Source organism: Perognathus longimembris, chromosome 23 (genome assembly GCF_023159225.1).
Source record: "Perognathus longimembris pacificus isolate PPM17 chromosome 23, ASM2315922v1, whole genome shotgun sequence".
Taxonomy (NCBI): Eukaryota; Metazoa; Chordata; class Mammalia; order Rodentia; family Heteromyidae; genus Perognathus; species Perognathus longimembris.
In genome coordinates, this window is record NC_063183.1 from 23,656,369 (window position 1) to 23,778,264 (window position 121,896).

Below are 121,896 nucleotides of genomic sequence, written 5' to 3' on the forward strand. Positions count from 1 at the left end.
AGACTGGAAGCAAGACTCTATCTCAAAAAAAAAAAAAAACAACAAGGCTGGAGTTATGGCTCAACAGCAAGAGCACCTGCCTAGCAAGCACAAGGTCCTGAGTTCAAACCACAGTACTTCCAACAAAATGAAAAATGAATATATTGAATTTACAAAGGTCATATTTCAAGAAAGACTAATGTATAGTGCTTTGTGAACATGAAACTTTTTAACACATTTTTTCAAAAATTTGCATTATTATGAAAGTGATGTACAGAGGGTTAACATTACATGAGTGAAAAAGAAATGACAGTGTCACCCCTTCCCTCACTCTCCCAGTTTTTCCCACCTGTCCCCATCCATAAGTTGTACAGTGTCTAGTGAGCACCACTGATGCATTTGTTCACCCTTTGTCCTTCCAATGCTGTGATAATATTGTTTAAATTTATTTACTGTCAAAGTGATGTATAGAGGGGTTACGGTGTCATATGTAAGGCAGTGAATACATTTCTTATCAAACTTGTTACCTCCTCCCCCATTTTTCTCCTCTTTCCACCCTTCCCACTTCCCTCCCTCACCCCATGCGTTATACAGTTGGTTTACAGCATATAGTTCTGTAAGTATTGCTGTCGCATTGGTTTGTCTTTTATCCTTTGTCTCTTTATTTTGATGTACCCCTTCCCTTTCCTAGTTCCAATAAACATATACACAATACCCAAGATCAGTAACAGTGACATCAGTGGTAAAACCTTGGGGAAGAAAGACAAAAGAAAATGGCATAATTTCACATGGTAGGTTGAAAATAACGACAATGATAAACCACTTATTTCTATAACTTGGAGTTCATTTCACTTAACATCATCTTATGTGTTCATATGTACTAGCTATTGAGCTATTGTGATCTGCTAGGATTATCCTAGGTGTGTACTGATTATTACCAATGTGGGAAACCATGGAGTCTGTGTTTCTTTGGGTCTGGCTCACTTCACTTAGTATGATTTTTTTTCCCAAGTCCTTCCAGTTCCTTATGAATGGGACAATGCAATTCTTTCTGATAGAGGCATAGAATTCCATTGTGTATATGTACCACATTTTCTTGATCCATTCATCTACTGAGGGGCATCTGGGTTGGTTCCATATTTTAGCAATGGCAAATTGTGCTGCGATGAGCATAGTTGTGCTGGTGGCTTTAGTGTGTGATCTTGCTTATAATCCTTTGGGTAGATGCCCAAAAGTAGGGCTACTGGATAAATAGGGGAGCTCTATGTTTAGCCTTCTGAGGAACCTCTATACTGCTTTCCAGAGTGGTTGAACAACTTTACATTCCCACCAACAGCACATCCCCTCCAGCATTTGTTATTATTAGTTTTCCTGATAATGGCCATTCTTACTGGGGTGAGGTGGAATCTCAATGTTGTTTTGATTTGCACTTCTATTATGGCCAGTGATGTTGAGCACTTCTTCATGTGTCTCTTGGCCATCCTCATTTCCTCTTCAGAGAAGTCTCTTTTTAGATCTTTAGCCCACTTATTAAGGAGGCAGTTGGTTCTTTGAGGATTTGTTTTGGGAGGATTTAATTTTTTGAGTTCTATGTATATTTTAGATATGAGGCCTTTGTCTGTTGTATGGCCAGTAAAGATCTTCTCCCAAGCTGTGGGCTTTCTGTTTATCTTGCTAGCTATGTCCTTTGCTGTGCAGAAGCTCTGCAGTTTGATGCAATCCTATTTTCCCAAACTTCTTTGATTTGCTGTGTTTCTGGGCCTTTATTAAGAAAGTTTCAACCTGTGCCAAGGGCCCCAAGGGTTTCTCCTATTCCTTCCTGCAGTATTCTCAGGGTATCTACTTTTACCCTGAGGTCTTTGATCCATTTGGAATTGATTCTGGTGCAGGGTGATATATAAGGATCTAGCTTTAGTTTGTTACAGGTGTTTAACCAATTTTGCCAGCACTATTTGTTGAAGAGGCTGTCTTTCTTCCACCCTATTTTTTTTAGCTCCTTTATTAAAGATTAAGTAGCCATAGATCTGCAGGTTCATTTCTGGGTCTTCAGTTCTATTCCATTGGTCCTCAGGCCTGTTCTTGTGTTCAATCTGTTTTTATTACTATAGCTTTGTAATAGAGTTTGAAGTTTGGTATTGATATTCCTCCAGCACTTCTAACACTTTTTTTTTTTAGCCACTTGTGTCAGATTAGAAAAAGGACGAGCAAGGACAGCCTTTCTGATACTAAATTGCTTTGCACATTTTTATGATTCTGCTTGATCCTAGGTAATTCAAGTTGGTGATCCCTGATCCATCAGCTAAAGCACCAATATTTGGCCTAGGATTTCAAGCCCTGCACAACATCTATGAAGCTATGGGCATCTTTCAGGTTTACTCTCCACTACACATCCTCCATAGTCAGCAATTCCCAATGACTTTTGGTAACACAGATCCATCTCTTTTTATTTTTCATTGATATCTTGTAAATAGAACATATTGCTATGAAATGAATATTTTCATGCCATGCTGAATCCTAGTTTCTAGGGTTAATCGATATTGTAGTTACTTAAATACCAAATTACAAAATAAAAAAAAGAAGATAACACTTGGCTCAATCATGTAATCAGAGTAATCTTGATGGCCTAGCTTTCATTTATCACCAAGCCCCTCTCCCAAATGTTGTCAAATCAAACATAATTCATCCGTCTCCAATCCTGTAAAAGACATGGCTGAGAAGTACAAATAGAATCCCACATGCTACACAGCAATTCCATAAGCTGACACATGCGATTACGAATTGGAAAATGTATGTGACATTATACATTGTGAGGAGGATTAGTAACATACTGGCGTCTCTTCCTGGAGGTTCAGACTGTGTATATATTACCAGAATCATCTAAGCCCAAACAAAATTGATCCTGGGTTCAGAAAGGTCTGTCCTCGGTTGAGAGTTCAGAGGAAGTGGAGAGGGTGCTGAAAACAATTTTTTTGTTTAATGGATATCTGTGGGAAAGAGATGATTACTAACAGTGTAATGTGCATGCTGAATCCTTTACACTATGGAAGACCCCTGCAGGGGAGGAAAGGAGAGGGAAGAGAAGGGAAAGGAGGGGAGAGAAAGGAAGAGGAAAGAGCAGGTCTTGTCTGGGCCACTACCACTTAGTAAAATAATAAAAACTAAAAGGAAAAAGCTTTAATATGCCCCCTGAAAGATTCCTCGACCTAAACTTGAAACTGTAGCGCTGCTAGGAGCTGGTAGGCCATGCCTGCAATGCTAGCTGCTCAGGAGACGGAGATCTGAGGATCACACTTCAAAGCCAACCCAAGCAGGAAAGTCCATGAGACTCTTAGCTCCAATTAATCACCAACATGCTGGAAGTGGAGCTGTGGCTCAAGTGGCAGAGCACTAGCCTTGGGACAATGCCCAAGTCATACATTCAAGCCCCAGGATCAGTACCAACAAACGAACAAAAAGTAGTGTTGTGCATATGTCATTTTAAGTTGTCTTTTTTTTTTCAGATGGAGAAACGAAGTCCCCAAGTTTGACAAGAATCACACTGGTTCACGGGGCCATAACCCGCTCAGACTAGAAAGAATCGAATCACATCTGACTTTCTTCCTGACACCATGTCGTTCACATAACAACCTTTGGGTCTTTTTCAAAAAGAAATCTCTCTAAGAAATAGGCTGTGTGCAGTCCTGATCCAGAGAAGCAGGAGGGGAGGAGGAGGAGGCAGTCTCCCTGTGGGCTGTCTCAGCCCCTGTAGAGATGTTTGAATGCAATATCTAGCATCATGAGCTGACTCAGCCTTTTCTCTGCTCATGGCATGGATGTGTCCTGGCCTCAAGCCAGTGAGTAGCTGCCAGCAAGCTGGTCAGTCTCCAACGCCAGTGAGGATCTCCAATCGATCCCCTTTCTGCTGCTTCAGACAAGTTTTATTCTTTTAAAAAAATATTCTGGTTTTGCTTAATTTTAATGTTGGAAATGGAGAAATGTACTCCCACCCCCCCCCCCACACACACACCCCTTTTCTTCTGGTTTCTGACTAAAAAGGCTGTAGTAGTTTTAAGTTGCCTGAAAGCTGCGAGGTACCTAGCATTTCCTTCGGTGGGTAATCTGAACCTGCCTGCTGCCCCGGTTCATGAACGGAGCACCACAGACTCCAACGCCCCTGACAGGGCCCTGGGACTCCAACTCCCCTGACAGGGCCCTGGGACGTCTACCTGCTCAGGACTGCTAGAGCTCTAGCTTCACTCCTAGGAAGCCCCCTTCCTTCTGATGGCAGTGGAGGGAGACAGCACTGCCTATCTGTGACCCCCAAGGGTCCTCTAAGAAACTCAAGGGGCCTCATTCTGGCTTCAAGGCCCCTGGAGATACAACGTTTCCAGGGATAAACAGGCCCCCTCCCCAGGGGCCAATAGAAGATAAGAAGCACAAAAATGTTTTTCTTTTAAAAATACCCCAGTAATGAAGATATACGTGATTTAAATGTAACAATTTTAAAAAATCAATAGTAATATGCAAAAAGCTATGACGAACCAAAGAGTAAACTTCAAGGACTGGATTCATATTACCAGCGTTCCTTTGTTAGCTGCAGCTACCAGCATGACTCTGGGTAGCATAATTACTGATTTTACCTTGCTTTAAAAGTTTAACCATGGGCCCAGTGTACACTTCTTTGCTCTGAATTTTTTTTTTAATTTTTGGAAAGATGGTGTTTTGGAAAGATGGTCTTTTCAAAGCCAGGCACCAGCTGCTCATGCCTATAATCCTAGCTACTCGGGAGGCTGAAATCTGAGGATCAAGGTGTGAAGTCAGCCTGAGCAGAAGAATCTTACCTCCAATAACTATTAAAAAGTCTGGGCTGCAGCTTAGGTGGTAGACTGCTAACTAAGCTTAAGCAAAAGAGACTTACAGTGCCCAGGCATTGAGTTCAAGCCCCAGGACCAGCGTGTGCACACGTGCACACACACGTCTTTTAATACAGATCACAGAGGTTTCTCCCCCCGCGCCGCCCCCCTCCCACCTTAGGTGTAGTAAGATAAAGCAAGTGCTGCACTTGTCTCACTGTGGTCCCATGTATAACCAAGAGCGTGGCTGGACGCAATGTGACATCCCTGGTGAGCTCTCGGACAGTTACAGAAAATGTCCAATTCCACCTGTTCCAACGGCTCACTCAGCACAGAGACCCATCCCAGAAGAACATCCTGCCCTCAGTCCTTGGACCTCAAGCTCAATTGGTCTTCATCTTGGCAGTACCTTAGATGCACTCAGGATATTTTTAAATAATTCCAAAGCTCACTTAAACTAGTCTGTGAGAGGAACTGAATATCGTGAAGTGGTGAAAGTATCGTGCTTGGCTCTCAGCAAAACAGTTCTTCCAAGACATAGGATTGAGTTTTTTTTTTATTTTAACCACTGTAACTGAGACAGCCCTAGGCCACTACCTGGAATTGCTGGTTACTCTCATCTTTGCTTCCCCGTGTACACTCTTGGCTGAAAACAACCGACAAATACTTCTAATCACATGGCTACTTGCTACTCAAAGAGGCCAGCTATACATCTCCGCCCCCACCCCGCCCCAGGCACTATTTCTTTCCTATATAAACCTAGGCCAACTCAGTATTGACAGGAAGTTGTCAGCTTCAGTAGTAAGCTGAGAGAAAGGAAGCAAGGCAAATAGAAACCCCAACAACTAACCTGTTTTGGAGTAGAGTACTGCAGAAAATAAAGTGTATGTGTGTGTGTCTGATTTATATATTTACATATAAATGTATATATGTGTATATAATTTACATTTTGTTCATAATATAGTGGCCAAAAGTAAGTAAACAGATATCCCTACTCTTAGCAGAACTGCCCTCGCTCACATGACGCTTGGAATAGACAGATAAGAATGGAATGAAGTGTGGGAAGGAGAGTTGATTGAGATAACAAATGCCCTGAACAAAGCCCTTGTTTGATGCCCATGTAACAATATTGCTGTGCCACAGGCTTGAATCATCCCATTGAGTTCCAGAGGGGTGGGGGGGGGGGGGGAAGGGTGGTACTGGAGCTTGAACTCAGGGCCTGGACACTGTCCCTTAGCTTTTTCCCTCAAGACTGGTGCTCTACCACTTGACCCACAGCTCCATTTTTTACTTTTTTCGCTGGCTAGTTGTAGATAAAAAGTCTCAAGGACTTTGCTGCCTGGCTGGCTTCCAATGGTGATTCTCAGATCTCAGCCTCCTGAGTAGCTAGGATTCTAGGAGTGAGCCACCTGTGCCTGGCTTCATCATCCTCACTTTTATTCTAACAAGAAAACTCTGTTGGGGCTGGGAATATGGCCTAGTGGCAAGAGTGCTTGCCTCCTATACATGAAGCCCTGGATTCGATTCCCCAGCACCACATATATAGAATAGGTCAGAAGTGACACTCTGGTTTGGGTGGCAGAGTGCTAGCCTTGAGCAAAAAGAAGCCAAGGACAGTGTTCAGGACCTGAGTCTAAGCCCCAGGACTGGGAAAAAAAAAAAAAAAAAGCAAGAAAACTATGTTGTATTTGACCTCACTGAAGTTGTCTGTGGCCGCAATCAGAGGGTTAAACTGAACAGGATTAAAGATATATTTGAGGAGACAGGAGTAAATTAAATTGGAAGGAAACATTCCCACGGTTTTGATTTACTTTATGGGGTGTGGGGGGGAGCAAAAATATTGGACATCTATTATTTCACTCTTGCCTGGAGGGTAAATAAGAGATAAATTTGCAGAAATTTCTTTTTTTTTTTTAAAAAAAAAAAAAAAGCTGCTTTAATTCCTAACTTCTGAAGAGATGATTTTTTTCATTACGGGGAATAAAAGGTTGTCTGTAAATGCAACCCATTCTTAGTAATCCTCTGAAACAATTTACAGCTAGTTTGAGGCCAATAGTTGTCACCTTTTTTATTCTGGGACTTAGAAGAGAATTGCAAAGGGAAGAATTGATTTTTGTTGTTGCTGTTTCTAATTGGAAAAGTTTGTTTCCAAGCCAGCCTTATACCACACTGGACACAAAGATGTTTGCTGTACTGCTGACACCTACTGAGCAGCTGTGATATAGCATTTCTGGGAATAAAGAAGCCTGGAACACCTGCCTGGGCAGCCCGCAGAAAGAGGAGAACCAAAGGCCAGGGGCTCCCATCTGTCATCCTGATACTCAGGTGGCTGAGATCTGAAGATCCCAGTTCAAAGCCAGTCTTGGCAAAAAAGTCTGTAAGAGTCTTATCTTCAATTAACCAGCAAAATAATAATAATTTTAAAAAACGGAAGTGAAGGTGTAGCTCAGGTAAGAGAGTGCCAACCTTCAGTGGAAAAAGCTAAGGGACAGTGCCCAGGCCTTGAGTTGAAGCCCCAGTACTGGCACTGTCTCCCCTTCCCCAGATGAAGGGGGTTCAGGGCCAGGACTGTCTAACCACAGACCTCTCTGTTCTCTGTGCTGACGATAGTCCATTTTCATATTTGATGCTCACAGTAGCCCTTCCAACGCAGTGTTAGCAACCCCATTTTACAGATGAGAAAACTGAAACTCAAAAGCCAACAAGGGGTAGAACAAGAAAAGGATGCTGAGCCTCCTGGTTCTGTGCCCATGTCCCTGTCTGTAGTTATTGTCTCCAAGAGAGCCATGTGGTAGACGTATACCAGACCCCACTACCCCCAACAGGAACACTAAGGAAATACATTGATTCTGCTTCACTCTCAGGAGATACCCATGGGTCTGTGGAAGAAAATGAGATCGTCACTGAGGAATTTAAAGTCTGAGGTGAAATCATTTCCTCCAAATTAGTATGCATTTAGTGACAAAACAAGGACACACACACACACACACACACACACACACACACACACACACACGCCTCTGCCCTGTTACCTTTGAGAAGACCTGAGTCAGATGACAGTTACACTTGGGATATGAAGAGATTACAGAGGCCAGTTACTCTCCACCCTTGTTTCCTTCTCCCCCATGACATTTTTGGAAAATCATGATCATTTATTTTATCATTAGCTACATGCATTAATCCTGGTCTTCAATGCAGACTGCCTGTAGGTTAAAATCATCTGCCAGTGAGCTTGTCCCAAGCAGAGGAACCCCCCCCCCCAAAATGGAGCAAATCTCCTGTTCAAACTTGCAGACACCTGTTTGTAAATATTATAAACTCAGCTTAAAATACTAAACATCTGTTTTTGAAAGCTATCATTCCGTGGGCTGTTTCTTTTCTTTCTTTTTTCATCTTTTTAAAATTTGGTGTCACAATTGCTAAAATAAAAGAGGGGTTAGGATAGAGGAGTTGTGAAAGATTTTTACTTCTGGAACCGGGGTTTGAACTCAAGGCCTTGTGATTGCTGGGCTTAGTTGTTTACCACAGGAGCCACACTTCCAGCCCAGTTTCTTGCTGATTATTTTAGAGATGACATCTCCAGGACTTTTTTGCCCTAGCTAGTTTCAAACCATGGTCTTCTAATCATAGTCTCCCGTGTTGCTAGGATTACAGGCATGAGCTGCCAGTAACCACCTGATTTTACCCCTTTATTTGAAAAACATCATGGTCGTAGACACAGGCACACTGGCTCACACCTCCAATCGTATCTACTCAAGAGGCTGATGTTGGGAAGATGACTGTGGCTCAAATTCTAGAATGCCTGCCTACCAAAACAAAATCATGGCATTGAAAGATTTTGATGGCTGGTTAGCCAGTGGCATAGAAAGAAGTCGGTGGTTAAACATACTTATTTCTCTATATTGGTTTGGTACATTTTGTTTTCTTTGAAATAGATGGTTTCTAAAAGACTACACTGAATAGAGTGCCAACAGTTACTTTTTCAGCTACCCATTTTCACGAAAAATTTGAAGTGATAGTACATGCATATGGTATGCATTTCAGACGATAGTCAAAATTTTGCAATAAATAAAAAAACAAAAAACACCATATCCTTCTCCTAACTCCAGACCTTGGACAGTTAGCTCATCTTCCCTAGTGTAGTGTCTTCGTTTCAGATTTATTCTGTACATACTGCCGGCTATTCTTTTTTAATTTTAAACACACAACAGCACAATCTACAACCTGTCTGTCCTTACAACTTGTTCATCTATCATTATGAGGTATGTTGGAAATCCTTCTGTCTGTGTAAGGAGAATCTAAAGAAATCAGACAAGCCCCCGCAGCTCCCAGAGCACCCTGTAACCTTATAAGCCTTAGAAGTAGTTGCCAAAATGAATGTTCATTCCAAGGATTAAAAGATCTTTTCTCTTTTGAGGGCCATGTCTGGGAATTCTGTGGGATGCCTCTCATCCAGTTTCTAATTCTACCCTCACTTATTAGATTGGATAACCAATTTCTCTCGCATTGTATGGATCTCAATTGAATTTTCTTCTCCAGTGAACTTAAGAAGAAAGAGAAAGCACCTTGGTCTGAGAATTCAGTAGTCAGGGTTAGTTCCAAGCAGAATCTTGTAGGTGAATGCAAATGCCTATGGAGTACATCTTTCTTAGGGGTAGAGCAGGTGCTATAAAACGATTGAGGCAAAGCCAGGTGCTGGTGGCTCACACCTGTAATCCTAGCTACTCAGGAGGCTAAGAACTGAGGATTGATGTTCGAAGCCAGCTTGGGTTGGCAGGTCCGTGAGACTCTTTATCTCCATTTAACCACCAGAAAACCAGAAGTGTCACTGTGGCTCAAAGTGGTAGAACACTAGCCTTGAACAAAAGAGCTCAGGGACAGTGCCCAGGCCTTGAGTTCAAGCCCCACAACCAACAAAGATTGAGCTGAGGACCACTTTGGTATCCCACATTGCATGTGTCAATATATGACTAGATTTCATAGGTTCTTAGTGCCTGTCTAACAGTCCAGGGAATCTGTAAAGTTCTATTGATATTGTAGGGGCTGGGAATATGGCCTAGTAGTAGAGTGCTTGCCTCGTATTGATATTGTATTCATTTGTCTGAAAAGAGAAAAAAATGTGTGAAGTATGTACAAGTGCAACATTTCTCATGAGGAAAATGGAGTCTGTTCCATCCTGAGTTGACGTGTGACTGGAGACATCGACTTTGGATCCTTGATTTCATAATGTTAACTTGTGCTGTGGCCTTAGGCAAATCTCAGATTTTCCAGATCTGGAGTGCTGAACTCTCCTTCCCTCAACTTTGCCACAGTTTCTTATTCTAAATTCTCTATGATGACGCCAACCCATGTGGCATTAGGCCTGACCTGGTTTGTGGGTGGAATAGCTTTGTCTGTTAAGATCTTCCTGGGCTATCCTGTTAGAGAATGGGTGTTTTAGGAAAACAGGGGTGGGGTGGGGGAATACTAGTGATTTCCATTTGGGCTTTATTTAGTTTTGGGGAGAGGACCTGGGCATTGCCCTTGAACTTTTGCTCAAAAACAAGTGCTCTACCATTTGAACCACATCTCCACTTGCATCTTTTTTAAGTAGTTTATTGGAGATAAGAATCTCATGGACTTAATTGCCCACACTGGCTTTGAACTGTGGTCCTCAGATCTTAGCCTTGTGAGTACCTAGGATTCTAGGCATGAGCCAGGAACAGAAGAAGGGCCTTGGAAATGTAATTCAGCCTTCTAGTCACAAAGCCATTTGATTCCTTGGGGTTGGGGAGCACTGAGTAGAAGTCTGGATATCTCTCCTGCCAGTGCTCCAGATAGAGCAGCAGTAGGTACACTAGTTAGGAGAAAGCTGGAATGAGCAGCAGGCCTACCTGGTGGTCCCCTGGATTCAATGTAAATGGTATATTCACACACACACACACACACACACACACACACACACATCACGTCACTGCAAGGATATCAAAATACACTATTTGATCCCCCAAATACTCTCTCAACAATGCTCTCAAGAATAGTTTCCGACCGCCCTTGTGTTCCATGAAGACAGGGTCAGCTCAGATTAATATCAACATTTCATAGAGTCTAATAACAAAATGTTACACACACACACACACACACACAAATGTCTATCAAAAGTACATGTAACAAAGCCTTTGCAATATTAAGACCAGATGTCAAAAATACTGGAAAAGGATTTCTTTCGGCATACCCACTAAGATACAGGGGAATGGATAAAATATCAAATGAGTATGGCTTTCGCTGGATGGTTATTTTTGTTGTTCTTCTTCTTCTTTCCCCACTAGTATTGACCAGCAACAAAAGCAATTTGTGCTTAAAGATATAACCCTCCCCCACCCTCAAAAAAATGGAGGTTTCTTGCAGTTCTTGGCAGGAACCTCTTTTAGCACGAAGCCATAATAGCTCAATAAATAAAGTCACCTTTCATTGTCTTCAAGTGCTAGGGGAGGGCAAAAAGTTCACCTTCTCTCAAGTACCCATCGATTTAAATTATAATGACTCCCCTGTGGACAGTTGAGGAGTTGTGGAGTCTGACAGGCAAGGACAGTCCCCAGACAAACGTTCCTCTCTCCCTGAGGGGAGCATTCTGTGAAGAGAGGGTGACCCACAGCCAGTGGCTGAGATTCTGGGGAGTGGGTGACTTTCCCACTCACCTTCAGGAGGCAAAGGGGAGACCAGGGCCTCAAGCAGGATCATCACAAATACTAAATCAGTCCTGGGTGATAGAGACTAGCCCACAGCCAAGGATAGAACTTTCCAGACTTCCCCAACCACACCCTGAAGCCAGACTCTCCTTCTTCATCACTCATCAGATGTACTCACACAAGCCCCAGGTTACGCATTTTCTGGCTATTGTCAATGTGTCTAGCAAACCCCATATTATTGGCACTTAGGAGACGTTTAATTTCCTTTCTTAATAACAAAAATCTGTCCGAGGTAGTTATAAAATGTATAGTGATAGACCTCTGGGATTAAGGCTGAGGGGCAGCAGCAATGGGCTGTGGAGTGAGGAGGAAACCAGGGATGAGGAGAACTTTCTGGTTTTCTTTTTGTTTCAATGTCTACCATCTCTGAGGTCCTATCCTGTGCTCTGGCTGATCTCAGAAACAATGCTGTCAGTCCCTGGCTTGGCCCTCACCTGAGGACCCCCCTAGGCCATTAAAACAATGGTTGATGGCCACCAAAGCCTTTTGATCTAGGAGGAAAATCTGGGAAGGCTTGCTGGGCTGTGTGGGGTTTGTCCAGGATATCGGTCTATCTCAGATCCGCCTTTGGTGAATCTGGCCAGCCAAGTGTTCTTGCGATGGAAACTTCTGGAAAGTAGTCACATATTGGTGGTGGCTGCTTCTGCACCTAAGGGCAGAGCTGAGAAGGACAAGGTTACATCCAATAAGCCAGATAGGACCAGGGGACAGGCACAGTAATCTAGCCATGGGGACAGCAAGCTGAACCAAGATGGTGGCAATGCGATCAAGAAGGAAAAACAGGGGCTGGGGATATAGCCTAGTGGCAAGAGTGCCTGCCTCGGATACACGAGGCTCTAGGTTCGATTCCCCAGCACCACATATACAGAAAACGGCCAGAAGCGGCGCTGTGGCTCAAGTGGCAGAGTGCTAGCCTTGAGCGGGAAGAAGCCAGGGACAGTGCTCAGGCCCTGAGTCCAAGGCCCAGGACTGGCCAAAAAAAGAAGGAAAAACAACCCCACCAAAGATGGAGATGGTGCCAAAAAGCACCACCATGTACAGCACTCAGTCCACCCCTTCTCCTCACACTTGCCTTGAACTGTTGCTGTATCTCCTCCCCCCTTCCCTTTTTTAACATGAATATCTTAAAGTTTGGGGGCCACTTCACTCAGCTCTGTACCCTGAACTCAAGCTTTCTGGCCAACATGAAGCAGGTGACCCCCCCAAAGATCTCGTTGAGAAATCTGGAAAGCCTGGGCACGAGCTGACGTTTGTAACCGACACAGGAGAAGGCAGCCATCTTGGAGGGAGTCAATGGTGGAAGCGTGCTGAGTGGAAGCCTGCTGAGTGGAAGCCTGAGGGGCCTGCAGGATGTGAGAGTAGAGATGTCCTGTCAGCAGGGAGAAGTGCAGTCTGGGGCAAGGGACTAGGTCATGGCTGCAAAGGTCAGGTGCAAAGAGGTGCTAATGAAACCATGAGAATAGATGAGTTTCTTCCAGAGAGGGGAATGTCAGGAGACTGGGCTGGAGTTGAAAGAAGCCCATTGTTGGAGAGGGAGAAGAAGGAGAGGGGAGGCTGGGTGCGGCAGCTCAAGAGGTAAGGGGAGAAGAGCAAGGGCTGCCCGGCTATGGGCGACCCCATCTTTGGTGGCTGACAGACACATTTATCAGCTGGTGCAGGAATTCTGCCAGACAGGGACCCAGGAAAACCTGATCTCATCTGGAGATCTTTCTACAGAAAATCATCTCTTAGGGAATGAGAGACTATGAACATGAGGGGTGAATGTGGGTCCCCTCGTGCTATTTCGAGGGACTAAGCAAAATAAGTATGCCTCAGTCCCTCCATGGAAACTTTTTGGATTTGGTTCCAGTTAGAACAAGATGAGGACTGTCAATTGGCTATATCTGAGGGTGAATGAAAGTCTTGAAAGATGGGGGACAGGTCACTGGGATCACAAAGGCACAATAAAAAGAGTTAAGATGGCCAGGCACCTATGACTCACACCTGTAATTCTAGCTGCTCAGGAGGTTCAGATTTGAGGATCGTGGTTCAAAGCCAGCCTGGACAGGGTGAGACTCATCTCCAATGAACCACCAGAAAACTGGAAGTAGTGCTGTGGCTCACAGTGGTGGAACACTAACTAGTCTTGAGTAAAAAGCTCAGGGGCGGCACCCAGGCCTTTAGTTCAATTGACAAAATTGACAAAAATGGACAAAAAAAATGACAAAAATAAAGAATAGAAAAGAGGTAATGCAATCAACACATCGTGTACTTTTATGTAATTTGTCAAAGATGTCATCATGCCATCATGCTATTTCATTTCCTGGTTGGTCAGTGTGTGAATCACACTCAAGCAAGCAATTAGTAACTCAGCCAGATGGATAACTTACACATGGTGACGCTTTTCGACCCTGCCCCCCAAATTGGGTGGGAATCCTGGCATGGGCCCAATGCCTCCGTGCCTTGTTCAGTGCTAAAAGTCACCAGGACAGGACAGGTGCTTAGCCATCTGAACGTTTGGGTGGAAGGGGACACCCTCATGGGTCAGTCTGAGTGTGGCATGGTATGAGGGGTCCTGGAGTGTTGGGCTCTGGCTATACCTTTAAGGGGCAGTCCCGAGAGGCCTGCCTCTTCTCCAGCCCTGGGGCTGCTTGGCTGTTATCCACTCCTACCCCCTTCCGGGTCCAGAACTGGAAGAGGTAGCAAACCAGCCCTGCCTTCCGCCTCGGCCACGTGTGTGTAAAAATGGCACCGGGCCAGGCCCAAGGGGTGGTCCTAAGGGATGTGATGATCGCCCATAGAGGAAGTTCTGTGACATCACTATGATGGGCAGCTTATCATCCTATCGCTAGTATGCCCCTTCCTGCCGCCATTAATGTTATATAAACCCTTCCCCTGAGTAAAACCGGTGGGAATTCCATAAGCTCACCCCGAAATGCCCACTTGACTCCCATGTTGTTCTTTTTTTTTTTTTTGCCAGTCCTGGGCCTTGGACTCAGGGCCTGAGCACTGTCCCTGGCTTCTTCCCGCTCAAGGCTAGCACTCTGCCACTTGAGCCACAGCGCCGCTTCTGGCCGTTTTCTGTATATGTGGTGCTGGGGAATCGAACCTAGGGCCTCGTGTATCCGAGGCAGGCACTCTTGCCACTAGGCTATATCCCCAGCCCCTCCCATGTTGTTCTTTAAGTGTGCGAGGTGAGGCATCTCGCGACTATGCACCGCTAAGGTTTGCACATTGGGCCGCATTGCGCGAGGGTGAAAGGGGTCCCGACACTGGAGAGCCTGGTGGAGTTTTTTCATCTACTCTTTGGGGATCCAGAAGCCTTGGGTACAGGTGGGATCTGAGCCTCCAGCCAGACACAGGGAGCCGGTGGGAGGACAGGCTGGGATGACTGAGGGGAAGTGGGCGGGAAATGGAAGGCTGTAAGGGGCTGGGCTGGTCTCTGGCTGAGGAAAGCCTTGAATACCAGACAAAGAACAAGGGCTTGGGAGAAGCTAGACGATGAACAAGGAGAAAAGTCTCACTTCAAACCAGGAAAAGAAGAAGTACTTTTCATCTTCATAGAAGCCGGGTGGAGCAGGCGAGAGACCATGAATCAGAGTTCAGACCCTAGCTCCGCTACTGGTAGACAGCTTAGTAAATCTCAGTTTCCTCATCTATAAAATCGGGGTATCTGTAAGTGCAGATTTTGAAGGTCAACTGCGAGGACTAAGGGAGTCAGTGTCTGTCTAGTTTGTTAGCAGAGAAACTTGTGCTGGTAATTCAATCAGCGTCATCTAAATTTACAGAAACTATTATGAATCCGTAGGAACATCCAGAGACTGGGTGTCCCCACTGGGCCCTAATCATAAGAGACGAGGATATCCAGATTGAGACATCTCATTAAGAGTCTGCTAGACCAAACATGTTCTCTCTGCTCTTTGGACACCCAGTGGCTGTGCTGATCCAGCTAGCTGCCAGAACGAGGCTTAGTCAGGTAGGTCTATGAGTTCAAGGTTATACCCAAAGAGTAGGGGCCTATGAGAGAGAGGGGTTGGGGTCTATGAGTTCAAGGTCATAGCCAAAGAGTAGGGATCTATGAGAGAGAGAGGAATCAGGAGGCAGCCAGGACAAATGGTCCAGAATTCAGGCCAAGGTTAGGCTGGGTGGAACAACTTCCTGTAGCTAGCGAATCAGAGAAACCCCAAAACATCTCTGTGGGGTACTAGCAGGGCAGCTGTGTGCATTCCAGGCTCTCCCGTGGCACTCTGTGGCTGGAGTGGGTTCTGTGTTGGGCCTCTATAGGCCCAGGCTCTGCACCCAGAACAGGCCCAGGAACCTGCCTGAGACTTTGTTCTTTGGTAGATTTCACTGCCATCTTGTGGCCTTTCAAGCTGTAGCGGTCAAATATGTCCAAGGTCACCTTCACTCTCACCATGTAACCTCAGGCCTTCCACCCTGGATTTAAGGTGGAAATCAAGGTACCCAAGGTGGAAATGGGAAGGAAATTGTCAAGGCATTATTACACTGGCTCACTTTCTCCAATGCCTGCTCAAAATGAACTCTGCTGAACCAGGCCTGGTGGCTCAAGCCTATACTGTGAAGTACTTGGGAGGCAGGTAAAGATTGAGCGATTGCATTTAGAGGCCAGCCCAGGCATAGAAGTCCATGAATCTCCACCTCACTCAATGGCAGTGATGCACACCTGTCATTCCATCTTCTGGAGAAGCATCATGGCGGGGTACTATGGTGAACAGATATCATTTCCAGGCCGCACAGGGAAGCGCAAAGAGGAAGATCTAAGTACAAGTAGCTGGGTGAAAGCCCAAGTGGATTGGATATCCAATCAGACACTACTGAACGTAATCAGTGCAACAAGGGATTCTCCCTGTATCAGCGGCTTCCTTATCGTTTTGGGGTTAGCCTTGCTTTGGCAACTGGGCTGGCTATGCCAGGGTACAGGTGGCAGGGAGGGACACACAAGTCAAACGGGGGACCCCTGCAGGCCTTCCTGTTCCCACAACAGTTTTTTGTTTTCCTTCAGTATTGGATGTACACAGAGCTACTATTTAAAGTGATACATGTTCAAGGGCATTTGGCATAGTTTAAAAGCTATTTTGAACCCTCTGCTGGCTGAGTTTTCAAGACGAGACTTAAAAGGCACTCTGTCCACAGAGGAAATGGAAACACCAAGGCCAGAGATGGCAAAAAATCAATCATTTGCAAAACCCCATTTCTTTATTATTCTGTTCCACGTTTCTCTTTCTTTTCCCTTCATCTGTCACAAAGAGAACTTATGGGAAAGACCAAGAAGGGAACAAAAGATTCTGGGGGTTTTGTTGTTGCTGTTAGCAGTGGTGGAAATTTTTCATTTTGCTTTTATTTATTTGTCCATATGGGGGCTTGAACTCCAGACTTTACACTCTTGCTTGGCTGGCTTGCACCACGATGAGTGCTCTGACATTTGAGTTATGCCTCCTATCCTACATTTTACTAGTTAATTGGAGAGAAGAGGAATACAGATGTGAGACTCTTTGCTACAAGAACAGGCTGGTTCCTACTCACAACAGCAATTCTTGGAGAATTGTTTTCCTTCCCATGAGACTTCAGGGCAAAATAAAAACAGGATCCAAAAGAGTGAAAATGTTCTCAGTTGACACTTGCTTCCTTCAAAGATGGTCATAGAGAGAGACTCTGTGTGTGTTTGTGGTTGCGTTTATGCTCAAATGTTTGCGTGCCACTACTGGTGCTAAAACTCAGAACCTCATACTCTTGCTTATTAGCTTTTCTTGCTCAAGGTTGGAGCTCTACCACATCAGCCTCACTGCCAGTGCCCAATTTTTGCTGGTTAATCTGAGATAAAAATCTCTTGGATTTGTCTACCTGGCTGGCTTTGAACCTGGAACCTCAGATCTCAGTTTCCTGAGTGGCTACTAACGGGTATAGGATGGTACACATAAACCATCAACACTTGACTCTTTTATAGTTTGACTATTTCAAAAGGCTTTAAAAAAAACTGCATGTAAATTTATTTCATTTAGGCCAGAATGATATCAAGCCTGCGTTGATGAAGTTTGTCTCTGAAGACAATCTTGTAAATGATGGAATCTGTGAGGGGGAAAATGAATAACCGAAAGAAGGAAACTGGGTGGGCAGCACTTCAAGCAGGGCAAATAGGGATTTTTTTCCCACCTCCTCCAGAATAATTTCTCTTTTAATGACATCTCAAGTATATTTTACATTCCTTAATTCTTCTCTCAGATTGTGTATAATATAGCTTGTTGTTTTGCCTCTAGAATGCTGGAGAGAGCCAGAGAAGTAAGATTTGGAAGTAAAAGATATTTAATTGAATTGGCTTTTGTTTGGACAGATGTTTTATACAGTACTTTGTCTGTTAAGAACAAGATGTTCCAATAAATATTGGGTAAGTGGGAGAGAAAATTTACTACCAGGCCATAAATCAATTGGCAAGAGGTCGTAAACTGCGAGGTTGGTGCCCAAAGCATTTATTAGATTATCAGAATCTAAGATTGATCTGTAGCTTTATCTAGCTTCCCTTATCCATCATTTTTATGGGACATAAAAAAGAGTTATAAAGGATAAATTACATTTAAAAATTTTTTTAAATATGAGTTTTAGACAAAGCAGTGTGGTAAGACAGAGAACTATGAAAATAAGTGATTAACCAAGAAAGGTATCCAAAATGGAAATCATTTTGTCAATTCATAGGACAGAACATCCAGCTTAGGAAGAAATTAAATACTCGGAGAAATTTATTATTTTTTTTTGTCAGTCCTGGGCCTTGGACTTAGGGCCTGAGCACTGTACCTGGCTTCTTTTTGCTCAAGGCTAACACTCTACCACTTGAGCCACAGTGCCACTTCTGGCCATTTTCTATATATGTGGTGCTGGAGAATCGAACCCAGGGCTTCATGTATACTAGGCAAGTACTCTTGCCACTAGGCCATACTCCCAGCCCCTACTCGGAGAAATTTTTAAGTCTTACAATAGAGGGGTCTTGGAGTTGGTTTTCATTGGATCCCTGTCATCTTACAAAGAAGGCCCTCTATGACAACCTGGCCAGTCAAATAGCATCCACAACCCTCCTCTCACCAAAGATCACACACAAGGAACTTGATTTTTTGAGGAAATATTTTTATTAATACCTGCTCATCATGTATTGGTATGTATTGGGGTCCTCTAGACCCAGGATCCAGGCTTCTTTGTCCACAAGCCATGGATGAACAAAATGACCAAAGCAAGCACTCAAGGCTTGTTAGATGCTCCAATGCCTGAGCCAGTGCTGACTCTTGAAGCATCAGAGATAGGTTAGGATAAGGCAAACCAGACCCCAGTGTGTACAATCTAAGAAGGCACTTGCTTCAGGGCTACCATACTTACTAAAAGAGGAGATTTGCCAAAACATAGGGTGACAGGAAGCCTAAGAGAAGGATCTGTTCCTAAGCACCTTTGTGCAAAACCAGCAGGAGCCTGAGGAGCTGGAAGGACTAAAGCTAGGCTGCTTTCCAGATATACACATCCGCTAGCCCTGTGGCTATAACTGCGGCTCTGAATAAAGTGTGTAGATAAAACAAGGGATGCTGGGTTTCAATTGAATTTCAAAGAATCGGGAGATGAATTTTAAATAGAAGTATGTCACAAATATGTTAAAATACCGATTTGTTATTTAGCTGAAGTTCTCATTTAAATGGGTGGTGTGCGTGTGTGTGTGTGTGTGTGTGTGTGTGTGTGTGTGTGTTTTGTTGATGGTGTCATTGGGACTTGAATTCAGGGTCTCCCACTTACTAAGTAAGTTTTCTACCCTTGAGTCATGCCCCCAGCCTTTTTGCTTTAGTTTGTTTTTTGTTTTTTGTTTTTTTGAGTTGGGTCTTATAGTTCTTTTCCAGGCCAGCCTGAGACTGAAATCCTCCTTTCTATGCCTCCTATGTAGCTAGCATCACAAATGTAAACACCACTTCCAATTTGTCTGTTGAAATAGGGGATCTTAGTAATTTTCCCTCTGGGCTGGCTTGACAAAAGTGGATCTCAATTTCCTGAGTAGATAGGTTTCCAGATGTGAGCCACTAGAGCCCTGACGATGTGACCTGTATTTTTATTTGTTAATTCTGGCAACTACATTTGAACAGAACTGGGTTTTGTGTGTGTGTGTGTGTGTATGTGTGTGTGTGTTTATAGTTTGTTTGTTTTTAAAAAGAAGGATAGAAAGCTACAGAGAAACAGGCCTAAGATGATTCACAAAGAGATTCAGACTGTCTAAAAGAAAAATGATAGAATCCTGGATTCCCGGAAGAATTCAGGGCAGGGGTTCTTATTCCCCTGTGCACATTAAACCCTCCCAAGGCAGGGAGGGGTGAACTGTTAACATTTAGCTGAGTATGGAGGCCTACATTGCAGACTCTGATTGAATTGGTTACTTTGTGGCCTAAGAATTATCATTTTAAAAGCTCCCTGGGTGATTTTAATATCAGACTCAGTGAAGAACCAGTTTGGGTGACCCCCAAAGTCTGAGGCAGAGGACAAGACAGAGCTGGGTTTAAGATCTGACACTCCCAAGTTCAGTGCCCAAGTTGAGTGCCTTTCACCATCTGAGAAGCTAGAGGTACCAGCTACTCCTGCAGTACACGGGGGCTGTGCTGCTTAAGACTTGCAGGCAAACACTGCAGATTAAATATGTGTGTGTGTGAGCCAGGCAACAGTGGCTCACGCCTGTATTCCTAGCTACTCAGGAGGCTGAGGTCCGAAGATCCAGGTTCAAAGCCAGCCCAGACAGGCAAGTCCATGAGACTGATATGTCCAATTAACTATCAAAAAGTGCCAGAAGTAGAGCTGTCTCTCATATGGTAGGATAGCTACCCTTGAACACAAAAGCTCAGGGACAGTGCCCAGGCCCTGAGTTCAAGCCCCAGGACTGGCACACACACACACACACACACACACACACACACGTGTTTGTATATGTGTGTAAAAATCCATTCTTTCCTGAAACCCTCTGCTGAAATGATGGAAAGGTAAAACATATACTTGTACTCACTCATGCACCCAACAGACAAAGCTGAAGATATAAATACCCATAATAGGGGTCCAAACAAGCCAGCTGATTTACACCACTGAAACACAATGAGGTTCAGAAGTATAGACAGTGGGATTGTCTGAAGGTATCAGAAAACAACAACAGAAATTTAATCTCCTATGCTTTCTGGAGGCTGCCTCTATATTTGATCCAAGATGCATTCCACCAACACTTGAGAGAGAAAACCAAGATGCAGAAGTCAGTTCTGATGCGGGACTGAAGTGGAGATAATTCCCAGCCCGAGAGGGAAGAGGTAACTCAGAGCCATGGCAGTGTGACAGCGAAGACTCTATCACCATGTGTCCAAGAAGAGGAGGCAGAAGGTCAGTTTGCTTGACTTAGATGGAGAGGGGTTTTATGCTTCTGTGAAGAAGCCTGACATTGCATCTTCTGGGCACATTGGGAGATGAAGCAAATAAATGAAGTGACTACGGATTCCAGAACAAAGCAGAGCCACATAAAGAAGGGAATGTCGGGTGTGATATTTTGAAAATACCGTCAATAGAAAAATAGTAATACTGAATCAAAATCTAGAAAGCTAAGGGAAGAGAAATGGAAGGGGATGGGGAATGACGGGTCATGGGGACAAAACCACAGCCTACTGACAGTAGGTGATGTCTATTTTAAAATGAAGCAATGACATTATAAGTATATTATTTAGAAATCTGGAGACTAATTAACCAAGAAACACGTAGCTACTTAAGAGATGAGGTGGAGCTGGGGAAACTATTAAGGGCTTTCATTATAGTAACATTCTATTTACCTTTTAAAATATGATTTTATTGTTATTGTTCAAGTGTTGTACTGAGGAGTTATCATTTCATAAGTCAGCTAATGAGTACATGTCTCTTTTGGACAAAGTCATTCCTTCTTTCCCTTTCTTTCCCCCAGTCTCCCCCTCCCATCTTTGCCTACCAGTTGCAGCCTTCGTTTTCCACATAGTGTCTACTGAATGCCATGATTGCATTTGTGCCCCCTCCCTCTTTCCCTCTATTTAACTTTTTACATTACAGCTTTTAAGTTACGCATGTATTTCTTTCACATAGGCCCTGATACAATGCATTGTATTTAATGAGAGCTCAGTAAGTGCTGGCTGCTAATGCAGGTTGAGTAATCCCTCAAACGAAGTGCTTGAGATCAGGAGGGTTTAAAGTTTTTAGATTTAGAGGTGGGAGGTATATTTACATTTACATAATGTGACGTCTTGGGGGATGAGCCCAAGCCTATTTGTTTCATATACATTTCTACTGAGAGTGTTTTACATAATATTTTAAATAATTTCTACTTGTAATGGCACATGCGTGCTTTTGATATGGAGTACTGTAGAGTTTGGATATTCCGATTCATGATACTCAAATACCTCTAATCACATCCTACATTTAAAATTAGACCAACTTTAAATTAAAAAAAAAAAGCTTTGTCCTCCCAAATTGATAAAATAGAACAAGGTCTTTGCTATTTAAAGCTCTGTGAGTGTGAGTGTGTGTGTGTGTGTGTGTGTGTTCTGGGGCTTGAACTCTGGGTCTGGGCACTGTCTGTGAGCTTCTTTTGCTCAAAGCTAGCACTCTACCACTTGAGCCACAGCCCCACTTCCAGCTTTATATGGGTAGTTTATTGAAGATAAGAGTCCCATGGACTTTCCTGTCCGAGCTTATTTTGAACTGCAATCCTCAGACCTCAGCCTCCTGAGTAGCTAGGATTACAGGCGTGAGCTACCAGTGCCTGGCTTTGTATTCTAACAGCACTCAACAGGATCATCCAAAGGCTATGGCCACTACTGCATATGGATTTTTACTTCATCAAGTTTTACATGAAGCCTGGCTCACTTGAAGTGCCACCCATGGCCTGCCAATCTTGGGCCAAACTAAACTATCAGAACTTGATATTAAAAAAAGAAAAAGAGATAGGAAATATGTTCTTCCCCTTTTATTTCTACTGAGGTCTTAAGTTTGGGCTACACAAGATTGCAGTTCTGAGTGTTGTAAAAGAGTCTTTCCTGAAAATAATAATAGTAAAAAAAAAATTCAGCTCAGCTGGATTCTGATTTAATAGTATCTGGCAAGCTAACTATATTATTTTTGAATACAGAGACATAAATTTGATATGAATAATAAAACTGAAGCATAACATGGACAAAGGAAATATAAAATTCACCTAATCTTCAAAAAAAGAAATTCTATACTTGAATAATTAACTATGCTCTATTTATAAAACCGGAATAATTGAAAACAGGATTTTCAGTTGATTCATATAGCCCCTGAAATATTTATTATTGCAAGTCGAAAAGATCTGTCTGGGGTTTGTCACTGAAAATGTCTAAACTCAAGTGTCCAGATGTTTATTTAAGTTGCTCCCACAGAGTTCTAATGTCAATACGAGAGGTTATCAGGAAGCATCGCTGTGTATCTTCCCTGACTAATATTCTCATTTCTTCTACATCTTTGATGTTTGCTTTCATTAAAATTCCTGGCCCCTAGCCACAGAAATCTGCTGGGCTGGCACAAAATTGTAATCTGCATATTTGACATACAATGATGTCCTCCATCTCCACAAAGATAATATGTATCAGCACCTATCACTTAGCATGGCATCCCTAGCATAAGGTCAGCTTAAGAGAATAAAAGGAATCCAGAATCTTGATTGTAGAATGCCTAACTTGTAGATTCTAACTGCCTACCTATTCTTTTTCCTTTTTACTGACCACCACCCCCCCCCCAACCTCCACAAACTGTAGCTAAGTAAAGTTGGAGAAATGATGGGATTTTTCTCACTATAAACCCAGGTGCAACTCTTTTCCTCCCTCCCTCCACCCCACCCCCCCAACACACACACACACACACACACACACATACACACATACACACTCACACACACCCTGTCTTCTTTTGAAAACTTGAAGTAAAATGACATTAAAATAAAGAAAACCAGGCTCCCTGCAAAAAAAAAAAAATCACTTTCTATATTTTCTGTAGAATAAGTCACCCTGGAGAATATTTTAATGGTGTATTATATGACATCCCTTCCTTTTGTGTGAAAATAGCAAAAGACAGACTGAGTCCTTATTATTGACTGGACCAGATGGGGAAATTCTGTAATCAGCTGCACAAAAGAAATGTATACCCAAAATTCCTCCTTCTCAACACGAACTGAAATTTATCCACATTGTTATAAAGTACCTAGAACAAAAAGAAAGTTCCTACGTGAATGAATATTCATGGATATTAAAAAAAAAAAACAGCCTAATGCCTGTAAAAACAAAACAAAAAGGTGGTGACATCTTCAAAGCTACAAGCAGAGTGGGGGAGGAGAGCGCCAAGCACCACTGGAGATAAATACTATTTATTCTTGGCTGTTCACCAGGTTCATTAAAAAGAATTAAATCGGACTTGAATTCCAGTACGAAGTGAAGAAAAACTTTGGCACTGAAGCGAAAGACCAGTCATGATAGTAAACAGTGCACTCTTAAAGGAAGGAAGTTAGTTCTGGAAACTATGGACAGATTAATCAGAATGTGTAACCTCCAGAAAAACTTCCAGCCCTACTGTTGATTTGATTAAATCATAAGATTCATAAACTCGTGTAACACAGCCCAAGAGATAACTTCCTCACACAAAGTAGTCACTCAATATATGTTTATTGGCTTTGCAGGGAACATATAGTCCAACATTTCTATCTTAATAGCTATTACATAAAATTGGATTTTCGGGCAAACACATTTGGGAGATGCCTGGTTAAATCAATTAAGTGGACTTCAGGACCTTTCAAAACTTCTAACACACTCAAGCATTTTGAATTTCCATAGGAGAAAGAAAAAAGGGACAAGAGATTATGCTATATTTTCTGAAGTCCTGTTGCCACCACATTTGGCTTTTTTTTCCCCTCAGGATGTTTTGTTTTAACACACATATTTTGGGTTGTGTGAACCAGTTCCAACACCTCTGCTTTAAGCAATGGACAATTTGAATCCCCAGAAATTAAATGACCTGCCTTGGGCTAATCATTTAGTTTGTTAATAGCAGAGCAAGAATTCTGCCACCCGCCACCCTCACCCCCACCCATCTCCATCTCCATCACCCAATTTATCTTGATTCCTGTCTCCAACATCCCAAAACTCAGCCTCTGAGCACTTCTGTTGTTTTATTGCTAACAGGCTTATTTTTACTTGAAGTTGAACACAAAGAGGAGACTCTTCAACCCCCAACTTGAGGTCATGCAGGATTCTCAGGTGGTTTTAACACTAAAATGGTGTTTGGAAGAAAGTGAAGATCAGTTAACTTTTTTCTGGAGTAGGGTGAGTAGCTTTCATTATGCATCCATATTTGTAGTTATTAGTGTTAGAATGCTAATGTAAGGGGCCAAGGAATTATTAAAGATACTAAAGGTAAAGGCTATCATATGGTCTGTAGTAAGTGTATGAACAGGGTCAGGAATGATTGAAGGAGCAGCCAATCAAACCAAACCAATTGAGTCTTGCTTTAGACAACTCCTCTGCTCTATGAGGAAGAGAATGGATAAGTATTCTTCTGTGCATCAGCTCAAGAAGACACAAAGAAACTTTTTTTTTTGTCAGTTGCGTGACTTGAACTTGGAGTCTGGACACTGTCCCTGAGCTTTTCTGCTCAAGGCCAGTGCTCTCTCACTTTGAGCCACAGCTCTACTTCTGGTTTTCTGGTGTTTCATTGGACATAAGAGTTTCATGGACTTTCCTGCCTGGCCTACCTTTGAACCACAGTCTTCCTACCTCAGTTTCCTGAATAGCTAGGATTGTAGGTGTGAGATACCAGCACCCAGCTTGTTTGTTTGTTGAGACGAGCCTTGCTATCTAGTCCAAGCTATTCTCAAACTCAAGATCCTCCTGAATCAGCCTCTGGGGTTCAGGAATTACAAGTGCGAACCACCACATGTGGCTGAAAAGAGAACATTTCTGTTTCCAGTGGAGACCTTGCCTGAGATACAAAGGCTGAGGTGAAGTTACTGGGCAGACTGCTGGCCAAGCAGCTTCATAGAATGACATTCATTGGCCTTGATGGTTCCACAGAATATAGAGACCATGTGTTCAGTAACCAATTATGTAAAAGGTTTGCAAACTGGTTTATGTTGTTGTTGTTGTCCATACTTTTCATTTATTTATTTATTTATTTATTTTAATTGTAAAAGTGATGTACAGAGGGGTTATAATTACATGGGCAAGGTAATGAGTACATTTCTTTCTTTTTGAATGGTGTTATCTCCAGTCCATACTTTTTAATATAGAATATGGTTGACAGTAGGAGTATACAACAAGGACATGGATCTGATGTCAACCATGGTTAAGTTTCTTTGTTGGAAAGCTAATTTATTCTGAATACCTGGAAATAGTTAACAACTGTGGATGGAAGGAACTTTGAATACAACTCTGAGTTAGCCCTCTAGTGGTGAAAGCCCACAGTGTGGCTGTTAAAGTATCCTCTGGAGGGAAAGGGTCCCCTATGGAAATTTCTAGGTGGTCACTGCCTCTTCCAATTCCCAGATTGCATCGATGTGAATTCAATGTGAATGTTGTTCAGAGTTTTGACTGGGGGAGAAAAAAATTCCTCTGAACATGAGTCACTTACAGAATGCTTCTGTATGCAGATTCTTCTGGAAAGAAATACTCAAGGCCAATCTGCAAAGTTCTGTTTGGACTCTGCATGTGCCAAACCAAAAAATGCACGGAAGCATTTAAGAGCGTTTCAGCAGACTGCGGATCACCAGTGCTGTTCTCAACAAAGCGAGCACTTTCTTTTGCAAGAATCCATGGAAGGCCACGTAAGTAGTAACACACAGACACCCACGCCCACCCGTGAACTCAACCCAGGTGTGTGTCCTGGGCTCTGAGGGGAGTGGGGGGGAGGAAGGGGACAGGTCCAGGAGGAAGGAATGTGGCAGGCCCTCCTGATGAGAAAATCCATCTGGGACTTGAGAAATCTGGATTCAATTCTTGGCTCCATCTCCAGCTCACCACATAATTAAGAGGGCAAATCAGCTAATCTCTCTGTCCTTCACTTTGTCCTCTTTAAAATGATAGTATCTGGCCTCTCCCCACTTCTCAGGAATGCCATGTCAGCAGATGCTGAGCCGTGGGGCCTCAGAGGCCAATTAGCTGTAGACAGCAGGGGACTTTGCCCAGCCTCCGCTGCCCTCCTACCCAGCCTGTCTCACAAATTAATGTCTCTGGTCACACACGGGCTGCCTGAGAGAGTGTGAATGAATCTCAGACAACTCAAAGCTCTTTGCTTTCGATGATGAGGCAAAAGTAACATAAGCATAAGTGTTTGATTCATTGCTCCAAATTCTTATCAGTGTCATCAAAAGGCAAGGCATTCTTAGGCCCAGGCAGGGATGAAGTCACCCGAAAGTGGGGAAATCTGAATGCTATCCTGACTCCGGCAGCCGAGTAATTTGGACTCCTCAAAGATCTATGAGTGTTTAGCGGGGGGCCCAAAATATGCTGGGTAATAGGTGATTTGAATAAACTTTTCCAAACAGGCATGCATGGCATATAGCCAGTAAGTGCTCAGTAAATAGGAGTCACCATAGACTTTAATATCCAAATAACCATGTAGGCTAGGTCTTATTTCCATTGTGTACATGGGAAATTTGAGGGATAAAAATGGCTGGTCTGCTACACTGCACAAACCTTTTCTTTTTTGTCTTTTGCCAGTCCTGAGGCTTGAACTCAGGGCCTAAGCACTGGTCCTGGCTTCTTTTTGCTTAAAGCTAGCACTCTGCCATTTGAGCCACCACTTTCAGCGTTGTCTATTTATGTGCTACTGAGGAATCGAACCCAGTTTCATGCATGCTAAGGCAAACACTTTACCACTAAGCCACCTTCCCAGCCTGCACAGATTTTTTTTTTTGTCAGTCCTGGGCCTTGAACTCAGGGCCTGAGCACTATCCCTGGCTTCTTTTTGCTCAAGGCTAGCACTCTGCCACTTGAGCCACAGCGCCACTTCTGGGTGTTTTCTATATATGTGGTGCTGGGGAATCGAACCTAGGGCTTCATGTATACAAGGCAAGTACTCTTGCCACTAGGCCATATGCCCAGCCACACTGCCACAGATCTTTTGAGAGCCAAGATTATCTCCCCCCTGCTCCCCAAGTGGAAGGGGTACCAATCAGCTGTCACTTGTCTGGAACTTCCTGAACTGGCCTCCCCAAAGCCATGCTTCTTTCCATGAGTGGTTCACAGGAAGTACTTGGTCAGACATGGGGTGGCAATAAGAATTCATGGCTCAAGTGAAAAACGTGTTTATCTATAACAATATAATGTTCTTCCTCTCCCCCGCCCCTTCCACATATCATTGCATGAGACTCTTGTGTGGGCAAGGGCAGTCAAGAGAGAACTGGCTCAAAAGCCCTGCCACAAGCTAGGCAACAAAGAATAATTTCACCACCAAATTCCACTTTTCTGAGGATTTCTGTTTAAGTCATATATTTTTTTTTTTTTCTTGGCCAGTCCTGGGGCTTGGACTCAGGGCCTGAGCACTGTCCCTGGCTTCTTTTTGCTCAAGGCTAGCACTCTGCCACTTGAGCCACAGCGCCACTTCTGGCCATTTTCTGTATATGTGGTGCTGGGGAATTGAACCCAGGGCCTCATGTATACGAGGCAAGCACTTTAGCCACTAGGCCATATCCCCAGCCCTTAAGTCATATATTTTGAGAGAGATTGACTAGGTCTGATTGCTCATTTAAAAAAAATGATACATTCAAATTCCAAGTTATATATCACTAGTCTGAAAATGCTCATGTCCTAAGAGGGAAGGGAGAACTCAGTCACTATCACTACCTCCACAAAACATCCTCATCTCAACTCTCCTCAGAGCACTTTGGTTGCGTTGAATTCAGAAGATGCAAGCTGGAGACCCAAGTTTGGGTGGGAGTTTGGTGGGGGGGTTGGGGGGATCCTCAGGAGAGTGACAGAGATGGAGAAGAGAGAGAACCCTGGGATCTCAGTGCTTAGGGAAGATGAAAACAGCCTGCAAGGGAGCCTTAGAAGAACCAGCCATGAGTACTGCTGAGATGTTGTGAGTGCTCACTGGGATGGCTGGGAGATTGATTGTTGAATTTAGCAGCCTGATTATTGATGATCTGGATAAAGGCTTTTTAAAAAGTGTTGGGATCAATTTCACTTGAAATTCAAGATGATGAGGAAAGGAATGGAAGGCAGTGGAAACAGACAACCCTTCTAAGTTATGCCTCCTCGCGACCTCTTGGCTATTCAGACTTGCCTGCGGTTCCCACACCATTCTTGCCTCTTGGCTATTCAGGGTCAGTCTAGGTCTGTTTCCTATCCTTAGCTTTCTCTTCCATCTTGCGTCTCCTATTTCCTCATTCTCTTCTACCATCCTCTAACTCCCATAAACATACTGCTCCACCTCTCATTATGTCCTGCTTTCCTTTAGGAAAAGTCTTCCAATAAGCTGATGTGCACCGAGAAATTAATAAGATCTGATTGATGCTAATTAGCTAGCAATAATGTTTAGACTCTTGTTACCTCTAAAGTATGGTGTAAGACTGAGATGTCACAGGAGGGGGAAGAAATTTTGGTAGGCTGATGGAAGGCAAATTGCTGAAGGTTAAAAGGAGGAGGAAAGTAGGCATATTCAAATCAGACCAAGGCAGGGAGTGAAAAGGAGGAGTGAGGTCATACTTGTAAATATCAGGTAGTGTGTTTTCCATAGACTTTTTAGGAACTAGACCAAGTTGCAATAGTGAAGATGATCCAAAGAAATCAAACACTGATGTAGTTTTAGAGTTCAAACTAAGATTTCTGGCACTGTGCCTTTTCTATAATTGTGCAAAGTGTGGTAAGGAATTATAAGACAACTCCACAAATGGCATTGGGCTAGGGCAAAAAAAAAATTGGCTATATCAGAACCAGTTGTGCAATCACAGGCAAATCTCCATTCTTCTTCATGCCTCAGTTTCCCCACTTATACATCACAGAACAAATGTTGTCTTCTCCCTTTCCTAAGAATTGAAGGTTAAGATTTGCCTTCTATTCCTACTGACATTTTTCAAAATGGTGCTTCATTTTGACCTTTCCAAAAATAGCTAAAGAAGGGAAATCTTTTTAATTGAAATGTAAAAAAGGGAAGTGGAACTGTGGCTCAAGTAATTGAGTGCTAGACTTCAAAACAAAAGCTAAGGAAAAGCATCCAGGCCCTGAGTTCAAGACCCAGTGCTAGCACACCGAAAAAAAGTGATATAAATGACAACAAAAAGAACCCTTTCATGTGGGGCTGGGAATGTGGCTTAGCAGTAGAGTGCTTGCCTAGCATGCATAAAGCCCTGGGTTCGATTCTTCAGTACCACGTAAACAACAAAAGCTGAAGAGATAGAGTGCTATCCTTGAGCAAAAAGAAGCCAGGGACATTGCTCAGGCCCTGAGTCCAAGCCCCAAAACAAACAAAAACTTTCATATATATGTGTGCATACACACACACACACACACACACGAAGTATATATATACTTTCATAGGTATACATACAAAAAGTAATATAAATAACAAAAAATACTTTCATGCACACACAAACATACATGCCTCCTAAACTACTCCAGTCCCAAATGAAACCACTGTCACAAAAAGATTTTCATACAAAGACTTTTAGCCTCCCATGTGCTAAAGACCATGCACTGAAATCTCATTCTCCCAAAGCATGTTCCTTAGATAGGGCTTGTTGACTTTATCCTACAGACTTAATAGTAAAGGGAGTATATAACTTTGCCTGTACTCAAAGGAAATAGTGGCATTTAAATCCTAAACCTAATAATCTAATGCTATTCCAGTGGCTTGCCCTCTTTTTCGCCCTTTATGTATTTCAAGTTTTCTAAAATCATTTGGGAAGTAATAGATCATATTTAATTGTTCAGGATTTTATGCTGTGCTTTCAGAATCGTGCCTGATTTGTGGCCTGGCTGTAGTTCAGTATTATCCAACACTAGGTTTATTTCATCGGCTGAGTATCAAAGCTCCCTCACTTTAGCCAGAAATTAAAATAATAGCTCTCAGTTTTCCCCTGCTGTCAAACAGCTAGTCAATGAGACTTGCCACATTTTAAAATAACTCTGTATGTTCTCCATTAAAGCAGGATATATATATATATATTTTTTTAATTTAGCACAGGCATTCAGCTTCTACTGAAGCCAAGCCTTTCTTTCCTAACTTTATTGTAGTGTTAAAAACCATGGCACTAGATCTATGGAGGATACTCAGATTCAGCTGGTGGGGAGTATGGCCTGTGGTACCCACACATGTCATCTCTCTTCTGAACAGTGTATGCAGTCACTACTGACAAAGAGGAGGGACAAAAGAACATTATGGTATGTATCTGTGTCTGTGTGTGTGATCTGTTAGTCCACTTCACCTCTAAGAATCCTTTTTCCCTTCTCCCTGCTTCCATTGGTCCTCTCCGACAGTCCCCCTTTTAGATATCCTGTTACTACCACCACCGTGACTGAAAACAAGCACTAAGTTTTCTGAGTTTGTCTCTCGTACTCAGTCATCTCCAATTCTATCCACTTTCCTGAATGACGTTTCATCTTTCTTTATGGCTGAGTAGTACTCTGTTGTATGGAGATATGTACGTGTCTGTCACACACACATATATATGTGCATATATATATGCACACACATATACACGTTTATATATACACACATATACATGTATGTATGTAAGTGTATGTGTGTATTTTCTTTTCCAATCACTGACTGTCAAGACATCTTAGCTGACTCCAGTTTGGCTATTGTGAACAGAGCTCAGGTATCTTTATTGTAGTTATATATGAGTTTATTCTCCTTTGGACATATGCCCAAGAATGGTATGACATGGTCATAAAGTATGTCTATGTTTAGTTTTTTTGAGGAGCCTCCATACTTATTTCTACATTTACACTCCCACCAACAGTGGGAGTGTAAGGGGTACCCAAGAAGACACAAACACACACACACCCTTGCCATCATTTGTTTTCTAGATAATAGTCGACCAGGAAAGATGATGGAATGGAATCTACATTGTCACAGCTAAGGATGCTGAACATCCCTTCATGTGTTTATTAGCCATTTGTCCCTGGTCTCAAGGCCTGCTGGGGAAGTGCTCACTAGTCATTCTAAGGAACTAGAATAGAAGGTATTTTGTTGATCAAAAATAAAGACTTTTTAAGCTGGGCACTTGTGGCTCATGTCTGTAATCCTAGCTACTCAAGAGGCTGAGATGTGAGGATGCCAATCCCAGTAGGACGCTAAGAAGCGTTCTGATTTTCCATTTAACTCACTGAAGTTAAATAGTCATCCTCACAGAAATTTACAGTAAGCATGCTTTAGTAAATGGCAAGGTTTCAAACCCCCTAAGTTTCAAAATACAGATTAAGAGTAAGTAGTTGATTAATAACAGAATGTCCAACATTCTTTTGAAGGAATTTTTGTGGAACATGACAAGCTGATTTCTGAAATGATGCATTTATATGAAAATGCCAAGGGCCCAAATTGTGCAAGCCACTTTGAAGATTGTAATCTTGGCTCCATCCTTACTACCAAGCTGTCATAAATAAATAAGGCAGTATAATATTAGAAAAAAAATAGGCTAATAGAACTGGAAAGAGAACCCCAAATGCAATAAAAACCTGTACACACACTTGAAAGGTAGCAGAAAGGCAGAGGGAACACTGAGGACTGGCTTTCCATTGCCTGGTGCCACAATAAGGGGTACCCGAGAAGACCCCTCCCTCATAGTGATGAATGTGTGCAAGATGGAGCCAAAGGCCTTCGGGTACCTACCCTAAATATGTTTGGGTTTCATGTATGCACAGTCCTTTTAAAGAAGTTAAATTGAACTGAATACCAGGAAAGTATCACCATTAGCATCTGAAGTTGCTCTAATTACTATTTTATTTTCCTTTTCAATACTTTTAAAGATTCCACATAATAGACAACGAATTTTCTGATAATGTGTTAATTTCTCTGGAGACAACCATATATAATCATTTAAAACGACATGTACATATATGAGATAGAAGTTTCTGCAGCCTATAAAAGCCTCTTTGGGGGAATACAAGTGATGTGCTGACAATTAACTTTAAAATAAATGCTTTCCTTACCAAACACGAAACTCTATGCATGGAACTATCATCTGTGTAGGCAAAGAAATTGGGTCAGGTGAACCCTAGACACTCCCAATGCAGCCCCTTCAGTTACTGCAGGCAAATCTAGTCCTCTAGAAAGACTCTCCACCCTCCTCCAGAATCTCTTCAAATCGCTTCTTATTCATAAGCAAGAGAAAGAACAGTCTTCCTAAGATGACAGGAGGAGACAAACATTTGTGGAGTGTTTTCTATGAGTACTTTCTGGGGCATTTCACACCCACATCTCACTAATTCCAAGAAAACATGCCTACAATTCCCTCCACTGCTCTTTTCATTACAAAAAAGGAAGGAACCACTTCTTCCTAACTCATTTTTGGTGCCTGGAACAACCAAACATTACACTGAAAGACATGTAATAATGCCAATGAATAGAGGTAAGAATAAGGAAAAAGCAAAACAATCTGCTTTCATTTGACTTAAAGGAAACAAAACCACCAATGTGCTTTACTACATACTAAAGTATCAGACAAGTGCACAACATACTGCAAAACTTTAATACAATGTGGTTAAACACAATACTCAGATATTAAACTTTTCAAACACGTAAAAATCAGCTTCTGAAAGATCAATGGGCTTTCTATTGTAGCTACCTTTGTGTAACTTTATGAGATTTTCCCCTCAATGTCTGACACTGATCTTGATACTTGTTGGGAAGTTTGATGTAAGATAAATAGCATCTCGACAGTTGGAGGTTTAGATTATTCCAGTGCCCATCTTCAGAATCCATCATCAGAGGACTGCTCAGCATCTTCATCCTTTACTTCTCGGTATTTCCCCAAAGACTCTCCTTCTGGATTATAGTTCTGCATTTTAATATTCAGTCTTTCAGCTAATTTTTGTGCTGCGAGCTTCGCTTGCATCTCCTAAAAAGAAAAAAAGCAAAGCCCAAAGTTAAACACTCAAATCCTTTTCCTTTCAGTGGGAAAAAATGTGAGGTAAATGAGCATAACCCCCACCTGCAATTCAACAAAGCTGACAGCTATGGCCTACCAGAGACACAGGGCAATGTCTGCCTATCCTGCAATAACTTACCTCTCTGTACAAGAAAGGGAGCCATAAGCTTAGCATGATGACAACACAGATATATTAAGTATGTATGTGATGCATGGGTATATATGTATATGTAGCATTATGCACATACAAGACAACCTGATCTATGCAGAAAATCACTAGTGCTATGATGATTTCTCCAAATGACAGAACCTTCCTCCTGAGCTAAGTCATGGCCTCTAGGCTTCCGTTAGACATTAATACTAACATGCCAAGTTCCCATCTTCAAATGAAAGTCCTACAGAAATTAATAGACAACAAAAACTCCAAAGTAAATTTCACAATGTCAAGCGTGCTTATTCACACCCTGTCCCCCCATGTGCCTGGACTGCCATTATGCCTCACCCTTCAAGCCACAGATACTAACGGCAGGTCTAAGTGGGGCTCCTGTTACTACTGTGCCAAGGAAGCCAATGCCAGGCTGAAGAGTTAACTAAATCGAAACACGTCTTAGGCAGGCATTTCAGATCTCAGAGACAACTTAAAAAGCACTTTTGGTACCACAGTGAAAATTAGCAGTAATTTTAACATGCTAAAAAGAAACTGGCTGGTGGGATGGAGGAGAGACTACCTTAAAAAAATGCCAATTGAGCTTTTACAAAAAGCCATGTCAGGCTGACAAGTTAGCTGGTGCATGGTACCTGCCTATAATCTAGCTGAGCAATGTGGATGGAGGAGGCCAGCATGCTGTCTTCCTGGAGACTCAACACTGTTACTAAGTATGTCTAATCTCTGCTCCCCCTAGGGTTCTCACACTTTTTGTTCTCTCCTGCTAATCTGCACATGGGCTTTATCAACAAACATATTTAAAATTCTATTCAGGGCACACAGAGCTTTGGAGAGGCTACTGTATAAATGTGACTAACATCCCTAAGGCAGTAGGAGTTGCTCTCTCCCCATAGCTCACAAGTTATGCTCTTAGACAGAGCCCCCGGTCTGCAGCAACACAACACCATCCTCCCACCCTCCTGTGCTGCCCCTTTTGGAACTACACTCTCGATTCTCTTGGCAGAGCTCTGAATTAAGATTGCACCTCTGAGAAGCTGATACATGGATTTCACAGGGTACAAGAAAGAACAACTGTTGCTCCTACTATCTCAACAAGAGCAGGCAGATAATGTGCAAGTAAGCAATCAGTTCCCACATTTCCTGGTAAATTGTTACACCAATGTTACAGATAGCTGTAATCATCTCCATGGCTGCCTGTTGTTCTAACTTTGATACTCAAAAATCAGTGGTGCATTCATTGTCTCAGGGCCTAAATTTAGCAAACCATTTCACTAGCACCAATTCCCTTTAATTAAGTCCTTTCCTCCTTGAGCTACTGGGAGTATCAGTTCATGAAGCAGCATGCAACAAAGCCAAGAAAAAATGGAATAAATACCTCATAACTCTGTTTCTGCTGTTTCTGAAGAGCCAAAGACTCCTCTATAGGCAGCAGCTGTGTAGGCAAATGGTGAAGTGGTAGGAGTCTCGCTGCAGTGATGTCATCAAGATGCTGCTTATCCCTGCGCCGCCGCTCCTCTGAGGAAATGGGGGGTTCTCCCCTCTGACAATGACCAATTGGGTCATTCTTCTGTGATGGCAACCTAGAGGAAAACTGAGACTATCAGAATATTTTCCTTCTACACACAAACCAAAACCTGGTCATTTTCTTCTTATAGATGTAATCAGTCCAGGCACACAAAAATGGCCTTTAATCCTAACATGTAATTCTCCTACAAAGGTTGTAATAAATAGTAAGCAGTTTACTCCTATTCATATGGTAACAGGGGTGATGTGTGGTTATACAAACTTCTTCGCCTTTTCCTATAAGGTGCGAAGTCACAGATCATCTGTAAAGGAGCTGACTGTTCAGGGGAGGGAAGTAAACATGTCAACAGTTTCAGTGTAACCTATCACAGGTACTACAGGTAGGGAGTTAAACTTTAAAGACACTTGTAACCATTATTATATAATTAAATATTTTGCCCCCAAGGTGTAAACTCTGGGTCCTCATCTCTGTAAGGAGCGAAATTTTCACTTCGCTTGCTGCATCCCCACAGCTCTGCCCCTTACATGTAGTAAGTTTGCAGACACTTTATGCTGAAAGAGTTTACCAACTTCTGCAATGCTTTCTCTGAGCTTAATCAAAGGGGAAGCTGTATACTAGCAAACGGTGCTGAAAAAAAAATCCCATTAACACATTCTCCCTCCAACACTGTTTATTAGGAAATGTTGGCTGACCATCCTGAGTTTATCACTCCCCACCTGCTATTTAAAACCTCTTTCAGTTTAGTTTCAAAACTAATGTTATTTTTCAAAAGGAATCCTCCATCCCACCCAGTTTAGTCTTAAGTATTCCCAAAAATGCTTTCTACCTACAAACAATGCTTATACAGGTTCCCTCAACTTAAAAAGCATTCTTCCAACTTTTTGAGTTTCACATATTCCTATATTAGGCCAGTTTTAAATGACACTTACATGTTGGTTTTAAATTTATGTGGCAGGGGCACTGGGTTTTGGGCTCGCATTTCTAGCACTTCCATGTAATGAGGCTTCTTAGGAGTCCCACTGCAAAGGTCTGTTGAGTTCTCAGCACTCAGGTTTTCTTCCGAATGGAGTTCACCTTGCTCTGCAAGTGTAATTCTTTGTAAACTGTCAATAAGCAGGTTGTCGAGGCTGAAGGAAATGTCGCGATCTGCAGCAGAGTGCTGGGGGAGATGCTCGATAGACCCAGATGAGGAAGGTCCCTTGGCTCTGCCACTGGGAACAGGGCCCTTGCTCACTGTGTGCTCAGCCTCCGGAGTGTCTTCACTACCTTTGTGAGCAGGATGCACAAGCCCCTGCTTTTCTGAGCTTGTTTCAGATGACCTGATGCTATCCACGGGGGAACAGCCAGGAACTGGTGATGAAGTATCAAGTATTTGGTCAGAATTCTGGGGCTTATCTACATCCACATCAACTCCTGCAATCGCTTTTTGCCTTAGCTTATAGTCTAAACTAATAGGATGAAACAGTTCACTTTTCCCTCTAACCTCTTCACGTTCCGCAATGGCAGCTTTCAGTTTGGCAACAGTGCCAAGGACCTTTTTACCTTTGTCGGGCAATCTGCAAATGAATTTTCTGTCAAATAGAAAAAGATATATGTACACACATTAGAACCATTTTATTTATGAAACTTCAGACACAATATTTAAAAGGCACAATATTTTCCTTTGAGTGATGGCCCGAAAAATACAATGCTTTTTGAGGTGTGATCTCCAAGACCTAGGAGGCTGAAGCATCGATGGGTGTGTAAGGCCAAATTTCATAATTTAAAGAAAAGTACTGCTATTTGCCCCTTATGTTCAAATGGGTACAGTGGAATTTTCCAGAGCTTTCATAATATGACATTATTGTTCTGAAATAGAACATATACTTGTATATTCTTGTGCTTTAAAGACTTCTTAGTTGTTCCTGGTTAGTCACTAAGTTTTCCTAGATAAAAGAGGAAAAAAGTTAATTCACTGCTACCTATTAAAAACATAGTCATAAATGGAAAATACCAGTCTCTACTTAGGAACCCTTCCACGAAGTGATTGTTCTTTTGCTGAGTGACAGAAATTCCTTTTCTCTCTCTTTCTTTAGTTACATAAGTGGACATCGAAGTTTGCATTTTAGGCTTTGTATTCTTTTTCTGACATTTAGTCCAAAAATTTCAACATATTAACACCTCTCTGTCACTGAGATTCCTTTATTTTCCCAGCCTTTTTCTCCTGAGTCTTAGGTCCATGTCTCCAGCTTTTACTGACCAAATGTCTAGCTTTCTCTCCCTTCAACATAAGCATACACTATTTAAAACCAACCTTGAATAAATTCCTCTCCTCCAACTTTCCTATTTTTGTTAGTGCTTCTCCATACCAATCAGAAATCTTCAGTCATGTCTGTTAATTATAGATTCAAACACTTCCACCCTTTACATGTCCCCAATTCTACCAGTCCAGTTCACCTCCTCACCAGTCTTTGTTGGAAACTGCTCTGAAAATATTCTCAGGTCTTCTGCTTCTTACTCCTTTAAAGCATCCTGCATGAAGCCATTATATCAAGATGCTTATGGGAAAAGCATCCTCTATAGCTCTCCTGCTTAAAATCCAGTCTACCTGCTGAATGAAGATGCAACTTTGTGTGGCCTAATAAACCACTTGTTATATTCCGTGCCTCCATTAAGAACAGACCTAGAAATCTAGGTCCATTAAGAGCACATCTAGGCTGGCACTGTGGCTTAGTGGTAGAATGTTTGCCCAGCATGTATGAGGCCCTGGGTTCAATTCCTTGGTAACATAAAAGTCATTAAATACATCATAAGGTACATAGGCCAGGCGCTGGTATCTCACACCTGTAACCCTAGCTATTCAGGAGGCTGAGGTATGAGGATCGAGGTTCCAAAGCCAGCCTACGACTCTTAATCTCCCATTAACCACCAAAAAGCCAGGAGTGGAGGTGTGACTCAAATGATTAGCGTGCTAGCCTTGAGCAAAAGCTCAGGAACAGCGTCCAGGTGGGGTTCATGCCACTCTCTCCACCAGAGATCCGCACACTGTACACACACAAAAAGACTAGATCTAGATCCACTATGGGCAGATCTATGGACCTGGGCCCATTAAAGGTAGACGGGAAAATCGTCAACACGTTTTGGTTTAGGGGAAGAGGCGTGCAAAGGGGTTGAGGACACAGACGCCTCCTCCGGGGAGCCCAACTCGGCGGCTCGGGGGAGTAAACCCCCGGCGGCGGCGCCCGCTCGCCCGCCCGCTCGCCCGCCGGGCGCCGTCCCCACGCCGTCGGCGCGGGCCCCGGGGGAGGCCCGGCTGGGCCGCTGCAGGCCGCGCCGCGGCCCGCGGGCCGGCCGGGGATCTACCGGGGCCAAGGTGACCTTCCCGGGCAGAGGGAAGGGAGGGAGGGAAGGAAGGCAGTGCGCCCGGGAAGCCCAGTGCTGACTTGGGGAGGTGGGGGGGGGGGGCGGCTTCTTACTCGTTGCGCAAAAGTCTCTCCTGGCGCCTCAACATCTCCCGCAGCTCCGTCAAACTCCGCGGCCCCAAGTCCTCGGGAGCTGGGGGCTCGAAGCCGCGGGGCAGCGAGGACATTCTGCGGGACCTGAGGCTGGCGAGGCGGCGCCGGGCAGTCGGCTTCCTCCGCAGGCCCCACGGCGGGTGCCGGATCCGCAGCCGGAGGCGACTCCGGGGCACGGGCGGGAGTCGCCATTTTCCCGGAAGAACGGCTCTTCTTCGAGTCGAATCGAGCTTTATTGAGACGCCGGAAGTAGACACCGAGTGGGAGAAGGGGGCGCCCGGAGGCGCGCCCAGGGGCGGAAGTGGCGTCAGATGACGCAAGCGTCGCGACTTGGCGCGCTTTCCACCCCCACCCCTCCCTCCCCGGGCGGCCGTCAGCTGTTGGCTCTCTCCGTAGAGTGTCGAAGCTGGGTTTTGTGTGTGGTGGCGCTGGGCCACAGCACCGGCACGTGGACGGCCGGGGTGAGAGGAGAACAAGTTCGAGGCCAACCTGGGCCACCAAGACCATGCATGGCTCAGAATACCGAGTTGCCTCCGTGACCTAGCCTAGCCCTCTATGTAAGTGAACTGGGAATAGGGGCCCCGTTACGATCTTTACAAGAGTGGTGGAAGGAGACAGTCCTCGAGTAATAAAACAATAAAAAGAGTTAAGATTGGACCAGCTCCCCGAGGAGTGAAACCAGAGTTAAAGATCTAAATGAATGAGAGCCCTGTGCCAGTGGGCTCACACCCAGCATCCTAGCTGCTCTGAAGTCTGATGTCTGAGGATGGCAGTTCGAAGCCAGCCATGGCAGGAAAGTCTGTGAGAGTCTCCAGTTCACCAGCGAAAGCAGTCACAAGTGGTGCTGTGGCTCAAGTAGTTGAGTGGTAGTCTCGAGGAGAAAAAAATTAATTAAGAAGCTCAGTGACAATGCCCACGTCCGGAGTCCAAGCTCCAGTTCTGGCAGTCCTTAGGGCCCATCAGTGTGTTTCATAACAGAGGGTCAGTGTAGCAGGGCTTGACAGGACATGATATGTCTGGCTTTTGCCCTTACTAGTTGCATAATAGCCCCTCTTCTCCATTTCCGAAGTCTCATAGGAGATATGTTAGTGGGGTGGGTGTTCAACACGCACTCTTAAATAATTTCCTGTTTCATCTGTAAACAGAGACACTAAAACTAAACTTAATGTGGGGTAGTAAGGGAAGGTAGCACATTTCTAAGCCTAATGTCCAGTGGCTCTTTCTGCCCCATCAATTTGAAAATACCCTTCGCTTTAAGCTTATTTCCAAATGTATAAACTTGTTGAAAAGGCTTATTTCTGATTAAGAAGAGAAAGACAAGCCGGATGGCAGTGATACGTGCTACTGGCATCTAGCTACTCACGGGCCTGAGATCTGAGGTTTACAGTTCAAAGCTACCTTAGGCAGAAAAGTCCCCTATAAGACACTTACCTCCAGTTAACCAGTGAAAAGTTGGAACTGGAGGGATGGCTCAAGTGATAGAGCACCAGCTTTGAGCAAACAGCTCAAGAGTTCAAGACCCAGTGCTATCACAAAAAGAAAAAAGAACAAAACAAAAAAGAGGAAGATAGAGTAATAAGTACCAGGCTCATCTTTTACGCTGTTTTTATTGTTCAGCCAAGAAAGCTGTCCCAAAGAAGGGAATAGGAAGCATGACTCTCAATCACCTAGGAAAGTTACAACAGCTTTTATCCCGTAACCACTTCCAATTCTTTGATACAGAAAATTGAATTTTTCTCAAGATGCTATATAAACACAGTCTGATCCCTTCCACAGATACAGACGCTTCAAATAAAATCCATAATTACTCCTGAGAGCCGAACTATAACCATAGCCATTTCTCTTGGTCAATATTGATAAGGTTCATATATCAAAATACATTTTCCTAAAATAATATTCCATAGATTTTTATAATTTGTTTCAGCCTTAGCTAAGAAATAAGGCTCCTCAGTCAGGTGAGGGGTTTTTGTTGTTGTTTTGGTTTTTTTTGTTGATTGTGGGACTTGAAGTTGGGGCCTGGGCATTGTCCCTGAGCTCTTTTTGCTCAAGGCTACTACTTCTACCACTCTACCACTTTGAACCACAGAGTCACTTCCAGTTTTCTGAGGGTTAATTGGAGATAAGAGTCTCACAGTTTTTCCTGCCAGGGATGGCTTTGAACCCAGATCCTCAGATCTCAGCCTCCTGAGTAGCTAGGATTATAGGTATGAGCCACCTCCACCCAGCAAGTCAGGTGGTTTATCTTGGCAAACTCTAACCCACTTACTGCCACAAGATACCCTGGTTTTGTTTTTGGGTTTCCCCACTAGTGAATTCCCATTTTCTGCTCATGGGCTCTACTGTCATTCATGAAAGCACATCATTCTTTGAAGCCTCAAGATTCTGCTCCCTCTGTGTTCCTTTCCTTCTTCCTTTGCCATTCATAAATTTTGGTGCATCTTACCTCCTTTCTGAGCTTTCCTTGATGATTGAAAGCCAAATTGCTCTTCATTTCTTCTTTTTTAACCACAGCTACAATGCTTAGAGTTGGAACCTCACTTCATGAAGCATATTATATATTTCTAATTATATCCTACGTGGGAATTTTTTTTTCCTGGTCCTGGGCTTGAACTCAGGGCCTGGATGTTGTCACTAAGCTTCTTTTGTTCAAGGCTAGCACTGTACCACTTGAACCACATCTCCATTGTGGCTTTTTTTCCCCCTTTCTTTCTTTTTAGTAGTTTATTGGAGATAAGAGTCTCACAGACTTTTCTGCCCAGATTGGCTTCAAACTCTAATCTTCAGATCTCAGCCTCCTGAGTAGCTTGGATCACAGGTGTGAGCCCCTGGCACCCCTCTTTTTAATTTTTTTTTCCTTTCTGATGAAATTGTAACCTCTTATGCATCAGGGAGCAATGCTTGTGTTTTGGGGTTTCTCCTGGCATATGTAGTAGATACTAATTCATAGAACCTACTCTCAGATTTTTTCTTTGTACTCCTCTGTAATCTTTTTGTAAGTGAAACATCTCTTGTATATACAAAGCATTAAGCTTTTAATACAAATATTAACCATAATTACTGTCTGAGGATATTTCTATTGGTATGAAATAGAATCTTCTATACAACATGGCATAAGGCCTCAACATATAAAAAGTGTGCCAAGTGAAGAAACTTACCCCTACAACAAAATTGCACTTTAGAATAAAAATAGGCAAAAGATCCTTTCATAATTCATCAAACATCACAAGATAGGTATCTAAGGCATGAACTTTCATTGCAGTGTCAGTGGAAAAAGATACAAAATGAGATTTTTTTTAATGCCAAAAATGAATGTCAGAGGTTTTACCTGTTGGCAGCTAACCCAATGGAACCCATACCCAGTAGCTCCTGATCTTTCCTGAAGGATGCCAGTTGCATAGCAAAGAGCCCATTCGCTGTTAAAGAATAAATGAATCAAAACAAGTGTGGCTAGGGTTTTTTGTTTTGTTTCTGTTCCTTTAAAAAAAATAGTACTGGAATTTTAACTCAAGACCTCAACTAAGGGGCTGGTGCTCCATCATTGTGCCATGCCTCCAGCTCTGCTTTTTGCTGCTTATCTTTTGGAAATGGAGTCTTTTCCACCCAGGCTGAATATTGGTCCTTCAGCCCATTGAGTAGCTACGATAACAGTCAATGAGCCACTAGTCCCCAGCTCCTTTGCTAAAAATACTACTACTACTACTAATAATAATAGTACTTGGATAATCTCCTGAATGTTGCCCTCAGAGTAAATGAATGAATTTGACTGTGTTTTAAAAGGAAGAAAAATACAGACACAAAGAAATTCCATCAATCATATGAAACACTGTGAAGATGACTTATAGCCATCCCATTGCCACGAAAATGTACAAAGACATTTCCTAAACATTATTAAAAACAGAAACTCCTAGATTTCAGAGGCATGAGTTTGCTAAAGAATTTACCAAGACAAGTAGCCCCCTCTCCCCCCGAAAAAAGTAAGACATTTATTAAGATGCCTTTAAGAGAAACTGTGGGCAGACAAGCATAGCACAAGGGGATTACTTTGGATTTTGCTGATTAGCTGACTTCTTTTTTATGGACTTAAATTGGTTCTTTGTTCTTTGGATCATGGTTTGAATTTGTGAACATTTGTGCACTCGGCCCTTGTTTTCTCATTTCAGCATCTACCACGGTCAGTCCTTGTTTCTTCATCTCACTGGGCTACTAGTCCCACCATGCCTCAGTATGGGGAGACTTACCTCCCTGTCAATCAAACCGGGGAATGATTTCCATTTGTTGAGTACAGAGTTCACAATCATTGCTGAAATCAGTAAATGCTAATCTTTGGAATTCCCAGGCTGTCCACTTCTGTTTTCTCACATTGGTAGTTAGTTGAGGGTGGTTTGCATGTGTTTCTTAATGGCTCAGTATTTGTAAGCTTCCTATCTAGTGGGGTGGCTTTGGGAAGTACTATGGAACTTTAAGAGGTAGGTAGGGCCCAGGAGAAGTCAGAGCGGGCCTGACCCCTGAAGGCAATCTCTGGCTTCCTATCTCACTATATGACCACTCTTTCTGGTTTGCACTTAGACCACAAAGGCACCATATCACCACCTCCAGAGCCCATCTACTGCCAATGACATGTTCTTGAACTTTCATAACTATGAGGTAAATAAGCATCTTTCCTTTCACAGATGCTTTGTTATAGTAATAGAAATATACCATCCAGCAAGTACTTTTTACTTTGTTGTTGTTGGTGGTGGTGATAGTGATGGTTATGGGCTTCATTTCATGGCCTGGACACTGTCTCTGAGTTCTTTTGCTCAAGGCTAGCACTCTACCACTTTGAGCCACAGCTATACTTTCAGTTATCTGATGGTTAATTATTGATAAAAAGCCTCGTGGTCTTTCCTGCCTAGGCTGGCTTTGAACAGTGATCCTCAGATCTCAGCCACCTGAGTAGCTAGGATTATAGTTTGAACCACCAGTGCCCAGCTTTGCTTTTTATTTTCTAACACTGCTTTCAAAAAATAGAGTATTGGGCTGGACGTGGTGGCACATGTCTGTAATACAACTATATTAGGGAGACTGACTGAAAATGATCATGTTTGAGGCCATCTTTGGGAAAATCAGAACCCATCTAAAAATTAAATATATAAAGGGCTGAGGTTGTAGTTTAGTGCTTGCCTAGCATGCACAGAAATTGGAATCATACAGCTTTCACAAATCCTTAGGAATTCACAGACAGATTCTTCATTTCCCTTCCAGCTTTAAAATCCTAAACCTCTATGAAATGTCACATTCCCTCTTTCTATTTTATGTCGATCCCACAACAGCAAAGGTTTTCCTTAGTTACCCAAGGGTTTAGGTTGTAAAGTGTGTGCACTCCACACTAAAAGTAAATTCTTGCCTTGGTTATCCAAATTGTTTGAAATGTGGGACCAAGTTTTCAGCTCCTATCTCTCCTTTTATCAGCAAATAGTAATTTAAAGCCATTTACCAAGGCTATGGTTCCCGGGTGGCAGACTGTGGCCTATTAAAATTAATCCCGACAGAAGATCCTTATGGCTTTCTCCAAGTCCATTCAGTTCTGTGGTTTATGAACAAGATGAACAGACTGCTCTTCCCAGAGGGTTGGAGGGAGGAAGTACATTAAAATGGCCACTGCATCTCTGTTTGCTCAGCTGCGGGGGCGGTGTGGGTGGTGGTGGGGTGGGGGGACAACATTTGAACCCAGGGAAATGGGATTAATCAAAGGGGCAGTTGCCCATGGGGGGAAAAATACAAAGTCTCTGGTGAGCAAACCTCAGCCCAAAAAGGTTTTAGTTGGAGAACTGGAACTCTTTCTCTTCAGACTTTCACATGGTTGAGCTTTGTTTTGTGACAGGTCTCCCATTTCAGACCACCACTGTGTTTTATGACCATGATCATGTGGGAGGAGAGAATGGGGGGTGGGGGCATCATCAAATGTGTGCTTCTCTGAAAAATTGTGTCACTTTTCAGTTAGCACACTTCCTCGAGATTCTTGATTAAATATGTGACCAGTGGTGATTGAGTAATAAACTGTGATAAGGTATTTTTAATAGGAATAAACTCAATAGCCAGTGATAAAAATGCCCTTGGAAGAAAATTACTTAGAATACTAGTCTTTAGATTAGAGTAGTATTATTCTTCAGACTGTATAGATGTAGGAGCTAACCTCCTGCCCCCCCCCCTTTTGGGATATAAAGTCTAAAACAAAAATTAAAATACTATCTCCTCCTCTTGATTTATTGTATTTTCCTTTGACACGCTGGCTGAAATTTCACCATTGAAAAGATTATTTGGTTAATTCACAGAGATTTGGGGGTGGGGGGTGCATTACCATAAATCCTTCTGTAAAGGCTGTGCTCTGTCAGTCATTTACATGTGAAGGTGAATTAGTTCCAAATGTTTTTCTCATAAAAGCTCAGCTGAAGTAATGACCTACATTCAAAGACTCAAATCTTAGACTAGGGAATGGTAGAATATGAACAGCATTTTGAACAATTTCAGGATAAGCCAGTGAAAATACTATAGCAGTGGGATCAGAGTAGTAGAAAGACTTGAGAAGATCTTATATCCAGGAGTCAGAGAACAGGGTAGAAAGAAAGAAAAGAGGGAGATATCAAAACCAAACTTGGTTTAGAATTAGTTCAAAGTGTTTTCTGGAGGACATCCTGTTCTTAAAGGGCCCCATCAAATCTTTTTCTATAAAGCATCTAGTATATTGTATAACATATGTCTGGTTATAAAAAATTATTAATACAACGTGATCGTATATACTTCTTTTGTGCCCGAGAAAGGATCATTTAAATCTACATTGATATTTTTAAAAAAGGAACAAATGAAATTTTCAAAGCCTGTATAGAATAAGGTTTCAAAATTCACTTTCTTGCAAATTTCACTAGGAAGGGAGCTGTCCATGTGCCACAAGTTGAAGCAGGTCTGCATCACAGCATCAGAGGCACAGACTAGAAAACTGATGATTTGCTACAAGCTAGAGTAAGAGAAAACTAGCCCTGTCCTCTCACTTTACCTGGCCAGAGTTAGGTCTGGTCACTTTAATTTATGTCTTTAAGATGATAAAGGCAACCCATATGAGAGAATGAAGGCGGTGGTGGTAAAAATCAGTCAATGCCAAATTATGTTTTTAAGGGAGAGGGTTCATGGGCCACTAACTTTGTAGCAAGTCAATTAATTGTGGGCCTCAGTTTCCTCTAGCTTAAAATGAGGGTGTTGAAGGAGACAAGCTCCAAGAGGCCTTTCAACACTTAAATTATACGATCATAAGATGATTAATGTTATAATACATTCTTTGGCAACATCTGCATCTATTTAAGCTCATAAACGTTGAGAAGAAATATTTGGTATGCAGTAAAACCAGAAAGCAGGTAGCTCTCTTTAAGTAAATGCTCACCCAACACTGGCAAGGTTTCAGATTTATCAACTGTAGGGCTACTCCCTGAGCTGCCCCTATCTTACAGGACTGGACAATGTTTTCCATCACCTAGAATTCTTGGGCTTAATTTAATTTTTATATCTAAAGGATGACAGGTCTGAGCACTTTCAGATTGTTTATATGGTTTTAAAAAAATACCGAGGTTGTCAAAATAGCAGAAGACAAGCAAACTGTAGTAGATGATGTGGAAGGCATACCATTCCAAGCATACTGAAGAAAAAGGTAGTTTGAATGAGTATTTTCTTGATAACACACAGAAAAACATTAGATAATGTCAGCCAAAGGATGTAAGTTACGAATCTTTGGCCATAGCCAGTCTGCAAATGGATTGGTTTGGCAGCCTAGCACTTTTCAAGTTTATGAATCTGGGTGACTTAGAATGGACATGTACTTAGAGTACATGGTGGCGCCCCACCACTACTATCTACCACCCACTCCCATTGTCCCATCCTTTCCACCTGAATGCAGGGCTCCTAGCTTCTACAACAGTTGAGTTTGGGCATGCTGGGCAAGTGCAAAAGAGTACAGACTCTTTTTTGTGAGCTTTTGCAGTACCATGGAATCTTCTAGATTACCAGTAGAAGATTTACACTCATTATAGGAAAGTGATCTCCATTTCAAAGTCTCCATGTGTTATAAGGTTTTATGTTTTAATAATCTTTACAAATGGTACTTAAGTAATTCATTAAATCAGTGTTCTTTCAGATTACAAGCTGATAGATCAAATGCAAAAATGGAGTTTGAGGGGCTGGGGATATGGCCTAGTGGCAAGAGTGCTTGTCTCATATACATGAGGCCCTGGGTTCAATTCCCCAGCACCACATATGCAGAAAATGGCCAGAAGTGGTGCTGTGGCTCAAGTGGCAGAGTGCTAGCCTTGAGCAAAAAGAAGCCAGGGACAGTGCTCAGGCCCTGAGTCCAAGCCCCAGGACTGGCCAAAAAAAAAAAAAAAAAAAAAAATGGAGTTTGAATTCCTTTTTTTTTTTTTTTTTCCAACCTTACCAGGCCCCTCCGTAAGTAGAGACTCAACCCTTTCACGGGTTAAACCAGTTCCCTTGTTTTCTAAGGCAGACTGAAAAGAACTCTGGTCCACTTTTTAGAATTCTGCCGGGGTTTTTTTTGTTTTGTTTTTTTGACCAGTCCTGGGGCTTGGACTCGGGGTCTGAGCACTGTCCCTGGCTTCTTTTTGCTCAAGGCTAGCACTCTGCCACTTGAGTCACAGCGCCACTTCTGGCCATTTTCTATATATGTGGTGCTGGGGAATTGAACCCAGGGCCTCATGTATACGGAGCAAGCACTCTTGCCACTAGGCCATATCCCCAGCCAGAATTCTGCCGTTTTGAACAAGTTCTGAAGAAACATTTGCAACTACCTCTCTCAGCAAGTATGTACTGTCTACAGAGTTTGCCTAAGCACTCTTATCTATGACAAAAGCCACTTTAAGAGGTCAAAGTATATTATGAATCTTTATGATCACCGTGGAAATATTAACATCTTTATTTCAAATTTCATTCTGGGGACTTTGTAACCAAAGAGGTCCACTTGAAACAGACGTCATTTCCTTTCCCCCAGGCGCCCCAAAATTTAAATAAAGATATTTTATTTTAGGTTTGGGCTACAAAGGGACCAGTGAAGTTGTTTTCCGTTTGAGTGTGTTTTGTTTAGGAGGTGGCAAGTTAAGAGGAAAGAGGAGAATTAAAATATTTTCAAGATGTCATTAATCTCCAGCAAGAGCCTCAGTTGTTTCCCCGCCCCACCCCCCCCTTTCATTTCAGAACTAATCCAGCTTTCTGTTATTTGGCTCAGAAAAGTCTTAAATCTGTAACAAGAGAGTAACTTCCTGTTCTCAAGAGTATGGCTGCCAAAGAAAACATTTACAAGAAAAGTCCCAGGGCCAAAAAATTGCCTACTAATTATTTCTCAACCTCCCTCCCACCCCTAATTCAGGAAGGTGAACGCTGTAAACGCTCTATGTTAAAATCCTAAAGTATGTGTTGAAAAATTAAGAGAAAACCCTCAAGAACTGTTTGCCATTTGTTTATATTTTGTTGCATTTAAATTACATCAGTTTTATGGCCCTTGGGCACGTATGAATGTTTCTTATAATATTTTCTTCAGAATTCCACAAAGATTATACTATACCATTATCAAAATACATTATGGGGTTTTTTTTTTAGTCCAGTGTCGTTCAAACTGAAGAAGAGAAGAGAGGCCCTGACACCCAGGAACTGACCTCGCGCTCTCAGCTAGACCACAGTGTGGCCTGGCTCTCACAGAGAGGAGAGCTCAGGGTGCTGTCCTTAGTAATGTCTCTTCAGTGTGATCCCAATCCAGATCTCAGTTGTCCTCTTGCAGAAATCAGCAGGCTATATAATCCGCATGGAAAAGCAGAGGGCCTACGATAGGCAAAACGATTTCCACTGGAAACCAAAGTGACTTCAAGACCTGTGATAAAGCTGCTGCCATTGAGATGGTGTGGCATCCGGCAACTAGATCAGTATCAGAGTGGAGAGTATAGAACTAGATGTGTCTCTAGTCAATTGATTTTTAATAATAGTGCAAGGGCAATCTAGCAGGAAATGGATACTCTTTTCAACAACCAGTGGTTAAATCATTGGATATCCACAATCAGAAGAAAAAAAAAAGGAAAAAGAAGGAGTGAAAGGAAGGAGTGGTGCTTTAACGTATATTTTGTATATGTTTATGGATTAGTTATCAAATCCTGCTTAACGAATCACACCAGACTCTAGTAGTGTCTCCCTTCGGTGTCTTTGCTCTGGTTTTTCTAGAAACCTATCTTTAGTCTTCCTTTGGGCCCTGCCTTCCATGATAAAGCCCAATGGATTATTCTTACATTTGTATATGAGGAAAAGGAGATACACTTTAGTCCTCTGTTCATCCAACCACAGTTCTCTTCTGCTAGGGCTTACACACAGTTTGTCCCCCCAAAATCTCATGGGCTGGTAATGTTGAGAAGTGATGTAATCTTTAAGTAAAAAGTAGTTAGGTGATTGAGGGTACTGTCACTAAAAGAGATATGTAACTCTTGGGGACTAGTTAGCTCCTGGAAGATCAGATAGTTATAAATGAGTCTATCTGGCTCCTGAATTTCTATGGCTTCTGGTCACATTGTAGTATGGTCAGGACAGCCCCCACCATAGGCCAAACAAATATGGCTTCCTGATTTTCAGCCTGAATAAACCTTATACAAGAAAGTACCCAGCATCTGGTATTGTGTTACAAGCACCACACAATGGACAAGCATCCTCCCTGTTTTCCTTCTGCTTCATCTCACTCACTAGTATTTATTGTCTCTAATATATGTCCAATAAGAGGAAGTTCTTGGGCTTGCAAATATTTTTGAATAAAAATTCCCAGTAATTGCTATTAATACTAGCAAGTGTCAATTATTGGCATGTCTCATGCAGCTCTAGGAAATTTATCTAGGCAATCACGTGATCTGTACAGTAAGCAGATAGAGGAATGCAGGTTCATTCATTTAAGAAACAAAGCTCCATACTAGGGTGCAGAGTCTCATAAGCTATATGAACTGACTGAAGGAGCATTGAGGTTTGATGGTAGACTTAAGACAACCCCTGGGGCTCCTTACTGGGTTCTCAAATCAGATAAGCTTGCCTGGGTGATTTGGGGCTCTCTTCACATCTCTTGGGTTTTAGCTTCTTCATCTCCAAAATTTTAGAGATCACATCTTCCAAACATGATTGTAAAGATTCTGTGTCTGTGTCTATACTATGTCCTGCTGGCCAGCTTTACTTCCCTCAGCCAGGGCTCTTCCTAGAATACTTTTCCTTTGTAGCTTTCCCTATGTTTATCAGGGTTTGGAATTTATTTCCCCTAAATAACTAGTGGGCCATTTGTGGGAAATTGCCCCCTCAAACTGATTACAATCACAGGAGAAACAGGATGTGAACATAGTGAGCCATTATTCAATATAAGGATAAATGGGGGCGGGGTTATGTGAATATAAGTACCACTGAGACTCAGAGACAGGAGAGCCTAGGACTCTTTGGAAAACATTTGAAAAATATTTTGGAGCAGACTAGGATTTTGAGGCACATGAATTTTTCTTTTCCCAGCACAGGCATTTTACTCAGAGTTGAACTGAGATTCAGGTGTAAGTGTAAGATGAGGATTATGGACTACCGTGGCCTGAGCTAGGACAGAAAGGAGCCTTTGCCCATCTTGTCACCCCCTACTCCTCCTTGCCCTGGTAGAATGCCTAGAGCAGAACACATGGTATTCAGTAGAGAGAAGGTGGACAGAGTAGCCCCTGGATCAGCTGAGACATCATCTCTGGTTGGTGCTCCCTCCAGTGGGTGGGCCCTGTTATATTACCTGACTCCAAACACTTCCCATACATTGATCCTCTCTCCCAGGCTATACCAGAAATTTGCCCTTTGAGACATGGCCTGAGTCTTTTCTGTCTCCCCAACTGGCTCTAATTGTGGCTCACTATGCAACAGGCTCTCTTTAGTTCCTGGGTCCTGGGAGGCTCCAACTGCTTCTATTCTATTTCCTGTCAGTTGCCTAGGCATTCTCCCGGCCCTGGAGACAACTCTAGGCATACGGCTCACACCTGCATGTTCTTGAGCTCAGGTATCCAAAGCAGATATCCCAAAGGAACATATTTCACTGCTTGTTAGGGGAACAGATATCCCTAGTTTTGGCAAAAGAGTCAGGAAATCACATTCTCATCTTGTTGGAAAGTTTCAGTGGACACAAATTTCTAGGGTATAGATTGGAGCAAATGCACCTCAGCTTTGCATCACATTTGGCCTGACAGTTCCTCTTCTAGGATGTGTCTTGAGAAATGGTTAAGAAGATGTGCAAAGACATGAGCACAAGATGGCTCACCAGAAGATTGTTTTAAATAAAAGAGTAAAAATAACTTCCAAAATACCATTAGGGGATTTCATTAGTGGATAGGACTGTTTAGATCATGATACATCAGTGAAGTGGAATCCAATTAACTATAAAATACAATGGATAGGGGCTGGAAATATGGCCTAGTGGCAAGAATGCTCGCCTGTATACATGAAGCCCTGGGTTCGATTCCCCAGCACCACATATATAGAAAAGGCTAGAAGTAGTGCTGTGGCTCAAGTGGCAGAGTGCTAGCCTTGAGCAAAAAGAAGCCAGGACAGTGTTCAGGCCCTGAGTCCAAGCCCCAGGACTGGCAAAAAAAAGATATAATGGATAGATTATCTGTGTGTACAGGAGTATAAAAATGATTATAATTCAGGTGCAGTGGTTCACACCTGTCATCCTAACTACTTAGAGACTGAGACTAGGAGCATCTCAGTTCAAGGCCAGCCCAAGCAAAAAGCTGGGTGTGGTGGTGTGCACCTGCTATTTCAGTTTTGTGAGAGGCAGAAAATTGGATCGGATTGGATTCCAGGCTGGCCCAGGCAAAAGGCAAGACCTTCTTTGAAAAATAACAAAAGCAAAAAGGACTAGTGGTGTGGCTCAAGTGAAAGAGTACCTGCTTAACAAGTGTGAGGCAGTCCAAGATAATTTATGAGCAAAGTATGGTTGTGAAAGTGCATCCCGGTGACAGGCCACATTTACTAAGTGTTCACTGTGTCACAAGCAGTGTTCTTACCTGAATGGTTTAACTCGTTCATTTTCATATCAGTCCCACCAGGAAGAAACTGTCCTGCTCCCATGGTCCAGGGTCACAGGCTGATTCAGTGACTTCCACATGCACACACTTTTGACTGAGCTTGGGCGGCTGGACATCAGAGCCCTATTCTAAAATCCCACATGATTCTGCCTCGCCATAGAGGATCGTGTTTATTTTTAAAATGAAACAAATGGCATTTTGTGTGTATGAATATTTTTAAGAAAGCCAGGAAAGGCTGGAATGAAAAATTTTAATCTGAAGCCTTAAATTTTAAAAAAATTCCCTTATGTATGCTACCATCCTTTATTTCAGTGAGACAAATTTGTTATACAGTATTAGAGTTCATCCAGTTCTGTGTAATACTCGTGCTTATGAACAGGTACCTGGATGGCACTCTTTCAGATGGAGTGTTGGGTTACTAGAGGTAATTTTGACAGTGTATCTAGAAGAATTCCCTGTGCTTTTCTTTCAGTCTGTACTAAGTGGGAACTCTCTTTAATGGTCTTCTGGATTGTTAAGTGACATAAGGAATTCTCCTTTTATTAAAGATGTACTTTAAAACGCAAAAGCCCCAGTAGTAGAATGATCTCTGATAGTCTTTAATTTTAAAATCTCTAAATTTTCCTTTTTCTAGCTTGTTTTACAAGAGAGAGAGAGAGAGAAAGAAGAGAATATAGAAATGGTTGTGGAATTGGTTTTTACTTCTCAGTCTCATTAAAACTGACATTAAGTTACTACTTCCAGACCAGCTTTTCTAGAGATCTCAGGCTCCCAGCACCTTCTATCCCTCGGTGGGTCTAGCTTCCCCACCCTGTGATTCTGAAGACAGCCTTTTCCTGAGATGCTTCTCCTTGACGATTTCCACATCACACAGTTTCTTGTTGTTAGAGCGTCTATACTAGGGCTGGGAATATGGCCTAGTGGCAAGAGTGCTTGCTTCCTACACATGAAACTCTCGGTTTGATTCCCCAGCACCACATATACAGAAAACGGCCAGAAGTGGCGCTGTGGCTCAGGTGGCAGAGTGCTGGCCTTCAGCGGGAAGAAGCCAGGGACAGTGCTCAGGCCCTGAGTCCAAGGTCCAGGACTGGCAAAAAAAAAAAAAAAAGGAACGTCTATACTACCGAGTGCTACCCAGGAGCTAAGAGTGCTTTTAAACAGACCTCCAGGAGGATATCAGTTGCTGCCCAGGGGAACAGCCCATTCCCATCCCTATGTCAACTCTCTGTTAAACTGGCTTAGCCTATCAAGTACATGTGGTTAGTCCAGGTTGTTAGAAGATGAAACTATATTCATAAAGCTTTGGTGACTCATACAAAATGATATAGCCAGAGTTGAAATACATATTTGGTTCTAAAACTTGGCTTTCTCTAGATTATCCCAACTCATAGTATCTTATTCAACTACATTACTTTGCTTGCCTTAAAATTTTTTTTCTAAAATAAGGAAAGTAAGAAAGGGTAGGAAAATAGGGTGGGAGATTTTTAAGAACTATTTTGTATTTTGTGGTCATGAATATATGTTACTCTTTTCAGAAGGTGCATCAAGTAAATACAGTTCAGGAATGAAAGACACACACACACACACACACACACACACACACAGGGCTATTCTTCTGTGGATCACAGTACTGTAGACCACTATAATCTGACCCTGGTACTTATTCTACAGGCTAGCAATCTGTGCTCTTCTCCTTTTACATGGCATTCTACACAGAGACAACATTAGTAGAACAAAATATATGGTATTTATTAAACAGGTTGTAATAATAAAGGAGATACGGGTTATAATAACAAAGTAGAGCATGCATGAATAGATTACTCACTCATTTAACAAAAACATCAGTTGATACAAAACATTAAATGATTAAATTTCCACAACATACAAAATTCTCTTTAAGGTAAAGTGTGAACGAAAACAAAAATCACAAGTTGAATAAATATAGTGATTTCAGGTCCAATAAAAGCATAAGGCACAAATTAAATCAAAGGATTCAGATATCAGGATGAAGCTTGTCTGGCCCACACAGTCATTATAATTGTGGCTTTTACAGCCTTGCACAAATTCTCATGACCAAAGAGAGCAGTGCATGCTGGGAATTCTCCCCTCTGGGTTCAAGTTTTTCCAGGTACCCACACTTCTCATTGACAGCCTTGCTCTGCCAGAGAAACACTGTTTCTAATACTTTTATGGGTAAACAAACCTTCATGCTCTAACAAATCATGCTGCCGTGAATAATATGAAATTTCAAATTAATGCCCTATCCACTCCCAACCAAAGTAGCAACACAGAAAAAAAAAAAGTGAAATTCTGTAAGGATTTCAGTGTCTACATGAAAAACGATAATGCAGCACATAACAGGGTATGGTAGTTGGATGACTGAAATGTGACCTTTATACCTGTTCTTGCCTGTCCCCTCCTCCATCTTCACTCTCCTTCCTATCTTAGAAGCAGAGCAGAGCTGTAGCAGTTTCCATTCTGGCTTCTTGCTCATGGGGAAGTAACAGTTACCCTTTCTTGACTCCAGGCTCAAGATTTCCTGGCCCCTTTTGCCTCTGAAGTACATGGATTCAAGTGCCTAAGTGAGAGTTTTCTTCATGGTTAATTCCAGGACTCTCGTGTATGGTGTGTAGTTTCTAGAAGGCATCACGATTTCACGGGTCCTACCTGTTGGGCTGAGAAATGAGAAAAGATAGAAGAGGAAGATTATTGCATTCTTTATATGCTAAAACAACTCTAGGAACTGGCTCTTCAGCAGTGAAGGATACGAAGGTGGCAGTTTAATATTTCATGTAAACTTTAGAAAAGGGAACTGCAGTAGACAGGCTCCTCCCCAAATTAAAGTGCTGAAAGCTTAGCCTCTGAGGTGGTACCAGTAGGAGGTGGAACCTCTGCAGGTGATGAGGTCATAAGGGTTCTACCCTCATGTGTGGCATCCCATCTTCCACATGAGGAAACAAGGAGAAGGAGAAGGAACCAGCAGAGAGCAAATCTGCTAGAACCTTGGTCTTGGACTTCCTGGCCTCCAGAATAGCAAGAAATAGTTTTCTCTTGTTGATATGTTTCCAAGTCTATAACAGCCCAAATAGACCATGACAGGATCATAGTTTTAAGCAACTTTTAAAGGTTATGCTAGCTATCAGTGACTCAGAAGGATATAAAATGTGCATCCAAGGGACTTGTTATTTGGCAGGAAAAATATGTATATAAATAATTTTAATTATGTGTTAGGTGCTATATTAAAGAAATAAACAGCTCTGCTGAATAGTCCCCGTTTGCCCATTCAGATCTACTTTCTCCCCCTTCCCACTTGATCTGTCCTTAACTGAAGGTCAGAATTGATGGGTTCTTTGCTCTCTAGTTTTCAGTTCATTTTGACCAATTGGGAGATGGGAGTAGGTGATCAGAGAACGAGGGATAAAGAGGTCAGGGCTTCTGTTCCCTCCCAGCCAGGCTGCAGCTGGGTAGCTGACTCTGTCTCTCTCCCAGAGGTCACAGCTACAGCTCTGCCCTCGCTCTTTTGCTAGCCTTCTTCTCCTGCTTCTTCAAGCCAATGCTGGTGCCGTGATTTGAGTGCAACCCCCAAAGGTTCGTGTGCTGGAAGTCTAGTCCTCAGCATGGTGACATGGACATGCTGAGTGGAGCCTAAGGAAGGTAGCAGATGAGGGGGTCCCCACCTCCATGAATGGATTAATGCTATTTACCAGGATGGCATCAAGTCTGGTAGGATGAATTAGTTCCTGAGTGCAGGAATGAGCTTTTCTCCTCCTCAGTCTCTTGCTTGTTGTCTCACTATGGGACCTCTTAACCACACTTACTCACCATTGTGATACCACCCGTCCTAGGCTCAATCAGAGCAATGTAAAATGGGCAAAGGTGGTGACAGCTCCCATTGCTGTGAGCTCCCTTCTTTCCCTTCCAGCTGCCCAAACATTTGTAAACAGCCTATTCCTTACACTCTCTTCAGTCTCTCCTTCCTGCCAGCTCAATGAGCAATACAAGGATAAATAAATACATGATGGCTTATCTGAGGGCCGAACAATTTAACAAGCCAAGGCATGCACATTTGGGTATCTGCCCAGGGATGATAAATCCCAAGAGATGCCGAGTATTCATTCAGGGAGATAAGAACTCAAGGCAGGAGGGATAAGGTGTGTAAGGCCCAAGTAGGGTGAGCCCACAGTTTGTAGATGTGGAATGGACCTTTAGTACCAGCCAAGCAAGGAGTTTACAATAGAAAGTGGTGGAAGATAAGGCCAGGTCTCCTATCACAAGTGTGATACAAGAAGCCAGATCCAAGGGGTTAAGAAGGAGCTAGGGAACCACTATGGATTTTTAAGGAAGACCATGATGTGTCATGTTTACATTCTAGCAATAGTACTGTTGATAGTTTGGAAAGGTTAGTCCGGAAGCAGAAGGTGAGGAAATTCTTGCTAGTTTGAAAGAGAAAGAGAGATGATGAGAATTCTAACAGGAGTCTGGAGGTAAAGTCATAGGGAAAGATTTGGAACATAGAATTGGAAGGATTTGGTGACAAAGATGGAGATAGATCCCATCCATGTCTTTCCTCCTGAATCCAAAACTCAACTACATTTCCCAGCCTCCCTTGCAGTTAGGTGGTGGGTCATGTGACTAAACAGGCCAAAAAAAGAAAAATTCACATTACTTCAGGTTTAACCTATATAACTTTCTACATAGTCCTCCATGCTCATTCTCTGTCTTTTTTTTGTTTGTTTGTTTGTGTGTTGTTTTGCACTGCAAGACCCACAAGGACTCCAACGTCCAGAGGTCATCAGATGGAAGAGTCCCCTCCGGAGTCCTGAATGAAGGTATGGAGTGAAAACCCTACTAACCTACTTAGAACAGTGATATGAAGAACAGTATGGTGCTGAGCCACTGAGATTTGTGGATACTGCAGCTACATTCCTTATCCTAACCATGTGAAATTTGAGAATCAACTCCCTTTTCCTCTCATTTCCCACGTTCGGTCATTCACAAAGTGGTACAGGGTGTTGTATGAGAAGGAAGAGAATCGTAAGACACCATAAATATCACGTTTTCCCCCAAGAGATCCAGTATGCTTCTGCTTTCTGTCCCCCAAACACCCTGAACATGACTATTAAACTATTAAAGTTCTGACACACCACTGAAAGCATCTCCTAGGGCACCCACTGTATGCATTTATCTCCATTATTACCTAAATTCTGTGAGGATGACAACCACATCTCACTCATCTTTATACTCCAGAAGCTCCCACAGGCTAGACACAGAGCTATCAGTCCACATATAGATGGCATGGAAACTAAAGGAACGGGGAGTTTGAGGAGGAGTCCCATCGTCACCTGCTACACAAGGGAATCTGTGGGATCTGGCCCTTCAGGAATCCCTGGTGACCTGGCCAGGCGCACTAGAAGAATGTCAGGGGTAGAAACCATATGGCAATGTGTGCCAACTCCTATGAAAATTCCACATAACACAAATGGTCTCTGGTGACAATATCTTAAAAAGCCCATAAAATGCAGAAATATTTATAAAGGTGACCCTTCTAGGTCTCAAAAACAGGCACTCATATCCCAACCTTTCTAAAAAAGAAGTGGAATATTTTGTTAAGCTGATCACTGGGAAACAATCGGATTTCAAGAGCACAAACATGTTAACCACAGAACCACAGCTCACACATTTGCTTTACCACATTCAGTGAGCCTTTTAGTAATCCAGAGAAGGGCAGCTCCCCTCAGGGAGGGACAATAACACAGTCTAAAAATAAACTTGGACAGAAAGCTATTCTGTGTTCTGATTGATAACAGAAATAAGAGGGAAAATACAAGCATTGTTAAAGCGCTTACTATGTGCCTGGCCCTTATGACTATGGGAATATTTTTCTTTGAATTGTGCCTATTAAGATACAATTCATGTAGCTGGGTGCCAGTGGCTCACACCCAGGACCTGCCTCTTGCCTTTCACATAGTAGGCACTTAATAAATAGCTGAGAGGAAGTGAATGAAATATTATTCTGCCCTCTCGGAAATGTGGATCTGTAGGCTATGTAGTTTTCATTTCCTTTGCTGACTGACCTAGGTAGTTAAAGTGCTAAGATAGATCCTGGGGGAAAGCAAATGTTACATTTATGGAAAAGCTGCTTTTAGACACTGAAGTGGCTTCCAAGTTCACCGTAGCCATAAGTTAAGGGTCTGTCAGCACTTCCATTATGAAAACCGCTCTGTGGTTTCATAACTTAGCCATAAAAGTTTGCCTTAGGCTATACTTGGACATACAAATTGAAAAGCTTGTTTCAAGCCAAAATGTGGGAATTAGAAAACAAACAGTTTATTGGTTTCAGGCATAGTTTTGTACCCGTCTTAGCCAAACAAGATTTATTATGTGGGCAATTAGATTGGACTAAGCTGCTTGATTCTTGAAAAATAGAAAAAGGGGAGAAATGGCCAAATTATTTCTATTTCAAAAGGAGTCCCCAAGCATAATCAATCATTCTTTTTGGTTATATTTTCATCAAATGCATTTCACCACACCTCATGAGACCCAGAGTCTATTTGCGTATTTTTTTTCTTTTTAAGAACATTTTCTGTTAATTATATTATTTGTGTATTCTCTTTTAAAGAACACATTCTGTTAATTATATCTGGATATTTTTACCAGAAGACAAGAAATATAAATGAGAACATTGTTATTAAAAAAAAAAAAGGTTTTCACTGATGTTCTTTTGTGTGGAGAATGGCAAATGGCTCATTTTAATGAACTGTCACTAAAACAAAAGAACAAAACCCATCCAAAATAGATTTTAAAAGTAAAGTAACCAAATGAGGTTGCCTTATTCAACATGAGAGAAGTCACCCAATGAAGCTGTTGACTTGACACGTTAAAGAAACCATAACTGTGTGGGAAAAAAGGACTTCAGAAAGACATCCTACTGGTAGTTAGTAGAACTAGAATCAGGAATTCGGCCTCCCTGGCTTGGGAATAAGCCAGATTCTTTCCCACCATGGAACTATTTGGGGTTCCGGGCTCTGACATGTTCTGGATTACTAATACTCAGCACAGATGTCTCTGCTTACACAAGAGCCTCTCCTGCACACAGGACACCAGAAACTTTACGAGTCTGATAGACTAAATCCCATCCAGGTGTAATTTTTTTTGTCTTTTACCATCCAGTGTGTTTACTTGTAGATTTGTAGACACTTTCTAGTTACCACAAATGAGGGAAACCATGCAACCTATGCTTCTTTGAGTCTGGCATACTTAATATAATTTTTTCCCAAGTCTTTCTATTTCCTTACAAACGGTACAATATTATTCTTTCTGATGGAAGCATAGAATTCCATTGTGGATAAATTACACAGGGCTGTAGACACCCACACAGTGAGACCAAAGGAGGATATTCTTAAAAGAGGATCACAAAGGTTCAATAGCTATGTGCATATGATCATATAAAATGATGATCCTGGAAATGAACTCCAAGAAATGGAAATGAGGTTTTATGTTATTTTGCTTGGGTTTTTTTCTCCTTTGTCTTTTTTTTAAAAAAATTTCTGTACCTTTTGTCTTATATTTAAGCTTATCAGTTTGGGGGAGGGTAAGAGGGAGCACAGAAATGGTAGGACAAAGGGTGAACAAATGTAGCAGTGATACTCGCTAGACACTGTTGAAAATGAGCTGTGTACAACTTGTGGGGGAGGGGATCAGGAGGGGAAAAACAGAGAAAACAAGGAAAGAGGTGACACTGTTCAAAAAGAAATGCACTCATTGCTTGATCTATGTAACTGTAATCCCTCTATATATCACCTCCACCATAACAATAAAATTAAATTAAAAAAAAAACTAAATCCCAAACCACTTGCCAGTCACATCCTGTTTTACACATGTTGTGTCCTGTAGGCTAAGTACAGTTGTGAGCACCTAGAGATGGCGAGTTAGTTACCAGAGGCAGGTTCTTGCGTCATGAGCTCAGCTCTCACTAGGAGGGACTCAGGCCCAGGTGTGGGGAACAGCTGGACAGCGGACAGGCCAATTCTCTATCCCAGAAATGTAACTACACACACACAAAATAAGTTGTAGTAATCCTCTAAGTGCCGATGACAGCCGCAGATCATTACGCAGGAGGCAGATCCAGTGCTTGGCAATACTTTGCTACAATGCTTGGGAACAGATGAGTTTTGTTCAAGATTTACCCCCTCCCTCTCCCACATCGCTACAGTACCTACGTGGCCCTCACATACTTATCTATGCCTGCCCACCCATTTGTCTCTCCTGCAGACTCTACTCTGGACAGGGACCAAATGTCATTCCTTCCTGTGTCATAGCTGCCTGGCACAGGGAAAGTAATAACAGTAGCTTGCCAAGTGGATGAAGAAACAAAGGCATGCACTCTGGGAGAGACCAGTCCCTCTCCGCAATGGCTTCTGGGTCTCTCCCTCACTCTCTCCTCCTCCACACAGAATGCCTCTGCTCCCACAGAAACAGTGGTATCTGAGGCCTTGGCAGATACCACTTAGCTTTGCAGAAATTATTTTGCTTGAAAGAATGCAATTTGGCTAGTAAATTATTTTCTTAAGTCAGAGAAGAATTTTAATCAGGAAAACAGGAAATTCTTAAATACCTGGGTAGAAGATCACAGCCCACTCCAATCTCTCTGGTTTCCACTTCAGTCTTGGGCTGAGTTTCTGTTAAATAGTCCAATCTGCTTTGCAGTTCATTATTCTAAAAATGTGGGGCAGGGAGGGGAGAGAAAGTCATTTTAGAAAAACATATATTCCCCCACAATTATGCATGATATCATTTACATATGATCTGATGTCTATCTGAGACATGAGTATCACAATGCATTTACTGAGCATCTTTTACAGAATAAGTGTTGATGAAATACATTGATTCACTTGTTATACACAGCTCCCTATGTGTGTATGTACATGTGCATGCAGTTTTCCATAAATGAAAACAACATATCTCAGTCTCTACTGTTGTCAGCCTTTTTGTCCAACAGTTTATTGTCGATGCCATTCTGTGGTTGCTACTTTACTTTTCATGTCAACTCCTTATTTTACTTGGCTTGCAGTATTCCATTCTGTAGGTGTACAGTATTTCTTTAACTAGTCTCTTATTGATGGGCATTTAGATATTTATCACTTTCTGCCATTATAAATAAGGTGCGGCTCAACTTTTAACACTCCCTCACTAAGCTATAAAATGAGTAAGTCTATTAATTTAATTTAGTGAGAAATACCTCTATAACTTAATAATTAGTATTTCATAGGTGTGGAAAATTCAGAATCTCAAACATATAAAATAGAACAAGCTCCTTGGGATTAAAAGTAGCATTCTAAATAGTTTTCCTTTTTTTTTTTAAGACCAGAGCCAAACATTACATAGGTTGATGACTAGATGCTCAGGAATTAGAAATTTTCCCCATGGGGGAAATGAAGGACAAAGGAATAAGAAAAGTTAAGGGTATTGAAATGAAAACAGCTGAAGTGATGGTATCTAAAATTTATTGAGAACAAATACACAAAATTTTTAAAAAGAGGGCAACAGTGGTTATTGCTGTGTATAGAGATTTGGGGTACTTTTTTTTTTAAAGATAGAAGACAGACAGACAGACAGACAGACAGACAGACAGATAGATAGATAGATAGATAGATAGATAGATAGATAGATAGATAGATATGACAGGCTATTTTTTCAAGCTAGAATGACTATATCTCTTCCTATATTTAGAAGAAATCAAGAGAGGGAGCCCAGGCTTCCAAGAATAAGGAGCCAGCCCAAAGAGAAGAGTTAGAGTCAGGAGGAAACCCAAATTCTGTGTCTAGAATCAGCTTAAGTAGTAGACCCTTGAACCATGTATATGTAGGACAAACTAAAAGAAATTTGTAATCCAGGTATTGGTGGCTCACGCCTTTAATTCTAGCTACTCAGGAGGCTGAGATCAGAGAGCATCACTGTTCAAATCAGCCTGAGCAGGAAAGTGTGTGAGACTCTTATCTTCAATCAACCACCAGCACATTGGAAGTGGCTCAAAGTGGTAAAGTGCTAGCCTTCAGTGAAGAAGCTCAGGAGCAGCGCACAGGCCCTGAGTTCAGTCCCCATAACAGACAAAAAAACCCAAAACACTGTGTGGCAGAGTCTTCAAGAAATACAAAACTGAGCCACCAGCTATCACAGACATGGCAGGAGGTATTGGGCCTAACCAAATTCATTTCCTTATAAAGGCCAAAGCTGCAGTGCCCTTCAAAACAATGAAGTAGAATCTAAAGTCTCCACAGGAAAGGATTCGCAATGTCCAGTTTATAGCTCAGCATTACCTGACGTAAGAAGTGTCAAGAAATTAGGACCCATTCTCAGAGGAAAAGGAATCAGCAGACACCAATCCTGATATGACTCAGATGCTGGACTTTTCAGATAAGGATTGTAATGCTGTCATCATAACTATGATCAATGAAGTAATAGAAAATATGCTCACAAGTAATGAAGTAAGAAGACAAGGAAGTATATGAAAGAACCAGATAGGAATTTTAAAACTTAGAAGTAAAGATCTGGAGTTTAAAAAGAACTTTTTTGTTTAGATGAACCCCAAGAAAAGGAGTTGATAAAGGAAGTAGGCAATAAAAATAAATAATAATAAAATTATCTTAAAAGAAGATAAGGAAAAGACTGGAAATAGTTAATAGAGTGTCATGGAACTATATGAGAATTTTTTAAGTCCTAACATAACAATTTGGGGATCCCAAAAAGAGAAGAGAGGAACACTAAAGCAGAAAACAATTTCTAAGGTATAATGGCTGAAAACTTCCCAAATTTGGTGAAAGACAAATTTACAAATTAAATTTCAGCAAACATAAAAAGGATAAACTCAAAGAGGAATAAGTTATAGTGAAATGGCTGAAACCCACAGGTAAGGAAAAACATTAAAAGTAACCTTTCGAATGGGAATGTGACTTAGAGGTAAACACAGAAAAGAAAAAGCCACAAGTGGCACTGTGGCTCAAGTAGTAGAGTGCTAGCCTTGAGCAAAAGAAGCCCAGGGACAGTGCCCAGGCCCTGAGTTTAAGCCCCTACGACGGGCAAAAAAATAATAATAATAACCTTTCATATACAGGGAATTTTCACATGAATTGCTACAGATTTGCCATCAGAAATAATGGAAACCAGTAACAGTGAATAATAAGAAAAACTGTCAGCCTACAGCTTTCGATCTTTCAATAATAAAGGTGAAATCAAGTCTTTTAGATAAGGAGAATAGAAAAATATTTTACCCTCTGGCCTGAACTACACAAAATGCTAAATCAAAGTTCTCCTAGTCAAAAAGAGATGATATCAAAGAGAAATTCAGTACTTTAGGAAGTGAAGAAAAAGTATAGAAATAGAAAACATATGAGTAAATATGAGAAGACTCCATTTCCTCTTACTTCCTTTAAAATACATAAGATTTTTAAAGCAAAATAATAATATACTGTGGTTTTCTTACACACAAAGATAAAACACACGTAATAGTTCTGACAGTGGAGCAGCAGTAAATGAGCCTATATCATTGCAGTGTTTCTGCATTCTACATGAAATGGTAGAAGATTATCTCTAAGCCAACTGAACAGTTAATGTATATTGTAGTTTCTAGAGTACTGACTAAAGTATTAAGTGAAAAAGATATAGCCCAAATGCCAATTGATAAAATAATACTCTAAATGTTATTAGAATATTCCAGAAGAAAAGCTAGGTGCCAGTGGCTTACACCTGTAATCCTAGCTACTTAGGAGTCTGAGATCTGAGGATTGCAGTTCAAAGCCAGCCCAGGCAGGAAAGTCAGAGAGATTCTTTTCTCTAATAAAGTATTCAGAAAAAGCCTGAAGTGGCACTATGGCTCAATTGGTAGAGCACTCGCCTTGAGCAAAAGAAGCTCAGGGACAGCACCCAAGCCCTGAGTTCAATCCCCAGGATCAGGGGGGAAAAAAAACCAAGAAGAAAAGAAAGAGATAATAAATCAAGCATGAAAAACCAAACATAAACAGGAACAAATAGGAAAATGAATAATGAAAATCCAATCCTAACAGTAAAACTATTAAATTATTGGTTATAATCGAGTTGTTTATAGTTAAATGCTAATGGATAATATGCCCATTAAAAGGCAGAGACTATCTATCAAAAATGCATAAGAAGATAACTACTACCTGAAAGAAATACACTTTAAGTACAGAGATAGGGACTATTTGACAATGAGTAAATGGAAGAAGACATACTGTATAAAGTATAAATAAAGAAGAGAGGAATGACAACATTAATATTAAATAAAACAAGAGTTCAAGATGAGTATTAACTACAGTGCTGACCAGAATTTCATATAGGAAAGGTTTATTCATCATTAAGATATGAAAGTTAAAAATTAGTATTTATCTAATGGCATTCAAAATAAATATAAACACTGACAGTGTTTAAAAATAAAAAATAGTTAAAACTATAATAATAGGTTTTAGTGCCCATTTCCCAAAGACTGATAATTATACAAAACATAGGAAAAAAAATAAAGATTATCTAAACAATATTAGCAATCACCTAAACTTAATTGGTTTTAATAGAACATACACAACAGTGACAGAGTATACTTTTTTTTTTTTTTTTTTTTTTGCCAGTCCTGGGGCTTGGACTCAGGGCCTGAGCACTGTCCCTGGCTTCTTTTTGCTCAAGGCTAGCACTCTGCCAACTTGAGCCACAGCGCCACTTCTGGCCTTTTCTATATATGTGGTGCTGAGGGATCGAACCTAGGGCTTCATGTATACGAGGCAAGGACTCTTGCCACTAGGCCATATTCCCAGCCCCTACATTTTTTTAAAACAACATTTAATCAAGAGAAACCATTGCTGGGTTACAAAACAAACCTCAATAAATTTAAAAGACTAGAAAATGGGCTGGGGATATGGCCTAGTGGCAAGAGTGCCTGCCTCGGATACACGAGGCCCTAGGTTCGATTCCCCAGCACCACATATACAGAAAACGGCCAGAAGCGGCGCTGTGGCTCAAGTGGCAGAGTGCTAGCCTTGAGCAAAAGGAAGCCATGGACAGTGCTCAGGCCCTGAGTCCAAGGCCCAGGACTGGCAAAAAAAAAAAAAAAAGACTAGAAAATCATACCAAATAGATTCTTTGACTATAAAAATATTAAAATAGACAAACAAGTACCTAGGAACACTCACATATTTGAAAGTTAAAGAACATACAATAAAATCAAAGAAAAATCTTGAAGGAACTTAGAAATATTTTGAGCTATATGACTGAAAATACAACATATCAAACTTGTACAATGCAGCTGAAGCAAAGATTATTAGAACACTTTGGCTGTAAAAGCTTACATTAAAAAAGAAGAGATTAAAAAAAAATTCAGTGACCAAAGGTTCTACCCCAAGAAGATAGAAAGTGAAGAGCCAAGTAATCCTAAACCAATTAGAAAAAAGAACAAAATGCAATGGAATAAAAGACAGGTAAAAGGAAAAGTCAGATGCTGTATTTAGCTGGGCATAGTTGCACATATCTGTAATCCTAGCTATTGGGGATAGGGAAGCAGGAGGATCTAGAATTTGAGGCCAGCCCGAGCAAAATTATTCAGACCCTATCTCAAAAACAAAATGTAACACAAAGGGCTGAGGGTGTCAGCCTGAACAAGGTAGCTGAGGAAAGTTGGAGAGGTAGAAATAGAATTAAGTCGTTTTAAGATAAAATTTGAAGAAACTAGAAATGAGCTTAATAGGAGTTGACACCATAGAGCTAAGCCTATCTGCTCCGTAAGTCTTGCTGAATCTGAAGGGGAGTGACCAGGGCCTTGCCCTGCCGCCTGGATTGTGTTCCATGAAAGACGGCTTCTGGGACTGAGAATCAAATTTCAATGTTTCCTGCTTTCAAATACCACCACCTTGTGTTTGTGCGTGTAATGAATCCCACCCACTGACTTGGGAGCTTTCAGAGCCTCGTCCAGGAAGGAAGAAACTCGCATGGCACTTTGGGGCATTTGAGGGGAATTATGTCATGGCAGTCAACTTCCCCCATCTCCCCTCATTCACAGGAAGCCAAGAGCTGTAGCACAGGCCCCCAGAATAAGACTATGTCACATAAAATGTGTAAAAGGAAAAGTTACTGAGCACCAAGCCGCACACCACAGATAGGCTGAGAGGTTCATGTGCCACGCGCCCACACGTCAAGTGCAGCCTGGACTGAACCACAGCTCATCACTCTTCTTCTCTGGCTTTTGAATGTCACTGGAAGTTCAAGGTTGTCAGCAGAACAACAACAACAAAACCCAATGGGATAAGTTTCAGAAATCAGATCAACTTTATGAAAGTGAATGTTTGCCATTGTATTTGAGGAACATTGTTTCATATCAGAAATGGGAATTGAAATGTTTCTTCTCTACAAGTTTGGTTTTTTTTTTCCCCACACACTTCTTGGAGAGGTCGTTTGGGGAAAAAAGGAAAAAGTGGGTATAATTTTGTTTATGGGAAGGTTTCCAATTCCTTGATGAAAATGGGAAGTCTGACAGCCGGGCAAGAGGAAGGGCTTTTAGAAATTGTGTATGTGATCCTTTGTGATCCTCTCCTAAGAATATTGTCCTTTGGTCTCACTGAAAGATTCAATAGCTATGGGCATATGATCATATAAAATGATGTTTATCAAAATGAACTCCAATACATGGAAACAAGAGGTTTTATGTTATTTTGCTTCTTGTTTTTTTTTCCTCCTTTGTCATTGTTTTTTATTTCTGTGCTTTTTGTCTGGTCTGTAAGTTTATCTGTTTTGCAGAGAGTAAGGGGGAGCACAGAAATGGTAGGACAAAGGGTGAACAAATGCAGCAGACTTGGGGGGCGGTTGGGAGGGGAAAACAGGGAGAAAATGAGGGAAGAGGTGAGTGACACAGTTCAATAAGAAAGTACTCATTACCTGACCTATGTAACTGTAACCCCTTGGTACATTGCCTTTACAATAAAAAAAAATTTTAAAATTGGGTGTGTTTTCTAGGGGTGTGTTATGCAAATTCTAATGACTTTAAATATAGGAAAAGGGCAAATGATGACACCAAGGAACACAATAATCCACATTCTCTAAAAAAAAAGAAAAGAAGAAGAAGCCTCTCGATTGTCATCCATAACCTAGACCCAGCCTTTCCTTCTTATTTCTTTATTGGTGGTAATGGCGATTGAACTCAGGACCTTGCACACTTATTAAGCAGGTACTCTTACTGCCGAGCCATACCTCCAGTCTTGATTTTTGCTCATTATTTTTAAGATATGATCTCACTCCCTACCCAGGTGTCCTGGGCACAATGCCCCTCCTCCAGGTATCTAGGATTACAGGTGTGAACCACCATGTCCAGCTGAGGACTTGTGTACCTTCCTTTCCAGACTGGCCGTGAGCCACTATCTAAACGTTCTAGGATTACAGCTGTCAGCCACTGAGGCCCAGGGCAGGACCAGGTATAATGTTCTCTTGTGCTACTTGTCCAATGTCCTGATGTGATTTTTTTTTAAGGTACTGAGGATTGAATTTGCCAGACAGATGTTCCACCATGTGGGACCTGATACATATTTTTAAAAGCCAACGAAGTTTTCAAACATTGAAAATAAAAGCAGTCTCAGAGATTTATCTCAGCCTTCTCCTATGACTCCTCTCTGCTGTTTGAAGGTGAAATAACAGAGCCCAGGTTGAAGGTTAAACTCCCTGCAAGGTCATCCACAGATAATGGCAGAATGAGGATGACTGCCTAAGTCTCCAGTATGGGGACTGATGAAGAATTAACATTTGTTCATGTTTGATAGTGTGTGAGGCACATACATTGTTCATTTAATCTTTCCAAGATCGTACCAGGTGGTATGATCACCCCCATTCTACAAACACTAAAACTGAGGCCCAGAGATGTAAAAGTCACATGACCAGAGCAGCTCAGTTTGTAATTAGAATTGTCAGGATCTAAACCCAGAACCCTTAGATAAAACTCTGGAGTGATATTTATAATATGCATGTGCATGTTTAATGCCAGATCACTGAAGAAAAAAAGCCATGGATATAATTTCTGTGGTATAAAAATTCCCTGCACATCTGACTTCAAACCATCAATGTGGTATCACTGAACACAGAGTGGAGAAAAGATGTAGGTCTGGCATGCTCCTGGAAAGTCGGTGAGGCCTGAGATCCACAGCCTCTGTAGGATGAGAGCGAAGCTGTCCCTGAGAAACAGGTAGGACTGGACTAAACGAGGGCATTGTAAGAGCTGAGGCTCTTCCGTTTCATGATGATATATAATGGTGACTTCTTTGAAATCATTAGCATTGTTACTAAGAAGACCAAATATGACTTGATGTGAAGCCAGAAGAATAAGAGACACAGTATCATATCAAATGAGCTTCTATATCCATTCAAATTATAGTATGTGATATGGATCCCAAATGCCTGGGACCAAGTGGGAAAAATAAATCTTAGACCAGCCTTTGCGATTCATATCCAGTGAGCTGGACATGATGGTGCCCATGTACATGGGAGGAAAAAAATCATGAAGCCTTATCTGGAAAATAACTAAAAGAAAAAGAATTAGAGGTGTAGTTCAAATGGTAGACTATCTGCTGAGCAACTGCAGGCCCTCAGTTAACGACATCAGGACCGCCAAAATGAAGAAAATCAGAGATTCATATCCAGCCTCACCCTCCCAAAATGGAACCCCTTCCCCCAGGTAGCTGCAGGTAAAGGACTTTGGGTCCGATGGCTTGCTCATAACACTGTCATAACCTTGTGTTCACCCACGTGTGAAGCTGTCTTCACTAAATGCTCACACGGTTCAGTTGGATGATGGTCTCCCACGTTGAATAGGAACAAAAAGTGAAAGAATAGTTCATGATAGGACATGGCTATAAATCTGAAATATACATTGATGACAACAAAGAGATTCCCCAAGGCCCAGGCAATGGAAGAAACAGTTATTGCATATGGCCCTTAATGTGGGCCACATACTATATATGACTTCAGGTGCCTCTCAGCTACTGTATGGAGACAGTACCATTTTACAGAGGCCCATTCCATAGGCCAGCCAAGGCACCAGACAGTGAAGTAAATGGCCAGGATCACATCATTAGTTATGTATAGAACTGAGTTCTGCAATCAGGAAGACTAGAGCTTGTCTGCAATTAGCTTCTTAAGAAATGATAGTTGGTTTATCAGATGGGAGATGGGTGGTTACCAGAAAGACAACTGAAACACCATCACTGGCATCATTGTGGCTTATAGCAGGAAAGCAAAGTCATGGCATTAAAAGAGTATGAGTAGTAGGTGGGGCCTGGTGGCTCACACTTGTCACCTTAGCTACTTGGGAGGCTGAGGATATGAGGATTTCAGTTCCAGGCCGGCCCAGGCAGGAAAGCCCATGAGACTCAAGGGAGCCTAAAATACTACAGTAGGCAGATTGATGAGGTCCAGGCCTAGGCCCAGCAGGAAATGAAACCCTCTCTTCCAGAAAGAACCTCAAGCAGAAGGGGATGGAAGCATGCCTCCAGCTCGCCTAGGAAGTGTGAGGCCTTGTGTTCAAACCCCAGTCCTGCCTCCCTCCCCCCCCAAATAACTGTACTTCCTGCAAAGTGTTAAGGTGATATTAGCCATAACAGAATCTTAAAGTAAGTGAAACAATAGCCTTAGGAAAGTATAAAATAAACGTTAACCCAATGAAGAAATGAATTAAGCTCATGACAGTGTGTTAGAATAGGCTTTAACCTAAGTGTTTATGACTAAGCTTGTCATTATGCAACTTCATTTTATATGGTGTGTTTTCTTTCCTGCTGTTAGAAATGGATGTGTGAAAGTGAATGGAAACAATAAGCCCATACTAAACGTATTTGGGGTTGAAATAGTTCAAGGGAAGTGAATTGATTAGTTGTGCAATCCATGTTTCAATGCTCCAGGAAAGCTGGAGTCACCGTCTCACTTATTCCATGAGAGAACCTATCACAGCCAACCTTGCCATTGTCTCTGGGCATTCTCCATTCCTGGAGAGTCCTCTGCTCCCTGGAGTCTGCCTCTACCCAGGCAATTCAAGCCACCCAGTTCCCCTGTCTTTAAAATAGGGGAAACATAATCACATCTAATAATATAACCTAATTCAGAGGGCATCGTTTGTAATAAAGAACCACACTAGCATATGAAAACGAGGGTACTCAGTAAGAGCCAGCATTGCCATCCCCCTGTCACCCACTTGCATGTCCATGCAGTGTGACCCCGACTGTGTCCCACTGAGAACATAGCAGATCCAGCACCCACCCTTGGGTAAGTCTGACTCCACTCCTCAGGTTTATACAGAGCATATGCAAAGTCACTAGCAATGTCCTTCACACAGTCGGTACTTAAGAAATGTCACTACCTTTCCTTCTGGCTTTATCATGGTCTCCCAGGCTGTCACCCTGGGGAGGGATTGATTATGACAAGCACTGACAAGGACAGCTATTGGCAAACCAGCTTTTCATAGAATCTGCAGAGGAAGGGGCTCCCTGCCAAGTTCTTAATAAAGAGCCTTGGGAGCAAATAGATTTTGGCTTCTGCTTTTAATAACATCTGACCTCCTAAGATTCTTCCAGTGCCATCATTTCCTTCTCTGGAACGGACACAAAATCTCCAGTGACTTTCAATAAGCCAGTGGCAGGAATACTAAGCACCCTAAAAACTTTCAGTGAAATTAAGTCACCTCTAAAACTTGTTTATGTGATATAACAGAAGAAGAGCACTGGATTAGGAATCCCATTTGGGGGGGGCCTGGCCCAGGCATTTGTTAATGTGGGTGAGCCTGAACAAGAATACCTACTTTTTCTACTCAGGGGCTCACACTTAGATGCCTTACTTGCTCACAGTGCTTTGCCACTTGAGCCCTGATTCAAGTCTGGCATTTTACAGGTTAATTGGAGATGGGGGTCCCACGGCCTTTTCTGCCTGGACTGGCTTTAAAACTTTGGTCCTCACTTCTCAGCTTCCTGAATAGCTAGGATGACAGGCAGGAGCCACGACACCCAGCTTGTGTCTTGATTTTCTCTAAGTTACTGAGAACAGTGTGGAAAGTGCCCCATGAATCAGAAAGTCCGGCACAAATGTGGGAATTGTCAATATTAATAAGCAGTGTGTTAGACTTGCTGAGCAATTCTTGATGCAGACAAATAAGAGCCAAAAAAAAAAAAAAAAAAAAACAGAGGAGAAGCAAGGCAGAGTGTGGAGAGTGAGATGGGAAAGGAAAGGGAATATCAGCATTTCATTTGCAGAGCTAGCACTTAACCTTCAATCAATTTTATAAGGCCAGGAAATAACCATATTTTTAATTAAGTATGGGCAGCAGGATCAGCAATATAAAATTTAACGGTAGGGAAGACATCAACTTCTTACCTCTCCTTCTAAGAAAGATATCTTCTCCAAGAGCTGCAATATTAAGAGCTGCTTCTGTTGTACCTTTTTCTTTAATGATTCAATCTAAGAAACAAATAGAAAATCGTTAGAAGTGTGGAACTGTACGAGTGTAAGTCAATCAACTGGGAGAGAGCCATTTGGACAGAAGGTATACAAAGGGTGTATTTCCTGGAACATGGCAGACCTGAAATACTCTAAGCAAGACAATCTATGGCCAGGGAGCCATAGCATCTCAGACAGGGACTTCAGAGTTGTGTCCATTGGGTGTGTCTAGCCCAACATCTCTCCATTGGCTGTATGTGCTGCGCCACCCTTAAAAATGTCCCATTGAGGGGCTGGGGATATGGCCTAGTGGCAAGAGGGCTTGCCTCCTATACATGAAGCCCTGGGTTCAATTCCCCAGCACCACATATACAGAAAACGGCCAGAAGTGGCGCTGTGGCTCAAGTAGCAGAGTGCTAGCCTTGAGCAAAAAGAAGCCAGGGACAGTGCTTAGGCCCTGAGTTCAAGGCCCAGGACTGGCAAAAAAAGAAAAAAAAAAAAAGTCCCATTGACAACATAGGGAACTTGCTGTAAGGAATGTAGATACAAGCTGGACACCAGTGGCTCATGCTTGTAATCCCAAGATACTCAGGAGGCTGAGACCTTCGGACAACAGAAATGTACATGAGACTATTGCTAATGAACCAGCAAAAAGCAGGGCTGGATGCATGGCTCAAGTGGTAGTGCCAGCCAGGAGCAAGCAACTCAATACCACACATACACACACATACACACACACACACACACACACACACTGAAAGCTGATTGAATCTAACTTCTGCAGCTAATAAGGAAACAGAATGTCAAGTCTAGATTGTCAGAACTTTTACAAGATGTTGATTCTGACCTACAATAAGCCACTGGGTTGGGGAGAAAATGGGAGCTTGTGTAGGGTGGGGGAAAATAGAGGCTCATATTTCCTTGGCTTGTTTGAGCCACACCTAAATTGGGGATGGATTCTCTATCTCTACTGGCCTTGAACTGTGATCCTCTGGATCTCAGCCTCCCGAGTAACTATAATCACTGGTGTGAGCCACCAATTAGAAATTAGGGACAATGGCAGCGAAACTCTCTTGCCTATAAGCTGTTCCCTCCATATTCTTAAACCACACTTCTTGCTCCCCTTGATTCTAAAATCCAGGCTGAATCCTTCAGAAGTAGAGGGCACTATGTGACATGTAATGTGATTAAATATCACCTCACATCCTTGGAAGCTCTTAGTGATTTTCAGTGCCCATCATTCAAATAACTTTTCACTTAAATTTTTTTAAATGCAAGTTTAAGACGATATTATTATTGTAGGAAGGTATAAAAACAGAGCATGATGAAGATAATTTTTGAAAACTATTCCTATAAAAACCAAAGGAAATTCACACACATTGTTTTGCTCCATAATCTTACCTCAACCCCACAACTATTTCATTTTATCCAACTTCTCTTCCATCTTTTACCTTCACCATGGCAAATTTTGGTGTTTCTGTCCCTTGAGGTTTTATTGTAAACACTTTTCCATGGCGTAATGTATTTGTGTGTGTGTGTTTTTTTTAACATTCATGTAATATACTCCATCAAATTGATATTCCATAATTTATTGCCTGTTCCTTTAGTGCTAGGCATTAAGGTTAGTTCCATTTTCTCTCTATTATAAATAATGGGAGCAAGAACATCTTTATATATATGGCTTTTTTTCTGAAGTTTGAGTTATATCCTTAGGATAAATTCCCAGGAGTGGGATTAGTGGGTCAAAGGGTCTGAACAGCTTTATGGCTCTTAATATTTATTGCTAGAGTGCCTAGAGGGTCATTCTAATTCACAGTACCACCTGCAACACAGCCTGTGTCTGCCCTTCTACCCCCGCTGCACCGCCTCCTCTAGCCGCTAGTTTGGGGCAAACTTAATAGGTACGAAAGGGTCACACTACTGGTTTTAATTAATTAGCAATTTCTTTAATTATTATCAACATTTGACACCTAAGTGTGTTTCTTATATTCTTCTGTGTTCTTTTTTATATGATTTGATTTTCTTGACGCTGCAAAGAACTCAAAATACTTTATAAAGAAAATGCCAAGTGCATGCAGACCAGAAACTAAGCAAAGTCTACCAAACTTGTTCCCTGGGCTCCACAGATAGCCAGATGTGCTCTACCCTGTTTCTTCTTTTCTTTCCTTTGTGCAGCTTTTTAAAGCAAACCTAGACAATCTGCACATATCTCCTATATACTTCACTGTGCATCTCTACTCATGAATTCTTCCTTCCTTCCTTTCTTTTTTTTCTTTTTCTTCTTTATCTTTTAAGTCATTGTACAAAGGAGTTGCCACTCAACAAAGCAGTTTATGAATACAGTGCACCTTGATCAGTGTCACTTCTTTCCTCATTCTCCCTCATCCCTCCCTCTCACCCCTTAATTTCCTTAATTTTGTAGGATATGCTTTGAAGTGTGTGACTGCATTCTCCCCCTTCTTCTCTTCGTCTACCCCTCCTTCCCTTTCCTCCTTTCTTCCCCCTTCTCTTTTCCCTCCCTCCTTCTCTCCTCCTCCATCCTTCCTCCATCTTTTCCCTCCCTCCCTCCCTCCCTCCTTCTTTCCCTTCCTATCCCTATAAGTTTCAGTACTGGGTCTTAAACTCAGAGCCTGGGCACTGTCCTTCAGCTTTTCCTGCTCAAGGCTGGTACTCTGCCACACCTCCATTTCTGGCTGGTTAAATGGAGATACAAATCTCATGGACTTTTCTGCCCAGACTGGATTCAAACCATGATCTTCATGCAGTCCACATTGTGCATGATTTTTATACTAAGCTTCCTTAGTAGCTAGGATTACTTGTGTGGTTTACAGCTTTCCTTTACACAAGCTCTCTTACATACATGTTTAGGGTACCAATTATCTTATGTAACTGATAATTGATTTCCTCTCTGAGGAGGAGAGATCATCTTATCAACCAGCACATTTCTATGAGCTGCTTGTGGAGCTCCTGTTAACCTGACCAAAATGATACTGCGCAAAAACTTAGTTCTGTTGGTAGGGTTCCAGAACAACCCTGAAAGTTATGAGATTTCTCTGCTTCTGGGATCCCCACATGAGTAATACATAGGACTCAGGCCATTTCAAGTCAGATGTCAGAAAATGACAGCTATAGAATTGGGACCATGTGACCAGTACCCAATTGTGCAATATTCAGGAAACATAACTCAGTACTGAACTCAGGGACTATGAAGGGAAATGTAATGAAAAAATACAATAGCAAATAAGCATTAAATACAAGACAGCAATTGTCACAGGTTGTTGAGAAAATGTATTTGGGGTTTTCTTTCACCAGCTGGGAAATGAAAACAGAAATGGAAAATGTCATAAAAAATAAGAAACCCACTGAACCAGAGGTGTGCAAGGGCATATCAGCTTCATTACACACTTGGAGAGGCACTTGGGCTGGCTAAAAAAAACAACAACTCTAAAACTATAAAATCTAGGTGCTGATGGTTCATGCCAATGATCCTCCCTACTTGGGAAGATCAGAGTTTAATGATAGCCAGGGCAGAAAAGGGATCTTGTGATCCCTTCTCAGTGGGATGCTTGAAAGAATGGTACATGCCTTACATGCTATCTACAATGGGAACCCTAACAGAGGCAGATTGTACCTACACATATACCCTGAAAAGTAATGAAACCCCACCTCAAAAACTAGCCAGCAAAATTAGGGGAACAGTGGTCAGAGCACCTGTTCTAGTAAATGCAAAGACCTAAGTTCAAACCCTATTCACACACACACACACACACACACACACACACACACACACACACCAAAAAAGGAAAGAAAAATAAAAACAATTTTAAAAAATTTAAACAAAGATTAGAAAACCCCAAAACAGGGCTTAAATATGGCCTAGTGGTAAAGTGCTCGCCTTGTATGTAGGAAGCCCTGGGTTTGATTCCTCAGCACCACATAAATAGAAAAGGCCAGAGGTGGCGCTGTGTCTCAAGTGGTAGAGTGCTAGCCTTGAGCAAAAAAGAAGCCAGGGACAGTGCTCAGTCCCTGAGTTCAAGCCCCAGGATTGGCAAAAATAAATAAATAATTAAAACCCCCCAAAACAAAACTGATATTTAATCAAGGTGTTTAAAACCTTGGAATGGAAAGAAAGTTAATTTTTTTAAGCCAAGGTAAGCTTATGGCATCATGGTGGCTTTTCTTTGCAATTGGTCTTTAACTTTAAGAATAGCCTGTTAAGGTCAACAGGAACATGTATATATATATATATTCCAGATCAGTTGTGCAGGACGTGTTGTGTATGTGTGCCTATGTGTCACAAAATGTGCTCATACATTAATGAGGAAATCAAAGCTCCCCAATGTGGCCACTAAAACCTTTCCCATCATTCCTTCCTTCTGGTGGACCTTCATTTACCAAGACTTTCTACTTTAAGCTGAATTTATGAAGAAACAATTCACTTTCCCACTGAAGCATTTCTCAAAGGTGAATAACTATCTTCTGTGTTCTTAAACAATATGAGATTATCCGGGTTATGAATTCCAGGTCAAAATTAAGTAACATGATATTTTATTATGAGCTCTTACAGCCTTCTCAGGGGAAATTTATGTTGTTATATATTTGAAAGTTTGAGAAATTCACAAGGAAATAGCTTGAAGATTCTGTATTATTGTTTTCAGCGACTCAAAAAACAATGACCAGGGCAGGGATGGAACAAGACAGGCAAGAGCTTTCTAGAACTCTCAGATCCTAACCTCTATCCTAACCCTCATCCTTCTACCTTTGCTTCCTTTTGTTCTGACGGGGCCTAGTTTCCCACCTAGCTCCATTTCCCTCAATGAAACAGGAAGCAAGTGTGAGTCTATAAACCCATCATAGCATGAAAGGGGGAGAACAATAATTTTGCACCCCTCTTCTGATGGGTACTACAACTTCTCTTGATTCCATGTTGGAAGTCCCATAACACTATAAATTCATAGTTACTTTATTTTTAAAGGGTCTTCTTCCTGAATAAAGCTACCATAAAAAATGTAAGGTTTTCAATAATAAACCCTAGCTGCTTTCTTTAAAAAGAAAAAAAGAATGCATCAAGAAATATGACAAGATCCGACTGGAGCCTGCACTAATGTAGCATGGAAGGACAGCTTCATAAGGACGAGGGAGAAGGTGCATTATCTCATTGGTGGGGGTGGGCATGAAGGAAATGAAAAACGAAACTGAAAAATTGCTAAATGAAGCCCTGAGTGGGGAAAATGAAAAATCAATGAAGGAAACGGGGGCGTGGGGGGAGAAGAGGTACATTTTTCATCTTCATGATCCTTGATTGGGTTTGTGAAATTCATTTTCAATTAATGTATCTTGTGGCATTCAGCCAGGCTAGATATGAGCGGGCCTCATATTTTAATCAATTTTTCCTATTAAGTTTGAAGTAATATATAATAATAGAACTACACTATTCAAAAGGATCCGTTAAAACTGCCTTGTGAGGTAAAATAATTTAATTTGGTTTGATTTCTGTCTTTATATGAACGACAACCTAACTTCTCAGAAAGAAACTGCACTCATTCTCTGGGGTGCCCGTGACTTGGCTATAAAAACGTCAGGGAAGGATGAATACCAGCTTGCAGGTCTGAGGAGAGCCACTGGGAGGGAAGGAAGGAGGAGGGCATGCTGGGTACCAGGCTGCAGTTGCAGTACCTCACAACCACCCTAAGTGGTTATTGCCCCCTGCTGAGGAACCTACAAGGTTCCAAGATGTTCATCCCCCCTTCACCCCCTCAGCCACCATCTAGGGGTTGGTAGGACTGAGATCTCAATCCTAGTCTCTCCGTTTCTCAAGGCCAGCTGCTTCTATTCATACCATCCTGAGGTTGAAACAGTTGTCTACCTCCGTCCAACCACCTAGCGCTGCCGTGTGGCCGCTAGAAAGGAGCCAGGCTGGGATGATCGTTTTACACAGATGGTTCTTGTGGTTATTCCTGTGCCCTAGAGGAGGAGACACACGGAATGGAGAAGTGGGGAGACAGTTTGTCCCTGTGTTTTCAATGAATCAGAGCGGGAACTGGTTCAGGACAATGTCATGAATATGCATTCATACTGGAAAAAGAAAAGAAAAAAAAAGCCAGGGGGGAAAGCTATTTCCAAAATGTTCCTAAAGTTCAAGTGCCTCGAAATATGAACCCCGGCCCACGTTTGTCAGGCTCTCCTCCCAGACGCCCTTTCCTGCCCTCTTTGCTCTAATCACCACTGCCTGCCACAGACCTCAGTTTGGGGCTCTGATCTGATAAGGCATTGGGAAGCCATTGAAAAATAGAGACCCCCCCTACCCCAGTGAGTCTCCACCTACATCCTCCAGCCTCTCCATTTGAACTCCTTCCAGTCAAACTAGATTAGTGCTCCCTGTATTCACCCTATACTTTCCAATCTCCAAGTGTTTTGTTCTTATTTATCCTATTATCTTATCCAGTATGATCTTTTCCACCCATCTAATCCATGCCTACAAAACCCCAGCCCGTCCTGCAAGACCCAGACACTAGACACTCCACCCACCGTGGCATTGTTTTGTATTTATAGGCACTGTACTACTATGCAGTTGGCATCTACCTGGTCAGGTGTGGTTGTCATGAGCACTTCTGGAGGAGGTGTTATTTAGGATCATTCTGATTTAACTGGTAAGGAATCAGGATCTTGAAGAAGGTCAGTAATTTGCCCATCATTCAAAGCCTAATCAGGAGCAGGGCAAGAGTGCTAACAAGAGATCTTATCTACCCAGAGCCTGTGAACGCTGGTGCTGTCCAGCCTCTGTATTCTCAGCTGGCAAAGCTCCTAAGAGGGCTTCTCACGTATCACATTCTGCCTCAAGTTCTGAGGGGTTTCAGTGTTAACAGGAAACAGGAGGGCAGGCACTCGGACCCACTTTTACACTAGGTTTACAAAGGTATTTGTGAATGTTACTGGCTGTCCTAGCAGAAAAGAGCTTCCTGTAACTGTCCCTGGCTCCTCCTCCTCCTCATGCTCACTCCTAAGTCCAAGGACTGGGTTTTCCTATAGATTTCATCAGGGGGACAAGAAAATAGGACTATTGAAAGGCATCAAGATGTCACCGATTGTCATATGGCAAGAGGTGGCATGAATAAATCAGTGAGCAATGTGGTTGGGGAAAGAAAAATTTTATAAGCCAAACAAAGTCAGTAGTATCCACACCATACAAACAAAAAAATAGTTCCACATGAATTATTCTTTATTTGTCTACCAAGTATTTATTGAGAACCTACTATTTGCCAGTAGCCTTCCAGACATTAGGGATACAGTCATGAACAAAACAGACCAAAGTCCCTGCCCTCATAGAGCTTCCATTCTACCTTAGGGAAAGAGACACAAACAAAATAAACAGGCAAAAGAGACACATGAAGCCTGTGGCTCATCAAAAGATGTATGCCATGGGGGAAAGCAGACTCAGGGAAGAATGGAGAGGAAAGAAGGAAAGGTGACACACAGACCTGTAAAACTCTTAGGGAAAGTATCTCTGTGACCCACAAGGCATACACCACACATTAACTTTACCCAAATAAAAATTGGCCTAACACAAGATATACCATAAACAAACCCTGTCAAGTAGATGATAATGTCACACAAGTATATCAATAACATGTAGATTATTTTATTAATATATTATGTCAATAATATGTAGAGTTGGGCTGGAAATGTGGCTTAGTGGTACAGTGCTTGCCTGGCATGCATGAAGCCCTGGGTTTGATTCATCAGCACCACATAAACAGAAAACTCCAGTAGAGTGCTAGCCTTGAGCACAAAAAGAAGCTCAGTGACAATGCCCAGACCCTGAGTTCAAGCCCCCCCCCACCAAATAATAATAATAATAATATGTTGAGTTTGTACAAAGCAAGAGGAATTATAAGTAACCTAAAATCAAAACAGAGAGAGGACGTGAACACCGATTTGTAAGAGAAGGAGCCTGAATGGCCTATGAGCTTGTGAAGTCATTCAACCTCATAACTTGTAATGAATAGTGATCCATTCCACTGACACACATAAAACAATGAGGTGCTATTTCATAATTGCCCAAATTATAGTGTACACAGTGCCAGGTGGTGAGGAGCATTTGGAAATACCTGCCCTGTCAGACACTTCACAGAACAGGTGGGAAGAACCTGGTAAAGTTGAAATTGCACCAACTCTACACCCTATCCATTCCTCCATCCAAAGCAGAGACTGATGCTGACATGCTTGCCATTGTTTATAGAGGAATAAAACATTGGAAACAAAACTAAATATATTTTTAAACTATATATTAGACAATATGGTTACTTATGCCTCATGCCTGTAATCTTAGCTATTCAAGAGCTGAGATCTGAGGATCGTGGTTTGAAGCTAGCCTGGGCAGGAAAGTCCATGAGACATTTCTCTCCAATGAACCACCAAAAAGCCATTAGGGGTAGAGTGCTAGCCTTGAACACAAAAGCTAAGGGACAGCGTCGGGCCCTGAGTTCAAGCCCCAGAACTAACATACACACAAAAGTATATTAGACAGTGAAATGAAGAATTTAGGTCTGTATGTAATAACATTACAAAAAAGATGAGGTAAAAAAGTAAATTTCAAAATATATACAATACCATTTGTTTTCTATGTTGTAAACTTAAATGAATACCATTTTTAAACACAAATTAATCTATATATTCATAATAGATATGTATCTCTGTAGTCAAAGCATAGGAACAAGGTCTAGAATGGACTAAATTGGTCTAGGTCTAAATTGACTCTGAAGTAAAGGAAGGGTAGAAAAAGGAAGAGGAAAAAAGGATAAAACTAAATACTTCTTTACCAATACTGTTTTCTTTATTTAAAAAAAAAAAGCAATCAGAAACAACTATGCCAAAATGTTAACATGTATTAATCCTACAAGAGGCACACAGAGTTTATTTTCCTTATTCCCTGTAATACTGGTTTTTTAATAGCTTTCCAACTTGAAAAAATGAGAAGCCAAGAACAGAGGCAACCTTTGGAGTCAACAATCTCTGCATGGATCCCAGAACCACCATCAATCGATGCGAGACTACCCGCTACTTTAAGACTCTAAGCCTTCATGTCCTGCATTTAAAAAAATGAACAAATAATACTATCCACTGAGAGTTTATGTGGGAATAAATTCATCCTTGTGTAGGACCTTGAGAGAAGAGACACATCCAAAACCTGTGAGGGCCTTGGAACACGAGGCCAAGCAGCTCACGAAATTTCCCAGGGACAGCCCTGGGTGCTTAGGTCTCTGAGGAACAATTCAAAGTCAATCAGAAACTGTTTCCATACAGAGAATATAAGTCCACTGACGTTTACCCAGAAAGAACTTGTTCTTGGAAAGGACAGTTGGTACCATGAATACATTAATCAAGACTTGTTCTCAAAGGCGCCTGTAATAGTTCTCTCTAGAACACATGGGGGTAAAAAAAGGACCGGCACAATTGCACTTTGAAGTATCTTCTAAAATCTCAAAACCAACAAGTCACTCATACCATGTTCATGTTCATAGAGTTTGAGAGAAACCATAACATTTTTATTGACTATCAATAAATTCTGCCTCAAACTTTTGAGGAGTCGATCCTTTAGATAGGGCGTGGGTGACTCTAAGACAAGATGTAACCTTAGAGCCAAGGCTAAGTAGGAGGCATAGACAACAGGATTGAGGTCTGAGACTAGCATGTGCAAAAGCTTGAGACCCTATCTGCAAAATAAAGTAAAACGACCAGAAGGATGGCTCAACTAGTAGAGTGTCTACCTAGCAAGCATGAGGCCCCTGTGTTCAAACCCCAGTGCCACCAAAAGAATAAAGGAGTCAAAACTAAGTGTTCATTTAAGTGTAGGCAAAGGGAAGATGAGGTGACCGTGGGGAAGGATTTGAACACATAACCCAGGATGGACAGGCAGTAAGTCAAGCTGACACCATATCACTGTCTAAGCAGAAAAAGAAAGGTGAACTGGGGACCACCAGCAAAAGCAGGCTGAAGTGAGTCAGGAAGCAAGAGATCCAGGTTCAAGAACAGCACCGAGCAGGCTAGAAGCAGGTCCAGGACTACTGTAAGTACCGAGAGGCGATGGAACACAGTGTATAGAAGGCACCGGACCTGTGAGCTGTATGCACCTCTTCTACTATGCAGTCCACATGAGAGGCCTCTTTGGCCTCTGGGGACCGACTGGAACCCAGAAGAGTGAAGAAACGCTCAGCAGAAGAAAGCACAGCACCCTGGGAGAGTCAACACCATTACCCACTTTGTCTACAGGTCATGCCAATCCCCCACTCTCCCCAATCATATGATTCTACTTTTTGGAACTGAATCATGAATCTGTTCGACTAGAACAAACCAGTGACTTTCCCACTCAGGACTGAGGAATCCATCAGAGCAGGAAAGGAATCCCCAAACAGTGGAGGTCATCATGCCAGGGTAACGTCTAGATGAGCAATGGGTGGCTCTCCTCCAGCCTTCGCAGAACCCAGCAGAACACGTGCGATTCGGTGTCAATGACAGTGACAGTGGACTGCGAAGGGAGAACATTATCCATCGGCGTCCTCTCCCTTCCACCTTCTTGTTTGCATGAAGCAGAAGCACTACAAGGATGCCAATACTGACAAGATGGCATCTACATACCCTCTTTGCCATCTGTAGGCCAACACCACCCTTAACAAAGACTGCAGCTGCTGCTACCTACCAACACATTCTCAGCACAAGAAAGACCTCTGAAAATAAAGCATGCAAGACACACACTCCCCTGGATTGATTTTAGTTTAGTTGAATACATCTCCCTCGGCATAAGGCATACTTCTTTACAGGAAGTCAGTGTGACCAAACTAGCCATGTCTTTCCTAAACAAACAAGATGGGTAAGACGTTAACAAGTGCGGCCGATGTCCATTCAGAAAAAACACCCAGAGCTGCCTGTCATACACAAATGCAATCAAAAGCCACGGGCAGTTAGCCATTTCTCTGTGCTCTGGGGTGTGGTTCATAAAGAACACTTTCTTCCCACAGCACTGAAATTCCAACTCTCTCCATCTCCTCAGCAGGTGTCCTTGGCAGCCTTCCCACAAGAAAGGATTCATTTTCCACCTTCTTAGGCCAGTCTCTTGGCACTCCCAGAATTATATTTAGTAGTCTCTCTCTCTGTTTTTTTTTTAATGCAGTTCTTTCTTTGAAGTCTAGGAACCCACGTTTCTAAAAAAAAGACTGGGTCTCTGAGTTCTCTGTGCTCTGCAGTCTGGAGCTGTGCAAATTGAGGGGACCATGTGTGGGGAGGTTTTCACAGATGAGGGACCCCTACATGATCACATTTTCCCCCTCTGAATATAGCACGTTCTTCCAGTTTTGTTCCTTGGCTGATCACAGAAAAAAATAGCAACTTCTTCCCCGCTGAGAGTGTAAAAGCGTTCTTCTCACCACGAACCATAATGGGAACCGTTTCCACTCAGAGCAGGGTACCACTTTATCATCTTCCAAAGAGCCGGAAACTAAATCTGGAGAAGAGCTCGTGCGACATGATCTGGAGACAGTTCAACGGAGTGGATTAGGGTTGAGGGCTCAGTGGTAGGGGTCCTTCCCTTACCCCATGTGGCTAACTACCAACTGTAGGAAGTACTTGGAACTTTGTAAACACATGATGTACGCCTAAGGCACACTTGTGTGTATGCTGAACATGACAGCACACCATAAGATCATTTCAGAGTGTGCAAGCAAATGGCTGAACCATTTCAAATGAATGATTCTTGGGATGAAGGAAAATTTAATTTAAAACAAAATTGCTTTGTGTATAAATATTCTACTCAAGAGTCTGAGGGCTCAGATAGAAAGCAGCAAAGGGCACAGAAAGGAAGAGCCAAGTACTCCAAGATGTAATTTGGTCCCCAAGACTCCCAACGAGAAAAGCAACACTCCCAAAGAGAAAAAGGTGCTAGTTTGGACATCAGTTACCTTTATCTATAAATTCACTTTCCCCCAGTTTAGGTACAGACACACAGTGGAGACCCATTCCTTCATAGTAAATAACAACCGTTTGTATTCATTGGATATTTCCTACGTTCCATTGATCATGCTTAGTGTTTTATGTACATCTTCTCACCTAACTCTTCACAAGACTTCTCAGGTAGATACACTTACTAATTCCATTTGTAGACAAAGAAGTGAATAACTTTGCCAAGTTCTGAATGACTGTGCTTATAGATACTTTCTAAGAAACCTTTCACTGTATTCCCATGAAGATCTCAATTGGCAAGGGTACATGCAGACTGAGGGTCTGGGGAGATAGCACTAGGACCTCAAATAGAAGGGAAGCCCTCTGCTGCTGACTGGCTAAAGAACCAAGAACTTGGGATTTGGTTATGGTGGAGTATGCTTGTAACCCTAACTACTCAGGAGGTAGGAAGATTGATGACAGCCTTGGGGCAAAAGCATGAGACCCTGCAACTAAAGCAAAAAGGACTGGTAACACTCAGCTCAAGTGATAGAGCGCTTGCCTAGCAAATGTGAGGCCCTGGGTTCAAGCCCCAGAAATTTAAAACTTCAACCCTGAAGAATTACTTATCCAATACAGTTAGCTCCCCTCAAACAATCAGGGCACCACCACTCCAAAAAAAAAAAAATAGACCTAAGAGATGATGAGCAGATACTTTCAAAACCATTTCCTAAGAATTTCACCTAAGACATGGTCCTTGTAAATACTTTTTTAAATTTATTTTTATTTATTATTATTATTTTTTTTTTTGCCAGTCCTGGGCCTTGGACTCAGGGCCTGAGCACTGTCCCTGGCATCCTTTTGCTCAAGGCTAGCACTCTGCCACTTGAGCCACAGCGCCACTTCTGGCCGTTTTCTGTATATGTGGTGCTGGGGAATTGAACCCAGGGCCTCATGTATAGGAGGCAAGCTCTCTTGCCACTAGGCCATATCCCCAGCCCCTGTAAATACTTTTTTTAACCAGGCTTTTTGTCCTGTTTCTAAAGAGGCCATGTGGCCAAGTGTCAGGTCTTCTATGTAGACAGAGGAAGATAATTTAAGCCACAGGGAGGGCAGGCATATGATGTGTGAACAGCAGGAGAAGAATCCAGGAGAGCTGGTGCTCGTCCCTGACATTTAATCCCTAATGCCCAAGGACATTAGGTAGATTGGATGCTGTCCCTTTAAGTCTATATTCTCTGTCTCACAAGACCCTCTCCTCTTCCCTCTGAACTATCTTCCCCCTAAGTGGGTCTGGATCACTTCTGGGAAGTTTCTGTGTTCAGGTTGCCACCAGCATTAAGAGCAAGCGGTCACAGAATCCTGCTGAGGAGCCAGAGCGAGGCAAGAAGTGAAGAGCCCCTGACAGAACCAGACAGTCTCAGAGTGTGGACAGCTCTCTCCCTTCCGTGCTCTTGTCCCTAGGGACCAGTCCCTAGGCTTTGCACTTCCTACTCTTAAGTTCACACCAGTTTTCCAACTAGGACACAGGTGCTTCTGAGGAATTCTAGCTGAGCCCACAAATAACACAAAACCTCGCATGGAAAGCCAGGCTTCTATCTAGGGCCTGGGTCTCCAGCCTGGCTGCAGAGTGAAATCACCTGTGGAATTAAAAATAAACAATCCCAGCTCTCCTCCCCACGCCCCCAGTACCCAGTCTGCCTCCATGTGCCAAGGTCAGGCATTTTTCTAAAGCTCCCCAGGAGATGTGAATGTACAGCTCGGATGAGAAGCACAAATGGGAAAATCGATGCTTCATACTTTAGCACTTATTAAACATCTACATTATAAAAAGGGAGATGTTTCTGCCAAAGAGAGCTAAAGAAATAATGTGTGTAATGGAAAGCAGCTTCCTTCAGACACTTTGTGGGGGAAGAAACATTTCCTGTGTCATAAATAGTGCTGGGAAATGAGAAGATGATAAAACGATCATCTTTATTTAGTTGATTATGAATAGTAGTATTCACGAAATCTGCTGTGGTGGGGAAAGGCCTGTTACTCAACATTTAAGGTTACCAAGGGCCTGGATGTTTTGGCCTTTTGAAAAGAGAAGTTCATCACTATAAAGAACTGTGTTCCTTCAGAGATATTAGGACCAATATGGCACCCACAGTGAATGGAGACTGGTATTCCAGCCTTGGTAAAAATGTCCCATGCTACATCACAGATGAGCTCTCAGGCCTTGTGTGAGAGAAAGAGAACTGCCCTTAACATCTGCACTTAGGGTTGCTTCTAGTCTAGGGAAAATGTGCCCCTCTATGGACAGAGATAAAAACAGACTTCTCTATAAAAGTGAGGGTGAAAGATTCCACAGTGACCAGCTATCTGTATTTTTCAAGATTTGCCTCAACTAATCCCGGGTGATTGACTTATGACTTTGTTCATTATGCACAAGAATGTTAATGCTGAGATGATAGTAACAAGGCATAACGTAGAAAGCAGCAGAATTCTTTATGTAAAGAACATTTGCCAGGGCTGGGATGTAGCTCAGTGGCAAAGCGCTTGCCTAGCAAGTGCAATGATGTGGATTCAATCCCAAGTAGGAAAAAGTAAAGACAAGTAAGTTAAAGAACATTTGCCAAGGTTATCAGATTTTCCCCACCTAATCTTTCAGATTACATCTGCATGTAAGATCAAATTCATAAGAAACACTCATTATGAAAGCTCTGGTACCGTCTAGGTGATATGAACAATATTAGACATGTTTTCTACAGTTTGAATGGAGAGCTAAAGTTTTCCTCTTCGAAAGTGCCACCCAGTGGTTCTGGCCTGACTTTGCATCACAATATAGAAGAAAAAAAAATATTTTCTCTTCTACAAGATGGTTTTCTAAAATGTGAATTCATGTCTCTCTGTGCTCCGTTTTTCCTTGCTTCAATTCCTCTATCCAGTCTCTGAATCACTAGAGCTCTCAACTTCTTTCCAGCCAGGTCTTGCGGCTCTGAGTATATCACTTATCCATGTCCCTTTCCCATATTTTTAAATAATGTAAGCTCATACATAAGTATCTACAAAAATAGACACTTTCAAACCATCCTTTTGCTGTAGGAGTAGACACAGTATACTGAACCAACGCTGTAATTCTCACTACCTGATTCAGATCATTGCAGTTCAGAATTAACTATCTTTTGACATCTCCATCATTGTTGAAACCCAGAAAGCCTCTAGGTGGCGCTAAGCTGATGTCATCGTTCTAACTTGGAGCCTGTGATTTCCCTCTATTGGCTGAACCTTCCAGACTCAGAAAAATTGAGAGACACTTGTGTAGGAGATGCAAATTCATAGGAAGAAAATAAAGCATAGACATCAATCTTTATATGCCCCCATATTTACACACACACACATACACACACACACACACACACACACACACACACACAGTCAGCCCTCTGTATCCATGGATTCTACACCTGCAGTTCCAGTTAACTTCAGATAGGAAAAGTGTTTAAGAAAGTAAAAACTACCTGTGTTGAACATGAATGACTTTTTTACTTGTCATTCTCTAAACAATACAGTTTAACTTGTTACGTTAAAGTCATTTATTATTGTAAATAATCTAGAGGTGTTCATGGAGGATTGCAGAGGCAATAAATTCTACATCAGGTAATATATGGGATTTGAACATCCAAGGATTTGGGTATCTTTGGGTTGGGGGTCCTGGACCAAATGCTTTCAGAGAATAACACCCCCCCCCCCACGCAGGGAGATAGGAGAGTGTAGCTTAATAAGAACTCTCCTCTCCCCAGACTTCAAGTGTGTGAAACTCAGAAGCAGAAAAGTGTGTTCTAACAACCAAAATTCCCGGACACTCTAGAAGGTGACAAAGCCAGGCTTTTTCCAGGAAGATGAGATGTGCTCCTGCTGGCTCCCCAGTGCAGAGTGGGGGACAGCACCACCCCCATTGCTGCCGCACGTGGTACTCCGGTCTTAGGTACATGAAGGGGTTCGAAGGTGCGGCCTGGGACCTCTGTGAGCCTTGCCATTGTGCAAGCGAAGGTGACACTTGGTGTATACTTGGAGCAGGGTGATTGGATTTCTGGCTTATATAAAGAGTACATTTATCCTCCACCCAACATGGCGAAGTGCCCCTCCCCACCTCAGCACCCACAATAATATCCTCAGATGTCATGGATTCATAGAATAGATACTCCTTTGGTCTTTTGTCTGTCATGTGTATAACTTTTTGTTAGCAGAAGAGTTTTAATAATTCACTAATAAAATAGATCTATTTTTAGAGTGATAATTATTATAAGGGATTTTTTTTCCAGTTTTTCATTGCCAAGTTAAGTATGTTAAACTGAGACCTTTCTCTTTTCCATTTCATTTCCTTCCTTTCCTTTTCTTTAACTCTTCTTTTCCTTGGTTTCAAGTTAGAAAATTTTACCCAAGGGAATTCTTAGAATCTTATGGGTATTACTTGTTCTTTTTCTACCTTTTCTTTTAAATTGGAAAAAAATAAACAAAAGTATGATAACATGTGACTAGCTTTAACACATTATGGATTTTCTCCTATTGAGCTTCATCATAGAGAAACAGATTATTAGCCTAACATAAGTCAAAAACATTCTTTGGGCTTTTTTCCATCTTCTTAGAAAATAAACATTCTACTTACCTGTTTGTGTTTCATCTAGAAAAGCAGAACAGTGACCTCTCACCAGTAGAATGAATGCATGACTTTGCTCCACAGTACATATACATTCAACAGGGGAAGAATGGTGGGAAGGAGAACAGATAAAGAAGGAATAGGAAGGAGAAACGAGGGGGAGGAGAGAGGGAGGAAACGGCAAGGCAAGGCAAGGGAAAAGAGAGGCAAGGCAGACAGAGCCACCAGCAATGGAGGAGAGGCAAGCAGGTGTAAGAAGAGCCTGAATTCAAGTCAACTTCTCTCATCACACCTTTCTGTCCCTTGAGCTGTAAGGCCCCACTAATGGTGGTGTACTTGGCAGCTTTCGTCGCTGCAATGCTTTGGATTGGAGAAAGCCTTCTTGTAGAGAGGAGATCAGGTGCCCACGTAGGACAAAGGAAGAGATGCCCCTTGGGGCCAAGGTGGTGATAGTCTGGGCAAGTCTATCTACAAGCCATGGAAAACTGAGCTGAGAGACAGATGTGGTCTAGGGCTGAAGCTTCCCCACCGCAGGAAGAAATCCTGGGCCTGAGGCCTGTGTAAGTGCTTACCTCCTCCACCATCTGTTTGACTTTCTTCTGCTGGCAGTGGACCATGTCATCTAGATGTCTGATTCGCTCCCGGAGGCTGGCTGATGCCTCCTCCAGCTGCTGATACCTAACAGAGAAGAAAAAGCAGCTGAGTCCCAAGACAACAGTCAGAGGAATAGTGACCAAACACAAGACTCCAAGATGTCCTCTTCTTACCTTGAATATCCTAGGGGTGAACTACAGATCAGCTATCCTACCCTAGCGAGATATAGGACCTCTCAAGTTCTTACTGTCAAGTTTTATCCTGTATAACAACAGTTAACTGAACTTTCCAGGGACAAACATTTTTGACTGCTGAAAAGTATGTGGGGCGCTCACTTGAGGAGGATAATAGGAGATGGAACATCCATCAAGGACCCTGACTACAACACAAGAAAATAACTGAAACCAAGTGGCAAGAGTCTTGGCAAGTCTCGAATTACATATCTTGTATGCATCATTTATTTGGGATGAACATGTTAAAAGAGGAATGGCCCATGCCACAAAACATGCCATCCTTTCATTTGAAAACAGCACAAATTATTCCCTAACTGTGCTTGATTCAAAGAAACCAAAGGAGCCACCAGTTGACTCTGTGTTGTGTAGGCTGAGAGCACAGAATGCTGGAGGAAGTGTGTGGTGATTGCACACCACCTCAGCATCCAGGAAAAGACTAGTGAAAATTCCTAGAAGCTGGAAAACTCTGAAGTTGTAAAACAGGAAGAGAAACGGATTATTTTCGGCATACATTGTAGCACAGTGCACCCCAAAATGCATCCACAACTTAACCCTCCAAGATGGGCACAGTTATCAATTTATGGAACTCTTCTTCTTTAAAAAAAAAAAAAAAGAGCGCCAATTTTACAGCTAGGCAAAAAGGTTCAGCGAAGTTAAACAATGTTCCCAGAGTGCTCAAACCATCCCTGACTGCCTTTCCTTCACAGGAGAAGCGTGTGTATTGGGGTTTGAACTCAGGATCTCAAGCTTGCTCACTTGGCTGGTATTCCTACCCCTTGAGTCACACCTCTAACCTAACTTTTTACTCTTTATTTAGGAGATTATCTTTAGGACTTTTCTGTCCCAACTAGCTTCCAACCTCAATCCTTTCAGATCTCAGCCTCCTGAATAGCTAAGATTAGACACATGAGCCCCTGGCTTCTGCCTTCTGATTTCAGGAAGAACAATGGACTATTCTTGTATTTTCCATTCAAAGTTTTACGTTCTCATAGCCAAAGGGCAATGCCAAGTTTGGACACAAAAGCATGTTTAAATTAATTTCCAGGATAAATGGTATTAGTCACCATAGATGAGTTTGCTCATCCTGCAAAGTCCACAGCAAAGGACATTTATTGATTGAACTTTTGCCCTTGCAACAGCCTTTGCTATGTCCTACTGCACTAACAACCAGCCACAAGCCATGATGTGTGGCTGTCAGCTCCACACTGGAAGCTCTCAGCCCTGTATCACACATGTTTCATCTGTCACAAATGAAGATCATGGAAACTCAGAGGTCAGACTCGCCCACAAAACAAGAGTACACTCACCCTCTAAATCCACTCCAAGACTAAGGACAGTTCCTCTTACCTCTCTTTGTCAGGCTCAGTGAATTCCCCTGACATTTCTGTTTCATGCTCTAAGAGTTGGAGTTGAAGTTGGTGCCGTTCCTAAAACAAACAAGTGTTGAAATCAGTGGGTCACCACAGAGATGAACAGAAAGCATCTGTCAAGCAAGTTCAGCTCTAGGAAGTGCAAGTCTGTGTGATAACCTCAGGGATTACTCACTCACTCAGTCAGAGTTCAAATAAAGCTCAGGGATGCCAAAGATGTCCGTGTAGCTACAGATTCATTTCTAGATTTGAGGAAAATACCCTGGGAACACCACACTCAAGACTTCTTTTGCAAAAGTATTCTGTTAGCCCAGGCTCACATGGTTTATGAAGATTTATAGCTCTAAATAAGAGTAACTAATGCTTCAAATAAATAACCAGAGATACTATAAAACTTCTTGCTTATTTTCTAAAACATCAAGAAAAGAGGCTCTGGAATTCTGATGATGGTCCTAACCTGGTGGTGTAAACACAAGATATATATATATATATATATATATATATATATATATATATATATATATATATATATATATTATATATATATGTGTGTGTGTGTGTGTGTGTGTGTGTGTGTGTCAGATTAATGGTGTTAATGGTCACCCAGAGATACCCACCTCTTAATCCCTGAATCTTGCAAATATGTTATGTTACAAGAAAAAGGATTTTTAAGTGGGAAGATTCTCCTGGATTGTTCAGTTGGGCACCTAGCAGAAGGAAGTAATGAGGCTAGAATTAGAGAGAGGTTGAAGGTGCTACACTGCTGGCTCAGAGGCTGGAGGAAGGGGCCACAAGCCCAGGAACACAGGCACCCCAGACGTTAGAAAAGACAAGGAAATGGATTCTCCTCTGGAGCTTCCAGAAGGAATCCAGCATGCCAGCCTCTTGATTCGAGGACTTCTCCCTTCCAAAACTGTAAAATAATAAACGAATGCTGTTTGAAGCTAGTGATTTTTTTTTGGTCATTTACTACAGTAGCAATAAGGAATATACATGCAAGAGGCTATGTATTTTGTATACTTGGCAATAGGTATGTATATTAAAAAAATCTCCCAAAAGATTAAGAATCTAGGCCAGTTTTTCTTTAGAAAGAGTGGGGGGAAAATGATACGAAAGAGCTTGTGCCATCAGTACTGAAATGGCACTAAAAATTATGAACCCCACCTTTCCTCTCAGAAATGCTCTCCAACAAACTTTTACAAGTTACATAGATTCTAAAACTCCTTTCCATCCAATTATTGGATGCAAGTCTTGGAAAAATCTAGTTCTCGTGTTCTCTGAAGCTGCAAGTCGTACCAAGCAGAAAAGCTTGGCAGGGCAAACTATCCATTGTGCCAGGGAGAGGACCACATTCCCAGTGTGTTTGGAACAGTGAAGTCAGACCAGCTTTGCTGGGGTTTTGTAACCATTGTGAAATCTCTACAGCAAGCACACATCCTTACTATCTGTCCTGGACAGCCTGCTTCCCCTGCCCTGTGGGTGGAGCCACAGGCTGGAAGTTATCATCAGCCCTGAAATACAGATGACAAACCACTCACAAATGACTGCTTTCCCCACCCTACCAAGAAGGTGTCCTCAACAGCACCTAGCTACACCTTGTGTTTCGACTCCTGTTTTCTAAAACGTGAAGTGCAACAAGTCTTCAAAGTGCACTGCACCATGTTGTCTTCTGAGAAGCCACAACCAGAACAAAGGCACAGAAAGTTCTCTGTCACCCAGGAAGTTCTGGAAGAGCACACTCGATACAAGATTTTCTCTGGTCAGAAACAAAGATAGTTTCCCTTACGGTGCATACTGAGAAAAACAGTGAATTAAGGTATAGGGGAGGGAAGCCACGCCAAAGCACACATTGTCTGAGCAAAATGCAACAGGAAATGAGAACAGGATACAAACAAGGCCCCAGTTCCCGCCTGTGGCCCTGCTGCTCACCCACAGTGGGACAGAGATTTGGCCAGCTTCCTGTTCTCAAAGATTTACCCACGAAGGGACAAGTGTGTGAATGGAGATATCTAATCACAGTATTTCTTTAGCCTTATTGGAAAAGAAGATTTAGAGAAAGAACAATAAATGTTGAATCACACACAAAAAAGGAAACAAACCAAATGTTGGCAAAGAGCTGGCCTTTCCACCTTCTAGACCTCCCTACATTTGCCTCCCATAAGGACTGCACGTGGAAATTAGCATGAACAAATGAGAAACTTCCAGGATCACAGGGATACAGTGAAGATCTACTATAAAACAAGTCTAGCTAAGAAAAAGCTGACGTCAGCGGCAGACACATATGGCCCATAACAAGGTCATACATGGCGGCACCCTTATGCACCTGCCAGGAATTGTGCTGAGCAAGAGCAAGTGGCAGGTACTTTTCTCATTTACTTCTCACGAAAGGCCTCAGAATAAGAACTAATGCTACCAGCATTTTACAGAAGAAATGGTTTGGAAAAGGTCAAGAACTTCCCACAAGTAGTGTGTGTGTGTGTGTGTGTGTGTGTGTGTGTGTGTGTGTGTGTGTGTGTGTGTATGTGTGTGTGTCAGATTAATGGTCACCCAGAGATGCCAACATCCTAATCTCTGAATAAGAGAGGCAAGAACCACACTCTGGGTCTTGTAATTCTAAAGCCTCTGTTTTCAGTCAGGTACCACTGATTTAAGCCTGTCATCCTAGCTACTCGAGAGGCTGAGATTGTGATCCAAAGCCACTCTGGACAGAAAAGCCCTCAGAGACTCTCCAAAATAACCAGACCAAAAAAAAAAAAAAAAAAAGAAAGCACCAGCTATGAGCAAGCAAGCTGAGGTAGCACAGACCTGAGCTCGAACCCCAGTACTGCCAAAACAAATACAAATGAAGAATCTCTGTGTTCTTGCCACACACACACACACACCATCTTTCTGGAAAATACTTTTCAGGCCAGCTCCCCCACCCTGCTCACCGTCCTCCTTCACAAGCAGGAAAATCTGCCATCTAGACAGGGAAGCATCTTTGTAGGGAAGGTAATGGGGCACATTCACCCAGGTTCTAGAAAGCCCTTCTGTTTGCAGACTCCATTACCTCCACCACCAGTCAATAGTGCTGTTAATCCTCAATGAGCCAACCATCTGCTCTCCAATAAGAGCTGGAATAATGTATCCCCAGGGGGTAGAGATCAGATTTTAACCTTCAAGTAAGGAGGTTAGCAGAAAAAGTGCACTCCATGAGCCTAGAAGTGCCCACCTTGTCCAGAAGCTGTAGGGGACTGTGTGGTAGACACCAGAGGGACAATGGGAAGGCCTCCCCTCACATCCACGGGGCACCATAAACAGGGACCTTGCTCAACGGTCACTACCTAGCTTCTGTCACCAGGCTGGGGATTCTCAGCATCCAGAGTGAGTTACAGGGTGCTAAGAATGCTTTGGTTTTGGTGGGTCACCTCTATTTGCAACCTAGGCCGTTTTCCAGAACTCAGAATGCATCTGCCGGCTACTAAATAGTATCCATTCCTTTCCTTCATATCCTGTCTCCTCTCTCCACCCCTTCTTCCTGTTCTCCACTTCCTGCCTGGTTTCCTGCTCACCTTCTCAGCTGAGCTCTTGTCTTCCCTAGTACCTCATCCCCACCATGAGCAACTTTCCTGGTTCCTCCAAACTCCAGGTGTGTCAGGGAAATATCTGCCTGCCCCAGACACATGCCTCAGAAACAACAGGGGTGGGGTACTGACGGAACACCCAAATAGGCCTCGGGTTACTCAACAGGTAAGCCAAGTGCATGCCTGGAACCCTGGCCAGCTGTTACGATGGTAATTTGTGTAAAGGATTTCATACATAATGATTTCTTGTTTGTTTTGTTTGGGGCTATACTGAGATTTGAACTTAGGGCCTTAGGCTTGCTAGGCAGGTTCTTTTCCACTTAAGCCTTGCCACCAGCCTGGTCATGTTTGTGAAAAGCATCAAAATAGTTACCATAGGACAAACTAGAACTCTGTTGGACTTCATTCCACAGGCTGTGTGTTTACTTGTTTGCATAATAGCAAACTTGGGGTTGAGAGAAGCCCATACTGAACTTCAGAAAGGTCTGGAAGAGGAACCTACACAAGTGGGGCACAAATCCCATTTATCTTATCTGTTACCTTTTCCATGCGCTCGATGAGCCTGTCCAGCTCTCCAATCCTCTGGTCCTTCTCCTCTAGGCTGACCTCTGCTGCATGCATCTTTTGATTGGCTTCTTCAATTGCTTTCAGGAAACTATTGGTTTCCTCCTGCCAAAGAAACTCTCACTTCAGCACAGGGATGCAGTGACTGAGCAGTTCACCAGGGCCCAGGAGCTCAGACCTTGTGATGGCATCATTTCCCTTTACAAGCACCAACCTGAGGAGCCAAGGGTCCCTAAGTTTGAAGGGAATCAGGGCCAGAGCTAGCATTGCATATAGAATTCCCAGCTCTCCCCCCCACCCCTCCCCCCACAGTGTGCCCTCTCCTAAGAAGAAACTCCTGCTAGGCAAGGTGGAATTCCGCAGCACAACGCTTTCAAGGGCAGAGGAAACTTGTAGAGGGGTGAATGAGAGAGATGTCCTATATGGAGAAGGTGGTGCCTGGGAAGCTTTGGGGAGCTGAGGGAGAATCCAGGACAGAGAAGTAAGACATTTCAGAGAAAGATGAACCCGCGGAATAAGGAAGGGGCACTGCTGTGGCGAAGGCAGGATCTGCTTGGTGCTGGTACATGGACAGATGGGGTGTGTACATAGAGACCCATTGGTGTCTATTGGCAGGGTGGGAAGAAGGGAGAGGGGTGAAGGAGAGGATCAATAAGGGCTCCCATTCTCCCCTGTAAGGGCAGCGATCTCTCACTGCGACACCTCCCTGCCTATCTGATGGGCAGTGCTGGCCACAACACACCAGGAGAGCCTCTTTCTCGGCGCTGTGCTTCTGCTGCTCCTCCTGGAGCCGTTCCTCATACTGGCTGTACAGCTTCCTGGTCATCTCACGCATCACCTCAGCATTGGCTTCTTGAGATGACTCCACCTGCAAAGAGACTCATTGGAGGACCGGACATCTCATGTGGGGAGACCCAAAGGGGGTGACTTGTCACTTGGGGATGTGTAGTGGAGAGAAACAGCAAGAACTCCCAGGGTAAGGAGGAATCAAACACAGGTGGCACTATCCATGAAGTTATTTACAATGATCAAAATATAAAAATTTAGTCGGGTGCTGGTGGCCCACGCTTGTAATCCTAGCTACTCAGGAGGGTAAGATCTGAGAATTGGAGCTCTAAGAAGCCTGAGTAGGAAACTGTGTGAGATTTTGATCTCCAATTCACAACAACAACAACAACGCAACCTGAAGTGGAGAGTAGAGCAGTAGATTTGAGTTTAAAACAAAACAAAACAAAAAGAAACTCGAGGATCGTGACCAGGCCCTGAATTCAAGCACAAAAATAAATAAATAAATCTGCTACTTGGGAGCTGTTGATCAAGGCTAGTGTAGACCAAAAAAACTTACCGAGACTCCCTGGTAATCAATACGCCACACGTGGCGATTCCAGCTACATGAGAAACATAGCTAGAAAGACTGAGGTCCAACGCCTGCCCCAGGCAAAAAGTGCAAGACCCTACCTGAAAAGTAAAGCAAAAAAAAAAAAGAGGGAGGGAGCTGGAGGCATGGTTTAAGTGATAGAGCACATGCCTAGCAAGCGCAAGTCTCTGAGTTCAAGGCCTAGTATTGTCAGAAAAGAATACAAAGAAGAAAGTCAGACTGCATGTTTTCCCGCCCAGATGCTTTTCTAAATGCTGCCTTTCCAGTCTAAGCCTGGAGCCTCTAGTGGCCTGAGCAGGTGCAGCTTGGGAGAGAAGACTGTGTTGCATGCTGGGCATGCGCAGGGCTGAGACTGAAGCGTGGGTTCTCCTCTCCACCCAGGCCATGCACACACATGGCCTTCATGCCACTGACTTGGCTAGAGGCATGGTCTGCTCTGATTCCTCTTCCTTCTAGGCTACTGTTTCTTCCAGATAGCAGAGTTTGCTGGGCGCCTCACCTCTAGACAAGGGAGGCCTCCCTTAGCCTCAATACGCCATGTACTGTTTGCTCCAGTGAGGTCGCACAAGACTCTAGACAACCTACAATTCTCCTCACTCATCACTAAGCAAGTGTGGGCAGCCGAGAAGCCAAAACATGGAAACTCCCAAGCAGGGGTTATCATCAGCTAAGAATGTGGGTGCGCCCCCCCCCCCGCCACCCAACCTACACCTCTGTTTCTCCTGCACACAGAGGGTTCTGCTCAATGGCCCATGCCAGTAATTCTAGCAACCTGTCAGACTGAAATCAGGAGGATCGTGGTTCAAACTATCCCAGCCCCTGGAAAAAAAGTTCCTGAGAATCCTTCTCAACCAAGAGCTGGGTACTGTGGCACCAACCTATCGTCCCAGATTTTATGGGGAGGGCTAAGAGTGGGAGGACTGTAGTTGCAGGCCAACCCGGGTAAAGGAGTTTGTGAGACTCTTAGTGGAAGGAGCTCGCCATAGTAGTACAAGCCTGTCATCCTAGTTACCACCGGAAGAGGTAGACCAGGTGAGGACTGTCCAGCTGTTCATCTGAGCAGGAAGTGAGACCCTATCTTAAAATAATCAGTGCAGCTGGAAATGTAGCTTAGTGGTACAGTGCTTGCTTAGCATGCATGAAGCCCTGGGTTCGATTCCTCCATACCACATACACAGAAAAAACTGGAAGTGGCACTCCGGCTCAAGTGGTAGAGTGCTAGCCTTGAGCAAAAAAGAAGACCAATGACAGTGCCTAGACCCTGAGTTCAAGCCCCAGGTCTGGCAAAAAAAAAAAAAATCAGTGCAGAAACAGGCTGGAAGCATTGCTCAGCAGTAGAGCACCTGCTAAGAAAGCATGAGGCCCAGAGTTAAAAACACTGCCCCACCCCCCCAAAAAAAATGGAGTAATAGAAATGAAAACATTGAACCTGAGAGGAGGAGAGAGGAGATGCAAAGGCAGGAAAGGTTAGTACTAAACGGAGGTACATCTCGCTTACCTTTATTTTCAGCAGCTGGTTTTCCACGTGGGCCGCCTCTAACTGCCTCTGCTTTTCCCGCAGTTTATCCATGCACGCCTCATAGGTCTGCTGCAGATTTCTGATTTGATCCTTAATGTTGCTGTTTTCCAAAGTCACGTCCACCAGGCTCTTCTGTGATGGTGGAAACACAAACGACATCAGACTGAGAGATGGGAGAGCCCATGGCTAGGGCCACAGCGAGGGTACCTCTCTTTGTCACGCCACTCTGCCACCTGAGTGTTCGAGGGACTGTGGACTTCCTGCGGTGGTCAAGGCACCTGCCAACTTGATGTGTGGGGGCTGGGAGCTTCCCAGAGCCATCACAGCACCTGCCATGGTTTAGGATGGCTAGCAAGGGACTGAGGCTTTCTGAGGAACAAGGGTTCTTACTGCCTCACTTCACACAGGAAAGAGAACCGGGTTTACAATGAGTCACTGGAGTAGACTCTCATTAGTAAAGCCTCATGCCGATAGTAGTTTCCACTATGTAATGGAATAGGAGGCGTTTTATTTTTTCTTGGCTTTTTCTAGTGTGTGTGTGTGTGTGTGTGTGTGTGTGTGTGTGTGTGTGTGTTCTGTGTGTGTATCAATGTATATATAGGCAAATTCATATACACATATATGTGGCAGCACTGGGGTTTGAACTCATGGCCTGATACTTACTAGGCAGGCACTTTGTCACGTAAGCTACTCCATCCACCCTTTTGGCTTTCTTGTTTTTCAAAAGGGTCTCATGGTTTTGCCCACTGATGACCCCAGACTGCATCCCTCCTTCCGCTGCCTCCCGCCGAGCCAGGGTGCCTGGCACAAGCCACCGCACACACCTTGTTGGCTGAGATGGGATCTCACTTTTCTTTGCCCACGCTGGCTTCAGATTATGATCTTCCCTGCCTCCCCCTCCCCAATAGCTAGCATTACAGCAATGAGTACACCACCACACCCAGCGCTGAATATTTTTTCTGGCAATAAATAATAATAATAAACAGAGACATGATATAGACCCTCAGCTAGTCTGAATGCAGGCGGGACACAGACCTGCCTAGTGGGCTGGAAGGAGATGGCATCTCAAAGGGAAGGAAAGGGGCCTTGGCGAGCCCGCTTGACAGCAGGAAGAAGAGAAAACAAAGGCCCTTGACCAAGCCCGAGCCAAACTGGGGCTTGGCCCGAGACCAGGGAAAACTGGCATATGCAAAGGAAAAGCGTGGGGCTTGGAGGCCCCACCAGAAATGGGCATCCCAGACAAACCCAAACACGAGACCCACCCAGCTTTGTTGTTGCCCTGTGGGCTGCAGTTAGGGAATGCTCGCTACCACGGGAAAGAGACGAGCCCCACGTGAAAACCTGTTTGCTTATCCTCTCAGTTATTTATATAGGGCCAGAAAGGATTTGATATGGTTTGTGGAACCTTTCAGAGGACAGTAAAAAGATAAGAGTCCATTTTAGTTGAAGAAAGGGCAGAAACTATTGTGTAAATGTTTGGAAGGCCAAGGCCATGGGAAGCTCATCCACGTCAACACGAAGCTTTGTTTGGAATATCTTCGCATGTGTTGGGCAGGGACGGCTCCCTTGGAGTTGTAAGAGGGGCAGCATTTGCATGGTGAGCGCCTAGCAAATCAGGTGAGTGGAAACAGTCCCTTAAAGTGAGTGGAAAACCTGCAATTATTTTTTTCTTCTTAAACAAATGAAGGATACTGGGTCTTTCTCCTTCTCTGTCTGGTCACACAAGAAACAGTTTGGAATACACACAGCTCTTTCTAATGCAACATAAGGGCTGGTAGTGTGCCTTAGTGTTCAAGTCCCTGCCTAGCCAGGTTGCTTGTCAGGTACTCTGCCACTTGAGCCATGCATCCAGCCCTTTTTGCTTTGTTATTTTTCCAGTAAGCTCTTGTATTGCAAGACCAGCCCTGGGTAAAAATAAATAAATAAATAAATAAGATAAGAGATTACTGGAAAAATAACTGAGGACCCCCAGGATACGTGGTAGAGAAGTGCCGGCTCCAGCCCTGAATGCTAGAATCTGCACCCCCTACCCCAATAAGGGCAAAACAAAGCGTCCGTGTCTCTGCTTGGAAACACTTCCTCTGACTTCCCTTAAGGTCCGGTCTTCCCTGGGACTGGGACTCTGACGGATGAGCTCAGGGCATTCCGTGCCCTTCCCACAGAGGAGCTCCGTGGTAGAGCGGAGCGATCACTACCTGCAGGCCAATGGAGTCCGATGCCAAAGCTGAGCTCATGGCGTTGAAACTATCCAAGGCTGACGACTGGCTCTCGATGTGATTCTCCAGGTAATCCTTCTGAGCATTGGAAACCTGAACCGAGAGAGAAGACGATCAAAACCAATGCCCACCCACAGACATCTTCAGAAAGACAAAAAAATAATTTTCCTTCAGATACCATTGTCCCATTCACCCACAGAAGCGCACAACCCCATTCATTCTTCGGGAGTCAGCACAGACTCCTCATAGGAAAGAAACTGTGTCAGAGAGGGAAAAATGATCTGTTCAGTCGCACAGCGAGAAAGGCAACCCATCAGAAATGGCTTCTGCCGTCTTGTTTCTCCTAGTCACAGAAAGCACAGCTTTGGGTTCTTCTCATTCTCTAGGGTTGTTTTGTGGCTGTTGTTTCTGGTGCTTTAATTCGAGGTGTGTGTTTAATGTGTTAGGGAAAGTTCCAGCAGAGCCCTGGTCTTGAGCCAGAGCTTACCAGGAGATAAGGACAGAGAGTAAAGAGTGGGACTAGGGACAGGACATTCAGGAAGGTCAGGGCTAGAGGGCACAGAAATCAGCCAGGGAGGACAGAGGAGGAGGAGCCCTGGGGGCCGGAGGCAGGGTTGAAACATCAGGCCAGGACAGGGGGAGGTGGCACGCACTTATTTGGAGCTATGCTTGTCTGGTGGTAATCAGTAGTCTGTGGGTAGTTGGAGGAAGATGGAGAGTGAAGAGAGGCAGGTTCCCAGGATAGCTGTAACCCCAGAAAATGATAACATGTAGGCGATGGCCAGCGAAGCGCCGGGCAGACCTGTCCCTGCTCCCATGGCAAATTCAGTCCTTTAGCTTTAGGGACAGTCGTCGACATCTGTCAGTGTAAATTTCCACAGAGGGTGTGTGAAGATGTCACACATTTCCCACACACTGGTGAGAATGGGCTAAAGTGGCCATGTTTATACACCCCAGTCCTATAATCAAGAACACCATTCCTATGCAAGAAGATGCCTGGCAGTCCAGCCACCGACTGGACTCTCAGGCCCTGCTCTCATCCACCTTCATTCCTGCAGGCCTGGTCTCTCATGGAAGATCTGTCATCCATGTAACAACTCACCTTGGAGCCTATGAATAACAAAGATCCCCTTGAAATCCCACCAGCAATAGCTTGGTTAAATTAGAAGCTTATCTGTAAGTTTTTCAGTCCATAAAAACACTCACATGTGCCAACATTTAAAAACTATAAAAGGTACAGACTCCCCTTCACTCTTGCCACACCCCCAAGCCCCTCCCCTGTTCTCCCATATTAGCAGCCAGTGTGAAATCACGTTCTCGATGATCTTTCAGTCATTTCCGGGCACACACAGAACAATCCAGGCATATTCAAGTTGTCCTCCTGCTTTAGATAAGTAGAAGTGGATAATGGCAAGGGGTGGGGGGTGTCCCTTCTCATTAATAAATTGTTGATCATATAATGTTAGGGTCTTTCTTATCACTTGTTCAACAGCTTATTTTCTCTTTTGCTTTTACAATCTCATATTTGCTAGAAGAGCACGTTTGATAGACTATCATTGGACAGAATATAATTTCCTTTCTGCTTCTTGGTGGCCTTTAGGTTTCTAATCTTTTTACCAGCACAAAGCAATGCTGCCCTAAATTAGTTCACTCATCAGCCATTGCACACGTGCGAGAGCGTATCTGCAAAATAATTTCTTAGGAATAGGCTTTGTAGAGAATGCTTTGAAGATCAGGAAGATAGTTCTTAAAGGTTTCCTGTAAATAATAGAGTTCAATCTGTGACTATACTTCCCTCGTTTCCTGTAAAGCATGGCTCCCTTCAGGAAGAACACAATATACTTGAGAATCTTTGGGTACCAGACACTGGGGGGAGGTCCCACGCTCTGCTCCGCCCTCTCCTCCCTACAGCCAGGTCACTGAGGTACACACTTACTGACAGTTCCTGAGTGAGCTGTTGGATCTTCTGTCTCATTTCATCGTAGTCTCCATACATCCGCCTCCTGACTTTCTCCAAAGTGGCTCTCACCTGCAGTCCACAAGGATGGTAGGAGGTTAAGCTAGAACACTTTCATGAAAGATGATCAACACTTTATAGATGAAAAGGGATCTTAACCCCTCCCCCCCCAAAAAAGTGTTGACCTGGCACTGGTGGCTCCTAGCTATAATCCTAGATACTAAGGAGGCTGAGATGTGAAGATTGAGGTTCAAAGCCAGCAAAAGCTGGAGGCATGGTTCAAGGGATAGGGGACTAGCAATGAGTAAATAAACTGAAGCAAGCACATGAGAGGTCCTGCATTCAAACCTCAGTGCTGGCATAGATAGATGGATGGATAGACAGATGGATGGATAGACAGACGGATGGATGGATGGATGGATGGATGGATGGGTAGATAGTAGATGGATGGATGGATACATAGATCGATGGATGGATGGATAGATAGGTAGGTAGATAGTAGATAGATAGATAGACAGATAGATAGATAGATAGATAGATAGATGGATGGATGGATGGATGGGTAGATAGTAGATAGATAGAAAAAAAATCCATCTCATATAATAGCTAACATTCTATGGCTCTACATGTTTGCAAACCCATCAAGTTAAATGAAGTTCACAAAGCTGTAGGTTTTCACTTTTGCTAAATCTGTACTTGCATTTCTATATCAAAATAGTGCCTAAGAATTTTTGTTCCATCTGATAAGCTCCCAAAAGGAATATAAGTCCTAAAAAGAATCCCTAAGCATCTCACGTCTTTGATGTAGTTCATCTCTTCTTTCAGCTGATTGGTGGACCAGCCATACACCACCATTTCCTTCTGCTGGTTTTGATCCGACCTCCGCACCACACCATAGACGACACCCTGAGGAAGTTTCCGGGTAGATTCTGCACTGCTCGGCTCAGGAGGCTGCAAGAAGGTAGGACAAGAGAAAAGAAACAATGGGGCCTCATTAAAAACAGCTGGACTAATGGGCCTTCGCGTCTGATTACTCAGGTTGTGTTCAGCACTTGGGGGCCTGGCATCAGGGGCAGAGGGGGCAGAAACCCAGCCTGGCCTCTGTTGGTGAGGGGGTCTTGATCCTGGCAGAAAAGCATCTTCTGCCAACTTCTATCCTCCCTGTACCCTTCCATCACCCTGCCTTCCCAGAGGGGACACCCTTTTCTAGTTCTCCCACGGTACCAGAGGGACTTGTTTATGACAACACTGAGCGTTTGAAGCCTTGAGCTCATGGTGGCACTGTTTTTCCCTTTATACCAGTACCTTTGATGACTTCAACCTCATCCAAAAATACATGGTCTGAAATTCAAGAAGTCATTTGGCAGCCAAATAGTCCAGCGAGGGCAGGGCTGACTAACCCTAGGATGAAGTTCTGAGAAAAAGAGGTGTGGTTGATCCCCAACCTCTTGTGTCTACTCGTGGAATATTTCGGAGGCAGAGACAGTGCAATTGCAGCTAGCTGGAGAATCTTCCATCTCCTGCTACCTGGTCCTTCCTTCCATTAAAGCTTAGATCACTGTTTCCAAAAGCAGGAAAATAAACTTGGTGGAAGACCAGTTACCACAAGTAGAAATGTCCATTAGTGCATTCCGTGTTCACATCCAATTTGGCACATAGCAGTTACCATCTCTACTTTATAGCTGAAAAAACTTAAGTTCGTGAAGGTGAGCTCATTTGCGTATGGCCACATCTGTAGATTCAAGCCTATTCTGTGTGACATTAGATTTGTTTGGGGTTTTTTTTTTTGCCAGTCCTGGGGCTTGAACTCAGGGCATAAGCACTGTCCCTGGTTTCTTTTTGCTCAAGGCTAGCAATCTACCACTTGAGTCACAGCGCCACTTCTGGCTTTTTCTATATATGTGGTGCTGAGGAATCGAACCCAGGGCTTCATGTATAGAAGGCAAGCACTTTGCCACTAGGCCATATTCCCAGCCCGACATTAGGTATATCTCCACATACTGCAGGGTTTCTCTGATACAGCCGGACAGAGTAGGAACCGCCACAAAAAGGAGGGGACAGAAGCAAGAAAAAACAAAAGCCAAGGATTGAAACTCCTCCCAGCTCTGTCTGTCTGTGGACACCACCGGCAAGGAAACCCGAGGCCCACTTGGGTCCCAGGAACACCGCTGCTATTCCTGAAATGTGTCGCTCAGTCTTGTTGACTGGGCTATTAAGTGCTTCTTGGTACAGTGACAAGCTGGCATTAAGAGATCCATAGCTTATTGGACGTGTAATTAGGAAGAAGAAAAACTCTAAACACATTCCCCGCAGATCAGGAAACAGAAGCATGTTCTTTCAGTCCTGAGCTCCACCCAGTTCCTGCAAAACAAGCCGACGGCCTCACAGGTTTGCTGAGATGAATGTCCACAAAGCCAGTGGGCTTGCAGGTGGACTGGCCACCAGGATAAGCCAGACACAAAAGATGTTACCTCCAGCCAAGGTGGAGACCTGGGAACCCCCCCTAAACAAAGGAAAACACAAATGACCTCAGGACAAAGGGTCTCTGGACACTGCCAAGAGGTCCTGGGCCTAATTATGACAAGCAGGAAAAAAAGTTCCTAAGACATATTAAATGAAATCTTCTAGATTTAAATTCATTTTTTGTTTTAAGAATGGATGTGTCTTTGTGTCACACATCCAGAAAGATGCAGTCAACCCTTTGGTGTCAATTCCCTTGAGAAAAATGGGATGCCACTTTTCCTTTGTACTCTTTGATTTTTCTTTTTTAGCAAAAATAATCCCAATGTTAAATCAATCACTTTTTTAAATCATTATTTTCTTTAAAGCAAGGAATCTGTAATCCCAGCTACTTGAAAGGTAGAGGGAAAAGAATCTTGGTCTAAGGCAAGGCAGAGACTTGAAACTTTTTAAAAACCAGCTGGTTGTCAGTGGCTCTGCCTTGTAATCTTAGCTACTCAAGTCTGAGGACTGTGGTTTGAACTAGCCTGGGCAGAAAAATTGGTGAGACTTTTATCTCCAATTAGCCATTAAAAAGCCAGAAGTGGAGCTATGGCTCAAATGGTTAGAGTACCAGCCTTGAGTGAAAAAAAAAACAAGAGATAGCACCTTAAATTCAAGTCCCAGTACACACACACACACACACACACACCAGCCTTGAGTGAAAAAGCCAAGGGACAGCACCCTAAATTCAAGTCCCAGTACACACACACACACACACACACACACACACACACACACACACACACAATGGAAGTAAAGACTCAAGGCCCTGGCAGAAAGAATTCAAACACAGTGCTGCCAAAAGAAGGGAATAAAGAAATGAAAAGTTACTGAAAATGGCAGGCTAAATAAAAGCTCCCGTGGAAGGGACAGGGTCACAGGCTCGGGTATATGCCCATCAGCTTGGCTACTACTCAGGGAGAAGGACAACTTTCTTCTCGGCCATGACAGAGAAAGGGAGGGGAAAATCCTTCAGAAGAAAAGAAGGAGTAACATAGTTGCTGTCCAGTGATTTTTATCACACAATATTTTCTTTAATCCTCACAATAACCCTTCTGTAGAAATATTATTATTAGATCTTTCAGGGCGGCAGATTTCAAGTTCCTGTCTGTTTTTCCAAGGCTAAGCTCTTCTTTTGATTGCATTGCCTCCAAACTAGCTAAGAATCATCACAAGACCTGGAACTCTCATCTCCACATGGCATCCCAGAGACTCATGGGATATGGAACCTGCCCTGCCCACAAATCCAGCCCTCAGGTTCCTGGGCCATTCAGAGGAGTCAGGCCCAGGATAGGGGTTCTTCTCTACTTACCCCTCCTCCATCCCACGAGCTCACTGAAGCTGCACACCTTCCCTTCTGTTCTTCAACCAACAGCTGATACAACGGGCAATATTTGTGACTAAGTTTTTCTTTTGTAACCTTTAAAATATCTCTAAAGTAGTCATGTTTAGGCAAGAAAAAGTATTGAAATAATAGTAAGAAACAGTTGTAATCTTTTCGAGAACCATCCTGAAATGTTGATGGCATGTTTGCTTATTTATTTTCGCAGAGGGAAGGAAGTGGATGGAGAGGGTGTAGGTGAGGTACTGCTGGCCCTGGATTCAGGTATATCATCTGCATGGAGGGTTAGTGATGGGTTTCATGGTTCAGTTTCCTTTGGTGTAAGTTGGAAGTGCCCCACAATTAAAAGATTTTTAACCCCTCTTCAAAATGCTGCTTGGTATTAAAAAAATACTAGACCAAGTACAAGCCTCATGGGCATAAAACAATACAATAGGATAGGAAAAATCTCCTAGAAAACAAAGACCCTAATAAACTCCAGGAAGAAAAAACTGTCACCAGAGAAGGAAGAGGAAAGCATCAACTTGAAGGGGTGGGCATTCCACAACCCCTCTGTGTACGTGAAATGCCGCAGAGTCAACAGCAAGGGTAATCAGTCACGTACAGATTCTCTGGGTTGCGGGGCTTCCTGTGGATTCAATTGGCAACTTACTGCCCTGCTCATACGTGAAGCTGTTTCCTTAAGCTTGGGAAAGGAGCTCCAGAAATAGAACTCAGTCTAAATGGCTGAAGTCATGGGTTCTCGGGCCACTGGAGAGGTTGGGTGAGTGAGGCCAGTGACCGGTGACCCTATTCTCTACGTCCTAGGTGGGGATACAGTGTCCTTCAGCACAGTAGGCTCCACAGAGATGCAGACTGTCTCCTGATGCTCAGCATCAAGACAGTCTCTATAGATCCTTCTTTCTTTCGGCAGTATTTTAGCTCAGGGGCCTTGCACTTGCTGATCTCAAACATTTTTTTCTTTAATTATTTTTCTGGGTAGGGTTTTGCATTTTTACCCAATGCCAGCCTCCTTCTCAGATAGCTGAGATTATAATTACATGCCACCAAACACACCCAGGTTATCTGTCAAGATTGCTTGACTAATACTTGCCCAGGCTGGCCTTGAACCTGGATCCTCCCAATCCTCTACCTCCTGAGTGGCTAGGATTACAGGCATGTACCACCACACCACACCTAATAAATACATTTTGAAGGAAGGGAAATGAACTATCTGGGGCTGGGACGATGGCAGAATATCTGGAGTCTTTGGCCGTCTTAGCCACAGAGGATCTGCGTGCTCATTGAAGAGAACCTGTCCATGTGCGAGCTCTCGGGAAATAAGTAACAGAAGAAATGCACCTTAATGACTTGCCCTGGCAGGAGGAGATTGCCACAACCAGCCCCGAGCCCCAGAGACCATGATGGGAGGTGGACAGACACAGATCCTGGCTGCTTCCAAGACCACAGCATGAATCACATGGCTTACAATGCAGAAGCCAACCTACTTCTAGGACCTCTTCTTGCTCCAGCCAGGGGGCAGCAGCTGCCCAAGAAGCAATGGAGGCCATGAGGCCTCCTTGTCATCTGGCAGGTGGAGGCCCGCACTGTGGGAATGCGCACCTGCCTGTCCAACCTGCCTATCTTCATGAATTACCCACCCCAGGTCATCTCTCACACTTGACATTAGTTTGCCCTTCTTATGTGACAAAAAATGAACCTTACAGCTGCACCTGAGGCTCTCCTCAGCTTAGAAGAGAAATAGGGAAGGGAACGCCAGCCTTGGGTCCCCAGCGACAATGGAAACCACAGGCTTTTCCGAGTATTTGTTGTTTCTGATGATCTTACAGAATGAAGAGACCACTTCCTAAAGAAATGCACACATGCTCGAACTCAAATGGGGGCCTTGAATGCTTAAAGAGGAGGAAAATAAAACTATGGCCAGGCAAAAGTCCAAAGGAGACCGACAGTTTTTATGACAGTACCTTGATGAAAGGTCACTTTATTAATTTACAGCTTCGATGCTGACAATGAGCTACTAGAGCACCATAACCCCAGGGTAAAGGGAAAAAGTATCAGGGACCTTAAAAAAAAAAAAACGGAACTAGTTTTCTGGAAAACCAATCAAAGTCGCCTTGATTGATAAACTGTAAATATCCTAAACAGACTTAGCCTGATAGGAAACAGCACGTTCCCAGGGCTACACGCTGAGTTACAAATTACAAATCCACTCCTCGCTGTGGGGCCCTGGGTATGATTTACTTCAGTGAGTTTCAATAAAGGGAGGGGGTGGCCTCACCAGTTTCAGGGGCAGCCTAAGGAATACAGGGAGGAAAAGACATCATAAACCTAATGTGTGCTAAACACACTGCACAGTGTACTGGTAGTTTCTAGCATTGGTGCTGTGCTCTCATTACATTTCTGGGGGCTAGAGATACAGCGCAGTGGCAGGACACTTTTGCCCAGCACTGTAAGAAGGAAAGGAGGGAGAGAGGAAGGGAGAGAGGAGTAGAGAGAGGGAAGGGGGGAAGAAGGAAGGAAGGAGGATTTTTCTTATCTCGGTTCTCATCACACCTTGTATCTCAGTCCAGATGCCAGTGATCGTCTTCCCACCCCATTCTTGTGTCTTTTTGCTGTTCTTGTTACAGTCAAATCTCTGACAATAAAATACTCACCCCCAAGGTGGCCTTAGTGTCTATTCATGAGGAAAGAATCCCAGTCTCAGAACTGGACTGACAAGGGAAAAGGACTTGCAAACAGTATTCCCAGTATTTTCTGGGTCGGCAGGCGCGGGGGATTTGAGGTTGATGGAGGAGGGCCGCTGAAGGTAGCCAACATAGCCCTTATCTGAGCCACTGCACTGGCACTTGTAACAGTCTGCAAGAAGAGTTCCGCCACTAAAGAAACTGGAAAACACTAGAGTAACATTTCCAATTGTTTAGAAAAGGAAACTGAGCCCCTCCTCCCCTCCAGAGGAGCCTTGACTGGCCCAAGCACTACAATGACTGGTGTGATGGCTAGGACCGAAGTCCAGGCCTTCTTCCATCCTCCAAGGTTGTTGTCCTGGACAGGACCACAGTTTCCCTGCGCATTGTCACAGAGGGCAGGCCGGCCCCAGCTGCAGCTCTGAATCACAGCCGCACAACCCCTCCCCTGGCAACAGCCTGGCTGTTGTATAAACAGTCACGCCAAGGACCAGAACTGGCAGGCTTATTCATCCAGGCTTCACAAGAAAAGGGACTGTAAAACCTGATGGCGAGGACTTCCTTCTTTCCAACACTGTCTGGCTGTGAAAGTTCCCTACTCTACATCCACACTCACAGCTGGTGCTTGCCACTTGGGCTCCCAGAGATCTGGAAACAAACAACAGGTCACTAAAGGACATTCACGATGCCAACTGTTCATACCTCTTAAAAAATATTGTCTAGCCGGGTGCCAGTGGCTCACGCCTGTCATCCTAGCTACTCAGGAGGCTGAGACCTGAGGATTGCGTTGGAAGCCAGCCTGGTCAAGAATGTCCATGAGACTCTCATCTCCCGTTAAGCTCCAAGTATATATTCTGCTGGATGCAGGTGGCCTACACCTATAATCCTAGATATTGATATAATCCTAGAGGCTGAGACCTGGAGAACTGTGGCTCAAAGCCAGCCCAAGCAGAAGCCTGGATTCTTAATCTTCGATTTACTAACAAAAGGCAGGGCCAGAGGTGTGGCTGCAATCAAACAAGCAAAAGGCTCTGTGTTCAAACTCCAGGTGCATTTGTATGTATGTGTGTATGTATCTCTCTCTAATATATACATATATATGTATATATAGTATATATGTATATATACATATATATGTGCATGCCTACAAGGACATAGGAATATGGTGCATTTCGATTTGAATAAGAATGTGAATAGACACTCATAAAGTTCCATGAAAATGATAGGTATTTCATTTCAAAATTACCTACTACCAATTTTGATTTTTAAGGTTTAACAATTTTATAAACATATTCCCTACTGATCAAGTTCTCTGGAGAAGTATATCTGACAAATGAATAAGAAAAGACCCTCGTTCTCACCAGCCATCAAGATGAGAGAATGTCAGAATGTCTTCTAAATATGTGTCCCCGTGACTCGGTTGGAATTTGTGGGTATGTGGTATGGTTCCTGCACCTGGGCATTTATCCTCTCTTTGGCACAATGTGTTCTGATGGCTTCTCTCCAATGACTTGAGAGAAAGGGCAGAAGAATGGCCCAACTGGCTGGGGTGTCTAAGCATTGCCCACCATCCTGTGGCATTCCAGTTGCTCCATGTACGCTACGCATCTTCCGTGACAGGCACAAACAATAAGGCCCAGTCTAAGATGCAGCCGGCTGCAGCTCTAACAGACACCAGGAATCTTGAGACGTTTCACTTCCTTGGGTGTCAGTAAGACCTACTAACAAATCCTAACAGCACCAATCCCCTGGATCTTCCTTCAAAGGGCCCCAAGTCATCTGACCAGGAAGGGTCATTCAGAATGCTTGGTACCTTACAATTTGGTGGGTTACAGGGAGGGGCAGACCTATTGGAACCACATCAGAAGAATTGACCTCTCCAAGGAACCATGGCTGGTGTGTGGACTCTGGCTCCCCGTGACTCAAACTCAGGAATCTGACCAGGACGTGATGATGAAATCACGCAGACCAGCCACATAGTTACCCTGAGACAGCCCCACCCTCCTCCTCTCTTCCCCACTTCTTCTGCAGTGAGTCACCAGTGTGCTTGAGACGGGGTGCCACCTATTCTTCACACCTGGTGCCCCATGCGAGAGGCATCAGGAAGCATATGCTACCCAGGTGGCTTCTGCCCCAAGCCTTGGAGTTCTCAAAAACACCTGAGTATTACAGAGACTTTTGAATTATTATTACTCATTGTATCATAACGTTCACACTGTATCCAAAACACTTAGGACCAGGAGCATTTCAGATTTTGGATCTGAAATAGTTAACGTAGGGTCTGAAATAGTTAACGTAGGGTTCACCTGTTGGTCATCCCTCATCCCCAAATTAGAAATGCTCCCAAATCCCAAACTGCTTTGAGCATCATGTCAGTGTTCAGAAAGGTCTGCATTTTAGACTTTCAGATGATGACTATTCAACCTTTACTATGCTTATTCTTTGTCACATCAAGATTTCCCATCTTGACCGTACAGAGCACTTTTACACCAGCCTCCCAGGCCTTAGATATGATTTGCATTGGTCTTCAAGTGCTACCTGGCTCTCCAGCATCAGGAGACCCTGGCCCACCATGTCCTTTCTCTGTGATTACCTGGAAGCCACCATTTTTAGAGTTCACCTCACCACATTTTTGGCTAACTCCCAAGCCAGGACTTGTGTTTTGTTTTATTTTATATTTACATAAAACATATGCAAATCAAAAGTACTTTCTAATTCCTGTTACTCCTATCCCCTTCTCTTACTTGGTCTCCCTTAGTAGTGACCTTCATTCCAACTGAAGGGTAAGTTTTGCAGATGACAGGATATATATATATATATATATATATATATATATATCCTTTATTTACTACTATTTACCCTTTATTTACTACTATACTCTTAGTGCCTAGAATAAACATGCCTGGAATTCAGTGGGTGCCCTGTCATTGCTTACAATTGGATAGTCCAGGAGCTAATCAGGGCCTCCTATTCATTCTCTAAGCCTGCATTTCAATGTCACCTGCCTAGCAGCCAGCTGGGACCTTTTCTGTGTTCTCAGGGCCCATTTTATAGGACTGGATCAGACCACCTGAACTCTCACCTCATCGTTGTTTATTTATGTGTGTATCATTTGAAAACCTTTGAGTTCCTATAAGCAGGGACAAGATTGAGTCTTGATCTTCCTGGGCCTAGCACTTAGAGCATAAATGTTTGCCGAACTCTTCCCACATCCAGCCAAGAAAATGCCTTTCTGGCACTTAGAAGGAATTGGCACACAAATGTTTGCTGAACTCCTCCTACATCCAACTCAGAATGTGCCCTTTCCACACACACTGCAGTGGCCCACAGGGCCACTGCTGCCCGAGGCTGGGCTGCCCGCCAACTCCTCCCAGATACCCAGAGGACCCAGCCCCAAGCAGCTCATAAAGGGCCCTTTGACTCAACTGCCTGGGCTGTTTTGGGAGGGGGTGGGGGAGCCACCTTCTTTGACCTAGCACCTGTCATTGGCAACAAGAGCCACCATGTTCCCCTGGAATTAAGAGCAGGAGCAGGAGCCTGGCACAGCCGGCTGGGGAAAGCAGTCGGGGTCCTGGGTGAGGAGATTGCTGGGTCCGTCCAGGCCTTTCATCAGCAGAGCAGCCATCACGCAGCTCTGAGAGCAGTGGGAGGTGGGGGAGAGAGGGGGGTAAAAGAGTTCCAGACCACAGAGAGGCCCCAGAGGTGGCTCACCTGCTCTTTTCTCTCAATCACCTGCTCTTTTCTCTCAATCTTCTTTTCCGTGTTCCCGGGAACTGGACCCTCGGGAGGCACCGTCAGCCGCAGTCTGCAGACGTTGGCCTGGGAGAAAGGGAGAGGACAGACCTGTTAGGACCAGCATTTGGGGCAGGAAGAGTCAGGTGAGGCTGAGCTTCTCAGTCTGTTTCTCCCATATGACCAAGGGCGGGGGGGGGGCGGCTCTTTATACCGTCCCTACAAGAATCTGTGAGGGTTGGACCGGCCTCTGCCTGGCTGGCTGCTCAAAACAGAAACTACTGAGTAGCTTCAGATATGTCAAACATCTTTTTTGCCTCATCATACTGAGGTTTAAACTGAGCCTCACCTTTGCTAGGCTGGTGCCCCACCATTTGAACCAGGCCCCCTGCCCTGTATTTTGCTGGCTATTTTTGAGATAGGATTTCATGAGCTTTTCTGCCTGGTCTTCCTGCAACCAGGATCGTCCTGCTCTTGGCTTCCTAACTCGCTAGGATTATAGGCATGAGCCACTGGCATCCAACAGACTTAAAACATTTTTAATGACTCAGATTTCCTAACAATATGGCATAGTATAATCTCATTTCGCAGGTGCAGATCAAAATGTAGCCACAGGGATAGAAGCCAAAAAGTACACAATGACTATTTCTAAAGCATAAGATTGCAGGTGGTGGGGGAGGAGGGTGCTTTGTGCCTGATTATATATTTAAATTTCTATAATAGATATGACATAATCACAGCTTTGAAGTGTCTTTACCCGTGTTCATAGTCATTACTCTCAATAGCCAAATAGTCCAGCGTCGGATGGAGAAACAACTTGTGTGTATATGCATATATATGTATTTATGTGTATTAACCATACATCTATAGATATGTGTCTATGTATATATGTATATTAACCATACATATATATGTATATATACACCATGGAATGTCACTCAGCCTTAAAACAGAAGTTGATTGGGACACATGTTATAGCATGGAAGAGCCTTGAAGACAGTATGCTCGGTGGACTAAACCAGTCACAAAGGACAGAGAGTCCACAATTCTACCTCTTTGGGGAGCTGTCAGATTCATGGAACCAGTGAGTACAGCAATGGCTGCTAGTGGTTAAGGAGGTAGGGAAAGGGATTCCTGTTGACTCAGTGTAGCATTTCAATTTGAGAAGATGAAAAGAATTCTGAGGATAGATAGCTGTACTGGTTGCTAGGTGGTAAACCTAGGGTAATCCCCACTCCCCTAATTTCCAGAGCAAGGACCTTAAGAGCCAGTCACTCAAAAGTAAGATGGCCCCTCCCTCTAGCTGAGCCCATTCTTCATCTGCCCTCCTAGAATGCTAAAATTCCTCAGTGTGCTTCCTATGGGTGACAAGTTCATCTCACACATGGTGCTCTACACTGAGCCATGTGTACCTTGGGGTACACAAAGCCTAAAAGAAAGCGCAACGCATAAAACAAAATGAGCTTGTAAATTAAGATATTTGGAGCTGGGTATCTGTGGCTTATACCCATAATCCCATCTACTCAGGAGACTGAATGCTGTGGATCATGGTTCAAAGCCAGCCAGGGCAGAAAAATCTGTGAGACTCTTATCTCCAATCAGCCAGCAAAATTAGGCCAGAAGTGGAAGTATGGCTCAAGTGGAAGACTGCCAGCAATGAGCCAAAAAGTCAAGCAAGAACATAAGGCTCTAATTTCAAACCATGGGGCTCTGAGTTCAAACCTCTGTGCTTGCATAAAAATAAGTAAGTAAAATGTTTAGATTCAAAGGCACAGACACCTGAGGCCACACCTCCCAGGCCCCTGAGGCCACGCCCCCAAGCCCCTGAGGCCACGCCCCCAGTCCCCATCGTCACCATTTGCTCTGCTCAGTAGAAGTGCTCAGACAGAAACATTGAAGAACACCATTATTAAGTTGCTTAAGGAAGCATAACCAACTGTTGACACTGTGAAAAATGACATTTCTTTGATGCTTGTGACTGTTTTTGAGTCATTTTTAATGAAAGAAATGAGTAGTAATAGCCGTAATAACGACTGGTAAAGAATGTGTCAGAGAGAGGTAGAAAGAAAAGAAAAGAAAAAGAAGGGAGAGAGGGAAGGAGGGAGGGAAAGAGGGAGGGAGGGAGGGAAGACAGGGAAGAAGAAAGAGAGAGAAGAAAAACCCCAACCCTTCCTCAATCTACAGGACAGCTCCAAGAGTAGCAAAGAGAACAGGCCAGAATCTAGAATGTGTTCTGAAATCCTAACAGAAACACTAAGGAAAGGGACCCCTGGGCCCATTCCCGAACACACAGGACACAGTCTGTCTCCCTGTGCATTGCTCCTTGGGGAATTCCCTGAGTATGATCAAGGCAACATGGCTTATCTCAGCATTTTATGACACTATTCACCCGGCCTCCCGATACTCACATATGGAACTCCCAGAGCTTCTTCCCTGGGCAGGGAAGTACTGAGAGGCAGGTAGGGCACTTTATTGCCGGGGGCTCCCTCAAGCAGCTGACTCAGATCTGAACAGTGTGGAGAACTGCAGCTTATTTACCCCAAACACTGCTGAACCACCATCCCTGTAACCCACAGTCCCGTGCAATGGAGCCAGTCAGGGAGCTGGACATAATATATTTCATTACTAAGCACTCACTACTTGTAAAAAAAAATACCTCTTAAGGGCTATGAGGGCACCATGGTGGCAAACAAACTACCATGGCCCCAAAAGCTCGTCATCTAGAAACACCTGGTTCTGACATCTGGGTATGAAAACCTTTAGAAAACTACTTTAACTGCCGGTGCTTCCTTACCTTAGTGGTAAAATACTGTACCCTAAGGGCTGTTGGGAGGATTCAGGTAGGGAATACAGGTAAAGGCTTAGACCAGCTTCTGGCACCCAAGAAAGATTCTGTGAGTGTTTCTTATGCCTAAGTCTGGGGGGACCCTAGTCTTAATTAGAGGTGGAAAGGAAGGCTCCTTGAGCTGAGGATTGAACAGGCCTCTCTGTTCTTTCAGGTCAGATCTGCAGACTCCATCATCAGCCTGACACACTTCTGGGCTGGCTAAAGGCACCACTGTTGGTGTGTTCACAGTACGTAGCCCACAACCTGAGCTACCAGAACTGGTGGAGGAGAGGAACATGGACAAATGGGTAGAAGCTGATGCTCTCACAATCTACAAAAGCACAGGCTCGGGTCAGAGATCAGGAAGCCATCACCCAAACGTTTGGATGAAGAGCCTAACGTTCAGCGGTGAGTTCATGTCAGTCATGCAACTGAGAGTCACGAATGCCTCCTGTAGTCCCTGCACTGCAGTGTGGATGGTAGGGAAAACCACAGGGAGAGATCAGCTCTTTATAGCCCTTGCTGTGTGGAGCACAGTATCAGTGCAGAATGGCTGCTTGCTCCGTGAATGTTGGTGAGGGTTTATTTTTGTTTTGTTTCAGGGGTAGAAAGGGTTGAACTAAAACAAAGGAGACTTATCCCTGAAACTCCCTGGAGATTCCTCCACTCCTTTCTCTAATCCAGCTCTCCTGGGAGACATGGCGAGGCAGCTAACACCCTTCACAAGAAAAGGTACAACCAAGCCCTTGTTTGCAACTCAGGGAAGCTGGAGAGTCCAGCGAGTCCTCTGGGGGCCTGTGGCCGAAGCAGAGGTCCCTCGCGTAGGGGTGCTATGAGGATACACCTGTCATCATACCCTCAGCTTGTGGCCCCTGGAATGGGGGAATCCATGTCAGGTGAGAAGGGGTAGAGAAAGTGGCCCAGCTCCTTGCAGTTCTCTAAGGGAATTAGCTAAATGCAGCTACATTTCTCTCGGGTCTAGTCTGCTCAGTCTGTGGGTCCTTGCCCTGCTCCCACTAGCAGCAGAAGGCCTGGCCCCTGTGGGTGTGGCTACCGTTCTCCCCAGTCAGAGCAGGGAGCCAGCCGGTGGGAACGGAGCATGCCTGATCTAGATTAGGCCTCTCAGGTCAGCTGTGACCCTGAACTTGTAGCTTGATTAGCTACATCAGGGTGGGGCAAACTATTTCTGTAAAGGGCCAGAGAGGAACACTTCAGATTTTGCAGGTCACAGGAGGAGGGGAGAGGGGGAGGGGGAGGGGGAGGAGGAGGAGGAGGAGGAGGAGGAGGAGGAGGAGGAGGAGGAGGAGGAGGAGGAGGAGGAGTTATGATTCGTCAGCCCTGCCTCCATTACCACCCTTCCCTGCATCCTACAGAGAACATTGTCCCGGGAGTGTCTATAGTTCTAGGAAAGCCATAAGAGAAAGGAGCAATGCTTAGAGAAGTATCCTTATCCTTATCAGAGTCACCTGCAAAGTTTCCTGAGAAACAGATGCTCTTAACTTTTTTCAGTGGTCCTCATTCCGTTGGTTTGGAGGAAGGCCTGGATACCGCCAATGGAAGCTTCCTGGTGGTTGCACTTGAGAAACCCTGACTTAACCCAAGGAATGAAACTCCAACTGTGAAACAGGATGAAGCAACCTGAATATTTGGAGGCCTTCCCAGAACTGTCAAAGTCCTCACTTGGGCCAGCATTCCCATCCACTTGTCACCTGCTCCCTGCTCAGGTGGGTCACAGGCACTGGGCTGGCTTTATGCCAAGGCTCTTCTCTCTGGTTTGAATTTGCCAACTGGATTGTGAGCGTGGCTTCATTAGGACCCCGGAGAGATGCTTCTTTTCAAGCACCTATCCCTGCCAGGCCCGTGGAGGGAAGCCCCACCCCACCCCCTACCATCTCCTCCAGTCCTTAATCACTTCCAGAGGGAGGACTCAGGGCAGATCTCCTGGAAGAGATGACCCTCATTGGAGGAGAAGCATGAAGAGAGGCAAAGAACAGAATCGGAAGCTCAGGGAAATGGCAAGTCATTTGAAATACCTTGAGAGGGTATGCAATGGGGAGGGAGGACAGGAAGGACAACAGAGGGCCAGAGGAGAGGGGGTAGAACTTACACTGAGGGATCTGAACGTTTCCAGAGGCTCCTGAGGCAGAAGAGACAGATGACAGGATTTTGCATTTTAGAAAGATCGTGCTACTCTACCATAAAGAATAAACAAGAGTCAGCAGCGTGACAAGCCAGGGTGGTGCACACCTGTAATCCCAACTATTCAGGAGGCAGAGGTTGTGACAGGGAGATTGTGGCAGGGCAAAAGTGCAAGACCCTATCTGAAAAATGATCCCAAAGCAAAAGGGCTGGAGGGATGGCAAGGCTCAAGTGATAGAGCCCTTGCTAAGCAAAGTGAAAAGCCAGGAGTTCAATTCCCACTACCACAAAAAAAAAAAAGAACCAAAGGAAAGAATCAGCAATCAGTGATTGGCAATGGTTCAGGAAATATCACTCATCTGAATAGGGAAAGAGGCAAACACCAATATGTAACTCTTTTGCATGTCGGAAAAGTACAGGGCTGGTGTGAAGACCAGAATGCAGGTCACTGAACGTTATCGCAAGCTAAAGCATTCAGTGTTCTCTAGCCAATTAGACAACAACCCTGAGGGTGACTGGCTTGAAGGCACTGACCAACTGACCAGAGCTCCGTGGTGACACCAGTCTTCGGGTCCTGTCTCCATCTGGAGAAAGCTCCACAGGGACCTTCCATGCAGGCCTTCTCCCAGGCCCTGCAGACAGGGGTCCTGGGTCCGAATCCATTCAAGACCCAGATTGCTTAAGAGACACAAGCCTGTTCATCCTACCCTGAGCACAGCAAGATGGAAGGAAAAAGCCAAAAAACAAAACCCATAGAAGTTAGGATTTTCTTTTTTTAATCTATAGCTATCACTTTTAGTGGCATTTGGGGGGACTAGGCTCTGCGAGTACTAGTTCCAAAACCTCCCGACTTGGCCTAAAGAGGCTGGCTCAGGAGGACCACTAAAAGAAGCCTGCCAGTTTTTGTTTGTTTTTTGCCAGTCCTGGGGCTTGAACTCAGGGCCTGAGCACTGTCCCTGGCATCTTTTTGCTCAAGGCTAGCACTCTACCCCTTGAGCCACAGCGCCACTTCCAGCTTTTTCTGTGTATGTGGTGCTGAGGAATCGAACCCAGGGCTTCACGCATGCTAGGCAAGTACTCTACCGCTAAGCCACATTCCCAGCCCCCTCCAGCCAGTTTTTCTGTGTGTAAAGGACCTCCCTCCCTTCCCCTAGTAAATGCTGCAGCCAGCTTCTTTTCTCCGATGCTGAGAGATACATCCTGTGCCCCTCCCTCAGAGCCTGTCTTACTTGCACAGATGTTCCTGTCTCCTGGGAAAAGGAAGTGAGGTAAAGAACCTGCCTGTCCCATTCACAGACCAGCTATGGGTAATTCCTTATTTGAGCCCATTAGACTAACATGGGACATTAGTGAGTTGTGCACTAACTAGGGAGTAATGGCTGGCAAGGCCCATACCACTTTCAGTCACCTGTCTCCCTTGCTGCAGGAGTCTCCTGGGTACCACACACCAGCCAACAGTCTCTTACCATCCACAGAGCACAGCACTGGAGAAAATCCACCACCGGCCTACATATAATCCTGAGCTTAACCAAAAGTACAGGGCTACAGGAAGCAGCTGCCAGCGTACAACCTGGCCAGAAAACTGGCCTGTCATTTCAAAGGTCCACGAATGTTTGGTTATGAAATTCCCTTCAAAATCATGAAGTAATGACAGTCTTAAAAAAAAAAAGTCCCCCTGACTCACCAAGGTCATCGTTCTGCCTGTGTTTATTCCCCAACTTATCTTCCTGCCGTTGCCATAGATAAAACTATTTTTAGCGCACCACTGGTTTGTAGGCAGACTTTTTTTTTTTCTTCAATTTCACAACTCCTGATGGTTGGCATTTATCAACACCTCTCTATGTTTTGTTTATCGGCCATCAGGAATTGCTCTCCCGCCTATTTTGTTTTGTGTTTTACTCTTGAGACACGATTTCAGATAAGGCGGAAGTATAACTGCAGGTGGCGGCCATTGAGTGAGGGGTAACTGGTGACAGTCTAGTCAGCCACACTGCCCTTTGCAGCTGACTCCCAGAAGTCCCTGTTCAGTGTCAGCTGTCACCACCAGTCCTGGTTGGTTTACATGTCTGTTCCAACAGAGCCTGGCTCTCCCCCGCAGCCTCTAATACACCATCTGGATGGGATGGAAGGTTTCCTACGATGGTCAGTGTGTTCCTGTTCAAGACCATCATCGAGCCCCCAACAGGGAGAAATGAGAGAACGATACGTTACATTGGAAGTTTTCCAGCTTCAAGAACACTTTTCATGATCATCTGTGTACTCCTACAAGCGGATTTTCAAGATAGCCTGTTCTTGTTTTTCTAAAAATGTTTTCTTTTAAATAAGTGCTTTGTCCCAAAGCAAGTCCAATATGCATTGTCATATTGTATCTGTCGAGATTCCTACTTAGATAACTGATAGTTTTCTCCTGCCAGTATCAATCATGTCCTTGCCCTGCAAATGTCTACTAATGGTACAAGATTAAGAACACATCTCCTATGGTGGGAGGCCCTCAGATGCCTTGGAAAGAACCTTCCTTTTTAGCATCATAGAACTTTCACTCCAACAATCACTGATTTGTACTATGCTAGTTTTATGATTTCTACCTTCATGAGTGGAGTGTATGTCAGTGCCCAGCCCTGCACTACGCAGAAGATCTATCTGTAAGTGTTCATTGAGTCAGCTGATTAATCAGTGTAGATCATAACTCCCCACCCCCAACACACACAAACATACACAGGCACACACACACTACCTACAACGTTTGAAAATCACAGGCAGAGCTGGGAATCATAAAGATAGGGAAAACTCTAGAATTTCCAGATATCTTCTTTCCAGAACAAGTTATAAAACGCCCAGGCCATGGAAGAGTCCTCCAACCCAAAGTGTTGACGTAGTCTTATCCAAAAGGCAAACCGTTCTCCAGCATGTAATGGGTCAGGTACTAAAGTACATGCAAATATCCAAGGGAAAAAATTCCCCAAAACATAATCTGAGTTTCCTGGTCACATTTGTATCCACTTACAATATCCCACTAACCACCCTAAGCAGACCCCATCTCTGGTGGGAAATAGTTTCCCAGATCAACACTATCTTTTCAGCAACTTCATTTTTTTTTTCAATCAAAATTTTGTTTCAATCACCAAGATCCCCTGGGATGCGGGGGTGGCTGGGGGCGGGGAGAAATAGTCGAATACCCATCTTGTATAAGGCTAGGTCTGAGATTGGAAATCTACCTGGGCTAGATGTGGATCTTTATAAAGTTAATGATTGAACAACCAGAGACTGTCAACTTTAAGTGGGTGTTACACAACATACACACACACACCACACACACACACACACACACACACCATCACTTGGTCCACATCCCAAAGTAACATACACTTTTTGTCCACGTAAAGATAGCCCTTAAGATAACCACCAACACTTGGCTTAGGTATGTGACAGCAAGCATGTCTACAAGACTGGCAGGCACACCAAACAGTACCTAAGGAGCTTGGATTTAGCCACCTGTTTGGCTAAACCTTGTGGAAATGTGACCACAGAAGTCTCAGTCACGTCAGAGAGGTGCCAGATGATAACTACCGAATCTCTTGATAAAGAGAGAACTAAAAAGCCACTTGCAGTATGCTCTGAGCCCCAGATCTTGGAGGACACACCAAACAATTTTCACAAAATATCTAAAGAAGCTGGAAAAGAGGCAACAACAACAACAACAAAAAAGAAATAAGCTTTAAGTGGATGCCCAGGGCTTTTAAGAGCACCCCTGTTTTCACTGTGCTAATATTAAAATCCGAAAGAAGACAGTGGCTTGCATCAAGTGTGGTCCCTCAGAACCTGGTTCCTGGGTGACCAGCTGCCAACCTCTGGTTTACAAACAGGTGCCCAGCTTGACAAACCCTACTCCGGTATGATTGACCTGCGGTGGGCCCAGAGGCGCCTGCTTTCCTCCAATCAGTGGAGGAGTAAAGTTTGGGTTTGGGGTGCACCCGTTACCTGTGGGTCTCACGGTGGAGACTGCCTCCCTTACTTTTTGAGACCGGTGCCACTAAATAAGAATAAGCTCGGCTTGCAGAGGGGAGGGAAACTCCGGGAATTCCACAAAGTCCCCTAAGCCCTCTCTTCCTGCCAAAGGCTCTGGCTCCGACAGGATGGGAAAGTCGAGCCCAGGATACGGTGGGGGGCGGGAGGGGGGGACGACCAGAAGCGGGCTCCCTTACGTCCTCACCCCCAGATCCCTGCAGATGGGGGCGGCCAGGATGGAGAGCGAGGGAGAGACCCTCGAGGTTCTCCCTCCCCAGCTACTCACCCTCCTGCTGGGCGCCCCGGGTGGCCTGGCGTTGCCCCCGCCCGGGAGCAGGGTGACGGTGGACGTGGAGCGCAGCATCCCGCAGCGGCCGCTGTCGATCCTGGGCTGGGCACCTGCGCTCCTCCCGGGCAGAAAAAGCCAGCCGGGCGCGTCCTGCGCGGGGGTGGCGGGGGCCACTGGCAGATCCAGCTTGGGCTCTGCGGGAGCGCTGGGCTGGGGAGGGGGCGTGGCCGGGGGCGTGGCCGGGGCGGAGCCGGGGGCGGGGCCTGAGCGTGCTGGTCCGACTTGTCCTGCTGCATTTTCCACCCAGGGCACAGACCTGGCCAAAGTTGAGTGCCATCCTCTCCCTTGACACCGGGCCCTCCCAGGTCAGCCCCTGCGAGGAAGCTGCCCTGGACACACCCAAGCTCTTCCCTCCCTCCCTCCCTGTCCCTCTTTCCTACCGAGTTCTGCCTACCTCAGTCCAATTGCTGACCATTCCGTCCTTCCCTACGCCTCACCCCACCTCAGGCTTGTGACCTGCAGACCTTGCCACGCCCCGGCATCCCAGGGACCATCACCCCACGTCATTCATTCATCTTTTACTAAGGGCCTGCCACCTGTCCCTTGCAGCAAACGCCGCCGCCGACTCCTGGCCTGGTGGGGTTTGCAGTCTGATGGGGAGGCAGAGAGAGGACAGGTGCCTTTGCCAAGGCAGAAAAGGAGACACTACGTACAGGTGGAGTCCACCTGTGCCCTGGGGTGTCAAGAAAGCGCTCCCAGAGGAAGTGACTAAGTCAAAACCAGACTTAAGAGTGTCCATCGCAGCTGCTGTTTAGTCAGTGATGGCAGCTCGCCCAGCTGACAGCATTCCATCAGTCTGTCCTCACCTCCACCACGCTCAGAGGTAGGCACCACTATGGTCCTGCATCCCCAGTTTGCAAAATTGACTCATGAAGGGGCTGCTGAGTGGCCATGCCCAATCCCCTCTATCCTCCCTCCCCATCTGGCCTTAGGGCCTGGCTTGTGCTCACTACTGCCCCCTAGGG

At 43.5% G+C, this 121,896-nt stretch overlaps 2 protein-coding genes across 5 annotated transcripts; both read right to left on the reverse strand.

Moving 5' to 3' along the window:
* Positions 1 to 32,504: 32,504 nt before the first annotated feature.
* On the reverse strand, positions 32,505 to 39,054 carry Polr2m (RNA polymerase II subunit M). The gene is made up of 4 exons (XM_048331856.1): positions 38,791 to 39,054; positions 36,265 to 36,906; positions 35,186 to 35,390; positions 32,505 to 33,614 (listed from the first exon to the last, which is right to left on the reverse strand). Exons 1-4 carry the CDS (start codon positions 38,901 to 38,903, stop codon positions 33,468 to 33,470), a joined length of 1,107 nt encoding a protein of 368 aa, XP_048187813.1. The 5' UTR covers positions 38,904 to 39,054; the 3' UTR covers positions 32,505 to 33,467.
* Positions 39,055 to 53,624: 14,570 nt separating this feature from the next.
* On the reverse strand, positions 53,625 to 121,053 carry LOC125340342 (myocardial zonula adherens protein). Of its 4 annotated transcripts, none has more exons than XM_048331852.1 (13): positions 120,869 to 121,053; positions 111,612 to 111,698; positions 102,147 to 102,302; positions 101,331 to 101,423; positions 99,374 to 99,487; positions 97,158 to 97,310; positions 95,024 to 95,149; positions 94,258 to 94,386; positions 90,132 to 90,211; positions 88,530 to 88,635; positions 71,322 to 71,405; positions 60,544 to 60,644; positions 53,625 to 54,604 (listed from the first exon to the last, which is right to left on the reverse strand). In XM_048331852.1, exons 1-13 carry the CDS (start codon positions 120,944 to 120,946, stop codon positions 54,508 to 54,510), a joined length of 1,404 nt encoding a protein of 467 aa, XP_048187809.1. In that variant the 5' UTR covers positions 120,947 to 121,053; the 3' UTR covers positions 53,625 to 54,507. The 4 variants fall into 4 exon arrangements, with proteins under 4 accessions (XP_048187809.1, XP_048187808.1, XP_048187810.1 ...); XM_048331851.1 differs by having other exon boundaries at positions 53,628 to 54,604; positions 111,591 to 111,698; XM_048331853.1 differs by lacking the exon at positions 120,869 to 121,053 and adding an exon at positions 116,119 to 116,285 and having other exon boundaries at positions 53,628 to 54,604; positions 111,591 to 111,698.
* Positions 121,054 to 121,896: the final 843 nt, after the last annotated feature.

What these genes read in the sequence shown, in the direction of transcription:
- Polr2m (XM_048331856.1), bottom strand. Translation starts at nt 38,903, where the DNA reads ATGTCCTCGCTGCCCCGCGGCTTCGAGCCCCCAGCTCCCGAGGACTTG. An exon ending in GAGAGACTTTTGCGCAACGA is followed by an intron (nt 36,907 to 38,790) that starts GTAAGAAGCCGC and finishes TCTATTTGACAG; the next exon opens with AAAATTCATTTGCAGATTGC. An exon ending in CATAAATTTAAAACCAACAT is followed by an intron (nt 35,391 to 36,264) that starts GTAAGTGTCATT and finishes GTTTTCCTCTAG; the next exon opens with GTTGCCATCACAGAAGAATG.
- LOC125340342 (XM_048331851.1), bottom strand. Translation starts at nt 120,946, where the DNA reads ATGCTGCGCTCCACGTCCACCGTCACCCTGCTCCCGGGCGGGGGCAAC. An exon ending in AGCTCACTCAGGAACTGTCA is followed by an intron (nt 99,488 to 101,330) that starts GTAAGTGTGTAC and finishes CTCTCGGTTCAG; the next exon opens with GTTTCCAATGCTCAGAAGGA. An exon ending in TCATCGAGCGCATGGAAAAG is followed by an intron (nt 90,212 to 94,257) that starts GTAACAGATAAG and finishes TGTTTGTTTTAG; the next exon opens with GAACGGCACCAACTTCAACT.